Raw genomic sequence first — 128,782 nt, forward strand, 5'->3', positions numbered from 1 at the left:
GGAGCCAGGAACTCCATCCGGGTCTCCCACATGGACGGCAAAGGCCCTTTTCTGCTGCTTTCCTGGATGCACGTGCAGGGGCCTGGATTGGCAGCAGAGCTCCACCACTTCAGTATGGGTTGCCAGAATCACATGCAACAGTTTCACCTGCTGCACCCCTCTGGTAACCCCTGGAAAAGTTTGTACATATTCCATGAAAAATGTGAACAACAGTCAAATCAACCAAGTATCCATTCCTTTATCTGAAAACCCTTTCAGAGAAGCTTAGGGAGAAATCTCTCGGTGCCTCCATGGGATGGAGAGGCACTGAAGCCACACAGACGTTCTGTTCACCCCTATTTCTGACTAGGCTCCAGCACGCCTGCCTGGGGGTGGCGTCTCCAGACTGTGCCTTATCCAAGTGTTTTTTTCAGGGGGCCTAGTGCAGGATCAGAGTACAGTGCCATAAAAAGCCGCACTTGGGGTCTTGGCCAGGAAGTAGCCTTACACATCACACCAAGCTCTGCAGAGCCCATGCTGCTACACCTGCAAGGTGGAAATGGTAACACCTGCATGGGGACACTGGCAAATTAAATGGCGCTTGATATAATCCCCTTCCTTCTTGTCCAGTGGCTGCAGCCCACACTCTAGCCTTGCCAATGCCCCGACCTGGGGACTACAAACCAAGCATCTTCTGTCAGCCCAGTGTTGGACTACTGCCCTGATCCTTCCCGTGGGCATGGTGTGGGCTGACACCCTCCACCTGACTTCACCTTCCTGCTAAAGCTCTTGCAGCGGCTCAGGCCCTTACCTGTGCCTTTCACACTTGGGACGAGGGTACAGCAGGATCAGACTCACTAGGAGCGCAGATAATCACGGACACGGGCCAAGGAAGCCACTCAGAACAGGGCGTGAATGCCACTTTGAAATGAAGATGGTGATGGGTTCGACAGAGAAGAAGCGTGGCCATTGGGACTAGGGACAGCCAGAGCTGGCAACAGGTTCTGCTCCTCTGGAGCCTGTCTAGATGGCTGCCCCCCACATAGCACGAATGTCTAAGGGGGGCTCTGCCACAGAGGGAGGGCTTGATTGCTTCTCTGGATGCCAGAGCAAACCCTCCTTTTGACTATTGGAACTTGCCGTTCCTCATCCTCACAAGAGTTTAAACATCTACCGTTCAAGTGCATGACCGAGAAGCTAGTACTTACCAGCCAATCTCCAGAGATTTGGAATTATGAGAAAGTGAACCCAGGGTATATCCACAGCAAGGGCTGCCTTTCCCATTTCTCCCCCACCACCTTCCCCCCAACTCTGCCACCTGCAACTCAAATTTTCACAGACGTGCAACCTACCCCACAGTGTAATTCCAAGGTCAACCAACAGCATGTGGTGACAGCCACAGCCTTGGCTTCCTGAAGGCTGATGCCTCTGATTGCACAGGTCTCCGTGTCCCACTACACCAGGCAGTGCAAGGACAGCCTGCCACACACCCTGGGCAGTCTGCAAAATCCCTGCCTCAGGGCCTACTTACATATTAACCCAGCCACAGCAGCTGTGAGCACTGGCCATAGTGTTTGCCAGGACCTCCCCCAAGACACTTTGTCTTCCTGGTGCCAGTGACTTAGAGAACTCACAACATCATGGGGTTTGGGCAAGACAAGCTCCTCCCTCTGGGTATCCTGTTGGGGAATGCTGAGCAGGCCCAGGTCTGAGCTGCCACCCCCGGGCAGACAGGCTTGTAACTGTATCCAGGATGTTTTGTGAACTCTTGACTCATTGGCCCTAATGTGAATCTGATAGAAGCTGTAGCTCAGCACTGTCTAATAGAATTTGTTGCCATGATGGAAATAGCTTTTGTCTTTGCAACTACAAGCCACATGCGGCAACTGAACACTTGAACATGAGACCAGGGCAAACAGAATCCTGGAGTTTAAAAGTATTTAAGTTCAATGAGCTTACATGCAAACAGGCACAGTGCCTAATGGCCACTAGACTGGCACCAAGGCCTTAGAGTGAGGGCCAGCAGACTTTGTCTGGAAAGGGCCAGAGAGTGACTATTTCATAGGATTTGTCCATCACATGGGCAAGAATTCCATTCCACTCACCCTATAAACAAAGGAGCATGGTTGTACCTGCTAAAACTTTACTGATACATAAGTGAGAATTTGCAGCTAAGCATGCATTGCTTAACAGCATTTCTGAGAAATGTGTGTTCGGCTATTTCATCTTTGTGTAACCATATGGAGTGTTCTCACTCAGGCCCAGATGGTATGTCCCACTATGCAGCTAGCTTATGTTCTATCTATTATTTACCTATTTTTTTTATTCTTAACACTGAACCAAAGGGTGTTCTATGGGACATGGCCATGCTTGTCTTCCTATGCCTGGTTTATTCACTTAGCCTGTGTCCTCCACATTCATCCATGTTGTCACATATGGTAGAATCTCCCTCCTTTTTCTAAAAGCTCAATATATTGTTCCTTTGTGTCTATAGCACATTTTCTTGATCCACTCATCCACTGGTATACACTTAAAACACTGATTCCACAACTTGACTATGGTGAATAATGTTGTAACACAAACCACCGCCAATTAGATCTGCCCGGCAGGCCTCAGCTGTCCAACATACTCCTAGAAAAGATATACCTACCCTTGGATTTCTGTCTGCAGTTGAGATACAGACAATTTTCAGTGCCCAACTATAGCCCTTGCTCGTGAACTCTGGACTAGGACCTCTGAGAACTCTCAGATCTGCTGGGCCTGAGGGAGACCTGGCCTTGTCCCCAGATAAGAAGGGGCGATCAGGGGGCCACAGGATACATTTTTCTTCAAGTCTCATGAAACTACAGGCTTCAGGCGAAGAAAAAGATCTATGAAGATGGTTGAAGGACACCCTTGGATCCCCATATGTATTAGTCACTCCCAGAACATCTGGGGGCACTTCCTCTATAGTCTCCAGCCCAGTCTACCTCAACGCACCCCGCTCCCAAACACTTGGTAAGTGCCTCTTACCAAGGTAAGCACACAGTGTAGGGAGCTAAGAACGGTCCACGGAGTCTTTCAGGAGCTTTGAAGAAGGCCCTCTTAGGAGCTTGAAGAGAATGAGTCTTACAGAATTCACAGAGTGAAGGCAGAAGCAGGACAACCGAGACCAGACATGATACTGGGTGAGGCTGAGTACGCCTTTCTTAAAGAAGCCAGGCTATCTCAGGAGTCCTTACTTTAAAGACAGCTAAGTATTTCTCAGGAGCCCTCAGTTACCAAAGCAGGGTTACAACAGGAACCACTGTTAAAGGAATGAGCCACTTCATGGGAGCCTTGTCAGGAATCTTTAACTGAAATCACCACAGGAGCCCTCAATGGCTCAGGTCTAAGTCTTCAGCTGCCTCACCCTAGCTGCCACCAGCGACAATCTCTGCCATGCAGGTAGGGCAACCTGCCTTACACGGTGGACTCCCAGGCAAGACAAAGAAGCTATCTATTCCTAAACTTCATTCAGAAAACTGTAACTTAGTCTTCAAGCTCTCAAATAAAAGCAAGGGAGCTTTCAAATAACTGCTTTACCTGGATGTTATTAATTATCATTAACAGTCTTAAAACGTACCTATTAATGTTCTCAACACAAAATAGCAGTGCAGGTCGTAGCCAAGAACAGTATAATTACTTATTAATGAGATGTAAATTTCCTAGGGAAATGACAGAGATCTGGAAGTACCACCTTCTGAACTAACATAATAAAGTTAATAATAATAGTGTATAATCTAAAGATATTAGTGTTCATTTGAATTCTAACTCCATACTTAAACAGACTAAGAGAAGAGAAATTACCTACATAGCTCCAACCAGAAACCCCTGATCCCCGTGATTAAGGAAATACCGATTGTTCTTCTCTGAATGATACAAACTAATTCTTTGTAGTCTCAGCATTGAGCTCTCAGCTATTAATTTTATCTCTTTCGCTTAGGGTTTATATCTCTTATTTTCCAAACAACCTGAGGTACCTTAGGCAATTAAGCCACACGCAAAACAGAATTTAAACAATAAAAATACAACAGTGTTCACTTCAAGGTGATGGAGAAGCAGACAGTGTCAGGCCTGAAAGATGAACTGTAGTAGCTCAACTTTGATTTCAACATTCAGCTTCCCAAGCAGGTAGGAGGAACCATCTAAGCAAATGAAGCCTGGCTTGGACTCTGCAAGCTCTGAGGCTGAGAGCACACAACCCTGCCAGAGCTATGGCAATGTCACGTCCCAGGCTTCTGGGGCTCTGGCAGGAGGCACCTACCTTCGTAGCTGGCGTGGAAGCCCTGGGCGCTGACCGCATAGTCACTGATGAGACACAGGGTGAGAGTGGTGGCCGCACTAACGATGGTGGCAGGCAGCTGAAATCCCGTAAGTCTGGAAGACAAAGAGAGGCAGTTAGCAAAAAGGACCATGGTGGGAATCTACACATCCTTTCAGCATTTATTGAGCACCTATTGGATGCATAAAGCTGACATGGAGGGACATGGAGAAAGCTCAACTCAAGGCATAAAGACGACATGCAAAGCAGATTCACAAAGTGACCACAGCAGATGGATTGAAAACCAGCAGAAACCCAAGGCACAATTCCCCCAAAGCCATAACCTATGTTCCAACCCTGATGCCTCCCTGCTTCGCTGCCTTCCTTCACTTTTTCTCTGTTTTTGTTGTTGTTGTTGTCCAATTCCTTTCTCATCGATGTCCTTTGAGGCTCTGAATATGCCTGACCACAAATTGAGGACTAATAATTGCCAAAGAAAATAATTATTCACCAATTAAGAAGAAATAGTTAACCCTAAATAGCAGCATGTGAGTATCTCTTATCACAGACTTTATTCTTTGAAAGGGATGTCCACTGCTTTTACAGCACTAAGTGCCTATTAGTTTAAAAAGAAGAATGCAAAAAAACAAAACCTCAACGCAATCCAGACAATCACTTCTCAGAGTTGACAACACACCACAATGCCAAGATCAATAGGTGGGATCATATTCAACAGAATAATTTCATACAAATGGGATCACGCTGTGCATGCTTTTAAAATTAAAATGCTTAAATTTTCTTTTGGGAATCCAGCTGAGGAGAAAGAACAGGTAATGGTGAAACTAAAGGAATTACTGATGTTATGGTAATCAGGTTTGTTTTTTTTTTTTTGCACAAGACAGTCCTTTTTTAAAGATATTTGTTGATTTGAGAGACAATTTTCATCCACTGGTTTTGCTTAGCAAATGCCATGGCATAGGCTAGGCCAGGAATGCTATCCAGATCCCCACAAAGGGCACTATTGGGAAACTGGAGTTGAGCCTATATAAATACTCTGAGAACGGACAACGAAGTTTTCACTGCTGGAATAAAGGCTTGCCCTAGGGGAGTCATTCTTTTTTTATTGTTGGTGTTTAAGATTTCTTTTTATTGGAAAGGCAGATTCACAGAAAGGAGAGATAAGAGAGAAAGATCTTCCATCCGCTGGTTCATCCCCCAAGTGGCCAGAGCTGGATCGATTGGAAGCCAGGAGCTTCCCTGAAGTCTCCCATCCGCGCGCTGGGTCCCAAGGCTTTTGGCTGTCCTCCACTATTTTCCCAGGCCACAAGCAGTAAGCTGGATCAGAAGTGGAGCATACGGGACATGAACTGGTGCCAGTATGGGATCCCTGTGCATGCAAGGTGAGGATTTAGCAACTAGGTCACTGTGCCAGGCCCAAAGAGGAGTCATTCTTAAGACGACACTGGACACTCAGTGACATATTTCATGGGAGCTAGTCCACCACTGCGTTTCTGTGTAGGCTAGCCCCTTCAGAAGCTCTGACTGCGCACACACAGGCAGTAGTTAAGTCACCAATCCCTCACTCACCTTTGTCCTTTATCCCCTCTCTGAGGCTCATCCCATTCTGGGCCCTGGAAGGGAACCCAAGATTTGCTTTTATCCCCATTTTAAATAGATGTTGGGGTTGGCTATGTTGCCTTTGGACCCCACTCTATACTGTCCTGTGCTACCTATCAGCTTAATGCACAGAATGATGAGATTACACATAGGGCTCAGACAAGTTAAGAGAGTGTCCAGGATATCTGTTCATCAACAATACTGAAGTTTTAGCCGTGTGTTACAGAAGACCTTGTCTTTATCATCATCCTAATCTTATAGGATTCACAATAACTCAGAATCAATGCGCAAAGGAAGAACAAGTGATCAAATTACAATGGAACTGACCAAACAGGTTTCAAGGCCTTCTCTTTAAATAGTCTTACTGCTCTCCATAAGTATTCTCTCTCCTCATCAAAAATCTACATGTAAAATAATGAAAGCAAACAAATTACAAGGAGATTGACTTTGCAAAGGTAATCGTCTGGTGGAGACAACCTTGGCCTTTGCACATGTGACCTCTGTAGATGACTCCTCTGACTTCCCCCAAAATCGTTCCTGGGAGCTGTCCTCAGCATGGTAGTTCTAACAGGTAGCCCACCTCCCACTGCAGTTGTTCGAATGACCAGTTGTGGGCACTGTCCCTCTTTCCCTCCTTCTCAAAGCCTGTTCAAGATATGGAGAAGAGGGAAGAGGGCATAAGACCTCGGCAAGGTCATTCTGGGTCCTTCCATGGGACAGGATAAACTGCTGCTAAGTCGTTTATTGGAGACCTTCAGTCATAAGGCTCAGGACGGCCTGCAGCCTTCTGTTTTCATCACACAGAGCTTATTTAATTTAGAGAAAATGATGTCACCACACAGAAATGTTTCAAAAGCTGAGCAGTGGAAGACAGAGCCTTGATGATCTATTTTTGAGCTATGCAAACATACTCATCTCTGCAATGTCCAGTTACATGAGCCAACATCCTTTCTTTCATTTTCTTCTTCTCAAGCTGTATGATTTTGGTTTTTATTTTGTGAAATTGGTTGAGTACTGATAATAACAAGATGAAGGCCTAGAGGCCTCAAGGAAAATATTGATTGAGTGAATTACATGAAAATTAAAAGCATGCATGCATAACAGAAGAAACTGCAAAAAGATGAAGAGAAAAATGAGAACCAGATTATCTATAATATACATGACAAGAAGAGAGTCTATATATTCTCTATAAGACAGCACAGGCACTGACAAATCAGTAGCAAAGAGTAAACAGCTAGCTGGGAAAAAGGAGAAATGACATGAACAAATGAAAACAGAAAGATGATCCTTCTGACACCAAAATATGAAAAGCAACCTACAAGGCTCATCTTTTACCTATCAGGTTGGCAAATACCTGGAGCTGGTCAGAGTTAAGGAGAACAGACTCTGTAGTCATCAACATGATAAGAGGGAAATGGTACAGACTACACACACATGTTTGACAAATTAAATGAAATGGACCAGAAGCTTGCAAAGTATAAACTATCCTAGCATTCCCATAGGAAACAGATTACAGGAATAACCGTATACCTACAAAAGAAATTGAGCTAGTAATTTTAAAACTTCCCAGTAAGAAACATCCAGGCTTGGATAGTTTCACTACAGTATTCTAACAACATATAAACAAAAATTCACATCAACTCTCTACACAATATCCTCCAGAAAAGAGAGGGAAGGAAGCTTTAAAGCCCCTATGGAAGGAGATATATATTGTGGCGTAGTGGCTAACGCTTCTGCCTGTCTTGCTACAATCCCACATGGGTGCAGGTTTGAGACCCGACAGCTCCACTTCTGGTCCAGAGAATGTACCTGGGAAAGCAGAGGAAGATGGCCCAAATGCTTAGGCCCCCGCACCCAGGTGGGAGACCCAGCAGAAGCTCCTGGGTCCTGGCTCCTGTCTTTGGCCTGGCCTAGCCCATGTAATTATACCTTTCAAGTAAATAAAAGTATTTAAAGAAAAACAAACACCAATACCCTACATGAATATAAACACAATAAATACAAAAATCCTAAATACTATATTAGCAAAAAGAATTCAGTAGTATATAAAGGTCATTATACAGCTTGACCAAGTGAAAGTTGATCCTATGATGCAAGACTGGCTCAATATTTGAAAACTAATCGATGTAATCCACCACATGAAGAGGCTAAAAGTAGAAAACTTGCATGACCAGATTAACTGATGCAGAAAAGATATTTGATGAAATTCAACATCCAGTCATGACCAAAAGGGGGAAAAAAACAGATTTTGAGAAAGCTGAAAATGAAGAGCAACTTATGCAATCTGATAACAAACATTAAAAAAAAAACCATGCTAACATCAAACTTCATGGTGAAATAGTGAATGCTTTTTCTCTAAAATTGACAACAACTCAAGGATCCAATTACGGTATCAGTAACAGACATGAGATGTCTTCCAAGAGGATTACAGATGCACAGTAACTGTGCATAAGGGAAGTTTTCTCAACAGCATTGCCATTAGGCATGTACGCTTGAAGACTATGCTGAGACACCACTGTACACTTATTAGAACAAACATTGTGCTGACATGAAACAACTACATTTCCCATACATTACTGGTAGGCATGAAAAAAGGTACAGTCACTCTGGAGATTGTGTGGGTGCATCTTATACACACACACACACACACACACATACACACACACACAAATTATAAAACCCAGCACACGGACCCTTATATATCTTTCCCAGACGTGAGAAAATTTATATCCACACAAAAAACCCATGTGTGATTGTTCACAGCAGCTTTATTCACAATAGCCCCAACTGAAAACAACCAAGATGTCCTACGACAAGAGGTGAATGATTAAACAAACTGGTGTGTCCACACAAGGGACTCCGCTCAGCAATAAAAAAAAGAATGGACTATTGATCAAAGGACAATGTGTGGACCTCAAGGACATCATGCTGAGTAGAGGCAGGTGGGGGAAGCTAATTACAAAAAGTTGCACACTGGATGAAATGATAACGTTAAAGAGACAGGGTAGGCTGTTGGTCTAGTGCGTACTATGCTTCTGAAAATACCCACATCCCACACCAGAGTATCTGGTAAACACCCAGACCCAGCTCCTAATTCCTAATAACTGCTAAGGCAGACCCTAGGAAGCAGTGTGATGGTACCAATAACTTGGTTCTTGCCAACCATATAGGAGACCAGGATAACATTAAGCTCTTGGCTTCAGTGCCTGCCCAACCCCAGTCATTGTGGGCATTTGAGTAGTAAAGTTTTAAAATATTAAAGAGATGGTGGTCAAGGTTTGGGGTGGTGAGAGCCAAGGGAGAAGGTGTGGCTATGAAGCAGGAGCCGGTGGTGGCTACCTGAGCCTACATAGGTAACAGGATAATACAGAAGGATACACACACACACTGCAACAACATCAATTTCCCAGTTGTCACATGGTGCAAGGGTCACGGAAGATGTAGCCTTTGAGGAAACCCAGATGATGGGTGCAGGGGACCTCTACGTACAATCTTTAAAATTTTGGGCCCAGCATGATAACCTCAAGGCTGAAGTCCTCGCCTTGCCTCCGCTGGGATCCCATGTACAGGTTCATGTCCTGGTTGCTCCACTAACCATCCAGCTTACTGCTTATAGCCTGGGAAAACAGTGGAGGATAGACCAAGGCCTTGTAACCTTGTGCCCTCATGGGAGGCCCGGAGGAGGTTTCTGGCTCCTGGCTTTGGATTGGCTCAGCTACGGCTGTTGCGGACCCTTGGGGAATGAACCAGCGGATGGAAGATCTTTCATCTCTTCTTCTCTCTTTTTAATAGAAACAAATAAATCTTTAAGAAACAAAATAAAATTTGCTGTGACTCTGTAATGGCTTCAAAACAAAAAGTTTAAAGCATTACGTATCTTGTTCATTTTACATTTCAACACCATTTAAACTCAGTCTGCCTGGATTGGGCTTCCCCCTCCTATTTGGCACTGCTGGATCCCTTTACTATAGCTGCTTCATATTCATTCCTATCCCATTCCACTCTCTCTCTTTTTGGCCACCTACAGCACTGACTGGGACCTTGCTGGAAACAGACTGACCACAAGAACCCTAATCTAGACCCTTTGGGCCACAACTTACCTGTCCTTTGGTTTCCTTATCCATGTACTAGGCTACCACCTTCACCCTAAATAGTTCTGACTGCGGGTGATGGACCACCACTTCACTATGAATCCTAGGCATTCAAATACCAAACTATCCCTGTATAGAGCCACACCTCTACCAGGATCTGATCCCCCAAAGCCCCATCCCCACAGGCTCTATCTCCCTCTGTACCCAGCTTATAAGCAGCCACAATGTGCCTCACCCCAAACCCACCAGAATGAGGGGATTCCAAGGTAATATGGGGAGAGCCTTTTCCTTCAGCAACATATGGTTTCATGGAAGAGTCTCAAATTTCTGCCCGGAAGTCGGCCCTGTGAACGCCATGCCTCTTCAGTAGAAATTGCTGCCTTTTTCCCCAAGTTAGTTCCACAACATGTTGCACCACCATTATGGATTCCTAGACCCTAGTTTCTTGGTACTATATTAACACAAACTGTGAATAGCTAATACACACTGTCAACAAACAATTACAGTTTTACCATTCACAATGTACGAAATTGAAGCTAGCGAGGCACTTTCTCTAAGCTGATATTTACTGTTGCTCTGGTATTTCCCAGGCTTGGCAGGTAAATTCTGGCACAGAAGAGAAAGCACTCAAGCTGTGGGGAGGGCATGTGTGAAAGTCAGAACCTCCCTCACCGGGATCCTAGCAGCATCTTTTCCCCTCTCCCCACCCATTCATTCTCTCTGGGGTTGACTTCAGCTGATGAACCTGCAGTCTGCAGGGGCGATCACACTGTTTGTTGGATTAGCAGAAGAAACACTCAGACGTGCCTATCTTTACCTGACAAGTCTAAATGCCAAATTTTGGGAAGGGTGAAATGCCTTCCAATAGCAAAATGCAGACTTAAGGGAAGAACAGTGAAATGACGGCAAACGGAGCAGGAGTCCTTGGCTACCTCTCCTGTTGCCTCCAAACTTTGCCAAGAAGCACATTTTGCAAACAGGTGGGGCAGGAGTGTGGCCCTCTACTTCCCTTCTCTCCTCTGCCGTTGCCTTCTTACCTGGAGTGACCCAGATTCTTCAAAACTCTAGACATCTAGAACCCCAAGCACTCACTCTCAGTACAGAATGCAACAATGGCACCCTGATGTTGTCAGGATCAAGGCCAGGATGCCTAGTGAGGTTCACAGAGCTTGCCTGACTTGGTCCTAACAGCAGCTCTGTTCCATCTTCTGTCAGGCTCCACCCTTCCATATCATCTGCCAGGAGCAGGAGAATGGTCAGACCCAAGAGTAGAGAATAATGAGGAACATTTCCTGTTTCAGGGTTGAACACAATACAACTGATTTTCAAAGCACATTTCCTGCGCTGAGTTGATGGTACAGTGGTTGAGCCACCTCTTGAATGCTCATATCCCATCTCATAGTGTCTGGATTCCAGAGTCAGCCCTGCTTCCCGTTAATGAACACCATGGAAGGCAGCAGCCAATGGCTTATGTACTTGGGTCCCTATTACCCAAATGGAATTGAGCTCCTGGCTTCAGCCTGGCCGAGTGCTGCTGTTGGGCATATGAGGAAGAGAATTAACAGTTGGTGAATGTCTTTTTTTTCTCTTTTAGATAATAAACTTTAAAAAAAAAGTTTACTTTCTATCACAAGGTAGACACTATTCCAAATACTGTTGTTGATATACACTCTTCCCAACTCTCCCTGCTCCTATCTGTGGTGCACAACTGGATTTGATTTTTCTAATTTTCCATGCACCATCCTTAGGGTCTTGGCATATGCTAATTTCATTTCAGAATACATCTTAATTTCTACTCCATAACTCTTAGGAGTTACCTATTACTCCTTCATTGCATCCAAATCTCATTGCAAATGTCCCATGTTACTTCTGGAAAGTTGCATTCCTAACCTTCAAGACTACTCCAACCTCTGAAAGATATGGCATCATTCTCTGCGTCTTTTCACTTTCTTTCTAGACACAGAGAGCAATTGTGCCTCTCTACCCATGCTGAGGTCAGGCCTGGCCATGACCCCAATTCTTGCAGGGGAGGTATGGGTAAGACTGCAGACTCTGGGCCTCTGCCAGGTGGGGTCCTTGAGGGACCTCACTGGACAGAGCACCTGCAAATCCTCTCTGAGCACACAGGAGATGCTGGACACTGAAAGGAGAGTGTGACACTCACAGTTCCCAAGAGGAAGGGCACAGAACACCAGGCAGGGTTATAAGGAGAGACAGCAGGGTGGCTCAGGAAACACAAAGGATCAAGACTGGGAAAAAACCTTGGTTTCTCCAGGGAGGAAACAGGAGAGGCAGAGCATGAAACTTAAAAAATGGGGAAGTCTTAATGATGTCAGAGGGTCCCAGGGTGCAGGAACTGTCCACAGTTGTCCTGCAATCTGGTGCTACAGTGATTGTTCAGCCATGACGTGAGCACTCAGCACAGGAGGTGCTTGGGCTGTGGATTGATTAGCCACACTCCCAAGGTGGGGGTTGCTTGCTATTTCAGGTCAGCAAAGTCTCGATGTCAAAGCATCAAAAAATACATAAAATAAATGCATGCCTCATATACACAGCATAACCGGCTCCATCCTGTTTCTTCCCCGCTATTTATCATGTCCTAGCCAGATGCTTATTGAAGCAAATAGTTTTGTTCTTTCGTGATTATCTCATGAACATCTCCATGACTAGAGTAGGAGAGCCAAAAGAGCAACAGAGATGTTTGTTTTGCTCACCTTGCTTGTGCATTTTTAAATGAATGCATAAATGAATAAATGGATGAATGGCAGGTTATTGGCATTTCTAGGACAGCCCCACAAGTGATCCTGCTTCTGGCTGTGCAAAGAACAGGAAGAAAAGACACCCAGGTGCAGGCTAAGTAGCCCTGGTTTGGCGGGTCCCTGGAAAGCCCTTGAAATGAAGCGAGGTGAAGGGAACAACAAACTTGAATGCTGGTTTCACCTTTCAATCACTCCAGGGGAAGGATGGCCTTTGAATGGGTACGTGATTAGGAAAGGGCAGAGGAAAGGCTGCACAGGGTAGACGGGGCAGTAAGTCACAGGGCACAGTGAGATTGTCCTATGACAGGACTAGCTCAGGCTGCGGTTAGAGTAATGGCACTTGCTTCCCTGTGCGGAGTCTGGGGAAGGTGGCAGAACCTTAGAAGGTGACCCTCCAAAATATGTCCTACAATTTTCACTGAATAAACGGAATTGGGAGAGCTGGCATTATGGTATAGGAGCTAAGGCCATTGCCTGTGGTGCTGGCAACCCATATGAATGCCAGTTTCAGAGTCCTGATAAATTCACTTCCGGTTCAGCTCCCTGCTAATATGTCTGAGAAAATTAGCAGAACATGGCTCAAGTATTTGGAGCCCTGAACCTATCTGAGATACCCAGATGAAGCTCCTGGCTCCTGGCTTCAGCCCAGTTCAGACATTGTGGCTATCCAGAGAGTGAACTAGCAGGTAGAAGATTTTTCTCTCTCTCTCTCTCTGTCCCCTCTTTTCTTTCGGGCCCCTTCACTCTCTGTCCCCTCCTCTCTCTTCCTGCCTCACTTTCATCCTCTCTGTGCCTCCACAACTCTGTTTTGAAATAAATAAATAAAATCAATATTTTTTCAAAAGCAGAATTGGGAAGTGCTGAATCAAACACAGGCAACAATATCTCAGGGAACCAACCAACAAAACAATAAAGATCTTATGAGGGTTTTTGAGCATGCCAAGTCAATATAAAACTCCAGAGCAGGAGTGGATCTTACAGAGTAACTCCCAAGCTCTTATTCTCAGGGCATCCTGAGGCTGGGACTATGTGGAATCTTCTCCAGGAAATAAAATGCCCTGGGAAGGTGAGTCCTGGAGCTTAATTTCTTATTTCCTTGGCCTTGGGGCTACTGATGCTGCCAATCCCAGAATTCTTGGAATCCACAGCAACTGAAGTGTGGTGGTCCTTGCCCCAAGATCTAGAGATCCTTATAACAAATCCCCATATCTGAGGGTGATCCATGAATGTCACTTCTTTGCAGTCTTCAAGAACCCAACTCATACAGAATGATCCTGGAAGAAATGGTAATAGAGCAAATGGGGCTTTTATTGAATTGTTCTCATTTAAGGCTCTTAGCACATCAAACAGGGATATAAAAAGAGGCCACGTCAATTGACCTTGGGAAGAAAAGAGTAACGGTAAGCAACATTTGTCACACTGACAGGCTAGGCAAATAGCATTTTGATTTGCAAGCAACCTTACTCCAGGCAGCAGCCACTAGTTAGGTACATAAACCATTAAGCTAAAAAGAGAACTATCATTATAGGCATCATCCAGTAATTTGCAAGTAATTGATGGATATTAGTCATAATCACACACAATACATGGTCACACACATACATTCCCAAGACACAGGCCTTCTCTGGCAACTACCTTTTGCATCTCATCAGCAGCTTCTAAAATTGGGCAACTTGGAAAAACTGAGTTTTCCATGTGTTTTGGTACATGGGAGTACTCCACGAAGCTCATGGATAAGGCATATTATCCAGTAATACAATAATAATGATGATGATGATGCATGGATTTCAAGATTTCGCACCTAAATAAACCCATCTTAACAATTGTATTTTCCACAGACCTTTTGAAGGTCCTCCCATGGATCACAGACCTTTTTACCGTGAGAACATTCTGGGGCCCGGAGTCCTGAGGAACTCTCTTGGGAAATGGCACACTCACGCAAGGCAGGTCATGTTGCTATGTTAGCCACAGTCTTGGAAACCAGAACGACTGAAAATCTAAAGAGAGGACTTTTGTTCTGCCATAAATCTAGGAATCTTGTAATACAGAAGCCTCCATTTGCAAAGGTGATCTGATGCAGAGCTGGTATCAGCAGATATTTGGACATATCTAACTTCAATCCAACTGTGTTCTCACATTGCCCAAAAAGCATCCCTAGGCCCCAATAACCCCTGCTTTCTGCTGTAGGCATACACTGAGACTCAAAGGCCAGGACACCTGTCCTTGACACAGCTGGATAGCAGCAGCGCTTGCCTCCAAAATCTCCACCACACTTTCCAGGCTATGTCCTGGCTTTCCAAGCAGGAACTGGACTCATAGCAACACCCCCTGCTGCAGTCTGAAAATAGGAGAGCAGCACTGTAGGTGAAGAAGGCAAACCCACTCTATCAAAACCCAGGGGTGACTCCCAAGAGCTGCAGCACGGTTCTCGCCCTCCAATGCGCTCTGTCCCGCCAAGCTCCCAGGTGGTGTTTCACGGAAAACCATCTGATGGGATGTCAGCAGCCCTGCCTAGGAAGATGGACAAATGTTTCTGGGAAATTCCTCAGAAGAAATTCCCAAGCTGCATGCTCAGATGGCCCAGGGTGCTTCAGTGGCCTCACAAGGACACTGCGGGATAGCTAAGTGTTCAAGCGACATGGTGACACTATCTAGCAGCTTGAGGGAGCGTGCACTTTTAACCTAAGGCTCCACTGCAGCAGACGACATGGTACCTTTGCAGGACTGGGGCCTGGGTGGTTGGTGTGATCACAAGGTATGTCGTGAAAACCAGTGTGGAAAAGGATAGAGTTTGGGGAATAGGCTTTGAGGGTGGAAGTGTATGATCTGATTCCAGACTTTGAGAATCTGGCAGGTGCCCACCAAGTGCACGCACACATCAAGAGTCAATAATTTACTTCAGGCCAAAAATACAAATATTTTTCTTTAGATTTAGATGTGTTATTTTCTTCAAATAGCTACAAGATTGTTGGGGTCTATCTTTTAATTGAGTTATTTGGACCTAGCTATTTAGTTAATAGAGCTGGTAGAATTGTCTTTGTGTGTGTGTGTGCGTGTGTGTGATTTTTGTCACCGATTGAGCACCATGGGAAAATTACTGAGACATTAATGACGCCCTAAACTAAGAAATCCAAGCAAGCTTTGCTCTTGTACAGATGACTCTAAGAAGTCCTGCAGCAAGAAAAATAGATGAACATGGTTGAGGCCAGCTGACTCCCTACCAAGCCCTTGCTTCAGCACACTGAAGAACAGCCCTATTTACGACATGAGCTTGGGAAATTAGGTAGAGGCTTCTCATGACTTGCTATACACTCTGATAGGTTCAAAAAACAGACTGGGGTTTGAGTTTCTCCCACGGGCAACATTCAGATGTTTTTTCTCATCAATCACTCATGCAACAAATATTAATTGCATGCAGACTTAAATGTCATGTGCTATGCTTTGTTCTGGGGATAGAAATTCACAAGATATAGATGTGCCCTCAAGGATTCATCCTAAAAAGGAGGCATTTGCACGGACCTATCCTAAAGCCAAGAAACTCCTCATCACCTTCACTCCATTTCACACCAGGCTGCCTCTACCTCTTAATTTTTTTTTTCATTAGCAGTCTCCAACCCATCTCCCTTCAGGTTCTCAGGACTTCTATTAGAAGATCACATAGCAGCTGGTATGATCACTTTAAGACACATCATGACACTTTTCCCCTCAGAATCCCTCCAAAGATGTGCTACAAGATCTTAAAAAAAAAAGGGAAAGTCTGTACAAAGGCATGGGCCATCCTCTGCCACTGTCACCCACTGCACCACTTCGTTCCTGTTCCCCAGAAAGTCCCCTTGCCCATCTGCCATTGCCACAATGATCCCTTGTGGTTTCGCAAACATCCCTGGCAAATTTCTGCCTCCGGGCCTTTGTACCTGTTGCTCCCCCATCTCCAGCCGTCGCATCTATCTTTCCAGATGTGTATGTTTGCATATGTCATGGCTAAGCATATCTGTGGGAAAATTAATACTGAAGAATCCCTCCTCTTCTTCAGCTCTATTCCAACATAGCCTTAATACTGACATCTTTGATGGCCACTCTGATAAAAGTACAGCCCTCCCTCCACCCTTACCGCTGGGCTCCAGATCCCTCTGCCCTGCACTTTCTCTGTGACGCTCACCACCACCGGACAGCCCCTGTATTTCATCATTATCCTTTTTGAAGTCTACCCTCCGCCACTAGCATGGGAATTTCTCAAGGACAGGGATTTTTATCCATTTGGTTCACTGGTCTGATCCCAGCATCAAAACCCATGGCAGGCACATTGTCAGAGTCAGTAATGAACTTTTTCATTGTTGACGACACAATTATCATGCAACCCAGTTAGTTCAGTGAGAGACTGGTGCCCAGGGACTCTGACATCATCAGTCTGAGCTGATCCAAAGAACAAATCATCAGTTGGTCACCCACAACACACAGAGGGCCGTGGCAGGAGAGGGGGTGGTGTGAGTGGAGGAAAGACACACTCCAACCTTAAGGGTAATATGAAATTATCCCCAAGCCAAGGACAGGAGAACAAATGGCTACAACCAGCTATTCATCCATTTGCCATGACTGTTTTAATTACCAGCCTCCCTGAGAGAGGGGATAAGACTGCAGAGTCCATTCAGCCTTCCAGCAAACGAAGATGTTGTTTTCTCTAGCAGTCTAGAAAACCTGATTCAGCTTGGCCTTCCATGGCCTCACCCAGCTCCTGCTCCTTGATTTCGGCCATTTGGGAATGGCAGCGGCTATTGGTTGAGGCTGCCCTTAAGGCTTACACCAGCTCTGGGGATGTACAGAATACCTGAGACCCATATAGACCCTCAGAAGCATCCAACCAAGAGTTGGGGCCATCCAGAAGAGTTCTGTGTTTTTATTCTTCATATACCAGGCAGACACAAACAGCAACAGTTGCCCAAATGTCAGTGAACAGATAGGCAGTGATGTCCTGGGGTTCTCCATCATGAACAGTTGGTGCCACCAAGCCCTCTGACAGCTGCTGAGACCTCCTCCCCTCAACCCCCGGGGAAGGTGCAGGTGGAGACTCTGGGAGTCCTAGAGAGGCTCAAGATACTGATCATGTCTCCAAGAGGGTGGGGACAAAGAGAATGGGTGGGCCACCCCTCACCTTATCTTTTACCATGAGGTTTGCCTGATGGCCATGACAACCTGTTATGAGTATCGTGCTTGGCCTGAAAAGATTAGCTTTCCATGCTACAGCCAACACTTTGCTGTGTGCTGTAGGCATCAGCTAGGGCCAGCTCCATGACAACTATCACTACTGCTTTCAGGTGCTGCACCGGGACAGACCCAGGCTCTGTTCCAGTGATCAGGACAAAATGATCCTTGGACATGTTTAAGAGGGCAGAGCCAGGCCGCAGGACAGCAAGCATAATGTCTGTTGTTTTCTCATACTCCGGGGAGCCAGCAAAAACAGGAGCTTCCAAACAATGGCCTAGGGACAACTGCGGAGTTTCCCCTGTGAGCATGAAGACTCCTGGGGTACTGCTCAGGCTTGGTTTCCACGTTGAGTTGAACCCAGAGCTGGGAGATGCAAGCATGGTCACTAACAGCTCACGATCAGGAGAACATGGTTGCCAACAGCCAAAGACAAGCAGAATTACATCCAAACCAAAGGAATCTGCAGTTAACCAGAGATAGCCTTTACCTTTGAGACATATCTGCGGATGAGAGGAAGGAGCAGAGCAGCAGGGAGAGTGTGGTCACTGAGTTTCTGAAGGTGTTTCAGGCTCTACATCCCAGAGTCTACTCTGATTTTCTATATAGTTTTTCAGGGTCACCATGCCTGACAATTCCATGGGGTGCCTTTCCCATGGCACCCATGGTCCTGGACTCTGAACTGTTGGCATAGCCTTGAATTCTGCCTTCCTGCCTGGGCTTTCAGGATGAAATAACTGCCAGATGGAATTTGGAACCAAGTGTTATCCCTTGAATGCCACCTTTTTGGGACCATCTTGGGTGTCATTATGTGCAAAGCAGGGACTCCCAAGAACACACCCAAGCTGAGAGAAAGATGATGCAAAGGAAGACATGAAACCCTGGAGACAATGGCAAGATTTAAGGGGCTACCATGAGGAAGCAATGTGAGCATCACTTCTGTAAAGAAGCTCCAGCAATTGTGCCCCTAATGCTGCTCCTTGGTCACATTGCACTAGTTCCTTTGTTTGCTTTTCCCCATGTTTGTCCCTCTGAATAGCTTGAATCACGGGCTGTTTCTGAAGCCCCAATCCCTGATGTGATGGTATTTAGAGGGTGGACTTCATTGGTGAAATTAGAGTCAGATGAGATCATGAAGATCAAGTTCTCATGATAGGATTAGTTTCCTTATAAGAAGAGACACCAGAGAATTTTCTGGCTTACTCTCTCTCTGCCACATAAGGACACAAGGCTGTCGGTTGCAAACCAAGAAGTGAGGGCCTCACCAGAACTCAACTATGCTGACACACTGATCTTGGATTTCCAGTTTCCAGAACTGTGAGCAAATGAATATATACTGCTTCATGCACCCAGTCTATAGTATTTGATTATGATAACTCAAGCACACTAAGACAGAATCTGGTACCAGGAGTGGGGTCCCCAACATGGCACCATTCCCCAGGTTGATCAGCCAACTGCCTAATGGCAGTCTGATTACCTGGGGCCACGTCCATCATGGAAGAGACAACATTTTGCTAACGACACAGACACTTTACCTGGACATGAATTTGCATTCCCTGACTGCAGCACTTCTACCAACACTACCATCCAGAGAACACATTCTCTGTTACCATGATATTCCAGCTGCCATTGTCCTATCCCAGGAAGTCACTTTGCAGCCTCCACAGTGAAGCAATGGGCTTGTGCCCATGCTCTCCACAATCCTGAATCAGCTGGCTTGGGAAAGTAATGGAATGACCTCTTAAGGACATAGTCACTGTGCTAAATAGGAAGTAAAGTTTTGCAGAGCCTGGAGAGAATACTCAGAAGGTTGTATATGCTCGGAATTGGTGCCCAGCCCACAGTGTTAATTCACCCACAGCCAGAAGTCAAAGCACCAGGAGTCGCTCCACTTACCCTGCCTATCTCTAGTGACCCACTAGGAAACATTATTTTTGTTTGTTTCCTGTACCCAAAATGACATGCTAGGCTAGTCCAGAGGTCTTAATTCAAAATGAGAAGTCTTTTAAAGGGGAAATTAGGACTGCCATATTGCCACTTTGCACTCCCTGGGCCACTGAATCAACAAGCAAAAAAGGATGACCAGGGTGGCTAATCCTGATTACTAAAGGGTCAGCTATCATGGAGATAAACATGTGTATGTTCAGAATAAAAGAGAACCTGTAGGGCCTCTGTTAGTGTCTCTACACTGTGATTAAGGTCAATGCAAACTCACAGCAGCCCAATCCTGGTGGACCATTTGGGGCACAGATCTTTTGGGAATGAAGGTTTGGGTTCACACCAGATAAGGAACCATGATTAGGTGAGATGCTGACAGAAGGCAAGGAGATACAGAACAAGAAGTAGAAGGAGCTATCAACACCAGTTATGACCATCAACCAGTTTCAGAAATGAAGCCTATAATCATTACGCACATTCCCTTCTTTCTTGGTATGCCTATGTTTGCATGTGTATTTATTTACACATGTTCACAGGGACACACACATCTAAGTCTACTAGGTAAATACACTTGTTTCCTCCTCTCTCTTACTCCCTGATCATGAAATATATATCTATATACTTCATGATATTCAACATGATAAATATGATGTAGACATGATATATACTTCGTGATATACATACATACATAAGTATATATGTGTGTATGTATGTATGTGCATATATGTACACACACACACACATATATATGGTTGATTTTACATTACTGTATGGAATCAAAGTGCGAAGCAAACATCACCCAAGTGTTTTCCCTCTTCTTCTGAGGAAGAGGCTGGTGCCTTTTTGGTTGTGTTCAGGGTAGCTAACTGGTGTTAGGTGGAATTACAAACTCCTTACTATCTCTATTTGGCTACCAAATAGGCTTGAAGGAGTTCCTGGGCGCCATGTTGACAGGAGATGATCATGATGCTCCCTGTGGGCACTAACTTTATGGAGCTCAGGGTACTCAGACCCTCGGCCAAGAATGATTCTGAGTGTGTCTGTGAAGGTACTTCTGGAAGAGCCTCCCTTCAGCATCACAGACTACCATGGGAAGGTAGACGCAAGCAGCTTGTTCTACAAACGGGAGTGCACCCCGTCCAGGGCACAGAAGGCCCACGAAGAACCAACGGCCAGGGGAGGAAGCTGTTTTCACCCTCTGACTGTGATCCAGCATGGACATCAGTCTCCTCTGCTGCCTTCTGATTTAGTCTCAGACCAAAACTTACCGACTCAACTCTCCAGCCTGCCAACTGCACGTCTTAGCACCTCTCGGTCTCCAAATTGGCCATGGGAGCCAATTCTTCATAATAAATCATACAAGTATATGCATGCTTATATGTGATTGTGCAATTGTGTATATACGGGTCTAGATGTGGATATGTAATAAACACAGATTTGTAAATAGGCTCATGGAAATGCATATTATCTTCTCATTCCATTTTTAATGTAGTATTTGAATTCCTTGTGTGTGTATTTATCCCAATGGTTCCATTTCTCTGGAGAACCCAGGTACAGCTTATGCACACATATTTATTCATTAAATGCTAACATCCTCTAATGAATGCAAACTCCATCTAAAACAGGGATGCTGTCCACCTTGCTGACCGTGTATGCTCATTGTCTAGCACAGTCCCTGGTGCATAGTACACAATAAAAACATGTTAAGCTGGATGAAGGAGTGAGTGAAAGGGGAATTGTTGATGTCAGAAAAGCTAGGAAGTATCTCAAGGAGAATGAGGTCAACAGCAGCCAGCACTTTGGTGGGGACAAGTAAAACAGGGCTGGGAAGACAGGTGGATTTGGCAAGAGGGGCAACAGCGATCTCTTGGGCAGCAGGACCAGTGGATACTGGAAATGTCCTGGGTGTGAGGACACGCTGCTAACAGAAGAGAGCAAGCAGAAACTCTGGGCTTGGTCACCTCCCTGAAGTGGGCTGGCAAAGAAGAAAGTCAACAGCAAGCTCCTTTTAAACAGCAGCCCTTTCGCTCCCTGATCAGAACACTGCTCACTTTACCTTTCTCTCCTGCCCCACTCTTCCTGGGGCTTCACTCAGGGCACATACCATTAATCATCTCTTTGTTACACTATGTTCTAATAGAATAAGCAAGTTCATGGGTGTTTATTTCAGGTTGATATTCATTCTCTTGGCAGGATAATAATTGATATTTTAAGTGACCCCATTCATCAACAGGGTCAACGAGAAGGATGTGAGTGGAGGACAATTTGCTGTGCAGCCTGTCTGGGAAAGGCTGAGAGGTCACCACATCCCTGAGTCAAGACAGGACATGTCCATGGGTGACTGAATCCTCATTAGTCCTTCTTCTTGGGTCCTCCAAGCAAAGTGAGAAAAGAAAACTCCAAGGAAGGGTAAAATTTAGTGGCACACAGAGGCCCGATACTGGTCCATTTTATTACAAGGCTTTTCCACCCTGACCCCCTCGTTCTGCCTTTATTCTTTACAGAAAACAAGCCTCTCTAGCTCTAAGGTCAATGAAAATACAGCATTAGCAGACCAACTTCTTGAAGCAGAGCAAGAAAGTACCCTGTTGCAAGGCAACCTCTGGTAAATCATTTGATCAAGTGGAACGTTCTCTGTAAAGTGCATATCATCATTTTCATTCCCTTCTGAGAAGAGTGATTGGGTGGAAAACCAGGAAAACGCGACAAATATGCAACATTCTGGCTCCGACAAGGCATTTACGAATGCACAAGTAGAGGAAAGGTAGGCTAGACGTTATCACTCCAAGACCAATTTGTTCCTGGCTCAACAACTGTCTACAGGCATCAACTGGGAATAGGACTCTAAAAAGATACCAGTAACAAAGTTAAATCTTCAATCCTGTCCTGAACATTGTAAGTTTGTAAAAGATTCATTTATGTATTTGACAAGCAGAACATCAGGGGGAAAGAGAGAGATCAACAACCACTGGTGCACTCCCTCAATTGCTTGCAACAGCCAAATTTGACCCAGGTCAAAGCCAGAAGGCTAGAATTCCATCCCCAATCTGTTACATGGGTGGCAGGGGCCCATGTACCTGGGCCATCCTCTGCTACCTTCTCAGCCATATCAGCAGAAAGCTGAAATGGAAGCAGAGTAGCCAGGACTTAAATCAGCGCTCTGGTATATGCATAGTGAGTCAGGGTCGGGGAGTGCCACAACACCAGCCACATGCATAATAATTTTTAAATCAAAGTTGGATTTGGGACTAATTTTATGTTTTCAGAAAACCTGTAAAGATACTGCAAAGAGTTTCTATGCACTCATCATTCAATTTCTCCAGATATTAACATCTTACATAACCATGGTACAGAGAGGTACTTGTATTTCAAAACTAAGACATTAATGTTGGTGTTTTACTGCTAACTAAATATTATATCTGAATTTCACCAGTTTTCTTTCCCCAAATGTCCTTTGCTCCAAGATCCCATCCCAGATCCCACACTGCACTGTCATCCATGTATCTTTCTTATCTGGGAGCTCACAGGTCATGACTGGCAATGAGGCTAGCAGCAATACCCAAGACCCAGTTCCCAAAGGGCCTCTCAGGCTTAACACAGAAGACTTGTGCCGAAGACAGATAGGAGTAAATCTTTGACCCTGTGTTGAAGACATCAAGGAAGAGTGGCTTCCAAATAGGCCATTGGACAAACATTCTTGGAGCTCATGGTTGACCATTACAGAGTGCGACTTGAGGCCCGGAGAAATCTCACAGGGTCACCTGTCCGTCAGAAGAGGGTGAGGAGTCTCCTCTCCTTGGGAGTTTGTTTGCCTCCTGAATGCTTTTACTCATCTGAAATGTTGAGGGCTCTTTTGCGAAAATCACTTAGAACCACAAGAAAGGATCAAGACCAGGATCATGAGCACTCCTGTCTGTAGTCTCAGAGAGGAAATGAAACACTACGAACACAGAGTCCCCAAGGAGCTCTTCCCACTGAGGCATACGAACAAGATCTTTCCTAACCCAGCCTCTACTTCTCCTAGCAGCTCTCACCCAGAGCAGCAACAACAAAACAATCAGGCAAAAAGCCAGTCCGCCTCCAGGTCACTTGCCACCCTGAATGCCACGCATGGTGCACCAGTCCAGCCTCTTCACACCACCCTTCCTTCTGCCCATGTCATGCTCCCACACCTTCCTGCTCTGCTACCTCCCAACTCTAACTTCTTTCTTAAGGCTTCCTTCAAAACACACCTCTCTAGATTCCTCAGCTGCTCTGACTTTGAGTTTCCCTTGCTCTGGACAAACCTGTCTACCTGCACTGGCTGGCCTCTTGCATCTGTCACAGACCTCCAGCTCTCCAAAGGCAGAGTTCAAGTCAGCTTCATCTTTGCAGCCCAAGTGCCAAGAACAAGGCTGCAAATGAAGAGGTGCCGGAGGTATATTTGAGAGGCCAGCAGATTGGTACAATGACTGTAAAAAAAAGTCTCTAAAAGTAACAGTGCTCCTGGCTCTGCTGTGTGATTGTGGGCAAGTTCCCTAACAGCTCTGTGGTACACTTTTGCCTTTATCAAGTGGAGGGTTAATAATGGCATCCACCTCATAGAGTGCTGAGTGTTCATAGTGGTTTTTAGCAGAGGGCAAGTGCTCAACAGCTCTCACTACTACTTTCTATGAAAAAGCACTTGCCAATCACCACTAGCTTTAGTCTCCTGGGCTGGGTTAAGAATTCGGGTGCAAGCAAGTGCTATGTGGGAGTTAATCCTAAAAAGTACAATGGGGGAGGAGCTATGTGAAGCAGGAAAGAGGAGGTCCCCAGTATAGGGATCCTAATTCTAATAGGTACCACTAGGTCAGAGGTAAGGGCAGTACTTGCAACCCCAGGTGGCCCTGGTAAAGGGAGAGGAGGTTGGGGTGCTGGCCCTTCATTTCTCTTCCTTTGCATGTGCCACCACAGGCATCTGCACCCCATTTCATTTGTGGAAAAGGGACAAATGCCCAAGAAGACATCCAACTCTATTCCTGGCTGCTTGGCCTTCTGCTTCCCCTCAAGTCCCTGGGATAGCCCCTGCCCTACTGGAGTTCATCATGATCACACCTCCCAAAGGCTGGCATGATAAAGACACAGCAAACCCATTAACCACCTTGCGCACCCCGGGTGTGGCCGCCCCATCCTCAGCACCCAGCACGCCTAGCAGATAGGATCCCATGTTCACCCTCTAGCATCCATCCCATACTCCAGCGAGCCTCCATCCCTCGCTGCCACTGTGACATTGTTTTCTGCAGCTTCCATAGTGGGAAGTTCCTGATGGAGGAGTGCCCTGGCACCCTGGAAGGACCCACGGCCACAAGCACAGCCCACTACATCTATGTGTGGCCTGCTTCTGCCCCCCCTCGCTCCCAGGAGACTACTCAGAAGCTATGCCAAACAGAACAGGGCGGAGACAGCATCCCAGCATCCAGCTGCAGATGCCTGGCCTCTGACCCTTCCACCTCCTCCTGCCAGCTGCCACCCGCTAATCATCACTCCCTTCCACACCCCCCTCGCTGGCTTGCCCTCAGAGCCTGATAATTAGGCTGTGTTTATTAAACCGTGGGCTCCGGCTCCGCTCACCCGGACTCTGCGTCCCATAGATTTTCCTGCCACGACTGCCGAGATCGTAAACACAGCAACCCACCTTGTCTCTCAGGCTTATTTACTAACTCTGCCATAAATAATCATGGTGATTTGCATATTACTATGTGGCTTTTTATAGCACTGCACATCAGAGCACTGGCAGGCAGGCTGGGGGTGGGGCAAGAAGGTGAGCAGTGTCCTAGGCTGGCAGTCACTTGGACCAAGGCTGTTTCCCAGTTCCCTGACTATTCCAGTAGATTCCTCAAACCTTCTGATAGGCTTGGCTTCCGCAGGCACAAAACAGAGGAAACCACAGAGGAGTGCGGATATGGGTGGAGGTGTGAGAGGAGTTAAACGGGGTAGTAGGCAGTTAGGGTATTTTGGGTGCCCAAGTCATCAATTTTTTCTCAACTATAAAGGGGTATTTTCCCCACCATGTCTTGAATTCACCAGAGCACGTCTTTTCTGAGATAAGTGCATATTTTAACATATCAAGAACATGCTTCCGCAAGAGACAAGGGTGACCAATTCCCCACCAGAAGCATCAGCCTGATTCTGTCTCCGGCCATTGCCAAGGGGGAGGGCCTCAGACTGGTCTCTTTATCATTAGAAAGGGACCAAGGAAGTAGGCTGGTGACACCTTTCTGGCCTTTTGTCCCAGGGCCTGGTACAATGGAAACCAGGAATTCTCCATGTTTATAGAGAAACATCTTTGAGGTAAACCTTTTAAAGATGCTTTCCACCATTAATACAAGTCTTTCTTTTTCACTTTTCCTCCTGCCACTACGGCAGGGGTAAGGGTCCTTTCTATCTCAAAACCCCCTCCTGTCTCTAGGACGGGAGCTCCTTTTCTCAACTTTTCTATTAAAACTTGCTTTAAAACTTAACTGTGTCCGCATGAAAATTCGTCTTTCCTGCGAGACAAGAACTGAGGTTGCTGCTGTATTCGGACTCAAAAACCTTACAACAGAGGGAGCCAGGTGTAGCTTCCTGGTCAGGGCCAAAAGTGGGCCAGACACAGTGGACAGCTTTGAATTGGGACAGCAGCTGGTCTCCCTCTTCCAGTTTCAGCTAGGAGATGGCTAGAGCACAGCACCCATACCTTCATTCAGACCCTGCCTGAATGAGCTGGGACGTGGCCTCAGAATGGAAATAGGAGGAGACTTCAAAGAATTCATACAAAATGGAATCGAAAGATACATTTATTTTGGTGCAAAAATTCTGGAAATCCATGCATAACTTTTTAATTAAATGAATTTTCCATGAACTCTTTATGGGGAGCCAGGCACGGCTTAGAGCTAGAATCACCACCTGTGCAGCTGGCTGGGGGTGGGGAGGCCCTGAGGCGGGCATCAGCTCTGAGGGACCAGTGCCTGCCTTGTTCCCAGCATAGCTCTGGATTTGGGCACTGTCATGCCTGCCTTACAAAGCTCTGATCAGCCCCTTCCCTGCATGCCTGGGCCCTGTTCCCCACATCTCAGCCCTGCATGGCATTCCTCTTCCACCGGCTGCCCCTGAGGGAAGCCTTCTGCAAAACTGGCAGCCCTGCCTGGTGTTGTGGTCTCAGATGCCCCGATTGCCTCCAACCTTTGCTGGCATCTTCCTTAGAGGTCTGTCTCTTGGGCATGGGCACTGGCTTGGTGAACATTTTAAGCAGCAAAGCCTTCCCTGAGCCCCAGTGGCCTACGCCCCTTCCTACGCATGAGGTCCCTGCCTGTCTAGACACTGTGCCCTTTGCTCCATCCCACAGGATGGAAGCATGAAGGGCGCAATGGAGCAGCCATGACCTCCCTACAATGGAGCAGCCGTGACCTCCATTGTGAGCCTGATTGAGCCCTGCTGGGCTAGAGGGATCCCCCAATCACGGCCTGGGGTACTTAATGACAATGTGACCACAAGGACTCTGCTCCATTTGAAGGAATTGTCAAGGTCCCCAGAAGTCAATGTGTTTCCAGTGACCCTGATGGCTGGGATGGGACGCAGGAGAAAGATGACCATCTTCATGGCTCACTGATTCTTACCAGGTGTGTACTTCCACTGGTACCCACTTCCCTCAGTCCTTGTCTGCTACACTACCTGTCCCTGCAGCCCTGCAGTGGGTCCCTGGCCACTCTCCTCTAGCACTTATGCATTTCCTGCAGAAAGCTAATCTAGAGTTGCAACCTTCCATCCTTTCTTTTCTAATTTTTTTTTTCTTTCTTGCTTGCTTTCTAGTCTTTCTTGCTGGAGGCTCAGAACGGGAGGATGGAGGAGCCCTACATTCCACAGACTGCTTTCTCAGTGCCTTGTTTGCCATTGTGGGGTGACAGCCTAGCTTAGTAATGATCAACACATGACACGGCTGTATTCAGGACCAGGCTCTTGAGAGGCACACAGTGACTATCTGAGGAGTGAGCGAATGAATATATGCAAGTAGCAGCTGCCACTGTGGTCACTGCAGCAAGCCTGGGATCCGCGCATGTCCCTCCTGCTTTCTTAATATCACCCCTGCCAGGAGCCCTCTGGTCTGTTCAGAATCCTCATCAGTCACACCCTTGGAATCCCACTGAACCAATCCCATCTTTGACCAAGCATCCACCCTCCAGCCTCTTCTGTGTGCTGGCCAATTTCACTGACCACCTCACCTAGGAGCTGCTAGAAGCTCAGCTCCGGTGGAACTTGATCCTTGGAGTTCATATGTTGATGAGGTCCAGTAGCAAGAGACAGAAGAATGCCAGGACAGCATAACAGAGCCAGGAACTGAAGGTAAGGACCAGGACAGGCAGGGCCAGAGATCACGAACCAAGAGCAAGCCTCTGGACTTGGGGAGTGACATTCTGGGGAGAGGATCTGCAGACTGTGTCAGATAAGTGTAGCGGAGATGTGAGATAGTTCACCGAGGAGTGGGTGTTTGAGACATCTCTTAGGAGGTCACGCCCTACATGGGAATGTCTGAGTTCAAGTTCAGCCTCCTGCTGATGTGCACCTTGAGAGGCAACAGGTCACGGCTCAAGTGCTTGGGTCCTTGCCACCCTCATAGCACACCTCATTTAACTTCCTGGCTCCTGAGTTCAGCTGGGCTCAATCCTAGCTACTGGGGGCATTTGGGAAAATGAAGCAGCAGATGGTCCGTCTCTGCCTTTCAAACAAAAATTTTTTTTTAAAGTTCATGGGATATGAAATGAAAAGATAAATCTATTTTAGTGGAAAATTTTCTTTAAATCCATGCACACATTTTTCAAAGCCTGCATTTTCTAAGAACTCTTTGAAGTCTTCTTGTATGCATGGATTTCAAACATTTTCATTCTGTTTTTCCATGGACTTTATGAAGCCCCTTGGTATAGGCATAAGGGGACAGGAAGGAGAAGGAGGCTTATCATTGGGGTGGCAACATTGTAGCTAATTTTTAAGATTCTCCACTGTAACAGTTTGTTTCTCCCAGGTTTTCTCTAAGTAGGAAGTATGTACATGGTTAGAACCTCAGTGCCACAGGAAGGGAAGGAGTAAGCTGGAGAGGAGGGAGTGGGCAGGGACAAGGCAGCTGCACCTGTGAGGGGCAGCTCAGAAGGATGTGTGCCCTTCCCTCAGAGCCCGCCCCTGCACCCTGGAATTCCTTGTCATCTGGAGCCACACTGCTCAGCTCCCAGGCAGCAAATGTGGGATTTGTGCAAGTCATGGGGCTCCCTGTTTCTATTTTTTCCCCTTTTCTCTCTCTCCCACTTTGTAAGAATCTAATTTTAAACCCTCCAGATGCCATATTTCTGCGCTTCTCAATCGATTCTCTGCGGAAATGGAGTAACAGAAGCATTGTGTGTTGTTTTCATGGAAAAGGATTAAGAGGCTGTGAAAGCTTGGAACGTGGTCAGTGTCCACTCCTCTCTCAGACAGGCCTCCCTTTCTGTTCTGGCCCAATCCCTTGTTTCCATCTGCCTGCTTCCCCAGAGGTTAGAGGCTGGCAAAGGCAGATTTTGGTCTCAACTGCAGGCAGCCAATGGCACGCAAAGCCACATCTCCAGGTGAGCAAGAGACCCTGCGACACAGGGAGACTTATGTCACCTGGACCCTGCTGTCTTTGCCCCTCCCTGCCCCAGCACATTTGACAATGAATGGAGACATCTGGAGTTTCTAGAATGGGATAAGGGGTGGTATAGGCAGGGCAGGGACGCTGCAATGGAGAAGACAGTGCCAACAGTCAAGAATATCAACAGCCTCAGCTATCTTAGGGCTTCATGAAGAATCCCTGCTGGCCAGGCCTGGTCACAGCCAGGAACCCACAGTGATGACAGCTGCCCATCTGTGGGTCACCCAAACACTCAACCAGGCTGCATCACTATGAAAGCCACCAGTGCCACCACTCATTGCTTCTGTGTCCCATCTCAGGTACCCAACTTCAAATTCTAGCACAGGGATTTGGTTAGGTCACAACGCACTTAATCTCAGTTTACCTGTGTGTAAAATGGAGGCTCAGGGTTCTTGTGAGACAACAAAGGTTAAGATATGCATGGTCCCAATGAACAGTAGTCACAGTACCACCACGCAGAGGGAGAAGGAACTCTCCACTGCAAGACCTCTCCACTCTAACACACACACACACACACACACACACACACACACACTTCAGTCTTGGTGCCCAGAAGACCTAGGAGAGGCCTACAACCTGTTCCTATGATTGTCATCCAACCCAAGCAGTTGGAAACACCAGCCCTATCTTCCAAGCGAGGACACTGTTGGTCCAGCATGTTAGGACCCTTTGCGCCTGTGCATGGGGCCAGTGCAGGAAGCTGGGACAGAACAGACCCAAGTGCAAGGGTTTTGCTGCCTTTCCTTCCAGCAGGGAATCCATCCATGTGCAAGTGGATCCTTGGATCCTCACCTCCCTAGCCACAATGAATCTGAACTCAACAAGAGCGCATCCAACCATGGCCCTTGACCTCGAAACTGACCCAGACGCTGGTCAGTGCTCCAAGTGGGGCTGAGCAAGCTCCCACCAGGCCCTCCAGACTCTGCAGTAGGTATTTTGAGGCAAGAACATTTGGACCCAGTCTAAAAATAAACCTCCAGCCTTCAGTGGCTATTTTTATTGCCCAGCAACACATGTCACTGACATCCATCACGGGTGTCCATGGCACACACGATTGGTAACAAAAGAGAAGCTGTACTTTGTGACAGTCACTTTAATGTGGGTGCTTTCACAGGAAGTCCTGCTGTGGCCACATTTTAGGTCATACGTTTGAGCTGGTGCAACTGAAGATAGGGCACTTGGGGAATGGGGAAGGTGGTGAGGATAGAGGAAGGGGCTCCAGGAACAGGGATGTAACCATGAGACCCCAGTATGAGGGCCCAGCCCTGAGGGCAGGACAGCTAGAAGCCTCCAACAACTGTTCCTAGACCTGGCTTGGCATCAGCCTGTACCATTCAGTGGCCCCCAGCCCTGTCTTGTTTCTGTTAATCTTTAAACCTCTGATTTCTGATACCCCACACCAATTCCATCACCACCACTAAAGAACTGGCTGTCCTTGGAGAAGTCAAACCAGAATACTGGCCACAGAACTCAATGCCCAAACACCCAAGCCACCTCCTTCTCCTGGATATCCATCCCTCCCTTATTGTGATGGTCTCTTTGCTTGAAGAGGATCTTCCAGATCTTTCAGACAACCCAGCTCAAACCTCCTCCTTCCCTCTCATGATCAGTTCTGCCTACAAGTGAATGAACCCCTTCCTCTTGGCCCAGCTCGTTCTCTCTGCCCTCAAAGACAGGCCCGACTGCTGGCAACGCTAAGAATTTGAGACATTAAGCAGGAACTCTATCAGGCCTGAGCTGGAGTCCAGACCTCTCCAAGGGGCTAGGCAATGAATGAAGCCAGAAGCATCCACTGTGAATCATTCCTCTAAATTCTTCTCTTCTTACCCTTAGGCCTAGGTCTTCCTTGGTACAAAGGCACCAGCCAGGTCTCTACAGGTTCAAATGTGCATGAAGCCAGCAGACCTGGATTTAAACCCATTTCTGTGACTGGTAATTTGATTCACTGAACCTCAGTTTTATGATCTCTGCAATAGGGGTATTAACATTCATCTCATGGAAGAATCCCAAGGAGTAAACAAGCTCATTCAGAGAACACTCTTATCACCATGCCCAGAGCATTATAAATACTCAGAAAATGCTTTATTTCTGACATTATTGCCATGCCAGTGTACAACTGCTAAGAAGTTTGTATTCTGAGCTCACACTGCAAAGATGGGTTCTAAGGAGGGCTGAATCTACTCATCGGAGTTAAAGGCAAAATTCTAAATGAATATGTGACATATCAAAAAGGCCATAGCTGTCACCAAAAGTTCAGAGTTAGGAGTTTGTGGCAATGTTGCCTTGTGTCAGCACAATGAGCTCTTTTGTGTGACCTGAGTAAGTTCCTTCTTCCACCTTCACTTTAGCTTCTGTTCATGATGTATGTTAACAATGATCCTGACCTCGCTGGGGTGCTGCAGGTACAGACTGAGGTACTGGCTGAACAGTGTGTGTGTGTGTGTGTGTGTGTGTGTGTGTGTGTGTGTGTGAATGCTTTTATAAAGATGTACACACACAGCATACATATAAATTCATCCACAGATCACTTTTTGAGTGCTAATGTTTGTGGTCAGGAACCTCCACTCCAAAGCCTAGTTTTTATTCGGCCCCTTCTCCTCCTTGCTTATTCCCTCATGCACCCCATTCTTGGAGTTCCCATTCCCTCCCCTGTGGCATCTTGAGCATCATCTAAGTCAACAATGGAAGAGCACAGAGGAAGGGAGGGTGCACTCCAAGCAGCCCCATGCAGGGACCTGAAAGTTCAAGGCCAAGGTGATGCCAGGACCCTAAAGCTGGATCTGACATGGAGTCCAAAGAGGGAAGACAGGCCTAGCAGCTGAGAAGGAAGCCAACAGCAGTCAGGTGTGGTTTGGCCTGGGCTAGAGAATCAATGTTCAAAGTAGGCTGGGCAGGGGGTGGAGCTGTCAGGGACTTAGGCACAGCAGGCATCTGAGTGTCCCAGGTACCCAGATCCAGGGCCAGGACACTAATCCCTGAGCCACCCTCTAGTAAGGATGATGCTTTTACACTTCCTGGGCTAGGCAGGTTGAGCCTGGGATCCAAAGAACAGATAGCAATAATCAATTAGTCAATCAAAAGGAAAGTGAAACAAATCTGCTTGGAGGGGTACCACAATCAATGGCATTATCAGGGCCCATCACACCCTGGCAGATCTGCAGAGAAGGCCATGTTGTTGACCCTGGCTGCTAACACACTGCCTGCACTAGGGCTGGCATCAAGAGGGCAGACTGCTCCCCCACACGTGACTTCTTCCAGTGTCTCCCAGCCCCAAATCATGATTAGCAGGAGAAATGTAGAGAAGTAGATGCTTGCTGCGATTCCACGCTGGGCGATTACGAAGCACACATCCTTGGCCACAAAGGGAAGATGCAGACAACACAGCGTGATCCGCCTTTGATAGACAGGCAGGGGCACAAAGCTGAAGCTGCTTGGGAGGCATGCATCCAAGATGAAAGGAGTGTGCTTGTGTTCCTACGCCATTCCTCTCCAACTACAGAGCCTGCAAAGGGTGGTCAGGAGCTTGAATATAAGCAACTGATATTCTGCTGTGCTAGGGAGTCTCTGGGGGCTGCTAAGGGTCATCTTGAGGAGGTCAGGGACCTGTTCATGAGCATCCCTCTGAGTTCCTTGGAAACGCAGAATCTCAGGCGCCCCTTGGACTTGCTGTGTCTCAGTCAGCACTTTCTCAGACTCCAGTGAAAGCCTGAGGAACATCCACAGAGACCAGCTGGTCAACCATTGAGAATCCCCTAGGCTCCTTATGATCCATGTGAAGTGATCATGCCCTCCCTCAGCAAGGTGAATGACTTCAAGCTAGTGAACAATAACCAGTAGATCAATGGTCTTCCTGAAGACACTTTTTCAAACAGTGCCTGAATCTCCTCTCTTGCTTCCACTGACAAATTTGATTGACATCACTTGCCACCAATCCATGAGTCCAAGTTGGGGCAGGTATATTTCCAAATAGAGTAGTGACACAGAGCTACAACCCCACTGTGCAGCTGCAGTGTCTGCAGTTTGAGAGGGGATGCCTCATCCTCTACATTGATGCTTCCAGAAGCAGGAGAGGTGATGCAGCCAAAGGCAGGAAAACCCACTTCTAGACAACACAAGTGGAAGAAATGACTTGAAGTTCTCTGCCCTAAACAGTACAATCCGCAGCCCAAGATCAGCCATCTGATATCAACATTTGTGTATTTTACACAGGCCTTGACAACAAACCTCACATCCTCTAGGTCCTTCCACACCAACCTTGCAACATAAATTCCGTCCTTCTTCACCATGGTCATTCTCCTTAAGATCTGTTTGAGTTTGACAACATCCGTTCTGAGTACAACGGACAGAAATATAATTAATAGCTTTTTCCCTTTTTACATTTAACTTTGTTACTAGTTGAAAATGTGTCCTCATTTTGAAAGGAACAGGACTCTCAATACAGAAGATAAGTGATGCATAGCCAAGCTCTCCTCATATCCTTACGCTGTTAACACACGGTTTCCTTTCGGTCTTGCTGTGCATATCTTATTCAAGTTAATGGAAGGTGCGTTTGAAAAAAAAAATGTGGATTCCAAAAATGTTTTGTATCAAAATACATGAATATCTTTTAAAGGTTTTTAGTATTTTTTTTTTGAGAGGCAGAGATATACTCTCCAAATGCCTACAAAAGCTGGAACTAGGCTAGGTCTGCTACGAAGGTGGTTAGGTCTCCACTTCCTGAGCCATCACCTGCTGCCTCCTGCGATGCACATTAGCAAGAAGTGGGAATCAGGAGCTAAGAACCAGCAGCCAGGTACTCAGATAGGGAAGACAGGTGTCCCAAGGGACAGCCCACTTGCTGTGCCAAATGTCTGCCCCCCAACTAATCTTTGATTCCACTTTCCACAGGCTTTTTGGGGATACCCCATGTATAGATGATTCTGTAGTTTTTTTTTTTTTAAACATGAAGATGTTTGTTTGAGAAGACGTGATCATCACCCTTGGCCACCTGCTCCTTTGAGTCAGTGAGAGCTAAAGTCACTGCGCTGAGATGCTCTGATCCACTGGAGAACAAGAGAACTGTTTCCCTGCTAGTGCCTCCACTGACAGCCCCCACCACACTGTTCTGATTGCATCCCTTAGGGTTCCCCAAAGCTGGCCAGTCTCAGAACCACGGAGCCTCCCTACCTGCTATCACCAACATTAGGAAGCCAGAAGTGCACACAGCTCTCACACATTACTTCGTTCTCTGGACTAGCACCCACGCCACCCACTACATACCCAGCATTGCACACGAGACTGTGTACTACACTGAGCAAGAGAGTACTGGTCCCACCAGAGCCTCCATGGTGTTGGTGATCTTGGCAAACAAGACAGGGAAAGGCCAGGCCATACAAACAAGCATACCTCAAGCTGTGTGTGGAAAATTGCAATTTCAAGATGCTTATTTGGGTGGAAAAAAAATTTGAATTCCCTGCACTTGTACATCAAGCTCATCAAATCCTTTGCACAGCCCTACTGCTTTGCAGATAAGGAAAAAGAAGCTCAAGGTTATTTGCCCAAAGTCAAAGAGCTGATACAGGACAGAGGTGGAATTCAAACCCAGGACTGTTTGACTTCAAAGCTTTTTCTGAGTTCCCCTAACCATTCTGAGACTGTGAGAGACTTGGTTTCTGACCCCTTGAGCAGGCTCTGGGGACTTAAAAGACCATTTTATGAAATACTTTTAAACATGTGCTTCAACTATTTCATTAAAGACAAAAAAAAAAAACTAACAGAATTCCATTTGGTCTCCAGGGTGTAATTACTTTGGGGGAAAGCAGGGAAGGGAGGGAAATTTCTCTATAGAAGCACGTCAGCCAGGAGCATGATTCCAACAAAAGTATAATTTGAACACCTTCGCTTTCATTTGACCAGCGAACAAACATTTGCGCAGTTTAAACCTTTTCAGAATCACTGTGACAACTGAGTATCTGTGAGTTGACTCAGCCTGCTTCTGATCACCAGCAGACCTGAACACTCCACCCCCCCTTCATAATTACCCCAGGCAATCAGCACCAACTGATCAATCAAACAAAGAAAATTGCAGGTTTGAAGCTTTAATTAAATCTATCCGGCACTATCTAATTAAAGAAAATCTTTACTCTTCTACATACTCCAAAATAGAAGGAGCCCACTCCTTCAGGGTTCTACAAATAATTTGCCATGTCAGGACCTTCACCTTCATGTGCTTACACTGGAGGCAAAGCACAGCAGAGAAGAGACAGCATCTCTATTTTTTTTGACCCACATGCAGGCAAATTCCAACATGGGGAGCTATGAGCTATGGGTGGGAACCCCTTCTCTGCTAGGTTCTCGTTGCTCCACTGCCAGCATTCAAGGTGCACAGGTGCTTGCGTGGGTTGCGGGCTCCAAGGGCCTCTCTTCTGTCCAATGGACTCAAAGCAGCAGAGAAACTGCAGAGAACTCAGACATGTCTAATTAGCACTGGGTTTCTTATGATTCTGATTCTCAGCTTTCTCCCCTGCAAAGTGGAAAGAGTACAATTCTTCCTGGATTATAGAGAGGTGGCAATCAACTAGCATGTCTGGGAACTGCCAACCATCAGGCTGAATTGGGAAAATCAATAGCAGGTACTTGAAGGGCAGAGACTTGAAGTGCGTTGTTTTTTTTTTGAAACTGCCTTCCAGTCTCTGGGTTTTTTTTCCCAGCAGGTACCTAGTTAACAGCATCCCAGCTTTCTTTGTCTCTGGACTTCTGCTACTTATGATTGCAACCCTGCTGGACTAAGAGCTGGGATCTGTCACGAGTATCCCTTGTTTTGTGGGCTTGTGTATGTCCAAGGTCTACCTTTGTGATTCGTGGTTGAAGAGCGCTACAGATAGGAGAAGTTGCTCCTATTTCTACTGATTGGCCAAGGCCTCACAAAAGCCCCAGCTCACCAGTCCTTTGAGACAAAAGAATCAGATTGGAAAGGAGGTATCACATGTGTAGACTTCCTTCTTTATGATGTTCTGAAAGGCTGCTGCTTCCACTGCTGTTTATCAAGGGATAAAGGTGGCCAGGTTGTTGTGGGAACGCAAATCAAGAGGGTGCAATGAATGAGGTTGTCAGGTGCAGAAAAGCTTGCAGATGCAAACCTCATGAACATACTTTCTCCTTGGAAGAAGGGATGAAGACATGGCATTGCCAGACCCTGGGATGCTCAAAGGGGTCATGGAGTCAGAAATCACTTTGTTGACTTCACTAGCCAGACTAGTCTACACTGTCTACGCTACGTTTAGCATCACACCCTGAGAGTCCCGATCACCTACAGCTCCTGGCAGGTCCTGTGTTGCAAGGTGTACCTGTGCATCCCTCATGTTTACACATTCCCAGATGAATATATTTTCTTCTTCCATAACTTTCTTCCTTTAGATGCCCTGGGCCTTCCCAAGAAAATAACAAGAGTTACGATTGACAACATGACCTAACAGGTGCCTCTGGACCACCTGAAAGAAGGTGCAAAGATCTTATTCGACTTCATCAGGTTGTAATTCAGGAGTCCCCATTCCTTTGTAAGTTCCTTGGTGACCCATTAACACCTCAGTCTTTAAAACTTTGCATCCCCTCATCACAGAGCTTGGCCAGAGTCTGTGTGCTCTGCTTCTGGGTGGCCTTGACATCCACACTAAGCACATGTGTGTTATTGTCTTCTATCTTCATCTGGGCTGACTCAGTGGTTAGGGGAATCCTGATGCTAGCACAATGGCCAAGGTGGTGTCCTGGGCGTGGTCTTTCAAGGATCCCTGTGCTGCCCCCAGAGAAACAGTGTCTTAGCCCAAGAAGGTTGATGAAATGTGGATCATCTTTAACTATCTAGCTGTGAATGCCTGGCAGAACTGCTTTCTTGTCTTCAAAGCCTTTCCTCTAGCCTTGGCTTTGGGAGAGGCAGGAGCTTCCTTCTTGGCCTTGGGCCATCTTGGTGAAAAGGTATGTATATGAATCTGTACACAGAACCCTTCTATCATTTTCTGTCTTCTGCACTGGATGCTCCCTACACAGAGACACAGTTAGTTATCCTTTGTTCCCTTCCCTATTCTCACTGCCTAGGAAAGGCTTTATGCATGGCGGATGTTGAGTTTCACTCAATGGGGTGAAATGTGCTAAGTGACTGAGGCAGAGGGTCCAGGAATGATTGGGGTAAGGCCTGAAACTCAGGTTCCTAGGTCTTGGAGCTGAGCAAGGCCAGGCGGAAAGAAAAGAAGGCAGAGCACAAGAGAAATTGAGGGACTCCAAAACAGCTCAGGAAAACTCAGTGTGTGCCTGAGGCCCTGGGTGTGCCAGGCAGGTGCCTTGTGCTAGAGAAACAGTGCCAAACACCACAGATGTGGACACTTCCTCCTAATGTTTCTGTTGAACTGGGGAAGACGGGCAACTGTCAAATACATCAAATATCTAAGCACCCAGGGAGAAAGGGAGAGGGAAATGGTAACTGCACCCCCTGAAGCTGTGATTCAGACAGGAGTCCCAGGGGGCCCTAGGAGGAGGTGACAGTGAAGCCAGGAAAAGAAAGAGGAGAAAGAGGGAAGAGAAGAATGGCAGGAGGGTGAAGTCTTAAGAAGGGCTAGTGGAGAAGCTGAAGGAAAGGCAGCCTGTGTGGGTAGAGTGTGGCACTTGAGCCCAGCAGGGTAGGCCCAATGAGACCCTTGAGGCAGGCAGCGGTCCACACTCTGCAGTCCCTTGCCAGTTGATAAAATTCTCTTTCCGACGAATAATTCTCTTCCAAAACTATACATGAATACTGCAACAGAGCAATGAAGCACATGGATGGCTGATGGTGCAAGCCAGGTTTCTCTTTGTTAGAGTGGAAGGTTACAGACCAATCCACATGGTAATGTGTTGGAGTGAAAGACTTTAATATGTACCAAGGCTTAGCTGAATACAGTTGCAGATGGAAACAGATGTAAATACTTGTGGATACGTGTGATGTACACATGCTAAATGTCTTTCCTTTATCAGCTGAGATCTGGAGGCAACAATACCACAGCAGCAGCAAGCACACCCAACACTCAAATGTGGACTTCTAACACACTTCTCTAATAACTGAAATTGAGCTCGTGGGACCAATGGCTGATGTCAGGCTTGGGGCAGGAAAAGGCAAAGGAAGAGGATCTTGCAGCCCCAGGTAAAACAAAAAGAAGCAAAATGCTCAGCAGTGACACCTTCATGACAAAACCTTGCAATGATGGGAATCGTGGAAGAACAGAAGAGCCAAGTGTCAACTAAGACAGCACTCAACAATTGGAGCAACCAAAGTAGTGCTGGATCAGAACCCAAACAAAATATTCATGAGCACATACTGATATGAATGACTGACCAAATCAATTAATATGTGGAGGGCAGACAACTCTCTCAGGTGGAAGAATCCCAAATGACTCAAGCAGATGATCTGCCACCATTCAGGTGTGGCCTGCACTTACAGCTTCCCACCAAAGGGGACCAGAGGAGTGACTGCCATGGAGCAACCTGGCAAACTAACGCAAGTCATGTGACTAGGGCATGTCTTTGACGTGCTGTGATGAGAATGTGGTCTGCCTTCCACACACAATAGGGAAAAAGCAGAAAAACCCTAATGGAAGGGTGTTCTGCAAGATTCCCAGAGAGTATCATTTCAAAACATTGAGATCAACAAGCACACGGAAAGCCCAGGAATGTGTCACAGCCCATAGAAGACTTGAAAGACACAACAGAAGGAATCCCAGTCGGGGTACTGGAGCAAAAAAGGACATCCCGAAAAGACATAGGGAAGATGAATCAAGTTAATAATCATACATCAGTATGGGCTTGTTGGTGGCAACAAATGTGCCATCTGATGTCAGAGCTTAACGACAGGAGAAACTAGATGCGGGGGTGACTGGGAATTCTAATGTTGCCATCACAACGTTTCTATAAGGCCATGTCTATTTTCTTTATTTTAATCAATAATTTTATGGGTTTAAAAAAAAGAAAGATTTCTATAGAGCTGGTACTAAGGACAGACTGAAGGGAGCTGAGGCAACCTTGGGGAGATCAGGTAGGGGGCTGTTGTGATCATCGAGGCAGAAGATGACAGTGACACAGACCAGCATGATGGCACAGGAGGCTGTGAGAGGACATGGACAGTGGAGTGGACGATAATGATGGCAACACTAACATCTGCTGAGCTTTTGCTATGTGTCCAATATCGTATTTTACACCTCGTACAATCGGCAAATCTTCAAAACTCCCCTGCAAAGTACATTCTATTATAATCCTGATTTTGTGGGTGTAGGGACAGACATTCAGCAAGGAGCGGCTTCCTCAAAGTCACACTGCTAGTAGCAGGCTCTGCAAAGACACGGACCCAGATAAACTCTCTCTCTTACTCACACACTCCATGGGGTGCTCTGCCAGGGCTGCAGGACAGGGAACGGGCAATAGCAACTACAACCAGAATCCATTCCAAGTCAGGAGCACAAAAAAAAAATTGCTTTAAGGTGGTGCATCTTAAGATCCAATGGTCTCACTGGTCAATACAAAGATCAGACCATCCAGAAACTTCATGTCCCCAGAAGCAAGATGTTCTGGAAAACCAGAGGCCTCTGCCTTACTCTGGGCTTAAAGTCAGTTCACAACTGCCAAGTTTCAGAGCTTGCTTTAACGGCCAAGGGAATTCCAGTTGCAATGATAATCATTATTCACAGAAATCTAAATTTATTGACACGTTTATCTCTTAAGTTTATCTACTTGAGTAAAGTGCATCAGGGGATGGAGCATGAGTTACGCCATGAGTTACGCCATGAATTACGCCATGAATTACGCCAGCTTCTTCCAGCTCCTGCCCCTGGGGAAAACAAGACGAGAGGCTCACACAGAGGGAGCTTTCCAAGGCAGGCCTAGGAGGTGTGCACAATTTTTCTGGGCACTGTCTACTGCTCACTGAGCCCCATGGCCCCAGCTAGATACGAAGAGGGCTGGGATACATGGGCCCGGGGTGGGCATTGCTTCCCACTGGGGACTCTTAACTATGGGAGATAAATAGGATTAACAGTGGACAGTCAGCCTTCCCTGTGGCACTGCTCAACGTGGTTGGGGCAATAAACCCTTATGCCAAAGACAAATTCTGGCTTTGTTCAAAGAGCCAAGAGCAGTACTTGGGCAGGACAAAAATAATCCCAGAAGATCTGGCTGAGCCCTTCCACAAAAATCTCTGGCATCACCCAATGACAATTATCAGAGCTGCAAGGAGCTCTGATTTTCTCTAGACTTCAGTTCTTATTTCCCAAGTCAGAAAACTGCAGCTGGCCCTGAGCAGGGATGGGACTCAGTGAAGGCACAAACAAACCAAGAACCGGACTGGGAAGAAATCCAGGACCCCAGGCCCCCTAGTCCTGGCACTGGGTACCACATCTCATTTGTGGCAATTCAGACACACCTGCTGGTGCAATCATTTGGCTCTTTGTTTTCTTAAACTGAATTACTGGTTCTCTTTTACACTTATTTTAATTGCAAGAGAATGAGAAACTGAGTGTCCTGGAGGTGCGTAGTTGTATCCCACTTCTGCCTTGGAAAGGAACAATAGAATGCCAGATCCAAACCTGCAAAATTTCTGGGTTGAAAGGTCTGCTGCCCCAAAGTTCATGGAATAGGAACTGCTGGAGAAGAAAGGGACATTTTCACACCTCAGTAACAGTTCTATCGGCAGCCAATTGCAACAAAGTTGATGGTCAAGGGGTGCCCAGTTGCATTCTGGGGACCCTGTTGCCTGAGGATAAGGAGGTAGGGTAGCCACACAGTCTTTAGGCTAAAGTCTTGGGATCCAGGAAGCTTTCAATATTGGTTGCTATTAAACAGAAGCCTTGATGAATAGGAAAGGTGAAACTTGGAAAAATGTTTATTTTGATCTTGAACCACAGGGCTCTACTGTGTGTGGAGAGATTGCCCAGAGCCCTGACATTATTGCCCGCCTGGCTTTGTATATGACCTGCTGCTCTGTCCAGACCTTCCCTTAGGCATGGGGTGATGGGCACACAGCTACCTGCCCCAAGAGGCACTGCCATTGGTTTCCAGAGCCTCAGTCCTGGCAAAACTCCATGTCTCCCCTTTCAAAGCTGCCTTCAGCCCTGCTGTGCTCAGAGAGTTATGAGAATTTAGGTAAGGCTACTCTAAGCATATTGCTTCTCTGAGCCCATTTCCTCAGCAATAAACACAGAGGCACCGGTCCTTACCTCTGAGGGCAATGCAAAGAAGAAGTGACGTATGGTTAACGCCTTGATGGGAGTTCATGGAAAATGGAAACAAAATATGAATGTATTTTGGTACCAAAAGAATGTTGAGATTTATGTATGGAAACACATACAGTATGTGGCACACAACCAGTAAACAGGATTCCACTGCCTTGAGCCTTCTCACCAGATTCACAGCTCAGGGTGGTAAACATTTTCTCTATGAAAATTCTGCGACACTTCCTTGGCCCAATTCTGTGCCCCAGGAGCGTGGGGCCACAGTCAGGGTTGGTAATAGAAATAGGGGCCTCAGTGGTATCTGTCTACCTCCAAATTGTCTACGGAAGATAAAGCAAGCTGAGCAGTTGCCCAGGACTCCTGTCCAGAGTAGCTCCGTACAGCAAATCCCAGGGGTCCTGGCCTCTCTACATGACTTCGGCTGACTCATTAATCACAGAATAACTTCCCAATTAAACACACAGCTCCCATGAACAGGTTTGCCTTGGGATGCAAATTTACCAGCATTTAGGGTGAATCAAACATATTTACTTTTCAGATATTAGGGGTTTGATAAAATCCATAATGTCTTTGGCCTCAAGTCCTCTTCCTATTAATTATTAAACCCTTGTGTTTCAAGGGTAATTGAATCCATGTTTCTAATTAGTTTACACTTAATTCATCAGAACAATTTTTAAAGAGCTGATGGATGTCCCAATAAGTCTCATGGGCAGTTTAATGAATCTTTATTTAAGAAGAAATTGGCCACACACCAAACTGTTAGCGGCGCTTACCCCTGGAGAGCAGGGGCAGTGGAAGGGCCTAGCGAGCGAGGCACTTAGATATAATTCTCACTGCTGCACTGCTTGACTTTGTCAAAAGCAGTAAGTACCTGTTACGTTTGGGTTTCGGGCAAACTGCTTTAAAAGGAAACGAAATGGATTTTGTTTACAGCAAATGCAATTTATGCAAACAGACATAGCATCTTGGTTCAGAAGAGAACTTGGTCTGTGGCTCCAGGGAACTCATGTCCACTCCTCTCTTAGCCACCTGGCAGCTCAGAGGTCTTCACTGTTTATTTAACCTCTACAAGCAGAATGGACACTGTCTGCTTCATGGAGGTGTCACTGAATTACTGGCTGTTGTGTCTCATGTCTGTTTAGAACCTTTCCCTGCATGCCCACTTCCCTTAGCACATGCCTCAAGCTTCCTGGAAAGGTACCAGACCCCTTGTGATCTGGTCCCGGCCATTCTCATCTGCCATGGCAATGTAGCCTCAGTGAACAAGCCTGCTGTCACTCTACACCATGCCTTTCTCTCGCTCTAGTCTGGATCTATAAACATTTTTCTCTTGAGTTAGAACACTCTTCCCCTCTCTTCCCTCCATCCAAACACCTTCCTTCCAGACAGCCTTCATGCATTTGCTCCATAAATATTTGTTGAATACGTATCTCATGCCAGGCATGATGTTAGGTCTCAGGACTACTACAGAATATAAAGAAAGAGTTTTGGTGGTCATGGAAGCTTACGGTCTTGTGAAAGTAGGCATCAACCAAATATGCTGTCTCTCTCTCTCTCTCTCTCTCTCTCTCTCTCTCTCTCTCTCTCCCCTCTCCCTCTCTGTTTCTGTGTGTGTTTCTCTGCCTCCTCCCTCTCTGTTTCTCTGTGTTTCTCTCTCTCTCCCTCTGTTACACACACACACACACACACACATACACACACACACAGAGTATGGCAGAGCAGCTCTCACAGAAAGGCCTAACCAGGGAGGGAAGGAGGGTTGTCTCAGAAGGAACGCCTGGGTGAGGAAGTCACTATTGGGTCATGGTGTGATAACTGTGAAAGAGATAAATAAACAAAAGGGCAGAAGAAGGGAGGATCCCCAACCTCCCAGAGGAGCAGCAAGGCTGAGTCAGGCTGCCCGTCCCAAACTCTAGCATCCAGGACAGCTTATTCCTCTGTCTCCCTCAAGATTCAGCAAGGTGCTCGCAAACAGAAGCGTCCTTGTGAACTGCTGTGTCTCCAACACCTGGCATCTAGTAAACTTTCAATAACCATTGAATAAATGAACCACTACGCCTGATGCGGTGGTCAGCACACAGTAGATACTTTGTGTATTCATTTCTTTTATCCCCTGTCCAGCACCCTCACTCTGTCCCCATCCTCAACAAAGACTTCTTCATCACCTTGCATCTCCTCCAAGAACCCCTTGCCCACACGAGAGCATTCCAGAGGGATTGTGGGCTAGTCCTTTGAGGGCCTCTGCTGTGTTGCATCTTTATAACAATTTATACTGCTTATAAATCTGGCATAATTGTGGAGTTTTACAACTTTCAAACAGGTGTCTAATGCCAGTCAAGTAAAATCTGCAACTTGGCTCCAAATGTCTCACATTGCATTCTACCTTAGGCTCATGACAGAATGTGTATTGCAAATAAGTGGGGGAGTTGGGTGTAAAGTATCCCATAACTAGAGGCATGTGTCTGTAGGCAGGGTGGCTTCGCGGTGCCTGGCTGCTGCAGTCACTGCCTATTCCCTCGAAGCCCTCCCCACAGAGGGAGGCTGTTGATTAGAGCAAGTCCATAGATGATGTTCGCTTGTGTTCCACTACAAAACTTCATTCCACGCTCAACTACAAAGTAATGAGCGATGTGCCAGCTTGGAGAGGCCACCAAATTGTGTGCATGCGGAGACGTGGGAATTGTTTCAGTAATTCATGCAACCAGGGCTGACGCTGCATTCTCTAGAAGGCTCTTTGTTCTTCTCCGGCTAATTTCCAAATTCCTACAGCCTCCCTATCCTCAGGATTGACTCTGACTCCATTCTGATTCCCTCCCTGATCCATTATAAGAAGAATCTGATCAGCTTCTATTGTAAATTTAATTTCAAGCAGCCAGACGCTGCCTTCTGGCACCCCAGGATGCTGTTGCGTGTGAATAGCTCCAGATGAAATGTGAGATGTTTTCAGGGAGTGGGCTCTAAACTCCTGGTGGAAAGAAGGAGATGCTAGCAGATACATGGCATCTGCATAAAACAAGCAGTGTGGGGCCCGGCGGCGTGGCCTAGCGGCTAAAGTCCTCGCCTTGAAAGCCCCGGGATCCCATATGGACGCTGGTTCTAATCCCGGCAGCTCCACTTCCCATCCAGCTCCCTGCTTGTGGCCTGGGAAAGCAGTCGAGGACAGCCCAATGCTTTGGGACACTGCACCCGCGTGGGAGACCCGGAAGAGGTTCCAGGTTCCCGGCATCGGATCGGCGCGCACCGGCCCGTTGCGGCTCACTTGGGGAGTGAATCATCAGACGGAAGATCTTCCTCTCTGTCTCTCCTCCTCTCTGTATATCCGGCTTTCCAATAATAATAAAATCTTTAAAAAAAAAAAAAAAAAACAAGCAGTGTGCCAGGAGTCCACTGGCACCTTCGCACCCTCAACGCCAGGTTCAGCATCGCTGATCATTGCCTATTCTACAGAGCAGGAAAGTGGGGCCCACATGGATCGGCTCACTTGCTCCGAGGGCCCTGGCACTCAAATCACTCTGCCTCCAGGCTTGCCTGCCTCAGTGTCACTAGAATTTGGGGCCAGGTGATTCTGTGCTGACAGCAGATGCTCCATGTTTACTAAGATGTTTAGTAACATTCCCAGCCTCAACCTGCTAGATGCCATTAGCATGCTTGTTGCTGTGACAACAAAAACATCTCCAGACACGGCCAAGTATCCTTGGAGGGAGTTGAGGGTGGCGTAGAGCAAGCTGCTTCTAGGTGAATCTTAAAAATTTATTGGATTGTTTCATATTTTTTGTCTAGCAGTGTTTTTTATTTTTTTCTGCATGTGTATGAGCAATGTTTTTGCACCACAATTCAAAATGGTTTACATACATTGTTTGATTTAATCCTCTTAACCAACCCAGTGGCATGTTTTGATATATCTACTTTATAAAGAGGAGGGTCTAAGCAATTGGCCAATGTCACACAGTCAGGGAAGAAATGGAACTTAGATTTTCACAAGACTACTATATGTTTCACTGCTTGGCTTTCCCCTAGCAAAAACAACGTGGTAGGTGGTTTGGTTCCCACACTCACGGAACCTATCTAGCAGGAGGAAATCATTGCTCACAGTACAACCCAAGCAAGGTGGAAAAAGGTGTGTTTGAGGGGACCTGGTGACCTGAGTCTAAAGGGAATTCTTCAGCATCTTGTTGAGGCCAGAGTGTTGGGTGGAAGGAAAGAAAAGAGAGCTGGTTTAAAAATGCAGCAACACCAAGAATTGCCAACACTGGGCCTGTCAAGTTTCAGACAGACAATAAATATGGCAAGCCCCCTAGGTGGTACAAGGAGAGACACCTGCTGTCTACTTCTTCCCTTACTGTCCATGTGGGAAGTGAAGGGAGACACATGATATGCACGCACAATGCATGCAAACACATGACACACTGCATGCATACATGTTACATGTTGCCATTGGAATAACCTGTGCATGTACCCAATACATGACATGCATGCGTATGCATATTACATTATACACACGCACACTACATGCACACGCATAGGGTATAAGCAAAGCAGTGCTTTCATCAGCCATTTCCCAATCTAGAAGGTCCACTGCGTAGGCTGGTGTCCAGTCTCAGGATGGGCATCAAAGCCCCCTAGGAAGACTTGAGTTTGGAATGCAAGGATGCACATCCTACTTATGGACTGTTTAGGAACCTGCAGCAGGGGACTCACATCCGAGACAACAGACCCAGAAGTCCATGTCTGCCACTCTCACTTCCGGAAGAAGGTTCAGAGAAGCCAATATGGTATTCATCACTGCAGAGACCAGAGGAATATAAACCCTAGCCTGCACTTGAGCGTCCCAGGAAAACCCTGAGTGCAGGGTGTCCCCTCTTCCACCAGGTGAGTGGAGGCTGCGATCCACTGCAAGCCTGTCCGTGAGGAGTCATTCTCCACTCCCTTCTTTCTCTTGTTCCCACTCCATGGTTCCTATAAACGCACTGCTACGTGTGAGTACAACTTCTGTCCACAGCACCATTCAAATTCACATCGGCTTCTCTGCTCCTTGTTCCCACGTACACTATCACAGTCGCTAGGCTGCCCCCATCCCCAGTGTACTTCCCACACTGCAGCCATATCAAGCCAAATCCTCTGCAGACAGAGCTGGCATTGTGCGATCCACAGGCGAAGTCTCCGCTTGAAACCCAGGAGCGGCTAGCCAGCGTGATCAGGCAAGAAACAAAAGGGAGCCATTTGCATTCCCAGGTAAACTCAGGGAGGTCCTAGAATACTAGATCAACACACAGACATCACTGCCTGTCCATACGCTAGCAACAGCTAGTAGAAATAAACACAATCGCATGAACAAGAATCAAGACCTTCATAGGAGGCATTTCCGATTCATTTCTCAAAAGCAAGAAGACATATTAAAATTCTCCCTCCACATGCATGCATGAACTCTCATGGACATGACCTCTGATGAAATACCTACACAGGTAGCTTAGAAAGAGACACCTGTGAGCTACAGACACTGAGGAAAGCTACCAGATGCACAGCCAGTAAGACCTAATTAAGAAAAAGGTGAGGCAGGCAGGATGTTGACACAGAGGAACAGCTTGAAGTGTGCTCTCAAGCAGGAAAGTCTACCCAGAGTAGAACAAAAATCAGAGAGAAAGCAAAGAGATGCACACTTAAAGACAGAAAAAGAAGTGATGGTTAAGAAGCTTAATGAAAGAAAGTACGAGGGCCAGTGTTGTGGCACAGCATGTTGAGTCACCAACCACAATGAGCTCTGGCTGCTCAGCTTCCGGTCCAGCTCCCTGCTAATGGACAGAAAGGCAGTGGATGAGTACAGGAACCCCTGCGTCCATGTGGGAAACCAGAGGGAATTCCCGCCTCTGCCTGGCCCTGACCTAATGTGCAGCCATTTGTGGAGGGACTCCGCAGATGAACGATCTCCCTCCCACCCCCACTTCTCTCCCCGCCCCCGTCCCTTTTTCTCTCCTCGTTACTCTGCCTCTTAATTATTTTAATCTTTAAAAATTAAAAAGCATTACACATCAAAGAGGAACAGTCATACCAGTTATCTCACACACACACAAAGTGAGTAAACTCTCTTATTAACAAATATAGACTTTCAGGACGTAAGAAAGCTAAGAGTGTCCCTAAAAAAAAAAATAACGTAAATGTGTCAAAAGATGAGGGATTGACAAAGATGGACATGTCAGGTGCAATCCTAAATGGAAAGGGACTGACAATATTAGTGCGAAAGCAGAATTTAAGGTGAAAAAACAATGGGAAAGAAAGCTAGTATTTATATTAGAAAAATACAATATTCATTCAAAAGTTCTAATATTTAAAAATGCTCACTAAAGGACACACAGCAACCAATATAGAAAATTGAAACAGAAATAAGGGCCCAGCACAGTAGCCTAGTGGCTAAAGTCCTCACCTTACACATGCCAGGATCCCATATGGGCAACTGGTTTGCATCCCAGCGGCCCCACTTCCCATCCAGCTCCCTGCTTGTGGCCTGGAGAAGCAGTCAGGGACAGCCCAAAGCCTTGGGACCCTGCACCTGCATGGGAGACCCGGAAGAAGTTTCTGGATCCTGGCTTTGGACTGACTCAGCTCTGGCTATTGAGGCCACTTGGGGAGTGAATCATCAGATGGAAGATCTTCCTCTCTGTCTCTCCTCCTCTCTGTATATCCGGCTTTCCAATAATGAAATAAAATAAATCTTTTTTTAAAAAGAAAGAAAAGTAAAAAGACCAAAAGTGACAGTGAAAATGTGAGACCCACACACTCTTTAACAACAAATATCAATTAGTCAACACATAACAAATTAGAAAAATTGAATTATATAAATAATGATTGTTTATTCTTCAAACACAGAATATCTATTCTTTTCAAATACTCAGAGGATGTTTACAAAAACTCATCTCATACACAGGGAAGAAAAATCATCAAATTCTCCAAAGCACAAAGTGTAATCTGATCATAACGCACTAAAACTAGATAATAATTTTTTAAGTACAAACAAATATTACTTGAGATTTTGAAGACAAAGCCCTAGAGTCAATGAAAGAACAAAACTGCAATTAGAAACTCTTCCTGAAATAACAAGTGCCCATCAAAATTTATGGGGAAATGGTCAAAGTTGTACTTAAGGGAAAATGCCTCTGAATGCTTTTGTTACCAAGCAAGAAATAATGGAACTAATTCAATTCACAAAGTCAGCCAAAGAGCAACATCAGCCTAAGGTAAGTGGGGGGAAAGAGTGGATAAAGATAAAAGTGGAAATCAATAGGTTAGAGAATAGCAAAAGAATAAAATTGATAGTCCTCCTGTTGGAACTGTAGAAAGACCAATAACGGAGGCGAACTGGTAAGACAAACTGAGAGGAAAGAGGGAAAACACAAAGGCACCAGACAATGGGGTGCCCACATGGCAGGGACAGAAAGACAGCCTGGAAACACCACACACCAGGCTAGGTTCCAGCAAACCTTAGGAAAACAGGCAACAGAACAAACGCACAGAAGGAGCCTTGGGGGCAGGAGCTGGGTGCAACAGTTGAGAAGCACTGGGTCACTCACATCCTGTGACTAAGTGCCTGGGTTTGAGCTCCTGCTCCGCTTCTCACTCCAGCTTCCTGCTCTTGTGCACCCACCGAGGGCTGCCAGACCACGAATTCCTACCACTCACATGGCAGACATAAGGTGGAGTCCGGGGTTTTGGCCTGACCCAGCAGCAGCAGCTGTTGTGGGCTTTTCAAGAAAACCTACGTAGACTAACAGCTATATAAAAACATGAAAACAGTTTACAAAGACTCAAGGGTCCCAAACAAACACACCCTGGGGTCTCCCCTCTCACATGTCCCCCCAACCCCTTAAGGGAGCACCACTTCAGTGCCTTCAACATTACGTTCCATTGTCATTGTAAGGGTCCTCGGGGGCCATGTCCCCTTCCAGTGTGTCCTAAACTGTGAACTCCCTTGGTTCCATTTGTGCTAACAGGCATGGGGTTCCCTTGGCAGAGTCCACAGGCCCTTGGCTAGTCCTGAAATGAACTGAAATGAGCAGATCAGCAAGACAGAGAGGCACAGCCCAAGCATGAACAGCCGAGTGAAGCTGTCCAGAGCCATCTCCACTTACGGTATTGGGCCAGGCTTGGAAACCCATTCATGTGCAAGGCCGGACCTGGTGACCCATTCAGATCCCTGTGCTTCCTAGGATGGGAAGCGTCCCCCGCAAACAGGACCACATACTTCCCTAGGTTGTGGAATCCCCCATCCCTCTATATCTTGGAGCATGGGCCAGAGCTGCCCCCCCCCCCAACTGGTGAGTTTTCTTCCTCCCAAGTGTCAGAGAACAGAGACTTGGAGCACACCTGTGGAGTCCCAGCCTGAAGAGCCAGGAAAGCCTGAGCTGTCCCACATGCTGCCAGCATCCATACGTCATCTGACTTTAGCAACACTCATCCACAGTCCACACAGATGCCCTAGGGAAGGTATCATCTGAGCTCCCAAGTGCCTGTGGGCAAGACCTGCTCCTTGGGGCCCTCACCCAGTCTCCCAGAGTTAAAGCACCACTGGGTCCCAGTATCCCACCTGTGTCTCTCCAGCTCCAGTTCCCCTGAACCCAAAACTCACATCCTTAAGTATATGCTTAACAGCCTCACCAGGGTGTCGACCGGGCACCCCAAACTATGGATGGCCCAACTGCAGCCTTGACTTTCCATGCCAGCACAAGCAGCCTTCTCTTAGGATCCACAGGGCACAGTGCCAGGAGCCCCTCGTGGTCAGCCACTCCAAGAGACACTCAAGACTCTCCCATATAATGGTGCCATGTGTGCATGTAACCTTCTCACCCACAACATGCCCGCCCCGACACCTACAGATCCATTCCTGCCTTCAAGGCATTCGGACTTGCCCTTCCTGAAGCCTCCAGCACCCCCAAGGTTCCCTCTCCATTCACAACCTCCAGGGCCACTTTTCAGCCACCCCTTATTCTGGAACCAGCCAACACCGTGTGTGTGTTTCCTTATTGCCATCCAAACATGGGCTCCCACATGGGCCAAAATTATTCTCTTGGGGAGGAGGCTGCCATCCGCCACCTGCTTCATTTGCATCCTCGGGCCTCCTACACTTCCCTCTCCCTGGGCTTCTACTTCTATACAACCATGTGGCTGGGGAGGACCAAGCTGCTGGCTGAAAAGCACAAAGGTGACCAGCATATTTTTCAGATCTGGGTTGTGCCCTCTTATGGATCACTCAGGAGCTGACTCAAGATGCCCTTGATGCCACAGGAGCCACCTTGGTCCTGGAGAGGAGCCCGAAACAGGCCATCTGGGTCTCCCTCATTGGACTCCATCTCTGTGACCTCCTCGGTGAGGGTGGCACGTCCCAGAGCAAGAAGTGAAGCTCATAAAGCAGGCGGGCCATTTACGAACCCCTAGCATGCCTTGGCAAAACTCCCCCCTCCAGCCTGACCAGGAGCCTCATCTCCGGAGCTCAGAGGGCCAGAGGGCACTCAGCGGCTCTTGTATCACGTCTCGGAGCCCTCCTCTCCAGCCACCATGCAGTTCTTCTACCAACCCCAGAGCCCTCTCCCAAAGCCATGAACCAAATGGAAACAAAACTTTTTGCAGAAAAAGAAAAGCAACCTACACATCTCCTCCAATAGACCTTCAACCATCTCTCGATTACTTACGATACCTAATACAATGGAAGAGCTGTATAAAAAGAGTTGCTACACTGTGTGAGTATTGTTTGGGGAACAATGACAAGGAAAACAGTGTGCAAAAAAGCAATTATTTTTTTTTCTGACACATTCGACACAGAATCCATAGATTTGGAAGGCTGTGGGCTTCTGAGCCGTCCCCATCTCAGGAGATGGCTACTTTCTGCTACCAGTTATTCTGGCCAAAATGACTTCCAGACCACATCCTCAATCCAGCAGCAAAGCCTGTCTGCTCTGTGTGTGCAGCAAGGCCCAGAGCCGCCACTTCTCACCGCCTCCTCCTCATCATTGCAGTCTCCAGTGGGCATGCCCCAGCCTCACCCTTTCACTCTGTTCTACCACCAACAACCCATGGTATGTCAAAGCAAAGCTCCCCTTGGCTCAAAACCTTCTGAAGGCTCCCCATTTCCCTTGACATTAAAGCCAAACTCCTAGGTGGTTCTAGAGCATCCACCACCTCCTGTCACTTCGCTGCCTTGCCCCTCACCTTCCAGGATTTCTGCGCCCTGTCTCCATTGCAGCCTCCTGCTCCCAGGTCTCCCACACACTCTTCTCTACCTGTGTGATAAATTCAAAGTAGCATATCACAAAGATGACACCAGCGAGGATGGTCCTCTTGGTCTACACACCTGGATTGGCCAGTGGGCTGTGCTGGGTAGGACCACTCTCTCCCAAAGGCCTTTCCTTCTCCTACACACTTGGCTTTCACCCACACAGGATGCCTGAAACCACCTTACTTCATTGTTCTCAGACACTTTCCCCTTTGCAAAGGCCTTCTCAGCACCAATATCCCAACCATTCCCACTTGTTTTGTCTTCAGAACACCTCCTTTCTCGGCCATGCCCTTGCTGTCTGCCCTCTGAGCAGGTCACCTCCAACAAAGCACAGCTTTGCTTTGCTCACTGCTGTGTCTCCAGACCCAGGTCATTGTCAGCACCTAAGAGATACTTATCCTGGGGCCCAGCATGGTAGCCTAGAGGCTAAAGCCCCGCGTTGCATGCACTGGGATCCTATATGGGCGCTGGTTTGTGTCACAGTGGCCCTGCTTTTCATCCAGCTCCTTGTTTGTGGTCTGGGAAAGCAGTTGAGGATGACCCAAGGTCTGGGGACCCTGCACCTGCGTGGGAGATCTGGAGGAGGCTCCTGGCTCCTGACTTCGAATTGACTCAGCTCCGGCCATTGTGGCTGCTTGGGGAGTGAATCAGTGGGCAGAAAATCTTTCTCTATATATCTCTTTGTCTCTGTAAATCTGGCTTTCCAATAAAATAAATCAATACATCTTTAAGAGAAAGAGAGAGAGAGAGAGAGAGAGATGCTCATAAAGTATTTGTGAAAGGAATGAATCAACAGGACTCCTGTCCCTTTCCCCAAAGTTCCCCTGTACTCCTGTTGGGTGCCACACCCTGGTCAACCTCAAGGGAAGCTAGAAAACTCCTGGCTTGTCAGGCAAGGCACAGGTACACCCAACCCAGCTGCAGTTTTCCCAGACTGCATTGCCTGCAGAAGGCAGGGAAAGTGGAGAAGGAAGAGTTGAGGAAAAACAAATAGCCTGGGGATTCCAGGCTCCTGCAAGCATGGGGTGACCCTGCTCTGGGAGTCTGCAAAAAAAGCACTCCAATGCCTCTTAAATAAACACTAGAGGTTAAACATCAAGCAAGAAACTGCTCATTAGTGTACCAAGTCATCACATGCAATTAGCACCTCAGACTCCCCAGAGTCTTGGCTACTCCATTAACCCTTTGGCTTTCTAAGGAGCCCAGAAGCCCGGCTGGTGGAACAGGGACAGAGACAGGGATGATGCTTGCTCAGACTTCTGAATCATCAAAATCCAGGAAGTCTGATGTCAAGGACTTCAATCTTGCCCAAGAGCCCAGAACCCAGAAAACTGGGGCAAGCCTTCCTGGCCTCTTTCTCCACACACGTCAACACTCCTCCTTGAGAGATGCTCAGGAGAACAGATTTGGGAAGATGGGAATTTCCCTCAATTCTAGGTTCTACAGCCACAGCCAAGGCTGCCCAAGTGCATGGAAAATCCCAACAGAGTAGTGACAGCTTCAACTCCATGTTGCAAGGCATATGCATTATCCATCACCATCATCCTTCAACCCCTGTTCCGTTGGGTTCAAGGAGAAAATGACTATCATTGTGTGCCACAAACTCTGTCTCTCACACATGCACATGCAAAAATCAACAGAAAGGCATTTCCACAATTGATGTTTTCCCACCTAGTTTCCCCAAATGCTCTACTCAATCTCACTAATTGGATACGTATACAAAGAAAGGAATCAAGAACTTTAAAGAAAGCGGTCTTGTCAGCAACTGTAGACCTTTCTCCCAAGCCATAGTCTCAGCACAGCTGGCTCAGATCCCAGCTGCTCAGTAGGGAAGTGGTTACCTTGTCCTCAGGTTCTCCGGCTGAGGCGGGCCATCAAACACCGACAACACATCAAAGTCCTCTTCCAGGGCAAAGGACTGGAACACAAGCTGGATCCTGTGCTGGGCCTGCGCAGTGATGGTCCATGTGCAGTTGGCATAGTTGGGGTAGCCATACGGAAACCCTGGGCTCTCCACTGTCCCATTGGGACCTTGTAGTTGGAATGTGCAGTTCTGACCTGGGAGAGAGAAAAAGAGGACCTTCAGTGTGTACCACAAGAACTTCTAGAAACTTCTACAAGAACATGAGCAACTATTAGGGAACCCTATGGGCCAGCCCTCATGCTTGGCACAGGGAGAGGAAGAAAAGTGACCCCATTTGCGATGAACTCTCTGTGCACTGCCCACTGGCCAGGAGACAGACAGCATATTGTTCTGCCCAAGTATCAGGTCAACTCTGTGAACTTAAGTTTGTACTTCATAGAGAGGCTCAGTGACTGTGAACTCAAAGGCAACCCAAACCAGGCTCAAATCGGAATTGCCCTTTACAGCACAGAGCTCCAGAAGGGGCATTTCAAACCTTTTCCACCATCAGAAGCCTTATGCTTCCTGCCAGTGTCCCTCTCTCCACTCGCCAATTACCAGGATCACCTTGCGTTCCAAGTTCCAAGTCCTACCAGTCGCCCCAGGTGGTCTCCATCCTCTCCGTATAGGAACCATCTCCTCCCAGCATCTAAACATAACCCTCTCCCTGCCTTTCAGCTCCTCTTACTCTCCATGCTTCCAGAACCTGCCACTCTCTCTCCATGCATTCCATTGTAAACATGATTAAGACTCTTCACTAACAACGTATTCACTCCACTCTTCTGCCTCCCATCTCAATCCTGACCACTCCCTCGCAATCAAGCCCCCTGACAATACAAGCTGTCATATTTTATCCCCTGCCATCAACTCTGCCTCCAGTCCTGCTGACTGATCTGCACAAAACTGTCACGGTTACCAAGAGGTTGCTTTTTATCTCTGTGCAAACTGATCACCCATTGCCTCCACACCCATCTTGTAGAACACCGTTGCCCTAGCCTTGTGCACCATATCCCCTGGGATGTGGGTAGGAAAGGGACCTTGCCCCGTGGAGATTCTGGAAGGAGGAGTGCGAAGAGGAGGAGGAGCCTGTGGGCCCACCTGGTCCCTGTGATGCCCCTGATTTGCTGGGGGCTACCTTTGGAGCAATTACATCCTTCCCTCCACTGTGTCTCTGGTTCCTCTTCTGGCTTGGTGTCAGGGTCTCCGGATGACCCATGATGGCACAGGGCAGGCCAGCCTCTCCTTGGAATTTTGCCTTGGTATCTGGGTCACCCCAGTGATCCTCCGTAGCACAGGGCAAGCCAGCCTCTCCTTGGGACCCACAGACTCCTGATGTCCTCCACCCATTCTGCTCCCCTTCCACTGCTCCCTTTCTTGAGAAAGGGAATGAAACTTCCATCTCTTTGTCTAAACTAGGTCCATGTGGAAGCTGACAAGGCCATTCTGCCACCCTCTCCCACCTCACATTCACCTCTTCTTGGTCTTTGCCAGCCCATCCTTCATACTGCAGCGAGGGACAACTGTGCAAAACAGAAATCTGAGCATATCTCTCCCATGTCACACCTCCCCCAAACTTTCAGTGACTCCTCATTGCTCTTCAGGAAGGAAAAAACAATGCAAGGTTTATAAAGCCACTGCCCCCGTGACCCCTACATCTCAGACCCACCAGCTTTCCAGCCAAACCCCACCCTTCTCCAGCCTGTCTCCCACCACATGTCTGTCCTCTTAGCTGAAAACACCTAGCCTTCCCTCCAGAGTATGGTCATCTCTCAGAGCCCAGTCCACTGCCCGCTGGACTGGGTCAGCCCCTCTGCTACGCTCTTCTGTGATGCCATCACCTCTCATCCGTAGCACCTGTCACAGACACAACTTCTGCCATTGCACACGATTGCTTCAGAGGTGTTGTTTCACAGAGGCCCATCTTTAAATCCAAACCCCACGCTGAACAACTTGACGCATTCGTTGTATGTGTTTGATGTTTATCCGTGCATTGTTCTGACAGCCTTACCTATGCTGCCTTGTGTAGTCCTTAAAACAGCCCTGTTAATACCACCAATATACTCTCCATTTCAGAGACAAAGAATGCAGGCAAAGTGAAACTAAGGGCCAAGGCCCAAAGTGCTGGTACTGAGAAGTGAGATTCAGACAGACATGGTCCAGTTTGGATACTCACTCTCCTCACCATGACGCTGACAAATGGACTCAACACTAATTTTTTAAAAGCCACTTTAGGGATTAACTAACTAAAGATGGTTAATCTCTAAAATGACTTTAATGTTAAGAATGCTCTTAAAGTATCCGTTAAAGGAGGAAATAAAAGTTAAAATCTTTCACATTGCTAAATAAGTATTAAATTGGACATGGAATGCTGACTAAAATAGCATTCATAACTAGAGAAAAGAACATTTCCTAATAATAATAAAGCAGAGATTTAGAACAATATCCTACAACAATCTCATTGAGATTGAGACCAAGACAGAGAGGCCATCATCACCGCTGAGATTTCAAGTCTTATTGGAAGAGCTAACCCCTGTGGTACATGACAAAGAAATTAGACAGGAGGAAGCGAAAACACGTTTGCAGATGATATATTAATATTTCTGTGAGACCCAGGAGAATCCATTATAAAGCTATTAGCACTAATAAGAAATTTTAGCAAAGTAGTCAAACGTAAAATAATATACAAAAATCGGTAACATTCCCGTGTGCCTGTAACAGATAAAAATATAAAGAAGTCTTGTTTATGATAACTACATAGTGCATGTAACACAGAGAAATAAGCTCAATAAGAAACCTACAGGCATTACATGAAAATGAATTTTACAGAAGGCTTCAAATTTTTGAATAACTGGGTAGACACAGCATCATCTTGAGCGGAAAGACTAACGACTCGCAGGTTAATTTATAACATTAACCTCTTGGAAAGTCATTGAAAAGTTAATTTATAAGTTTAATACAATTCTGATCAAAAGCCCAATGACCTGTTTAAAAGTTGGCAAAATAATACCTAAGTTGAACTGAAAAAAAAAATAGATAACGCAATAAAAAAAGGTAGTGAAGTTAATAGTTGGTTCTACAAGCCACTGAAGAGCATCAAAAATGACATCCACAAAAACAATGCGGGAGAAGTCTGACAGTTGACTGTGCCAAGTAGAACATGGTATAGTATTGCAAGAAAAGCCTTATGCTAAAAATTAAAACATCTGTATGCCCACATTTTAAAAAAATCAATGAGAGAAGAAAGATTTTTCGCAAGGTCAACTAATTAACTGTGTGGGAAAGAAATTAAATTATCTTCTTAACTCACACCACAGGGTAAAAGAGATTCCAAATGGAGCCAAGAGTTGAATGTTAAAAAAGAAAAAAATCAAGACATAAGACGATTAGAAGAAAATATAGGTGAGTAATTATCTGTGATTTTTCTGAAATCTGATGGATTTACATAAAAAGTATGTGCATATCAAAAAGAGAAACAAAAGTCATATAAAAATGCTAGTAAAAGTAATTCTATATGGAAAGGACTACCATTAATAATCGGCACAAGAGTACACACTGTAACTGAGGACTGCACAGACTCTGGACAAGTTAGTTCATAAAAGATAGGATAGATGAAGAGCCAGCCGCAAAAACAATAACAAGGAGTGTCCACCTGCACAGCTTCCCAAGGAAACAGCTCTGAACTCCCCACTGGCATAGGCACCAGTTCTGCCTGGGACACATCCTGTGGTAGAGATTACTACATCATGTAGCTCACTGATTCAGTCCTCCCGGGGAGACGCTGTGTTAAGGCATGGGGTCTGAATCACAGAAGACCAGGAGTGGAACAGGAGTGTGCCAAAGGGGTACACACAATGGTTCTGGGCTCCATCTTAAAGGCCACCTTCGTTCACATTTCAAACAATCACCAACCTCAATATTACCACCACCGGCAATCCCCAGATCCAAGCCTCTGCCAGAATCTGGCATGAACAGTATCTTTCACTGCCAAGCAAGAAGTGAAGAGGTCTCTGAAGAGAGGCCCAGGGAACATTTCCCATGAAGCAGTCAGAAGGGTGACAAGAGTAGCAAGAGTAGGCAGAGTGGAAGAAGGAGATCCAAAGAGTAGCTATGTGCAGGAGAAGGTGACACAAGGCATTGAACCCCAGAGATGTGGATGAGGGTCAGGGATGAGGTCACTCAGTTTGATGTCTAAATGGTCTCTCTGGAAGTGAGACTGTGGAGACCAAGAGCTTTGTCCTGACCCGGCCAGGTCCCCAGTGCCTAGAATTCAATAAGTATTTGCTGAGTAGATACATCAATTTCAGCTTAGGTAGCTGGGAGGGGTGCAGGCTGGACACCGGGTAGACTGTAATAGGGAAAGGCAGGATTGGCCAGTGAGAAGGTGGAAGGCCACTCTAGCTTAAACAGCACTGTACATTTGACTCATTGTAAAGGAACATAGAAAAGACAGACAAGATTTAGAAAGAGGATGTTAATGATCATCTCCCTTGGCTTCCAGAAGCAACTGCTGTTAATGCTTTCATTTACTTTTTCTTGATTTTTTTCATGCACATTTTCCATTGTAGAGATAATAATGTACCCTGCATAAGCGCATGTGTTCTTCCTCAGTAAATTATGCTTCAATTTTAAATTGCAAAAGGTAACGAGCTCATGTACTAGCACAGATATGCAGGTACTCACGCAAACAGAAACATGCACCTGCAGGCTCCCTCCACTGCCACCCAACCAAAACTCACAGAAGTTGACAGGTATGTGTCCCTTCCCTGCCTTCTCCTGGCTCATGCAAACATATGGACACATTCAGGAAGGATTTTTTTCTATTATTTGGCTTTAAAAAGGAGATAGCAGCTGAGTTCATTTCTATGTGAGCTGCTTTCTCCCTTTACAATCCATTCGGGACACCTTCCAGGTCAGTAGATACAGATCTAACTTATTTTTTTGCATGAATGTGCAATATTCCACAGCATGGATGTGTTTCCATTTATTCAACCACCCCCTGTTGGTAGCCATTCTGGTCATTTCTCTAAGTTTTCTTTTGTAACAATTCAATAAACATTAGATATAATATGAGATTTCCCCCAGCATATTGCGTCTGCTCATAAACAGCATTTTAAATGGAAACATAACATTCGACTATATGGCTACACTAGAATTGACTCAGCTATTCCATTGTAAGACATTATATTTCTTTCCAGATCATTTTCTGTTCTGTTATAATTATTACTTTGGCCCTCAGAAAGGTATGGGGAAGTACGTGGTGGGTACAATATTAAAAAAAAAAATTTCACAGCCAGATTACCAGCAAGAATGCTCACTCAAGCACTGATGGATGGGTTTCAGCTTTGGTCCCTGGGAGGCACGATCCACATCGGGCTGGCTGACCTCTGTGGCATGCACTATTAGGGATGACAAGAAAGGGCTAGGATCCCAACTTGCTTGAAACGTCCCTAACATTAGATGTATGGTAGTAAGTTGAGGAGGTTGGAGCCCAGACTAGCTACTCCAGACTGAAATAATAGTAGAGTCAATACCAAAATGGCTATGTGTCCTCTCATGCCCATGAAACATGAATTTCTTCCAAGAAAAGGACTACCTGTTTTTCACTTCTCAGGAACAACATTCTGCCTTGTACATAAAAATTCTGCCACTGGCTTCCATACCAACATCACCTCGCATTTCTGTCCCAGAAGCCAGGATGGTCCTTCTCACAACTTTTGACTTTGGTCCCTGGTAAATGAAGTTATCCAGTAACACCAAGGCCAGCCTCACAAAACTGAACCTTCAGATTGCTACTCATTCTTTGTTCAAAATGACTTCCCAAGATAGAGAGCCGTAAGTGCAGGCTTCAGGGTCCAAAGGTACAAACATGTCTGACTCTGGGGCATTTTCTTTTCTGTTTTTTAAAATTTAGTTATTTTAATTTTTATTGCAAAGGCAGCTATACAGAGAGAGAAGAGACAAAGATCTTCCATCCACTGGTTCACTCTCCAAGTGGCCTCAATGGCTAGAGCTGAGCTGATCTGAAGTCAGGGGTCACCAGCTTCTGGGTCTCCCTTGTGGGTGCAGGGTCCCAAGGCTTTGGGCGGTCCTTAACTGCCTTTAACTGCTTTCCTAGGCCACAAACAGGGATCTGGATAGGAAGTAGAGCAGTTAGAGCAAAAACCAGTCCCCATATGAGATCCTGGTGCGTGCAAGGCGAGGACCCCAACCACTAGGCTGCTGTGCCGGGCCTGCTAAAGTATTTTCTTACAAACATGCACCAATTACCTTCTCAACAGCCAGGTCTGGGAATGCCTTTTTTAAAGCATGTTTACCAGCATCCTGTATCACTTTAATGGGAAGTTTGTGACTGCTTCACAAGTGCAAAATTGCTATTGTGTTTCGGTCAGACAGAACCGGCATAGAACTGACATTCTATGACAGACTCAACCTCTTTTCAACTTTCCTAACAATTTCAGCTTCTTTTGGGAAATATCTAACGATAGCTTTGGCTCATTTCTCACTGGTGTGTTTACTTTTTCCCACTTATTTACATATCTTTACATCATGTGCAATATCAAACACAACAGTCAAGCTCTATGTCACATGTGCTATATGTGTGCTCTCTGGTTCTTTGGACCTTGTATTGCTTGACCTACAGAGGTGTCTACATTTCATGTACTTCACTTCCTAATTTTTTTTGTCAATTTGTACTCATTGTAGAATCAGACTTTTAACCTTCAGTATTTGTGGACAATATTGTTTTCTTTCCAATGGTGTGCTCTTTTTCTTGATAACGTTTCGCCTGTATTTACCTTGAAAAAGGTTTCTTTCAACTAAAGGTCAGCTGCCTTCCCATCTCCTCCCTGGACCCCACAACACCCTCCCACCTGATCAGCATCCCTTTGCCCCCTCATCTCCTGTTTCTCATCCACATGCTTGTACTCCGGTTGTTCGGCCTCCAGGATGTCCCCGCTGAGACCCCTCATGCTGCTCTGGGGATCCGTATTCACCTGAACTTCCTTTGAAACCTGTGTGATGCACCCCTTCACTTCATTTTGGTGAGGAGGCCAACACCCCCTCAGAGATGTCCCTCCAAGCAATTCAGGTTTCCCTCCTCTCAATCCACATGCTCCAGGTGCCTCCTTTTACTTCACTGCACAAACACCTCCAACTTACACTTTTCTGTTGTTTTTCTACCTTTCTTCCCCAGGAGAATGCAGCCTCCCTGAGGGCAGAGCCCAGCTCGCAGGCCTGGACCATGGCATGGAGGGTATTTATGGAATCGTAGTGGACTGCATGTACGCATGCATGCATGCATGCATGAATGGATGTTAGATACCCACTCAGCTCTCGGTGCTGGGGCTGATCCTCTACCCAGCAAACTCCAGGTATTTTTAAGACTCACTGTCTCCTCCAGAAAGTTTTATCAGAATTCTCAAGGCAACATCAAGTATTCTTTCATTACTTGTTCATCATTCCCTATGAATATCATTGCCTGCACCAGTGGTGATAATGATCTGTTTATGTGGCTATTTCTACCATCAGACTCCTGGAGATTTGATTCACAATTTTTCTCCAGTGCTCTCTCAGGGCTTGCCCATAGATGACACCCAGTACATCTTTTTTTATTGTATGGTAGCATGAAATGCATTAATCTTTTTACAACATCCAAACAATACTCACCAACTTCATTAGTCTGTGTGTATATGGATTATTCTGGAAGTGGCGTAATTTAGTAAAAAGATTAAAAGCATGGGTTTTAGAAGCAAATGGCTTGGGTTCAAATTTCAGATTTGCCAGTTAGTACCTTGTGGCGTATTTATTGGCTCTTTAAACTTGAGTTTCAATATTTTCAAAATTAATACCACTTCTAGGATAGCCATGTGGTGAAATGTGATAATGTCTGCTAAATTACTGAATGTTTAGGACAGTACGTGGCACACCATAACCAACCCATAAATACCACCTAATCTTTCAGCAAAGAGTTCTATTTTCTTTATGTGTCCCAGTCACATCTAGCCAATGCTATTCCCAGACATTTATGCACTTTTTGTTGCTCTAGTGAATGACATTTTTCCCCATTACTTTTTCCTAACTCTTTATTACTGCCGTACAGAAAACGTATTGATTTTTATATATTCAACTGGCATCCAACTGGGCTTCTGAACTCTTATTAATTCTAAAGATTTCTCAGGTGATTCCCTTAGGTGTTTTAACTATACAATCATGTTGTCTACAAATAATGATAATTTTGAGCAGATAACTCTTTTGAGAAGTTTGGCAGGAAAATTCAATTCAATTCTGCAAATATTTATTGACTGATAAGGTCAATTTTGCACAAATTTAATCGGAGACATTGGTGGGGCATCCAGGCGGGAATGGCCAGAAGGCAATTAGAGTTGCAGAACAGTGTTTGGGTGAGCAATCTAGGCTCGAGATATGGCTGTGTGGATGCAGTGCAATTAATGAAACTGCCCTACAAATCAACCTGGACAAAGCAATAAAGGCAGGAGGAATCATCACACCTGCTTACGAGGTCTCTCCTGCTGCACAGAGAGCGGACCAGATGCTCCAAAGCCACATGACTATGTGTGCCAGCTGAGCAGGGAGACGGTGCCTGAAGACGGGAGAGACAGGGGTCAAGCAGCATCTCTGGCCTGACGCAACAATGCTTCAGGAAAAGACCAAGATCTGTTGTCATTAGAGATGCTGGCGTCAGGGCTCATCGCAGCACCTCTTCCCTCCACACCATGTGCTTCTGTCACACCAAATGGCTCATCCTCTACATTCGCTCCAGACCCCTCCAGGCCTTGACAACACCTGGCCCTTTGCCTGGAAGGCCCTTCCCCCACTGTCTCTACCAGGCAAATGCAGCTCATAGTCCAGATTCAGATCTCAGGCACCTCCAGAAAGGAGCTCCCCTCAGTCCCCTTCTCTTTCCCCATGGCTACCTCCATATCCCCAGCATAAGATTGTTTCTTAAGGTGTAGACCTTTCAAAGATGAGGACGAGGGGTTACTTGGACTTAACATTCATTGGTAAGGACCTGTGTTATGGCCCAAAGGGTTAAGCCACTGTTCACAACCCCAGAAATCCATATCAGACTGCTGGTTCAAGTCCTGGCTGCCAATCCAACTTCCTACTAATGCCCTGAGATTGCAGCAGGTGCTGGCTCAAGCACCCCTTTCCTTGCCACCCAAGTGGGAGACCCAGATGGAATTCTGGAGTACTAGGAGACCTAGCCCTGGCTATTGTAGCCATCTGGGGAGTGATTCAGTGGATTAAAGATCTCTCCTCTCTCTTCTGCTTCTTCCTCTCTGACGCTCTATCAGATATATAAATCATACTTTGGTGGCACTTCTGGAATAAAGCCCCAACTTCTAAATATGATACAAAGGCTCCCACGAGCAGGCCTCTGCCTTCTCTCCCAGGATCCCTATCCTGCTGTCTGCCTTAGACTCCAGCCCAACCCAGACCCTTTGGTTCCTCTATGTCTCCACAATGAACCTGTTGTTCGTTCTTGCATCTCAAATGCTTCTGGCTGAAACACCGTTTCCACAAGGCTTGCCCTGGTCAATTCTACGCAGTCTTCAGGCCATAGTGAAACCTCATTCCTCCCTGGGAAACTCCACAACACCCTCCTCACTGAGCTGTATTCCCTTCCTCTCAATATGCAGCCACATACAACTCTGCTGCATGTTCACACACAGTCCTGCACCTCCATTGTCACATCTGTCACAAGGGACAAGTGTCATGGCACTGCTCAGTGTTTGTTTTCCCTGAGAACTGTGGAGTCCATGAGATAGAGGACACATTCTGTCCAGTCCACACTACACCAATCCCAGAACTCTGAAATCTGACAACTCTAAGATGCCTTTGCTTTCATTTTGAATGTAATACATACGTTTGACTTCCTCCTACTGGAAGCAGGGCCCAGTCACCCTGGATACAATCTCCCATTCTCCACCTTTTGCCAGTCCTCAATGTGATCCACCCAGAAATCTTCACCCAGCTTCTAGTGACCACCTTCCTTTGGGACAGCTAGACACAAGTTATTGACTTGTCCCACTGACTACATGCCCTGCATGGACACACAGATAGGCCATTGTAATCAACTGTCAATCACAACAGTGCAATCCCCACAGACCCTATATCTGCTTGCTCTGCACCCTCCAGTGAGAACTTCCCAGGGGAAACCTAACTGAGTAATAGCTTGGACCCCAGGCACCAGCAAAGTCCATCAGTTCTCTCTCTCTCTCTCTCTCTCTCCACCTCTCCCTCCATTTCCCTCCCTCCCTTCTTACTTTTCTCCCTTCCTCCCTCCTTCCCTTCCTTCTTCTCTCTCTTCTCTCCCTCTCACTTGCTTACTCTCACGATTGCTTCCCATCTGCTAGTGAACATGCAAAACCCAACCACTTCCCCCTTTCTTCTTGGCCCTGAAGGCTGTGCTGCCCTCTTCTTTCTGGGATCTGTAAGCAGTAAAAACTGTTTCTGTGACTTCACGTGCCTCACTCAGTTGCCCCTGCTTGTCTCCTCTCACTGTTACAATAGAAACGACTTCTCCTCCCAGTTATTAGGATCTTAATAGGAACACACTGGACACACTTCACTCAAAAGCCACCAGGACCAAGGCCAGCATCAGCAGAGTTCCCTCTGAGAAGGATATCTAGTCACATATTAGACACATAACACTAGTCCTCCATTACAATAAAGAAGTATGTTGCACAAGGCACACAGGATATACTCACAACCACCTCCCCCAGAGCCCTGGCCAGGCCTACAGTTAATAGTCACTCTCCTGGGCAAGACCTCCAGACCAAATGAGTGGGAAATGCAATCGCCAGCACCCAGTATATCAGAGTTTGGGCCATAATTGCCCTGTGCAGGTAATCCTACTACGTCACATGTCCTATCGATCTGCAGACCAGAGCTACTCAAACATCCAATAATGCCACTCCACCCCCGCCCCATGCAAGCCTAGCCCCAAGCCCAAAGCCTGGAATTTACTGTAGGTGTGAGGTAGGTGTTGAGTAGGAGAATTGTCACAGGTATTCCTAATGAAATCATGCACTAATTTATGTTTTTCCTTAGAGGTCTTAACAATCAAAAGGCTTTCCGTTATATGTAACAATCCAGTACAGGATTTTCCAAACTCACACTGCTGCACTGTTGGCAGTGGGTTGGAATAATTCTTTGTTATGGGGTGCCATCTGATATACACAGGATGCTAAGCAGTGCCCCTGGTACCTCCTGATTTAGTCAAGCAGGATTTTGCAGTCAGGACAAACTGCTCTAGGTGTGGTTGAATCATCCTCAACTGAACACCATTGGTCTAGCTCTTAGCCAGTATAGCGTTCCTCATCAGTGTTTGGAATTGTTCTCTGGAACAACATCCATAGAAACTGATTTTCCAATTTTTTTCATGCATTTCAGGGACTCATGCCCAAGAGGCTTTTCCAGGGAACTTCTAGACCATGGGCGCTACCTTTGCTATGCATGGCTCCCTTTGACAGCCTAGTGCTGCCTGACCCAAGGATGTCTTTAAAAATATAAAACAAATTACACAGACTTGCCTACAAAGGAGGTCAATTACATAGAAATGCAGCTTTCAAAATATTTTTAAAATTTTATCATTTGACAATATGGGTATTCCTTTATTATTGCATTACTACCAAGCTCTAGCACTGGGTCTGATAAATACCATCGTAGAAAGCATGAACAGTATTTTAGATGGTTGTAACAATGGTGATGTGATCCTATCAGTGATGAGTTCACAGGACCTACTCAGACAGCTGTGCTTTCTGGCACATCTTCATGACAGAAATGCTAAGTCTCAACAGAAGATGCCCACACCCAAGTCAGAAATTCCCTAAATTCTGTTCAGAACCCCAAAGATCTACACTGAATTTAATTTTTCATTTCAGCAAATCTGGGGAAGAACCAGGACAGGGGTTGGGAAGGGTGTTGGTGAGCAGTAGTTAGAGCAGGAAGAGATTGGGTTGGGACTAATAAAATCCATAGTGGAGTTCAGGCGACAGACAAACACATCTCATCTTATGTCTCCCTGTAACATGTGCTTCAGGGAAATCAGCAGGGAACATACGCCAGAAGATGTAGATGAACTGACACTTTTAAGAAGGTCTGAGAAGGCAACCAGCAGGCATCCAAGGCTCCACTAACATCATCTAACATATAGTTTGCCATGACATGGCTTTTAAACTGTTGTCCCCATCACTTTACAGAGGAAGAAACTAAAGAACCACAAGGCTTAAAATGCATTTAAAAATCAAACAGGCGGGCCCAGCACGGTGGCCTAGCGGCTAAAGTCCTCACTTTGCATGTACCAGGATCCCATACAGGTGCTGATTAGTGTCCCAGCAATCCTGCTTCCCGTCCAGCTCCCTGCTTGTAGCCTGGGAAAGCAGTCAAGGACGATCCAAAGCTTTGGGACCCTGCACTTGCGTGGGACACCTAAAAGAGGCTCCCAGCTCCCAGCTACAGATTGGCTCAGCTCTGGCCATTGCGACCACTTGGGGAGTGAATCATCGGACAGAAGCTCTTCCTCTCTGTCTCTCCTCCTCTCTGTACATCTTACTTTCCAAATTAAAAAAAAAAAAAAAAAGGGGGCCGGTGGCGTGGCCTCGTGGCTAAAGTCCTCGCCTTGAATGCCCCAGGATCCCATATGGGCGCCGGTTCTAATTCCGGCAGCTCCACTTCCCATCCAGCTCCCTGCTTGTGGCCTGGGAAAGCAGTAGAGGACGGCCCAATGCATTGGGACCCTGCACCTGCGTGGGAGACCTGTAAGAGGTTCCAGGTTCCCGGCATCGGATCGGCGCGCATTGGCCCGTTGCGGCTCACTTGGGGAGTGAATCATCGGACGGAGGATCTTCCTCTCTGTCTCTCCTCCTCTCTCTGTATATCTGACTTTGTAATAAAAATAAATCTTTTTTTAAAAAACAGCAGGTACCAATGGAAGAGCTGGGATTCAACCTAGGAGTTGTACAAAAGCTAAACTTGGTTCTCCAATCCCACTGTGATCCCCTCCAGCAGACTGCAAAGACCTCCTATCCCATCTGGGACACACTCTTCTAGACTACAGACCTGGTTCTGCTGTGCACCTAGCACTAGGGGTCAGAGCCTGGGATTTACTGAAAGGAGCTTAGAACAGTTGGTGTGCCTCAGGGAAATGGAAACAAAACAGGGTCTCTTTCGTGCTTGCCAACTGGGGATGCATACAACAAAGACACAAAGCAATGCATGGCAGGTGGGGAGAGTTAGACAGGAAGCCTGGCACTGTACTTCATCCAGTTGCTCCGTGGGAATAATCCCATGCCACTCAGCATTCTAATTCTAACTCCATGCTCCCAGACTCTCCTGGACATGCTTAACACAGAGGCCACGACTGTGGACCAAATATGATTCTCCCTGCCTGGCAATACAGATGCAGCTCATTTGTCATTCTCTCTAGCTAACACCAGCCAGGGGTTGTTTATTATGTCGTCGGGGAATCCTGGACCACAATAGGCATCTTGCTTTGCAGAAGATGGGACATTCATTCATCAAATTGTGCCACGTCCCTGGACTGGCACCAAGAGAAGAGCCTTAGTGTGTCTGGGGACAGGTACTTCTGCCAGGCTGGTGCTGTTCCTGGCTCAGTTTTTCAGACTAAAAACAGGCAACTGCTTTGAGTTTTCCTCACGTGAGGAGACACTGGCGCTGTGGCTTTGGCCCAGAAGACAATGGCTCCGCAAATGCTTGACTCATTCATTTACTTGTGGAAGAAACGGTATTGAAATATTCCTTGTGTTCCAGGCATTAACCCTGCCTGTCATGCCTTTTACACACAGTCTAATAATGGATTCATAAATTTTTTTCTGGGCCAAGTATTATTGTCTTATGTACATTACAATGTAATAATTCAGTATTTTTTTATAATTGCTTAGTTATGTACTATTATTCTTTCCATTTTACAGATAAGGAAACTGAAATCCAGGAAGGTTATGTGCCTGCTCAAGACAAGGTCAAATACTGATAACAATGGAACTAGGAACCAATTAGAGGCAGTCTGGTGTCAAATTCTGTATGAACCAGTGCTCTAGCATGGACAGACAAATGGATGTGTAAATTATTATTTTGCCCAGTGCAGTAAGCCATCCCCATTTCCAGAACATCCTTAAAAGGTAAAAGTCTTTGCCTTAGGGAACCTTTTTCAAAGGTGACAATCATCTCAGGTCAGACTTCCACATTTGCTCTCCATTTCCGATCATTGTAGTGGAAGCCCACAAAGTGAGGCACAGCACAGTGCCAGAAGAGGAAGCTGTGCAAACTGATATGTCAGGAAAGAATAATGAGAACAAGAATAACTCAGGAAGCAGGAGTGGATTGTCAAAAGCTTGTGAGATCAAACTATGTCTGTCTCTCTTGCTAGTCTGAGCACCTCATGGTAGCAAGGCCCACACCCAACTCACTAAGGAGTCCCCAGCACTAGGTTTGCATTTTACAGATAGTTTATATTTGTTGAGTAAATAGATTACTATGTGTAGCTGACACCTGTGCCTTTATTTTATTTATTTATGGTTGCTTTTCATTTCTTTATCCATGAAAAATTCATGATGGCTGTTTTGTCTGATACAGAGTAGAATTGGCCTCATCCTTAAAGAAAATAGGCAACTCCAAATGCTTTGTCTTCATAAGACACACATTTGAAAATTAATAGTTACAAAGGAAACAACACAAACACAGAAAAGAAATCCCTAAGATGATGCAATGGAAACAATCAGGAAATCTGAGTTCTCAACTCAACTCTGCAACTTAATGGCAAGAAATACAGGGAAGTCCCATAGTCTAGGAACCCTACCCCTCCATCCAAGAAACATTTCACAGGTTCCCTGGAGGCAGTTCACCCTTGTGAATTCTTGAGGCTAGGCACCTCCCAAGCACATGCCCTGTCCATGGTACTGAAGTCAACTAAAGTCTTTGTAGATACTGATTTCTCTGCACCACTGGGGATGCCTGTCCCACTTCTACTAGGATTTGTGCAGCAGGTGAGAAATTAAAAAAAGAGTCGGGGGGGTAGGGAGGGGCAGAGAAAGAGTCTGGTAAGATGGAGGTAGAGGCAAGGAGGGCTGGAGCTCCATTCAGGTTCCTGAGAGCCTGGAACACTGTCTTAGAATCTTTGGGCAGAGAATCAGAGGCCATGCTGGAGATGCTTTGCCACAGGAGGCCTGGGGGAGAGGGTGGGTTCCTTAGAGGTATAGTTGTGTTGTTTCTGGTACTTATGCCTCAGAAGTCATTGCGGGAGAGAACAAGCAGAAGACTAGCAGTCTGGAAAGGAAAACTGGCTGGGAGGAAACCCGGCAACCTGAAGACCAGCATCCACAAGGGCATAAAATGTGCTCACCAACTGCTGGGTGCAGTCTGTTCTTCCCCAGCAACATCGTCCCCTCATCCATCCAGCAGCTTCAGACGGGCTATCTACAGGGTCCACTCATGAACACATTCACAGCAGCCACAGGGCAGGCTCATTCCAGACCTTTCTTTAAATGAAGGCATTCAAAGGTCATTTGCAATTTCACTTTGTTTTTTTCCAACCTTCAGCAGATGTGTTGCTTTTTTACATGCAGAAGAAAGGGCTTTGTGTCTCCATGCCCCCAACTGCACATTTGAATTTTATATGAGCTCTGTTGGTGATCTGAAAATCATTCCTATCAAAAGAAAGAGCTCTCGCAAATTAGTGATTGGGGTCAACCCTGTTCCAGCTCAGCTCAGACCAGCCTGGACGCCAGTAAAGATTCATCATCATTCAACTGTCTTTCACCACACGTTTACCACATGCCAGGCACAGGACAAAACACTCCTGGCTCTGCCAGGTCTTTCCTCTCTTTGCCTAGGATTCCTGAGACACATCTGCCTCCTCTGTGTTCCTCCAACACACTGTCCTTGATTCCCTGCTCAGGGCCTTTGGAACTGCTTTTCTTTCTGCTCTTAAAGTTCTCTCTGCCTCCCGAGACTGTTTCTATTTCCTCCTGTAAGTCTATGCTCGGTGGGGTCCGACCTGACTCTCCTCTACAGAACCCCTCCATACCCGGCACATTCAATCTCCCCTACCTGCTTTACGTTTGCTTTTTTTCAATAGCAGGCACCATCCCATAGCACCCTACATAACTGACTCTTGTACATCATCTATTCTTCGTTTCCCCCTGCTACCAGGGTACTTCACAAGAGCAAAGGTCTTTCTGTTATTCATTGATGCATCAAATCCCCAGAACAGCACCTGGCATAGTAGGTACTTAATAAGTATTTATCTAACGGGTAAACACACTGCAACACTGTATACTTACAAAAGTACAATTCAAGGGACTCCAACTCCCAAAGGTCCCAGACAGACAAACCAGGTGGTATGGCTCTGTCTGAAGCAGTATACCATGGAAGGGCCACTCAGATCTGCCCACAGTGGAATCAGACCTGGAAAGCAGGGATCCTGGATGCCACTTGCTCACTATTCCCAACCACACTGAGCTCCTTGCGGACAGAATGCACTGGCAGCCTTTCTCACCACTCCCTCTTCAGGGGCCCAACACAGGGTTTCAACAGGTTGCACACACCAACAAGTGAAGAGGAGAGTGAAGGAATCGCAGCCATTCTTTGTCAAGCACTATCAGCCCCACACAATGCTGAACTCCTGATTTGCACTATTGCATTCAAAGCTTACAATATCTCAGAGATAAGAATTATCCCTGACCTTGTTTAACAAATGAGGTTGAACCTAAGCAACTCACCATAAGTTCAGACATGTGGTAACAGCTGTATGTCTCAGCAAAGCTGAGATTCAAACACAGGCTTACCTGAGTTCAGAGGCTGAGATCTTAACATAGATGCTCTACCACTGCCTTAAGCAGGAAAGGAGCTAGGGAGGAAGGAAGGAAAGTAGAAAGAGATAGGGAGAATTGAAAGAAAAACAGAGGGAAAGATGGTGAGGCAGGTCGCATATCAGTTATAGCACGGAGAGCTGGAAGAGTTGTCCAGGAGTGGATATTTAGAGCAGTAGTTAAGATGTAGCTTGAGGGCCCAATGCCATAGGCTAGAGGCTAAAGTCTTCGCCTTGCACATGCCAGAATCCCATAAGGGCACCAGTTCTGATCCTGGCACCCAGCTTCCCATCCAGCTCCTTGCTTGTGGCCTGGGAAAGCAGTTAAGGGCAGCCCAAAGCCTTGGGAGTCTGCACCCACATGAGAGACCCAGAGGAGACTCTTGCCGCCTGGCTTCAGATTGGTTCAGCTCTGGCCGTTGAGGCCACTTGAAGAGTGAGTCATCAGATGGAAAATCTTCCTCTCTGTCTCTCCTCCTCTCTGTACATCTGCTTTTCCAATAAAAATAAAATATATCTTTAAAAAAAAAGATGTAACTTGGGGTAGAAGGATAGCACCTTGGCTCAAATGGCCAATCCTCTGCATACAAATATCAGCATCCCTTATGGATGCCAGTCCCTATGCAGGCTGTTCCATTTCCCTTCCGGCTCTTTGCTTATGGCCTGAAAAAGTAGCAGAAGACGGCCCAAAGCCTTGGAACCCTGCACCCATGAGGAAGACCCAGAAGAAGCTCCTGGCTCCTGGTTTTGGATTGGCTCAGCTTTGGCCATTGTGGTCATTTGGGGAGTGAACCAGGGGATAGAAGATCATTCTCTGTCTATTCTCTTTGTAAATCTGCCTTTTAAATAAAAATATCTCTTTTTTAAAGAAGGAAAACTACACTTCCTCTTCAAATCTATGAAAAGAAATCTTGATTGTGCCATCATTACCCCTGGCCCCTGGTTTATGCTCTTATGAGCCACTGTGAGCATCCCAGTCACCCCAGACACCTGTCAAGAAGATACCTGTATGACCTTTCCTCCAGCTGTCTACTTCTGACCTTAGTGACCCCAACATAACTCGGGCTTCCCTCAACAGGGTCAGTGCAGTTCCAGTTATACACACAGCTGCCATCTCAGCAGTGCACTGGAACCAACAAAGAGCTCCACCCAGCAGTTTTTACACCCATGAATCAACATGGGGTTCGTAGTGGACTTCTCTGCAGAGTTCTGTCGATGAGGGTGTTGGGAGTCTTAGGACCTCCAGAAATCCCTCCAATACTTGCTACTTTCTGGCCAGGCCCTCCTGAGAGGGTGCTGTAATGCATAGACTAAGCAGGGCTTCCTAGGGCCATGTATTGGCCTTGGGAAAAAAATCAACACACATATATAAATGGAATCAGCTTTCCTATGGGAAATTGGTCAGGAGAAATATGTAGGTGGCCTCTAGAAGCCAGTCGATTCCTGTGCTGGAAACTTCTGGTAAGAAAGTCACTGGCATCAGGAGTAGTATGGGTCTATGGTAAGAAGAGGGTTCAACCAAGTCAATGATCCTTCTAGAGTGACTCACAGGAGAGTCTGGCCCTACCCTGACAGTGCTCAAGCCTGAGGGGCAGCTGGTGAGCAGGTGCATAGCAGAGAAGAAAGGGCAGGACATTTACAGAAAGCAGAAATAGAGAGGCATGATGTGGGCAGTGGAATCTAACTTCACCCTTCTCACTGTGAACTAAGCTCTGCTCCTGCCCGAGACACCTCACAGCTCAGACACCCCTAACATACACTGGGAAATATGTCTTGTTCCTGAGAGTCTCCAAACCTTGCCTCCCGCTATCCGGTGACACTTCCCATCTGAATTCATAGGGTTGAGAAGGACCCATCTCACATTTGCTCAGGTCTCAACCTGCCATTGAAAGAGTGAGAGGTGTCACACTGATGTGGGATGCAGAGCTGAGACCCACGACCTTGGCTGCTAACAGGTGCCACTGTTGCAGCATATTCTCAAATGGCTAGGAGCTCGTCTCCACCTGCAGCACAGATGCTGTGCAAACTGTACCTAGAGGAGCAAAGCAGGAACATGTAGAGACCCCACCACAGGTCATCTGGTGGGCAATGAGGAGTATATTATGGTCCACTTTATAACTGTAAGGCCCTGGTGTTCCTCCTTTCCTGTAAGTGCAGTGTCCTCCCACTGTGAAGCAGTGGAAAAAGGTTCTTGGAGAAGGGGTTGGCATTTAAAAAGGACTTGGGAATGACATCCCAGGATGTCAACAAGGAGGCTTCAGATAGTTCCCCCACAGACATACTGACTTACACACAAGACATAATCTTAAAAAGCCCTCTCAAGAATTTCAAAAATCAGTTAAGTCACGATAGCCCAGACAAGTTCAAAGTCAAGAAGAACCACACTGGCACGCATCAGAAAAGCTATTTCATGTGAACTGTGATGACCCTTCCCCCAAAGCTGGCACAGCTCAGTGGGCCTGGGAAGAAGTGCCCAGTGAGAAACTTCCAGGAAGGAAGAAAAGTATATGACACACAGCCCAGGTTCCAGCTTTTCCAGGGTGCACACGGTCTGGTGTATCTCTTCTAACTCTTGTTCACAGGCACCCAGTATCCTCTGTATGCCTGTGGACCCCAGAGAACAAGAGAGCTCAGGAGACTGTGGTCACACCAGAGAACCTGAGTACCATTGCCAGACACCAGAGGGAGCAAGACGATTAGAAACTTCTAGGGAAAAGATGGAAAGGGAAAAATAAGCCTAGCAAGTCCCTCTATTTGGGAAATGATACACAGACAAGCCCAGAGAAGACGCGTCTGAGAAGCCCTGAGATTTTCAGCAGGTTGCCTAGATAATCTTTTGTATAAAATCAATCTGTAAGCATTGGGAGAGATGACTGCTTTCTCTAATGAAAAAAATCACAGCAAAAATAAGAAAGCACACACACAAAAATAAGGCAACATGGCTCAATTAAAGGAAGAAAACAAAGCCCTGGAATCCAGACATAAAGAAACAGAGATGCATGAATTACCTGACAAAAATTCAAACTAATTGTTTTCAAGAGACTTGCATACCACAAAAGAACAGCACACACCAGAATGAAATCAGAAAAAATGATGTGTAAACAAAAAGAAAATATATGTCAACAAAGCACAGACCCCAGGGAAAGCTCACAATGAGCTACTACTCAACAAATGAATGGATAGAAGAGAAACTGAAAGGCTCCAACCTCATACTGATGCTGGGGACAGGAAATATTGATTGTTTCAATTTGCTAGGTACACACTGAGCATGTTTACTAAACTGTCACATGGCGCCAAACAAATATATTCCATTGTTAGTGTGAATCAAAAATATTTAAGGAGATGTAAATGCTAACTAACTAACTGTATTTACCATTAGAAGCACGTACTGAATTATGGCACTGCAAGCCATACACTCTATAGTTAAAATATTTTTTTTTAACAAGGAACGATGAAAAAGAATCTAACAAAAGCTGAAATGAAACCTATCATAGCAGAATTAGAGGTTCAACAGTAGATTTGCTCCATCAGGACAAAGAAGCAGTGAACCCAAGGATAGCATCATTGGCAATGTTCAAGTCCAAGAAACAAACTTATGAAGAATGCAGAAAAGTAAACAAAGTCTAAGTATCTAAAGGAAATCATCAGATGAACACAAATACTCCAGACATCTTAGAAGGAAAACATCTTAGAAGAGACCATAGATCTAAAAAGGGGGATCCATAATCAAATCCATGCACTTTAAAAGACTCTAAGTAAGAGAAAGTCAATGAGGATTGTACTGAGACACACATAGTCAAAAGTCAGAGAGGTGGGGAATGCAGTGGTTAGCATGCCAGCTGGAAGGTCCATATGGAGTTCCTGGCTTCAAGTTTCAGCTCTGAGTTTCACTCTAGCTTCTTACACCTTGGAAGGCAATACCTTGGGAAGCAACAGGTGATAGTTCGAGACCCATATAGGAGACCCAACTTCAGTTTCTGTCTCTTGCCTCCATCTGGCCAGTCCTAGCTGTTGTGTGTATTTGGGAACCAGCAAATAATAGCATGAACTGCCTCTATTTCTCACTCCCTCTCCTTTTCAGATAAAACAAAACATCAAAGAGAAGGACTAACTATGTACAAGGGAGCTTCTATAATATTATCAACAGATTTCTCAGAGAAGATGCTATAGCCTTGAAGGAAAGAGCACAATACATTCAAAAAAACAACCTGCCAGTCCAGAATACATTTTTTTTTTTTTTTTGGCAAAACTGTCCTTGAGAAACGAAGAAAAAATAAAGGCCTTCGTAGATGAACAAAAGCCGAGAGAGTTCAGCATACTAGACTTGCCTTACAAGAATTACGAAAGGACCCTGCAAGCTAAAATGAAAGAATACATCAGACAGCCACATGACATAATACAAAAATAGAGAGCTCTCTGGCAAAGATAAATATAGAAAAATACAGAATCCTGTAATGCTGTGAGAATGGGACATAAATCACTTTTAATTCTGGTGTGGAACTTAAAAGATAAGAGCCTTTAGCCTAACAGAATGGCCGCATGTCATGTAAGTGTGCTTGGGTTTGATTCCCATAGTGGCTCCTAACTCCAAATCCCTGTCAGTGTAGACCCTGGGATACAGCAGTGACGATTCAAGTAATTGAAGCCACCTGTGTAGGGAACCTGGGTTGTGTTCTTGGCTCCCAGTTTTGGCTTTGGCTCCATCCCAGCCACTGCAAGTATTTGGAGGAGTGGTACAAGGAACTAGAGGATGAACTCTCTGTCCATCTCTGCCTCTGTGTATCTGTCTTCTCTCCCTCCCTCTCAAATAAAGTAAAATAAAATAACACGCTAGAGTTTTAAAATAACAGCATCAACATTAAAGTGCAGGGCATGTAACGCTGTATTGCTTTGTGTACAACTGACATTTAGTTGTTATCAGACTGTGACAACTGTTGGATGTTTTATGCAATTCCCATTGTAACAACAAAGAAAACACCTATAGAAGACCCAAGAAAGAAAATAAGAAAGGAATCAAAGCGTGTCACAACAAAACAGAAAAGAAGGCAACCATAGGAATAAAAGGAACAAAGCCATTACAATGAAGGTAACAGGGAGTCCTTTACTATCAGTAATTCAACTCAGCAATCAAAAGATATAAAGTGGTCAAGTGCATAAGATAAAACAGGCTCCAACTCTTTATTGTCTATAAGATAATCATTTCAGATTTCAGTTCATAGTTCAGTCGAAAGTAAAGGACAGAAAATGACCTTCTGTGCAAATGGTAACCAGAGAGAGTAGGGTAGCCACACATATATCAAGCCAAAATAGGCATCAATTCAAAAATTGCCACCAGGGACATAGAAAGATACGGTATAACAAAGAAGGTTCAACTCAACAAGGAAGGGATAATACTCATAAATATATTAGCATCTATCAACTGAGCACTCAAATATATGAAGCAAACATTAACAAAATTGAAGGGATGAACAGACAGTAATATAATATGGAGCGGAAACTGCAATAGCTCCTTTCAGTGGTGAACAGATCAACCAGAGAGAAGATCAGTAAGGAAACCAAGGATCTGAACAACACTACAAACCAATTAGCTCTATGAGACATGGACCAGACTCTCAACCAACAACAGCAGAATGTACATTCTTTTCAAGAACTCACCTGCTGGGCCACAAATTATATCTTAGTACACACATATAAATAGACTGTGGGGTCAGCACTGTGGTGCAAAAGACTGGAATCATATTTTTCTCAACCGTAATGAAATGAAAGTTAGAGATGAACAGCAAATGGGAAACTGAAACCTTTAAACATATATGAAACTTAAACACCTTACTCTCAAACAACCAATGATTCAAAGAAGAAATCACAAGGAAAATTAGAAAATAAGACAATGTAAAATAAAAATGCAACACAGTAGAAATGTACAGAATACAACAAAAACACCACTAAGAATTTTAGGACACATATAGGACATATAATTCCAAAAGAAAGAAAAGACATTGGGTGCTATGGCTAAGATGTCGCTTGCTATGCTTGTGTCAGAGAGCAGGATTTGGGGTTCAGCTCTGCTCCTGATTCCAGCTTTCTGTAAAACACATGCTGGGAGGCGTAGTTGGGTTCCTGTCACTCACATCCAAGACCTGGGTTCAGTTTCCCACTCCCAGCTTTGACCTGGCCCAGCCCCAGCTGGTATTTGGAGAGAGAACTAGAAGATGAGTTTTCTTTCTCTCTCTGCCTCTCAAATAAATTAATAAACAAGATTGTTTGATTTAATTAACAAAATAAATCAGCAGTCTAACTTTATATCTCAAAGAACAAGAAAAAGCAGAACAAACAAAACTCAAAATTAATGTAATGGGTAAAATAAAGATTACAGCAGGAAAAGGCCAAGAGAGAATAACAATAATAATAATAATAATAATTTTTAAAAATCACCAAAACTGATTTTAAAGGGGGCAATAAAATTGACAAAATCTTAGCTAGATTAGCCAAGAAAAAAAAACCTAGAAGGCCCAAATAAAGCCCAAATTAAAAGAAAAACAGTACACTGAAGCCACATAAATACGGAAGACCTTCAGAAACTACAGTGTGGCTAGTGCTGTGGCGCAATAAGGTAAGCTCCTGCCTGTGTCCCTGGTATCCCACAAGAGTGGTAGCTGGAGTTCAACATGCTCCATCATCTATCCAGCTCCCTGATGAAGAGCCTGGTAAAGCAGAAGATGAACCAAGCGCCTGGGCCCCAGCCACCTATGTGGGAGTCCTGGGTGGATGGGGTTCCAGACCCCTGACTTAGCCTGGCAGACATTTGAGAACGAACCTGCAAATAGAATATCTTTCTTCCGTTCTATCTCCCTGTGTGTATGTGTGTCTGTAACTCTGCCTTTCGAATAAATGAATACATCTTTTTTAAAAAATACATTTAAAAAAAAAAGAGACCTTATGTACATGTGTAAGCTAAAAAATTGGATAACCTAGAAGAAACGAATATATTTCCAGAAACACAGAACCTGCTGAGACTGAATTATCAAGAAATTAAAAGTCTGAACAGACTTATAACTAGTAAGGAGATTGAATCATCAATCATCAACCTCTCCACAAAGAAAGCTCAGGACCAGATGGCTTCACTGGAGAGTTAGATCAAACATTTAAAGAAGAATTGATGCTAATGCTTTTCAAACTCTGCCAAAAAAGTGAAGAGGATGGAATACCTCCAAAATCACTTTCGAGGCCAGTATCACCCTGCTATTAAAATCAGAAAAAGATACGCAAGAAATGAAAAAAAGAAAACTGCAGACCACTGTTCTTCCTGAATATTGATGCTAAAACCCTCAACCAATACTAACAATCCTGGAATGCAAGGATAGCTCAACATAGGGAAAAATCAATGGCAACATAATACATTAATCAATGTAATAAAGACCTCCAACGGAAGGCCCACAGCAAACATCACTCCAGGGCAAAAAACTGAAAACTTTCACTCTGGGATTGGGAACAAGCCTTCTGTGCATTCTTTCCTGGCTCCTGTCCATCCTAATACAGGAAGTCCTTGTAAGAGGACGAGAAAAAGAAACAAGCCATCTGAATTGGAAAGCAAGAGGGTAGCCTTATCTCAATTCACAGACGATATGATCTCCTATGCAGAAACATGTAAAGATCCATACATGCATATACATGTGTGCATGTGTGTGTATCCACACACACACACACACACTTGAATTAATTAGGAAAGTCAGCAAGTGTCTGGATACATTATCAGCACAATGGACAACTGCACTTCTACACATACTAGTAATGAACAATATGAAAGGGGAATTAAGAAAACAATCTCATTTACAAAGCATCATAAGAAACAAAGTACTTGGAAATAAACTTAACCAAGAATGCATAAGATTTACATACTGAAAACCGCAAGACATTGCTGAAGCACAAAAAAAACGTAAAAACACAAACATGGGAAGACACCCTATACTTGTGTAATAAAAGACTTAATATTGTGAACATGTCCATATTGCCCAAAGCAAACTACAGATTCAATGAAATACCTACCAAAATCCCAATGCCATATTTTACAGAAATAGAGAAAACATTAATATTTGAATTAAGTCTCTTAAACCCCAAATAGCCAAAATAATCTTGAGAAAGAAATACAAACCTGGAGGCCTCCTACTTCCTGATTTCAAAACTAATGCTAGAGCTGCAATAATCATGATACTAGAATAAAGCCAGACATGTAGACAGTGGAACAGAATAGAAAGCCTTACCTGTACAGGCAAATGAGCTTCAACAAGGGAGCCAAAGCTATATAATCGGAAAAAAGAACAGCATCTCTCAGTTGGAAAACTGCACATCCACATGCATACCTTCCACCCAGTACAGAAATGAACTCAAAATGGATTAAAACCCTAAAGTAAGACCTGAAACTATGAAATACCTAGATGGAAATGACGCAAGGGGGAGAGCAGGGGCTTCACAATTTAACAATGATTTCTTGAAGGTGGCATCACAAAAAAAAAAAAGACCAATGGGAATTATCTCCAGCTGCAACACTCCTGCACAGTAAAGGAATTAATCAACAGACTGACGAACCAACCCACTGAATGGGAGAAGCTACTTTAGAAAAGCATCTAATATCCATAATATATAAAAAGTCCCCACACTGCAGTGATAGCCAAAATAATCTGATTAAAAGTAGAAAAGGGACTTAAATGGATATAGCCAATAATAGAGGTAGCCAATACGCTTAAGAAAACATACGTAGCATCACTAATAATCAAAAAACTACAGATCATAATCACAATGAAATATCCACTCACACTTGTTAGGATCACCACTACCCAAAGCATAGTAAAAAAAGAAGCGTTGGTGAGGTATGGAGAAAGTGGAACCATTACTCCACACTGCTGGGTGTATAAAATGATGTACCTGCTATGAGCAACAATAGAGAAATCTTTTAAAAAATAAACTGTAGAGTTACCATGGAATTCAGCAATCCTACTTCCCAGTACATAACCCAAAGAATTTAAAATAAGATTTGTAAAAGATATCGCATAACAGTGTTTGCTGCAGCTTTATTTACAAGAGCCAAGAAGTAGAAGCAATGCAAATGTCCATGGATGGACGAATGGACATGCCATGGAATACAAATCAGTCTTTTCACAAAGAAGGAAATCCTGCCAGAAGCCTCAATGTGACTACACTTTGAGGACATTATATCAAGGGTGATTAAACCAATTGCAAAAGATAATTTTGCATGATTCCACTTACATGGGGTACCTAAAAGGAGACAGAATTTCAATCGGTACAGTATTTCAGGTTTACAAGATGAAAAAATTCTATAGATCTGTTGTGCAATAGGGCATACACAATGATCATCACTGTATACTTAATGACTCTGCTGCAAAGCTCCATGCTTATTTTTTAATCTCAGTAAGAGAAATTGGGGAGGGTCTTGGGAGGTTGGGTAAGGTTTAGACAGCTTTGAGGAGCACAGTAAGACAATGACTGATGGGCAATGTTAATTTCACCTCGTCCTGTGAGAAGCAATAAAAACAAGTCTTTCTCATTCTACATGCTCTGTGAAGCCTTTCCAACCAGGCTTTCTCTGCTTTATTTCACTCAGAGCACTTCTCACTGCCTAACATTACATGATATATTTACTTCTTTATCTGCTTATTGTCTGCAAATAACCAAACACAAAATCCCTGAGGAAAAGAATTTGCTTTATTTCTTCCTTACTTATTCCTGAATCCTCAGGGTCCAGAGAGTGTGTGTAGCCTCCAGTAGGTGCACAGTGAGTATCTGAGAATGAATAAATCAATGTGGCCATGGGCAAGCTGATGGCAAAGGGGAAAATCTCTGGAACACATACATGAAGAAGAGTCGAAACTTTTTCTCCAGGATCAAGGACTCAGAAGCCCCCTCTGTCTCTGGTCCCATTTGGTTCAATGAGAGAAGACTGTGGTCACTAAATGTGGCCAGTGTCGTCCAGCCATGCTCCCTGGGGATCCCCAGGTCAGCAGACATCATGATTAGGTTCTCTCACTTTTCACTGTCACATGTATACAAGTCATCCTCTAAGTGAGGGTGGGGCATGAGCTTCCAGGAGACACTGCTACTGCCAGGAGACATCTTACTTATGGTGACTGATGCTCCACCTTGTGGCACCTGGAGAGCTTCATCCAGGGTTCCCGCCCATTTAAGTAGAGCCTTTGCAAATGACAGTCCAGCCCTGGGTGTGATGGGGATGAGAGCCGGCATCCTAGGGGCTCTCTCAGAGGGAGCTAACTCAGTACTCGGATCTTGTGGTCCCTCTTGTGCAGCAGCCACGCCCTTCCTCAACAGGTCCAGTCAGTGCTGTCCAAAAGGTTGCTGCTCCTGGTCCACCTTGACCTCAGATACCCAAGACCTGAGTTAACCCTCTGGCAGCTGGAAGGAACTTTCTTGTTTTATCTACCTCCTGACTTCCGTTTCTCAGATCTCTGCTGAGCTGGGAGGGAGTTGTCCTCTTCCAGGCTAGCAGAATTACAGGCATAACTGCAGTTGGGGAGACAGTAAATGGCAACTTGTCACATCTTTGTGGATGGTCACAACCCATATGGGCTTGGATTCTGTTCTTGGTTTTACAGCTCAAAATCAGCTTCTGAAAGCACTCAGCTAGTGGGCAGTGGACTTGGGATTCCAATCTCGGACAGTCTTGAAATTCCACAAGCAGATCAGAAAAAGGCAAGTACAAGCTTTAGAAGAGTCATCTGCTCATTGTCTCAGTCATGCATCCTCTCATCCCCTGGTTCATTCATCACATGTAGCCAGCACACAGGTGGTGATGCTTCTTGTGGGTCAGGATTATGCTGCATGCTGATTAGGCCAGGATCCTTGTGCTTAGAAGGTCACATGGTTCGGGTTGATGGGGAATATAGGTGCAGGCTGGTGACTAGATTAAGAAAGGAGGGGAAGGCACAAGAGGGCTTGGAGCACCATTTACATCTGCCCTCTGGGATACTGAGCAGGTGTGGGAAGGGGATCCAGAGAATTCTAAGTGGGCATTGCTAATGCTTTCGGGTCCCACCAGTGACTCCACGTCCCTGGCACACAAGCACCTGAACATTCCTGTGCCACATTGTTTCGTCCCCATCTGTCCTCTCCCTGGCAGACGTCCCCATTCACAAAGTACGGCACGGGGAGAAGTCCACAGGGACTGTGTGCTCCCCCAGCGGATCAATAAAAGTTGACATCCCAACTTATCATCCCAAGGTCCCAGAGACGAACCAAATTGTAACTGTCAGGAACATGACAGAACTGTCAAACACAGACAAAATCAGCCACGTAAATTGTGAAACTGAAGTCACAGTTCTATTTGTTCTGCGAGAGTGAGCATCTCACATTTTTTGTCAAGATGGAAAAAGAAAAACAAAGACAGTCCAAAGGCCTCACAAGTCTTAACACCTTTCCAAAAGCATCCCAACATCCAGGAGTCTTCATCTCTAGCAGGGGCCCCTCCCCATAATCTCCCCCCAAATCTGCATCCATTTCTCCATGCAGTGAACACTTGGGAAATCAAACAATGAAAATGGGCTTTTTATTATCAGACATGACTGTGATCTTCAACATCCTTATACCCATCTAACGAAACTGGAACATGGAGCCAGACCCGATCACAGAAAAGAGGAGACCCACTCAGGAGTGATTGCTCCCACCAGGGTGGAATCAGAAGTGCCTTCTGGACAGAAAGAACACCTTCATGGGAAAATGAACAAAATTTTACCCACGCAGAGGGAAAGGAAGGAAACTCTGGAGACAGAAGGCAGATACATGTATGGACAGGTCGAGTCTGACAGACAGAGGGAGTTGAGGAGGCAAGGCTCTACTCCACGCCACATGCAGGCAGGAAAGGCCAGTCCCTGCTGGGGCAGCCTGCAGGGCTTGCTTGTCATGGGGTAGTGGAGCAGGTGCAGGCCTTACATGTGTGCTTGGTGGTACACAGTATGCCATGCACAGGAGTGGCTGGCACACTCTTCATCAGCCTGAGCCATACACGTGCCAGCGCGTGCATGTTGGGCATGCGATCTGGCGGGCCTTTCTGTAAAAGCCCTGCAGCGCTGTGGCTGCTCACCAAAATAGCATCAAGCAATTTAGGTCAGGAAGCAAAGACTGTGTTATTATTACTAGTTACTGGTGAAGTTATTTAATAAGAATGTCACATCCAATTGAGACCGTGGTGGGAATTGTCAGCAGGAGGAATGTAATTACACTAACGGGAGGCACTCCCAGCCCCTGCCGCCTGCACGCCTCAGCAAGAGCCACGCAGAGATGAACTCTGCCCTGAGCCCATGGTCATCTGGAGGGCATTTCCTTAGGGGAAGGAGTCCTGTGCCTGGCCTCCAAACAGAATCAACAGAGGTCTGCCACCTTTAGTGGTAACATGGCACACGGCAAACCTCTCAATGATGAAGAGAGGTGCGGGGTTAAGGCCCTAGCCAGCCTCCTTTACCTATTCCATATAAAACCGATTGGACAGTATGAAACTGTGTCACATAATACAATGTAAGTAATGAATTAAAAAAAATAAAAAAATAAATAAAACCCATTGGACATCCCTGCAGAGACTAGGGAAGGTCATGAGGCTATTCCATCTGTCCCTTGCTCAGACCTGCTCAGGATTCTTAGTGGCAGTCAGTGGGGAGCAAAGCCTTGAACGGTGGTTCTTCCTTCCCCAGTCCTTGACTGTTGCAGGCTGGACCACTTCCAAAATAACTGCATCCCCTGAAACCCTGGCCTGTGCTTTGCCTCAGGGGAGCACAACCTAAGACATTTCCTCTGTCCAGAGCAGCTCTCAACTCACCCTGCAGAAGCTAAAGCCAGCTCTTCCCCTCAGCCCAAGGCAGAGGTGCAGGTCATGATCATGACCAAGGTGGCTCAGGCTGAGTCTACACAGCATGGACCTCCTGCTCTTGGCTGAGCCCGGAACTAGAACCACTGAGCTGGGATATGCAGAACTCAAGGATCCTGGGCTGCAAGTACAGCCTCTGGGTCCCTCCAAGGCCAAGGTTGCAGGAGGGTGGCACAGCAATGGCACTGGGGATCATGGGGAGCCCAGCGTGAAGCCACTGCCACTCACCACAGATGAGTTCTGGGAAACGGAAGTGCTAAGCTCACATTCAGCTTCCAGATTGACACCCCATGAGGTTTCTAGGAGCCCTGAGTTCCACTCCCTTGTCACAGCAGCCAAACATGTGATGAGGGAGAGAGAGAGGCTGGGAAGCCCATTCCACCACAGGGAGTGTGGACAGCAGAGAAGGAGGATGGAACCATCCTGTGCAAGGCATCAGTCACAAGCCAGGGCAGAAAGAAGGAAGCTCTGGCCAGGGCTACAGGAAAAGGAGTCAGGGAAAGAATGGAGGTTGGAGGGAGCTGGGCAGAAGAAGGGCAAACAAAAGCAAAGGCAAGCAGAGACAGAGAAATCAGAGACTCGGATGAACAAAGCAGTGAGATACACAGACAGACCAAGAGACATAAGGGTAGACAGGAGGGTCACCGCAAGAGAGGAGAGACACAGGACAGCAACAAACACAGAAAGGAAGCCGTCAGGCACTGGGCATGAATCGGGAAGCAGAGGGGGCATGCACGGAGTGAGAGAAGTCAAGACCCCCAGCAGAGTTTTGTGGCACAAGCTCTGTCACCCAACACACTGAGCCCCACACGAGTTAACCAGGAAGAAGCAGAGACCACATCTTGATAGAGGAGGCTGACTCCAATGGCAGAACATAGCCGAAGCCAGAGAGGGGCTCAGGCCTTCCAGGGAGCCCTTCTTGTCATTCGGAACTTGCTCTGAATTCTAGAAATAAAGCTGGCAAAAAAGATACATACCAACTGCCAGTGTGCAGGATACACCCACCCACCCCCACACACACACACACGTGTCACCAGCTGCCAACATAGACATCAATGTCCACTACATACACACCCACACACCCACCTACATACACACACACAATCACCAGCTGCCAACATAGACATCAATGTCCACTACATATACACCCACACACCCACCCACATACACACACACACACACACAGTGTCACCAGCTGCCAATACAGACATCCATGTCCACTGCGCATACACACACACACAACCCTTGCACACTCAGTTCTCCCTCATGCATTTTCTTAGAATGTACCTGCACCCCGACACATCCCTGCCAAGTGGACAGATTGATGGTGTGAGTCTCCTGTTGCTTTCCTTCCTTCAAAATCCAAGAGACCTTCTGAAAGAATCTATGCAAAGCTCTGGGTGTCCCTTCCAGGGGAGCTGGGGATAGTATTGCAAACTGTGTGTGTGTGTGTGTGTGTGTGTGTGTGTGTGTGTGAGAGAGAGAGAGAGAGAGAGATAGTGAATACACGTCGTGGAAAAATGGAACTAAAATGTTTATTTTGGTGAAAAAAATATAGGAATCCATACATAATTTTTTCATGATACGCATTTTCCATAAACTGATGATTTCCTGTATACGTATTTGAAGTGTTCTGCACCTACTTAAACTTATCTCTCAAATCCATTTTTCCATGCATACCTTGAAGTATCCTCACAGAAGCATGTATGTGTGAACACATGTGCTTATAAACATAGCTTACAATCCAGAGAAGGCTATGTGTAAGTATGGGCTGGCGAGGAGGTCAGGGAGAGGCCTGGGTAGCTAGGATGTCATGCGCAACATCTCCTGCTGCCCTAGGCACATGCGTCTCCAGGACAGCTGTGTGGCCTCGGGCGCTGTGCTCACCTTCTCTGAGTCTCTGCTCCCTCATCTCTAAGGAAAGCAGAAGGCTACTCTCACAGGCATGCAGGGAAGATTAAATAAGATTATAGATTGGAAGCTCCAGGCCCAGGGAGGCTCAATGAATTACCACTCATCCTCTCCCTTCTGCCCATCCTGTGTCCTTCATTCACGCAACTGGTGAATAGTTATCAAATGCTAACAGTAAGTCAGGGCTGCCATAACAGGCACAGGATGTGCAATGTCCCTCCTCCTCATGCTAGCGTGTCTTCCAGTGGGGAAGACAGATGGAAAACAAGTAAACCATCAGCAGATCACATAATGAGGAGGACCCCAGCCTTGAGGAGCGTGAGGAGACACCTGATTCACCACAGCAGCCACCTCTGTGGGTGCTACAGCTGAGCACGGATCTTCCGGGCAAGAGTGAGCCACAGGAGGATGTGCAGGGAGAACATTCTGGGCAGAGTTGACAGCAGGCATGGAGGCCTAGAGACAGAAGCACAGGACCAAGACCAAAGTCAGCCCACCCGTCAAGGCTGGGGCAGCAGGGGTGGGAGAGAGAATTGGGCCAGATGGCAGGGAGAGTTAGAGCCAATTTCATGGCAGGCAAAGGCAGAGGGGAGAGCAAGTAGGGGCAACTGAGCCAGAACCTCATGCTTCAGGCTCTCGCTGGCTGCTGGATGAAGACTGCATTGCAGGTGAGGCCAAGGAAAGCAGGCAGGGCAGCCAAGGACCAACTGTCTTCAAGTCCCCTCACCTCACTGCTGCCAGCAATCCTCCTGAGTCCCTCTCTGAGGCCACCTCCTCTGAGGGCTCCAGACCCAGAGACCAGCTCCCCCACGCCGACACTGAGAGCATGTTTTCAAAGGCTGCCCCTCCCAGAGCCCCACCTGCCCCCACCACCCTGCACAAGCTACCACGCTCGATTCCTGTTTAGACAAATCCATGCCACCGCACCCAGGCCTCAAGGACAGTGTGGCATCAACTCTCTCCATGAGCCCATCCAGCAACAGAGCACAGGGCAGGTGCTCAAACAACATCCGTGCTCAATGTGGCACCTGTTGTTTTCAGCCCAGAGGTTTTTTTTGTTTTGTTTTGCTTTTTTAAAGATTTATTTTTATTACAAAGTCAGATACACAGAGAGGAGGAGAGACAGAGAGGAAGATCCTCCGTCCAATGATTCACTCCCCAAGTGAGCCGCAACGGGCCGGTGCGCGCCGATCCGATGCCGGGAACCAGAACCTCTTCCAGGTCTCCCACGCGGGTGCAGTGTCCCAATGCAATGGGCAGTCCTCTCCTGCTTTCCCAGGCCACAAGCAGGGAGCTGGATGGGAAGTGGAGCTGCCGGGACCAGAACCAGTGCCCACATGGGATCCCGGACGTTCAAGGCGAGGACTTTAGCCACTAGGCCACGCCGCTGCAGCCCAGAGTTTTGTACCACTCTCTCCACCCTTACGCACCCCACTTTTCATCTCCCCAACTGGTATTCTTATTGGTTGAACATCACTCGGTACCTGTCATGTGCTGAGTCATTTCAAGCACATTTCCCCTTTCCAAGTCTCCCATGAGACAAGTGCTACTGTAACCCCTGGTTTTATAGAAGAGGATGCTGAGGGCAGGCAGGTCAAAGAACTTGCCCAGGGCAGTTCAGCCAATTAACACCAAAGGCACCAAATGAGAACTACACTGTACGTGATCCAAAGTCGAAGTTCTGTCTGCTCTGTTGGAAGCTGGGTGGATTTACGTCTTCATTTCATTTCCAATAAACAAATAGGTGAATGTACCTTGCAAGTTGTCTGGGCAGGCTAGCCTGAGGGTGTCTCTGTCTTGCATTCGCTAAAGGGGGCACAAGTCAGACCCTGGCCTTAGGACCAATTCTTCCTCCTCAACTCCCCTCCAGGCACCCAGCTTGATGGGAAAGTGGGAGTAGGTTGAAGTCACAGACTCCCTGATCCCTTCCCCTGCAAAACACACACACACAGACACACACACCAGGCTGTGCTGGGACCAAGTACAGAGGAGAGCTTCCCAGCCTACCATCTCAAGCTGCTTCATCCCTCCCAGGCATAAGAGTTCCTCCTGGTACTGCAATGAGTGGAGACCAGAGTCTCAAAGATGAATATTTTATATTCCCATGGGGACGCAGCTCTGAGGATCCACAACGGCTGGTCTCACAGCCTGGAAAACGCTTCCCTGTGTTGATACACAAGAACCAGGAGCCTCTGAAAACCCCTTGGAGTACTCACTCAGGGCAACCTGAACTGTGAGCCTGCTGGCATGACCCCCAAGCTCCACCTCCAGAGAGACAATGGAGACACCAACTTGCCAAGGGCTGTAGATCGCCTAAGTGCTGATCTTCTGGACAATTCCTGTACACAGTCCCTCACCTAAGCCACCTGCATGCTGCTTCAGGGATGAGCTGGCTGGCCCATCTGGCCTATAGGGAGAAAGCACAGAAGTGCAGGAGCCTTCCTCTAGAATATGGGGCCACAACACCAGCATGCACTGCCTTAGGAATAAGGAAGAGAAAAGACCCTTGCTATCCCATCTGGCCGGTCCCGGCAAGTCTGCCAGGTTTCTCTTGCCCTCAGGAAATGGCAGAATTCACCTCAAGCCCTGGGGATCCGCAAGAGCTGCTGCAGAGACCCACCCTACTGAGCACTGCCTTCCGTTGCCAGCGGCCTTCTCCCCGTTAGGAACCTGACCGGGACATCCCCTCCTAGCTGCTTCCCAACACGGAGTTTCGTACTCTCTACTCTGCTCTCAGCAGCATTCATTTTATGAATCAACTTGACTGGAGTATGGGAGATCCCACGGTTGGTAAAGCATGAGGCAGCATTTCTCTCTCCCTCTCTCCTTTTTCTGTTTGTAACTGCCTTTCAGGTAAATAAATAAATCCTTAAAAAGACAAGAGCATCACTCGCCTACCTAGTGATTCATTGATGAACTTGGCTCTACACACAGCACAGGTGTCTGCACCTGACCTAAATCACAGCAAAGCAAACCCTACCAAAACACGAGAAGGGTGCAGTAATCATCAACCATGATTAGGGGACAAGGCAAGAGGAAGTGTCCTTCCCCATAGCAGCAAACTTGCCACTTGGTCAAAGACAGCATGTCTAGGCACAGGTGCAGGTGTGAACTGTCCCAAAAGGGAAAGAGGCTTTCACCTGCCCGCCATCCTGCTTGCGTGGCCTCCACGGTGCTAGAGCTCCATGACCTTAGAAACGAGCATGCCTGCACACAGCCACACACTTTGCCCTCAAACTTCAAACTCTTTTTTCATCTCAGCTCATCACAGCAATAGCCTGAAGAGGGGAAATCATCAAATGGGAGTTTTCTTTCTCTCTCACAGGCCCAAAGGAGAAAAAGAAGCTGCAAAGATCCCTTCAGGTTAATTCTGAAATGGGAATACTTCATGTTTTCATTTTCAATTAGGTGATTACTTTATCACCCTAGCAACACTGGCTGCCCTGTTTTAGATTGGCAATACACAGGAAGCAGGAAAGCACAGTCATTGTGAACTTTTAAGAATCTTAAAGTGAAAAGGAGCTTTTCTTGACGTACGACAGGAAACTGGAAAGCAAAAATGCTGGCAAGTCTGATTACATCTGTAGAAATCAACAGGTAGAAGTTACATGTAAACAGCTCACAGTGGGGGCTGGGGCTGTGATATAGCTGGTTAAGCCACGGCCTTGCAGCATCAGCATGACATGTCAAAGCACCAGGTCGAGTCCCAGCAGCTCTGCTTCTGCTCCAGCTCCCTGCCGATGGTCTGGGGCAGCAGCATACAACAGCACACGTGCTTGGGCCCTGCCACACACGGGTAATCCAGGTGGAGTTCCAGGCTCTGGACTGGGACCTGGCCCAGTCTTCACCATTGTGACCATTGAAGGAGTAAACAAGTAAAAGAAAACTCTCTCTCATTTTCTTTCTCCCTCTCTATAATTTTGCCTTTTAAACAAATAAACTAAATATTTGAATAAATAAAAGCTAAAAAAAAAAATAAAGATACCACTTAAATTACAGAGTAACCAAGAACTCTCAGATGCTATTGGCAATTTTCAAGTTAATGCAATTTAGCATTTTTATCAGAATAATTGCATATACACTCTGAAGCAACAGGGTCATTCTATAGGCACATTTTCTCACATTGAAATTTACCTGCACACACACACACTTACACTCACACACTCACACACTTAAACTCACACACTGACTCACACTCAACCATATGGCCATGGCGTGATTTAGGGTAGCCCACAATTAGAACAAGTCTAGGCAATAAATAATTGATTAATTTATGACTGCTTTGTAACCACTCAGAGTACAAAATAAATTTTAAACGCCTCCTAGAAAAATGTGGAACAGACACGGCTAGGAAGAAAACATACATGCACATACACATTACAGAATAGGAACTACAACACATCCAGACTGATTCTGCCATGGTGCAATGTCAAGAATGTGCATTATATTCCTGTTTCCTACACGTTTTGGAATTTTCTGGAAGAAATCAGAAGAGACTTGTTAACATGTACAGCTGAGGTTGGGTGGAAAGAGAAGGGATTTTTTTGTTCACCAGATGCTTTTTTATGCAGTCAGAATTTTTGCCCCAGGCATGCATTCCTGTTAGAGTAATTAAAGAAAAGTTATAACTAATTAAAGTTAGAGGAAAGAGAGAACTCCCACGCAGGAGTGAAGCAGGGCTGTAAGCACAGGGAAACGAGGTCACCTGGGAAGCCATGTCCTGGAGAGAATTCAGTCCCACAGTGAGAAGCTCGGAGATCTCCCCATGCAGTACCTTCAGTTGTACAGGTTGCTTTGTAATGGCAAACTGAAAACTGCTTCCCTGAGCTGGTGGTATTTGAACTAAGTGACATGTCCAGCACAGGGGAGATCTTCCCATCCATCAGACATGACAGTGCCCCCTGAGCCACCTGCTGATGATCTCTGCAGCTGCATCCCACCAGCTGGGTGGGCTGTGAGCTGTCAGCCACCAGGCTGCCTCTGCTTCCAAGCACAGTGCCTACAAGTGGTCACTACAACAGCTTACCAGTGCGGACCCATCCCATATTTACAAATCAGAGCCCTAAAGGATGCATCCGTACATTTGAATAAACACAGCCAGTCTGCATGGAGTTGCTGAGTAGGGTCCATTCCAGGGCTGATGGGACAAGAGTTTTCATTAAGGGGTTCATGGGAATTGATTTTAAAATGATGCCAATGAGGCTGGCACTATAGCTCAACTGGCAAATCCTTCACCTCCAAGCACCAACATCCCACAGGGTGCCAATTCATGTCCTGAATGTTTCACTTCTGATCCAGCTCCTTGCTTGTGGCCTGGGGAAGCAGCAGAGGACGGCCCAAAGCCTTGGGACCCTGAACCCGCGTGGGAGACCTGGAAGAAGCTCCTGGCTTCGGATTGGTTCAGCTCTGGCCATTGTGTCCTTTTGGAGAATAAACCAGTGGATGCAAGATCTTTCTCTCCACTGCTCCTTTTCTCTATAAATCTGCCTTTCCAATAAAAACGAATAAATCTTTTGTTAAAAAATGATTCCAAGCAACCCAGATTCCTATGTCCAGGCAGTCCCACTAAGGCAATAAGACATTTTACTCTCCAGTTTAGCCCTTATCATCACTTTTGGCCAGTAGGTCACTAAGTACATTTACTTGAGTCATAAATTATAAAAATCCTGGTCAACCCATTTTTCAATTGTCCTTCCACTCACCCACCCATTCACCCTTTTTATCCATTTACCTGTCCAAACACCCATCAGTCTATCCATCGTATGCATCTGTGTGCTGCCCATTCCATCAATCCTTCCACTCAGAACCCCATTTCATCTTAAAACCTCTACCAGGTCAACCAGTCCTTCCAGCTATGCATTCACCTCTCCACTCACTCAATCCACCCATCCATCCAGCCGCCTGTCTCAGCTGTCCTTCCCTTTTACCAACTCATCAGTCAGGCACACAGCATCCAGGCATTCATCCATCCCCATGACTAGCAGTCCGTCTGTCTATTCATCCAACCCAAATACCATCAGTCGCATCAAGCTGTCACCTGCATCTAATACCCACCCTTCCATCACCTACTATCTCTCCATCATTTCCATCCATCCGTTGGTTACAAGAACCATTCAATAATTCCATTACTTCATCCTAGCTCATGGCCTGGACCTGGCTATGGCTCTGCAGATGAAGAGACTAAAACAGTCAAGGTATTATAACTTTGCCAGAAAACTAACAGTGATTGAGACCCTGCCACTTTCCCAAAGGCCCACTAAGCCCTTTTCTTCCACAATATATCTGAGCACTCTCAACAGCAAGTCTATCCAAACTTCACATCTCTCAAGATGAGAAACAGTCTTTCCAGTTCACAAGAGAAAAAAAAAAAATCAGTCTCAAAACTAGTAACTTCCAGTGTCCACCCAGACACTCTTCTCCCTCCTTTGCCTTCCTCCCACTTTGAATACAAGCATGGAGTTAAGTTGTAGCCATGATTGCCTCTCCACCTTCAGCTCAGTTTACATCTTGGTCTTACCTTCTCCAACTTGGCCGAAAACCACTCAAAATCCAGCATCACTCAGCAAGCCTTCAGCTGAAAACTGTGCCTTCGATTGGGAAGAAAAGTCACCTATTGTATAACAAACACTTGCTATAAAGCAGGGACACTATTTGGTGCTTCCTAACTCACAATTTTGTTTTCACTGCATTTCTGAGTTAGGCAAGAAGGCTCATGGGAGATGCTGAGGCCCAGAGAGGGGAAGTAACTTGTCTAGATCACACAGCTGCTGAGAGACAGAACAGAATTCACACGCAGCTCTGATGCCAAAGATCTGGCTCTTCCCACTCCAAAAGCTGCCATCGAGAGAACATTTTTTAAGCCAACTCAGGAAGAAGGAATCAGCAGGATAAAACAAGAAAAGGTCTCATTTCCTGACTGCTTCTCCACCCAGGGAAAACTTGTCATATGAATTATAATATTGACTGAATCGGCTCAAGGCTCTTTATTTGACTTAAAGGAAGGTGAAGTCACTCATGACCTTTTGGGGGTTGAGGAGTAGTTCTCCCACACACTACGCTAGAGCAGCCCTCAGGCCAAGGTTGCAAGAATCAGGGGCACAGGCATTGTGCTTTGAGCCTCTGCAAAATGTCTCGCAAGAGATGCATTTGAACAACAAAGTCTACATTGCCCACATAGAACATCAGGCAGCTTGGCACCTTGCAACCAATGATTTGATGGAGGAGGGAGGTTGATTTCAGCTCAGTTTTGGGCGCTCACAAGATTCGTGTAGGTACAGCGCTTGGCTGTCTGATGAGGCCAGCGGATGAATGTATGTGGAGGAAGGCTAAGACCGCAAGCTGGGAAGCACAGAGTCGCTAGGACCAGCCCAGTTTTAATCACAGACCCTCTTGTAAGAAACACAAAGACAGACCCCAGGGTATCCCAAGGACTTCCCTCCAGGCCTACCTCCTGAACAACACTGCTGGCTCAAGCCATCCTAGTGCCACCCACTCCTGACTGCAGGGTTGAAGTATCCACATCAGTTTGAAAGCCTGCCTAAGCTGTAGCACAAGGTTTTCTGTCAGCCAGAGATTGTCCTGTGTCTTTGCAATGATATCAAACCCTGTGCCCTTACTTGCTGGGTTACTGTGGCCACCTTCCCTCACCTCTCTGAGCCTGTCTCCACCATCTGTGAAATGGCGACGATCAGGGAGCCCCTATTCACAGCAGGGACATGAGATGTCGAGGCATTGTTGGATGTAACAGCTTCCTTCGCCTTTCTCTTCAGCTTGACTACTTGCTTTATTTCCATTTCCCCCCTCTATTCTAAATAATGCTATGTACCTCACCCATAAATCATTGCCTGCACCATTGGTAATTTCTTGAGAATAAATTCTTTGAAGCAGGATACTGAGTCCAAATACATGAATATTTCAACGGCTGTTGATAACACATTGCCAAGTTGCTTTCCAGAAAGTTTGGAACAATTTACACTCCTGCAGGCAGTTTATGAAAGTGCCCATCACACTACACCCTTGCCAGCATCTAGTTCCTTCTGGAATGATCTGTCTTGATTTTCATACATACATACACATACATATAGAATCTTGTATGAATATATAAGCATGATCTTCCTGAATGAGGTGGGATTTCAGTGCAATTTTGCTTTTTATTTTTCCTGTTCACACTCGGCTTCATCTCTCTCACTGCTCACCTGATGAACCCACTCCCCTAGGTAATCTGCAGGGAAATCTAGTTTGCAACCTTATCCTTGCTTTATCCTTGCTCATAAGACCACAAGAAAACATAAACTTGCACACTGATGTCTATAGCAGAGGCTGGCGTCGTTGTCTTTACAAAATCAGATCTTACGAGAGCCGTGTCTCAGCATCTTGCTTTTCTCTCTCAAGAATAACAACATTCCAATTAAATGAAGTAATGTCTACAGAGTACTTCACGTAGCGACTGGAGCACTGAGTACCTGTTATTTATTGTTGGTGGTGGTGATGCTATCCCCTCCCCCTGGTATCTCTGTCATAGCTGGGAGGCTCACAGCTGAGAAGGCTGCCACAGTCTTCCTTGTCTACGGGAGCAAACGGGATGAGAGAAGGTCATACAGTCATATCATACCTGTCCTTCCTGAGTCATTCTTCATGGTCATCCAGGACCAACCATTCTGAGAGCTATCTGAGAGCAGGCAAGGAACACAGTGAGAAGGTGTTAGACTTGGCGGTGGGGTGGGTATCCAGGAGGGATTCTTTGAGAAGTTAAACTTGAGCCATAATTCATGAAGATGGTGAGACAGAGGAACGGGATATGTGCAACGCAGGCAGCAGAGATCATGACTGTCTGGGGTCCTGTAGGAAGACCGCAGCCTGGAACACAGGTGCAGCCTCTCCCAGGCAAGGACCAGGAGCACCTACAGCCCCACCAAGAGTTGAAAGAAATTGTCTTCCAATGCCATGGAGGCCACTGAATTCAGCAGGCTAAGCCCCCTTGGCTACCATGGCCAAATACCAGGCCAAGTCCAGGCAAGTGCTTTACACTGGGTCATCACAGAGATGAGCTTGGGATCTTGTTTCAGAGAGGGGAGCCAAGGTCTAGAGAGAATATTAAGTCTCTTACACAGACTGACACCTGGCAGAGTCAGGACATGAACTTGGGTCTGTCTGATGTTCAGACCCAAGGCCATTCCTTGAGACCCTATGTGATGAAGTCACCACTCCCTCCAAAGATGGCTCAAGTATTCGGGCAGGACAAGATCCAGAATCCAGGACCCATGATCACTCCTCAGATGACTGTCCCTCTTTTACCTCCCCCTCTGAACTGCCCTTCCTGTATGTAGTTCAGCTACAAGGCACATGAGGGACACTCCACAAAAGACAGCTGGGCTATCTATTCCTCTCCATCTCAGGCCTTTTCAGATAAGAAGGCTCCTCCTGGGGTACATGCCACTCCTCTCTAAGCCTGTGATCCACCCTCCAAAGTCTACACATCTTAAAACAGTCCTCTTCACTCCCACTACCCACACAGGCACACTCTGGAGCTGCGGGCTGTGTCTTCTGGGTTTCTGTTGTCAAGGACAACCCTGGGGGTTAGCCTCTCAAAGTAGGAATTGAGCCTTGGGAATGGTGGGCCTGAAACAAATTTGAGAGCTTGCCCAGTAAAGCAACAGCAGCAAGGGTATTGGACAGTGCACAATAACCCAGGCGGGATGAGGTCAGGAAGAAAAAGACCCTGAGTCATTTCTGAACATGTTAGGAGCCATTTTTGCACAGAGCAAGAGATGATCTGCTTACCAAAGCTCAGAGCTCTGCAGCAGATGCACTGAGGGAATAATGGCAGGGGGCAAGAATGCAAGATCAGGGGTCAGCAAGTGAAGCTGCCAGTTGAGTAGCCAGCATCCCATATGGGCATTGCTTCATGTCCTGGCTGCTCCACTTCAGACCCAGCCCCCTGCTTAATGTGCCTGAAAAAAAGCAGCAGAAGATGGCAGGAGTTCTTGAGTTCCTTCACTCATGTGGCAGACCCAGATGTAGCTCCTGGCTCCTGTATTTAGCCTGGCCCAGCACTGGCTGCTGTGGTGCTATGGTTATCTGGAGAGAAAACCAGCAAATGGAATTGCTTGCTCTCTCTCCTTCCCCAAGCTCCCTCCTCCTAATCCTCCCCTCTCCCTAACTCTTCCCCTTTCTCCCTTTCTCTCTCTCTCTCTCCCTCTCTCTCTCTTTCTCTGTAATTACAGTTATCTTTCATATAAATTAATCTTTTAAAGACAAAGAATACATATCGGGCAACCAGGGAGGGCTCCCATAAGGGTCCAACCAAGAGAAGAACATGATTCAGACTCCAGGATGCAAAGGAGCGATGTGATGTGTGTATGTGCGTGTTATTTTTGATTGGCAAATAATTATGCATTTTGAAAGTAGAGCTCACTGCACCTTCTCAGGGTTAAGTATGGGAAAGAGAAAGAGAGAGAGGGAAAAAGAGACAGAGAGGGGTGTCATGGGTGATGGGCAGAGATGACTCAATGACTTTCCTCATGAGCCTCTAAAGCACCAACAACGCCTGCCTGACCTCCTGTGTAGGCTGGTACAGTGCTAGGTCCAGGCCTGCAAGGGGCCGCCAAGGGACTGAGTCACATCGTCTCCCCGAGCAGCTTCTCCAAGTCTTGCCTTTTGCTGCTGTGGCTATCAAGGAAGACGCAGAGGTCACCCTGTCCCAGTGGCCCCCTCAGTCTCCGAGTGGGCTCTTAGCACTCCACATCACATGGTCATGAGCCTGTGACACACACACACGTGAGAGCACAGATCTGCACAGTCACACCAGACAGGTTGTCTCTGCAGCTGAGCCCTGGAGCTGGCCCCTCTCCTTAACCACCTGCTCGACGGAAGCCCTGCATCCCAGCACGCACTGCCACTCTGCTGCTCCAAGGTAGGCCCAATGCCCATCCCATCTATACTGGTAAGGAACAGTGCAGGGAGTGATATGGCATGAGAAGGACCCCTCCTAAGTGTTTTTCCTGTGTGAGCTTACACGGGGGAAGCAAACATGTTCTGTTCAGCAGCAGGAGCTCCAGAGGCACACAGGCCTGGGTGTAGCTGCAAAATAGGCCCATGTATGTGACCTTGAGCTGGGCCTCAGTTTCTCTATCTGCAAAACGGGAATAATAATGCCATTGGTTTCCCAAGTTTGCTTCAGTTTGTGTATAGATGGTGGTTGGCACACAATGAGGCAGGCACTCCCTTTGAGCGGAATGATATAACTAATGCCTTCACTATGGAAGCACTGGTGGGTAGTGCCTGTGCTGGACTCCACTTAGAGATTTTGAATTCTGTGTTGCCATGGAAACAGTGTGAAAACACTATCAAGGAGGCTAACCCTCCACTGCAGTGCCAGCATCCCACATGGATGCCAGTTCATGTCCCACCTGCTCCACTTCTGATCCGGCTGCCTGTTAATGTGACTGGGAAAGCAGCGGAAGATAGCTGGCCCCTGGCTTCAGACTGGTCCAGCTTTGGCTGTTGATGCCAGCAAATGGAAGATCTCTCTCTCTAAATGTACCTTTTAAATAAAAATAAATCTTTAAAAAAAAAACTATCAAAGGGGCCAGCATTACGACACAGCAGAAAAAGCAACTATCTTTAACACCGGCACCCTACGTGGGCATCATTCCAAGTCCTAACTGTTCCACTTATAGAATAACTCCCTGATTGGGCTTGGGAAAAGCAGCAGAAGGCAACACGAGTGTTTGGGTCCTGCATCAACTTGAGCTACCTGGATGAGACTCCTGGCTGCTGGCTCTGTCTGGCCCAGCCCTGGCCATCGCAGCCATCTAGTAAATGACCAGTGGACGGATGATTCTCATATTCTCTCTCCCTCCCTGCCCCCTCTCTCCCTCTCTCCTTCTCCATTGCTCTTTCAAATACATATATCTTAAAGAAAAAGTTTTGCTTTATTCTATTTTAAAATATACTAATAAAATATTTGTTCTTGGGCCTGGTGTGGCAGCCCAGCGCCTGAAGCCCTTGCCTTGCATGCACTAGGATCCCATATGGGTGCTAATTCTAATCCCAGTGGCCCTGCTTCCCATCCAGCTCCCTGCTTGTGGCCAGAGAAAGCAGTTAAGGACGGCCCAAAGCCTTGGGACCCTGCACCTGTATGGGAGACCTGGAAGAAGCTCCTGGCTTCTGGCTTCAGATCAGCGCAGCTCTAGCCATTACGGCTGCTTGGGGAGTAAACCAGCAGAAGAAAGATCTTCTTCTTTGTCTTTCCTCCTCTCTGTATATCTGACTTTCCAATAAAAACAAATACAATAAATCTTTAAAATATTTGTTCTTTGATTGGCTAGACATTATCCACTGGTTCACTCTGAAAATACCGGTAACCATCAGCAACAAGCCAGGCACACAGTCTGGGTCTCCCACATAAGAGTACTTGGGCCCTCATGTGTTGCCTCCCAGGGTGCCCAATAGCTTGAAGCTAGATAAGAAGCAAGGCCAGGCCTCAACTCCTAACAACTCTGACAGAAGTCCCAGGTGGTATCTTAATTCCTGCCCTAAACGCCAGCCCTCTCCCCTCACCCCACACTTTATCAGTCTTTGTCTTCCCCTCACAAATTCCTATAGAAACCTCCAGGTCTCAGTTTAAACCTGACTTCCAGAAACTCATCCCCAAGATTTCCCCCATGAGCTGGCTTTTCTGCCCCTCCCATGCCCACAGAGTTTACACCCCAGGCCTGGCTAAACTCCTCTGTGGTGCTCATCATGCAGTGACTTAATGGAGGGAACTCCATCCACCCCAGGGGTGGTCTATTAGCAAGAAGGAGAGTTTCAGAAGATGGCTGTGTCATCAAATACCAGGTGCACCATCAGTTCGTATCTCAGTGCCTGACACCAAGCAGGAGCTCAGTGCAGCTTAGCGAGATGGGAACACGGAAGGCTGGATGCATGGGTCAAAGGAGAGAGGCAAGGGAGAAGGAGACACGAGACAGGGAAAGTGTCTTGGCATCACTGTACCTGGTGCCATGAAGCTTCTCTCTCATCCCTGCCAGCTCCTCTTGTCTTGGGCCTACTCCCATTATCCACTCCATTTTGCCCCATCAACTGCAAAGCAAACGCGTGATGCCTGCCTCTACTCCAACATCACTTTCTATCAGGGAGTTAACCAAGGAGAATCAGGTCTGACTTGGGAGCTGATGCATTTTAAAGAATGGGCCCATTTCCTAACGATTCACCGGGAGGCAGCACGTTCTCCATCCACCTTTCCAGGGGACAATGAAGGGAAGAGAAAATGAACAATTTATTTTCTTATTTAAATATGTCACCAAGAGAAGCGGGCCAGATGATCGGCGTCTTAGTCAACATCTCACATCTCTCGGTCTGGATAAGGGCTTAGAGAAGCCCTTAGAGAAGGTGGCTGGCAGCTGCAGGGGACCTCCACCATTCCCTCCACCACCACCCCCACCATCCCCCCCCACTGTATGCAGGGACAAGTCCTACCTGCTCCAGCCATACTTAGTTGCAGGCAATGAACACTACACAGATCCACTGTGTAGTGTTAGAGCGAAGTCTTAACCCTCGTCTCCAGTCAGGGCGCAAAATGCCCCAGAAAGTAAATTCCAATGACACGCACTTGAGTACTCACTCACCTCATGTTGGGGGAAGACTGAATTTTTTTATGAAAACAGTTTGCAAGAAAAAACAAAAAACCCCGACCTGCTTGCATGTCCCTAACTAATCCTACAGCCCTTGTGCCTGTGAGTTCTGAAAGTCTGAGATCATCCACTTTGCTGGTGAGAGGGCGAGTAAATGTCTCCAACTTCAGAATGATGTGTCAACAAGCCAAGCGCGCTACACATCCAGCGCCACACTCTCCAATCAGTTCCACTGTAACAAAGTTGGCATTTCGATTTTTCCATTGATCCAAGTGCTTTTGGCTCACTGGGTTCCACACTTGAGAGGGGAAGAGATGCACGGTGCAAGGGGGCAGAGGAGCCATGAGACCTGGTCAGCACTTCCTGCCTGAGCTCCGAGCCCCCAATAGCCCTTCAAAGGAAGTCAGCAGTACTCGCAAGTTTATTTCCAAAACTTCCAGAGAGCCTCACAGAAATTGCATTTATCCACAATCAATATGCATAGAACAGATAAATGCCAAGAGTCTGCTTGGGGCTGGAACCAGTCCTACCCAGTGAGGTCACACTGTCCTTTGTCCACTCAAGAGTGCCAAAAGCCCCTCCATGGCCCTCCAGGGATGTCTGAATCTTGAAAGGGATGAGATGCTGCTGACTCTGGTCCATCTGCCCAATTGCACAAGAAATCTGAACCCTTAGTCCGGCTGCCTGCTGCTCTGAGAAGGGAACTGAACTGGGAGTGCACTGAGACGAAATGAAGCGAGGAGTCTCCATGTTAGGTAAGGGGAAAAAGAATGAGGTTCCCAGAACAGGCCTTTTCCCAGAGCCAAAGAACAGGACTCCCTTCCCTCCACTTAGGAAAGCAAAAGGCTCTCTGCTTTATGTTGGACTCCATCTTGGATCCAAATAAGGCAGAGAGTGTCTTGGAGTACAGGGTCCTTAGGAGCAACCCTAGCCACATCACAGAACTGGGCTTTCCAGGGTAGAAACACAGGTGGGTAGTCTCCTCCCAAAGGGTCCTGACAGTAGTCTCAGACAGGAGGATAGCTCAGCGTCCCTCCCACCAGACAGCCCTTGTTCTCCCCAAAACTGGTAGGCAGCGTAAGCCCATCCTTCTCACACCCAGAGCCTCATACAAAAGCAGGCACTGAGTGTGCCCTAATAACCCGTTCATACACCAAGGCCAGCATTCAGTTCTAAGGTATAGATCACAGAGGAAGGAGCGGAAAGCACCTCTGACCCCTGGCCGAGCATCCAGCATGATACATCAGAAGACCTGTGTGTAGGGGGGGATCAGGCCCACGTCCAGCTGCAAATCCCAGAGCCAGTACCTTCCCACCGCCTCGTTACCTTTCCTTGACCTTGCCCCCACCAGGAGGGGATGAATGTGGCCAGCAGCACACACACCTGCCAAGGACGCTCCCAACCCAAGAGCTCCAGATTCCTTGCCACATCCTCAGGGAATCCCAGCTCCCCTTGGATCTCTGGCCCCTTCCATGAGTGTGTCTCTCTGACTGATGAGTGGCAGCCCAAAGGGCTAGGGCCACTGCAGAGGCAGGAGTGTGAGTTCCTGTTGGCCACACAGAAGGCATGGGAATGAGCTGGGAAGTGGAAGCCACTGGATGTCGTCAACAAAAGGGCACGGGACAGGGTGGGATTCCAGGATAATCCCAGGCTTCTGCTCAGGAAGGTGTGGGGCTGCAGAAGCACATTTAAGAGAGAGTCACAGAGGAAGAGCTTGGCCTGCACCTGCTGAACGAGGTCCACAGATCAGGTAGGCAGGCCTGGAGCTCAGGAGCATTTGGACAGTGCTGAGAAAGCCAGAGGAGGAACAGAAAGGGACAATAAAGAAACCAGGGGCTCCACTTTCACAGGGCCAGTTTTATTGGGAGAGGAGAGGCAGTATCAAATGCCAAAGATGGGAGGTAAGGCAGTCAAAAGAAGGTCAACGGGAAAGGTTGTGGCCAGACTGTGGAAGGTCTAGAAGCTGAGAGAGACACTGGGGTTTTGGAAATAGGAAGACATGTGGTGCACTGGGCTGGGGCACTTCCCCTGGCTTAGGGAGGGTGGATGACAGGCGCTAAGCAGTAACTTGGCAGACATGCCCGCAGAAAGCATGGCTGGGAGGGATTAGGAAAAGTTGGGTGACAGACCAGAGGAGAGTTCTATAGTTTATGTTGAAGAAGCAAGTCAATCATGTACATGGACTCCTGGGCGAGAAAGCAAAGCAGAGAGAGGTGCTGGAAGTATGGGACAAGGATGCCAGGGACAAGAGTGAGGTCCGGGAGCAGTCAGGGAACAGGGTTTTGGTGCTTGACCACACAAACCCCCAGCAGGTTTCACACAGTGCTTCATGAACTGCCCACTCCCCTGTGAAGCAGAAGACAGGGTTGTCCAGGGGAGTGAGTGAAGCTGTCCCCAAAGATGACAACGGTCTCAGGATGGTCAAGAGCCAAGGGCACAACACACTGGGGGGCTGAGCTGAGAGAAACAAAAAAAGAGGGTGCCCAGAGCCGGATAGGATTAACTTCTCAGGCCCAAAGACACTGCCTGGGTCCAGAACACACAACTCTGCCTTTGTAAGACCCTACTGTATCCTACTCTTTCCACATCAATCTGCTCATTCTTTTGAAAATGTTAATAACTAACATTTCCTTTCATAATTTACTGTTAACCATGGCTTTCTTTTCTTTAAGATTTATTCATTTTCATTGGAAAGGCAGATTTACAGACAGGAGAACTGAGCCATCCATGATTCAATTACCAAGTGACCAAAATGGCTAGAGTTGAGTCAATCTGAAGCTGGAATACAGGAGCTTCATGCAGGTTTCCCATACAGGTGTAGAACCCCAAGGACTTGGGCCATCCTCCACTGCTTTCCCTGCCATAAGTAGGGAGTGGATGGGAAGTGGAGCAGCCGGGACATGAACCAATGCCCATATGGGATGCCAGCACTTGTAGTGAAGGATTAGTCAATTGAGCCATTGTGCCAGCCCCAACCATGGCTTTCAAACCAGCAGTTCAACAATAAGCACATCATCCTGAAACACAAGAGCGGACATCTCAGTGCTTCTTCCACACCCTGGGCTGGCCTCTCAGCAGTCCTTCACTTTGAGATCCCTGCTACAATCTGTTGCAGCAGCAAAACACAGAAAGGCAAAGCTTTCGGCGTTGTTCGACTTGGGGAAGCAGCCTGCAGGAGATCCACCTGACCTGACAATCACTCAATGTGCATCCATCCACCCGTTTGTTCATTCATGTTATGTAGCAAGCTTCTTCCGTGCTGCAGGTTCAGGGTTAGGTGCTGGGGATGCAGTGGTGAACACAAAGTGAAACCCCCGCCTTTCATGGGGGAGGGGCTTGTGGGAACCAAGGTGCAGAAAGACATACTGTGAGCCAGGCACTCTGCAAGCACAACCATGAGGTCAGGACATGGCCCCCATTTGACTGCTGCAGCAACGGAGGCCCAGGATGAACCAGGGGTGAGACTCAGCACCAGTTGGCTCTACTGGCTCAAAGACTGCGCTCAGAGGTGTACCACCTGAGGGTGTCTCAGAGTCTCAGGATGTCTTGTTAAAATACAGAGTCTGAATCCACAGGTGGCAAGTGGAGCCCAAGAGGCTAGGCTGCTCCCGGAGAGGGCTTGGCCACTCAATGAAATCCAAGTGTCTAAGGTTTCCTAAACTCTTATGGTCATGAAACAGGCCTTTTTAAACAAAAAAAAAAAAAAAAAAAAAACAGGGCACTCATTTAAACTTTTCACCTTATCACCCAAAACCCAAGCAGTGAATGAAATCCAAACAATGAATGAATAAGTTAATAAACGAATTAAATGCTAACCCTGAGTCTCCCAGTGTTTCTGTCCTCTTTGTTTTAGCCTTCCTATTCACATAATTGGCCATATGTCTCAGTTTCCCTGATGAGCCCCTTGGTGAGGCTCTCCTTTCCCTCCTGGCCCCCTGGGATCTATGGTTTGCTCCAGCCTACAGCCAACTGAAGGCTTGAACTAGAGTCCCCGAACCTACCCTCCAACCTTCTTTCCCAGACTCCCCTCCTCACACCAGCTTACCCCATCCTAGCCTGCCATGCCTCAGTTCCCAAAACACCAACTGCCTCTCACAGCAGACACCTGGAAAACAGCAGTGTGGTGCTTGTGTCTACTCATCAATGAGCATTAAATCCAGAATAACGGAAGTCAACACGGGGAGGAAGTTGGGACTAAGACCCCCGAGTGTCCTGATTTCCCACCTAACAAGTCCAAGGCTAGAGGACAGACTTGGTGATTCAGAATATTCAAGGGGCTTGAGGTCAGTCCTCACCAATAGGACTTTTGCTCAGTAGAGCGGAGCATTTGAGGTTGGTGAAAGCCAGGCCCAAAGGAGTCTGGCTTTCCCAGGCTCCTGGCAGAGGGTGGGAGGGGAGAGGGCTGTCCTCACTCAGACACAACTGGGCCACTGGTGACCACCTCTGCAGTGTCACAGTCAACTGACCCAGCTCTGTTGTCATCAGTGCAGGAGCTGATAATAAAAAAGGGGGGAGAGGGAGGAGAAAAAGGAGGTGTTATCGCCTAAATATCTTTTGGTTTTGTATTTTGTATGAAGGTTGTCTTATATATCAGAGAGCACATATGATATTTGTCCTTTTGGAATTGGCTTATTTCATTGAGCACAATGGTCTCCAGTTGGGACCATTGCAAACAGCAGCCAAGGTGTGAGATGACAGGTACAGGAAGAACCTTAGCCCCAAGAGCCACCACCAGATGGTAAGCCTGTTCTCTGATACTGTGCATCAGAAGGAGAGCCGAGGTGTAGGCATGGCCCTGTGCACTGTACCTGCAGACCAGGAGCTGTCCACCAAGGGCCCTCTAGATACACTGAGCATGCCTAAGAACACTGGCAGACAGAGTGGAAGTGGGACAACAGGCTCCAAATCAGAGTTAGAGGACTGTTTCTAGTGTTACACAGCACAGGGAGGTGACTGACTAGAGCCTTTAATAATCTACGATAGATTCTCCGAGCAACTAGAAGAGCAATGCTCCCGGGCGCCAATCAGAAAGTCAAGATAACAAGGGGGAAATGTTAATCACCCTGACTTGATGATCAGTGCACCCGGCACCCATGTATAAAAATATCTCACTGAAAACACACAATTACTGTTCATCAGAATTTTTTTTAAGTTCTAAAGAGTATGTTTTTAAAAGAAAAATAAACGTGTAGATGCTGACATTTTCACTTTAAAATCTAAGTTAGCACTCATGGCAGGGAGAACTGTTGAGTAGTGCAGACATTGGCATCCTGTACCCTTAGAGTGTGATCTGGAAGCCTGGGAAGATCTGGGAGGCCTGTGGGAAGGTCTAAGTCCCAGCTCCCTGGTGCCCTGTCTGTGTTGGTCCTGGACAGGCACCATTACCACCTTGGAATACGAAGCTTTCAAGAAGGGACCTGACCTTCTGTGGTCTTGCCTGAGGAAGAGCATTTTGCTGATGGGGCGAGAACAGACGAGTGACATCCCCCAAACACAGCATGCTTGGCGATGCTGAGTGCTCCCTCTCTCTAGGACTTCATCCCAGCCCCCACATCATCTCCCTCCAGCCAGACACCTGCTCACTCTTATTATTTACTTTGCCCAAGATCAACTTTTAAGACGTAAGAACTATGAATGTTTTAGTTTTGGGTTCTTCAATGAATACATAGCCTCTTTTAAAGTATGTAGTGTAAACAAGGCTTGACCAAGAGCCTTGATGGCAAAAGACATCAGGAGCTCTGCTCACTCCAGGAGAGCTTTGTGCCTTCTGAATCAAGGAGTCCTTGTCACCATCCACCCTTGTTTGCCTTCAGCTCCCTTTGTCTTTGTTCAATAGCTCATGGCTGACCTTGGGGAGATGTGGCTCTAACAGCTACTGTATACCCATGATTCCCAGCTCAGGGCTACCATCCTAGGTGCTCAATGAAGGTTCCACAGGAAGCAGTGCACTGGTCCGAAACAGATGCGGGAAGCTGCCTTAAAAACCCTCTTTGGACACAGAGATACTAGGCTAAAGCCTAGCTCGGGGAAGGCCATGGAGAGGAGCATCCCTAGTGGGGTAGGGGTAGAGTCAGTAAGGTCAAAGGTCAAGTGGAACACACAAAGATTCCATCAGGAGGGTGCAGAGTCCCACTGTCCAGGTGGTAGCAAGTAGCAAGGGCAGACGCACGAAGACTCCATTAGGAGGGTACAAAGTTCCTGTGTCCGGAGTGGTAGCAGGGACAAAGAAGAAGAGAGGGTAGAGTCTCTCCCTGCAGCTCTACCTTTAAAATAAATATTTTTTTTAAAAAAGAACATCCATACTACTACGCTACCCTCATCCCCCACCCACAGAACTTTTTGTCATCTTTGCAGAATTGGAGCCCAAGACCCATGAAACAACTGCTTCCCAGTTCCTCTTGCCCCTGCCCACCACATTATTGTCTGCATATCTCAATGTTCTAAATACCTCATATTAGCAGGGATCACACAGCAGGTGACTTTGAAGCCTGGTTTATTTCACTTAGCACAGTATGCTCAGGGTGCGCCCAAGCTGCAGCATGTGTCACATCTCCGTCTGCTTTAAAGCTCCATCACACTCCATCCTCAGATCCCACTCACCTTGGGCACTTGGGCTGCTCCCACCTTGCCACTACAGTGAATAGCGCTGCTTCATGTATGTGCACAGCTTCCCTCCTTGGACAAGCAGCACTGAAACCTGTGCACTGCGCCAATGCACCTGCCAACACTGGCCCTCAGATACGCTGCAAGGTTGAGTCACTGCTTACACTCAGCAGCAGCATCCATGGATTGATTAATGGAGGCGGGGAGTCTTCAGCCAAAATCAAGACTCCCACACGATTTGGGATTCTAGTGTGGACAGGAAGGTCCAGACTCTCCACAAAGTCCTGCATTCAAAGATGCAATCCCACAGACGATCTGGAGCTGAGTGTCCCAGGACCATGTCCTGCCCTCCAGCTTCTCAGTATCCCCACTTATTTCAACTTCTGTTTCCCCTACAACATTGACAAATCTGCACCAAAACACAGCTTTTCTGTCCCCACCCCGCACCCGAATAAACTGCCAAAAACAAAACACAGGTAGAAGACCAAGGTAAGTAACCAGTAACCTCTAAAATTAACAAATGGCAATATCTGGAAATAAAAAAGGAACTTCTATGATTCCACCAAAAGTAGTTTGATTAAAACAAGAAATTTAAACATGGGCAAAGATATGACTACACAGTTCACAGAGGAACAAACAGATAACATGTAAGAGATACCCAACCTGATTAGTAGTAATCAGAGAAATGCAAGTTGAGACAATGAAATGTTATGCTAAACTCACAAGAATGGCGAAACCAGAGAGCTACATGATATTACGTATTGGTGAGGACATGGGGGAACAGAAATTGCAACCTGGGAAATGACAGGGCAGAATACAGGAAATTAACATAGTCAGCCAGGGATCCCAGTTCTCTATTTGTTCAGCCCAGTGTTCACAATGAGCAGCAAAGCCAAGGATGTTCCTCAGAAGTTTGCACGGGCTGGGCAGGAGCTTCAGGTAAGCCACACGTCTATCTCCATGTGTGGGGGGATGGTGAATACATAAAACAATGCAACACAGCAGTTAGAGACCACCACGTGACAAGCAGCATGGTTAGATATCCAAAGCATGATGCTGAGCAAATAAAGAAATCTAATTTATAACTATCACTATTGAGATTAAAAATACATGACACAATCAGACAGCCCTACATGTTTCATTAGGCTCCATGCATAACTCAAGCCACAGATCAATTGTATTAGAATGGGTACCACTGGGGGAGAGCAACGGTAGCCTTGAAACTGGGGGTGAAGGGAAGGAAGCATTTTGAATGGAGAAAGAGGGTCCTGCATGGGCAGCTCTTAGACTCTGGGGATTGAAGGCAGCAGCCACTCAGTGTCAAGCACCTGAGGCTGGCCAGGGGACGAGAGGGGGCAGAGAACAGAAAACGGCAACTTGGCCCCCCACATGAGTCAGAAGATACACTCCTGTAATGTTCCCCTCTTTCCACAGGAATCCCAGTGGTCCAGGCATGTGTGCTAGCTGCACCACTTGCTAACGTCCTGGGAAAAGCAGAACAAGATAGACAAGGAAGAAGCTCCTGGCTCCCAGCTTCAGCCTAGTCCAGCCCTGGCCATTGTGTCATCTGAAGTGAACCAGCATCTGGCTGACCTCTCTCTCTGTCTCTCCCTCTCTCTCTTTCTCCCTCTCTGTAACTCTTCCAAATTCAAAAAAAAAAAAAAAACTTTAAAAATATAAACATATAAAAGAATGTAGGACATTTCCATTCTGTTAGAGATAAAGGCCTAAAGTCAGATCTTATCTCCTGGATGACTCACTGTTAGGAAAGTGAAGTCAAGCAGCCACCTGGTCCAGACTGAAGCAGCACTGTCAGGGCCCAGGGCTGTGGGAGAGAGGTGGTGGCCAGGAGCAGCCTCACACATGGCAGCTATCCCTCCTTCACCCACTTGCCCGGTCCCCAGAGCATAGCCAGGCAGCTCCCTACAGAGGTGGAAAGGGAGTCTTTCCTGACTACTGGGCAGTCTCCCAGTGGACAAGGGTTTGGCAGAAGTTGCCTTTCCAGGTGATTCTATCTCTTTCATGTTTTGTGGATCCAACAGTGTCCAAGGCCACTGTTGCCTAGACAAGGTGGATGTTATCAGTCCAATCTTACAGATGAAGAAACAGAGGCCCAGAAAGATGAAGCAATTCACATATGATCACACAGAGCATCATCACCTGGACTGCCTGACTCTGGGACCAATCAATGCTGTGCTCCCAGCCCCTGAGCTAGGTTAGGGTCAGCCTCTCAAGGACGGCACACAGAACAAGAGCCAGAAGGGCAGGCCTGCAGAGGCCCCATGGAGGAAGGGATGCTGCCATGCAGACAGCTCTTTTCACAATTAGGGACATTTTAAAAGGAACTGAAAATAAACCATTAAACTTTCACCTCCAGCTATTGCCAAGCAATGTGCCAGACACCCACACGTCATCAACAAGCCTCACTTCTCCACACTTCTCCTCATCCTTGAACCCCACCCTCGGAATCGGCGATGGAGGAAGCAGTGAGTAGGTGGGAAGTGACACTCAGACTGGCATGGGGGAAGGAGTGGGAGTCAGGCAGTGCCCGGAAGTGAAATCTCCCAGGACCCCAGCAGACTGCCACACCTGCTCATCTTGCGAAAGACCAACAATCTGCCCACAGAGAATGCCTGTGCAGCTTCTGATAACACACGTGTATTTCAAATGGTCTCCATTTCAAAGGCTCTGCCTTCTCCCTTAAAAGTTACAACCGTCACACTCGCTTACTTTCAATCAATACACAGATGTAGCTACTTAATAATGGAACTTTTGCTGCTTTCAGAGGGAAAACCTGGAAGACGGGCACATCATGGTTTGAGGTTTCTGGATTATAACAGCACTTAATTGAGAATAAATGAGTCGTTGGCAGGGAGAGAGGCTGCCTGGGCAGCAAGCGGGGTCCTTCTGTTCTGCTGCAGGCCACACAGGCGATTCTCACATGCACTTCTCAGAGTTATTTGGTGTTGCAAGCAATTCACATATACCTACATCATTTTTAACATCCCGAAAGTCCTTTAGAGCGACAATTTTTAGGGATGGATTGACATTCCCTGAGAGTTACATGCAACTTTTAAGAGGTTTAAATACAGAAATAAATACATAAAGAGTAAAAACGGAGACTCCAGTATGGAGACCCTTTAAAAGAAGTGGGATCTGGGGACAAAGCCTTCCTCAAATAAGGGCCATTTGGGATGCAGCCACCACAGTTACTCCAGCACAGGCCCAGTGTGTCACCTGAACTTGCTGTGCACGTGCCGGGTTTGTTTCTCCGATAGGGCTTCTGGTGGTGACCGTGAGGGATGCCCAGCTTCTCCGGAAGAATGAGCTCTCACAGCAGCAGAGCAGAGCCTACAGCACTTGGGTATCTATGCCACACGGGAGCCCAGGCTCCTTGAGCCCTCTGATGTGGTGGAAATTTCACAGTTGAGGCAGAAAAGAGGAGACCTGGAGAAGAAGCTGAGGACGCCACAATAGTGTGACGAGGGTTAGAGGATGCCACAATAGTGTGATGCGGGTTAAACTGTTTCTGCTGACCCTGCTCTCTGCCCACGGGATACATATTATCATCACAGTACCTGTCCCAGTACTCCATCCCAGCCAACCCAAGTCAGACCAACACATCGCCACACATCCCGACTCAGCTCCAAATCACACCATTCCTCCCTTTCCAACTCCACACATCTCATTCTGTCCCCATCTATTTTAATACATTCCCATCTCACCTCACTGCATCCCAGTCAACACCCTATAGACTGCATCTCTCCCTTTCAATCCCACTCCCAACTGCCATGCTTCAACCTTTTCACATTCCAAGCCACCACCCATATCATTCCTGCCATTCATCACATTCCCTTATACCTCAGGATCCACTCTGGACTTCACCCAAAACACTCCTTCCTCCTGGATCTCAGACCACTTCATGTCATTCTGTTCTCCACGCCGACCCCATCCCTTCCACTGCACCACTCTCCTCTCGTTCCTAGCTGGGTCAAAGTTCCTATCCGTGAATATGCACGGGGTTACAGCCATCCTTATCTGAGACACTAGGCTATCTGTGAAGAAAAGGGTCTCCCCTTTCCCCATGGACATAACAACTAAATGTTGTTTGGGTGGGAAAGAAGATTCCTAGTCCAGGAAGCAAATCCACAGAAGTTTCCTTTCTTTTGTTTCGTTTTTTTTTTTTTTTTTTTAACTTGCCAGAGTAAGGCAAGAGCCCCAAGAACTTCTCCATCACTTTCAAGTTGAGATACTTTCATGCCACACAACCCACTCCGCTTCATGCAGGTCCAAGAGAGAATCAACTTCTATTGAAAGTTCCTGATCCCTAAGACAGATTCTAAAGCAATCCTCATTTACACATTCAGTGGGATGTTCCCTTATTGTTGAGGAGACTCTCAGATTGCATGGCAGGAAGAGGAGGGATGGGGAGGCCATACCCCCACCACCGGGAGAGGGAGGCCAGACTGGGCAGCATAGTGACATTCTCCAAGCCTGAGCGGGAGCAGCAGGGTCCTTCCTCTTCACCCCTTCAGAAGAGGAGCACCGGCCTGGACTGATGAGCTAGATGAGTTGATCAGGTCCTAAAGCAGGTGCTCATGGAGCAGGGAAGGGGGTCGGGGCAGCAAAGGCAAGACACTCCTGGGTGCATACACTGCCACCTTAGGCTGGAATGGGGCATGCACTGTTTCTCTTAGAATCCTAAAGGCCTGCTGCAGAAAGGAAGTAAAGTGTAGCTGTAGTAACAGCTAACCCAAGCATTAGTGCCACCACTTCCCCTGGCCTGACCTTTCAGCTCGATGGCCCTGAGACTCAGTTCTGCCTCCTTTATCTGTCTGCTCTATACCCTTGGCCAGTCTGTTTCATTTCTGCTGTTACAACGCCTAGAGAGGTGAATGGGAACATCTGCACAGCACACACCCAGCACTGGTAGAGCAGAGTTTATGATCACCAGGCAGATGATCCTAGCGCTGCCCCTTTTCCCTCATCCCAGCCCCTAACCGCCTTGGGAATGTCCAAGAAGGAGCTCCATGGTAGGAGAGCACTGGGCTCCAGGTAACTTGCCTCTGGTCCTCTCACAGTGCCCACCTGGTGCTGTGAACTGGGCTCAGAGTTCCTTTCAAGAAGAAAGACAGAGAGCACTTCATTAAACCAGAAATGCCAGTGTGTCGGGCCCGGCGGCATGGCCTAGCGGCTAAAGTCCTCACCTTGAAAGCCCCGGGATCCCATATGGGCGCCGGTTCTAATTCCGGCAGCTCCACTTCCCATCCAGCTCCCTGCTTGTGGCCTGGGAAAGCAGTCGAGGACGGCCCAATGCATTGGGACCCTGCACCCGTGTGGGAGACCCGGAAGAGGTTCTGGGTTCCCGGCATCGGATCGGCACGCATCGGCCCATTGCAGCTCACTTGGGGAGTGAAACATCGGATGGAAGATCTTCCTCTCTGTCTCTCCTCCTCTCTGTATATCCGGCTTTCCAATAATAATAAAATCTTGAAAAAAAAAAAAAATGCCAGTGTGTCACCTGAGAGCCCACATCACAGCCCCACCTAGACAGCAGTTGGGGGTTAGAAGCCAGCATGACTTTGCAGTCACTCAACAGGGAGACCTTGGTAGAGACGAACAGATCAGGGCTGCTTGAAGATGCCAAGTGTGTTCCAGGCATCAAGTGCCAAAGCAGCAGAGCCTAACTGCTGATGAGTGCCAATCAGCAGCCCAGGGAAGGCAGTGTGGACAGAAGGCTGGGAAGGGCAGCACTCGCCTAGTCTTCTAACTGGAAGAGCAATGAGGTTTGACAGGTCCAATTCCTGGCTTGGCCACTGACTTCTGTGCCCTCTCTCAACCCACATCTTCATCTGTAGAATGGGACTGAGAGCAGGGCTGGCCTCCTGGGTTAGGAGTGAGTCAGTACATGTGAGTACCACAAACCAAGCTGGTGAGCAGTCAGTGAACCTGAGCTACTGCTGGGACTCCCCTAGGTGCAAAGGTGAGCTTTCTGCACCCCAGGGGTGGGGAAGGAGGTTGGAAGGCCCAGGGAGGACTGCCTGGCTGGTTCTCAGTGATCCTGTTCTACCCCAGCTTCCATTTGATGGACATCCCAGAGGAGGCTGGAATGGCACCGGGCTGGCTGCATCTCTGATTCTTAATCCTTTCTCTAACACAGGGATTTCTTGTGCCTTCGGCAGGTAGGGAGCTTGAGCCTTCAAGAGGATGTCTGGGTCTGCTGAGCACGGAGACGTCTTCCCTACTGCCGGCGTGACTGAAGCAGGGGTCAAGGCCATCCCACTGAAGCCACCTGCAGGACTCTTCTGGACAGACAAAAGGCCCTGCCATCTGTTTTCCAAGCCCCTTGCACACAGCTGTGGTCTCAGCTTTAGCAAAGCCACAAACTCACTAGGCCAATCTCTGGACAGCACCATTTGCTATGCTGTAGTCAGCTTTTTAAGAAACCATAAATCCACAGCTCAATTGCAAACGGAAATTCAAATCCATACACATGCTAGTGACTAAGCAGTTAAGTGTCTTTCCTTGGTGCAGGGGGTGGGGAGATGCCAAGGACTTGTTGCTGCAGTAGGTTCTAGAATCTAGGGAGCTGGTCCACCAACCTGCAGGGAGAAGCAACTGAGGCCCAGGTGGCTTTGTCATCTCATTACCTCTGTAATCATCTGGCGTCCTTGACTCCTTGAACTCCTGACTTGGCCTTATCAAATTCTGAAAGACTTTCCAAGCAAACAATCAAAAAAATCACTTGCTCATCTCAAAGCTGTCTACCCAGGACCAGTTCTACGTCAGGTTCTCCGCTGGGTGCTAGGAACATCCAAACAGGAGAAAGTGCTGTGCCTGACTTCAAGAAAGCTCACAGTGCAACACCACACAGCCAGGCAACGCACTGCTCACGCACTCTGGCTTGCACTAGGGGGGAAAGCTGGGTGCTGCCTGCAACGGGCAGACTAAGAGCAAACACTCGGGTCACAAAGCAAAGCAGGAAGACTCTGAAAAATAACAATAGTAATCAAGTCTTTGATTTAAAAAAAAAAAGCCATGAAGTAGTTGTCATGGGGCAAAAAACATTGTCAGAATTGCTTATACTCAATCTTCTATTCTATTTCGCTTTTATTCCTCATCGCTGATTAAGGAGGGTTGGAAGCATTATGCCTATTCAGGGCTCAGAGCGCCGAACTCCAGAGAAAAGGTGTGAGCTCAGTGAGGGTGTCAGACTTAAAAACCCTTCAAAACGGAAGTGAAGATGATGCTGAGATTTCCATGGTGGGAAAATGGTGGAGGGGCTTGTGACAGGTGCCAATAGCCTGCAGAGGGGACACAGGGGGCCCACGAGAGAAATGACTGAGCTTGCTTTGCAAGGGAACCAAGTAGGTAAAGACATCAGTGGAATACAGAGGTTGTCTCACCCAGACTTTCCGTGGATTCTATGAAGCCAAAATGCATCCATCACGAGAGATGTCTTGGCACGAGATGTGTCTGGAAGGTTCAGTGTGTGATGGAGGAAGCCATGGACATGGCTGAGTTCACCCCAGGAGAAGCAGAAGGAAGCAGGGAGCTGGACACTGCACCAGACTTCAGGGAGCTGGTGTTGGTGCCATAGTCTGGGAACACCCAGAGGCAGGAGCGAAACTAGCAACACACAGCGTTCTAGAAGCCCAAAGAAGGGAAATGGAGAAAGGAGTGGCCTGAAGTGCCCGAAGGGACAGGCAGGTCAAGGAAGATGGGACAGAGAAAGCATACAGTTCTGGCAATTTGGTTGGGCATCAGGGATTCCTTCTAGAGCGTTGCAGTGGAGTCCTAGGGTCAGGAGTCAGACCTCCTCAAGGATGACTAGTTGTAAATAAAGGGGCTGACTGTGAAAGATAAAGAGATAGCAGTGGGGCTGAGAGGTCACTTGGGCACTTGGGCTAGCTCTGCTCAGGATGTTGCATGTGGAAGACACACCTGTTAATAGGGCAATGAAAATCTATCGGAAGGCGAGTGCGAGGGAACAGCAAGGAGACAGGTTTGCAAGGAGGCTGGAGGTGGTAGTGAGGCAGGCATCTGCAGGAGAGGTGGGTGACAAGGGGTCCCCTTTAAAACCCTCATTTTCACAGCATGCAGCCACCACTGACCCAGGAAGGGAGACCCGCGCAGTCCGCAGCATCTTTAAAAGTCAGAGGCGTGAAGCCAACACGAAACCTGAGAGCCTCCCCCTGTCTTGTGTCACATCCTGCCATCTTCCGTTGCCAATTCCATTTACAAATCTCTGCGGCCTGCAAAGCCAAACAGGGCAGCTCAGCGCGGGCGGGATGTCAGCAGAAAGGCACCAGCAGTTTCGGAGGACAGAGCGGAGGGGTCTGCGGGGGTGGGGGGAGAAACTACTACGCTGCCACTCACAAGGCCTCCACCCCCAGCCTCTCCGCTGACTAAAGAGCTCAGAGCAACTGCGTCTTGGCAAAGCTGGATTCCAGCGCGGACGAGCGGTGGGCACGCTCCCGCCATTCGGTCTTTTCCTTCCCCGAGGGACACGCCATGCCCCAGGGGCAGGGACAAATTCAGCCAGGAAAAAAAAAATCACCTCAGATTCGGAGCTAGTCAGCCCAGACCAGAGCGAGACTCTCCCATGGAAAAAGGTCCTCCAAAAGGCAGGAGCGGCCACCGCACCCCCCCCCCCCGCACCACCACAATCCACCCCCCAGTCCCCTGCAGCGCCTGCCCGTGTGGTGACCGTGGCCGGCGCCAGTGTGAGCAGCCTCCGGGTGGGTGTGGGTGCGCCAGGCCGGAGCTCCCACAAGCGCACGCGCCGCGGGCGCCCCTCTCTGGGTGTCGGTGGCTATGACTCTGAGGAGAATCTGAGAAAGTCCGACCAAGTAGGGATGAGAGCTCCAGGGCTGGCTTCAGGCACCCTCACTGACCAGAGCCCCAACATACCGTGGCTAAGGAGCAGCAGACGCGGTCTGCGGCCCTGGGCTCCCTATATGCCGGAACCAGAGTACGCACGAGCGTTTGCCACTCCCTGTCGCCGGGAGTCCGCAGAAGGGGGCACCGGGGTGCTGGAGGGGGCCGAGGCCAGGCCTCCAAAGGTCCAATCCATAGTTTAAAAAAATAAAGAAATAAATATTTTAAAAATCTACACGACCAAGAACGGCTCCGGACTGGACGCGTGCTGGGGCCAGGCCTGGGCAGCAGGTGTTTTTGCGTTTTTCCCACGTTGGGTCAGCCTCAGGGGCTCAACGAAAATGTGGCTCCGGGTGGGGAGTTTGCACAGCTCCCCGCTGGCGCACAAGGAACTTTCTAGGTTGTGGCCAGAGAGGTGCCTCGGAGGGGATGCCGTGGGTAAGCTGAGAAGGGGCCAGTCGAGGCCAGTGGCGGCCGCTGAGAGGGCCAGGTTCCCTGGAAGGTCCGCGTGCCTCCCCCGCGAGCTGCAAACTGCAACCACACAACCCGCGAAGTTCCGGGACTGGCAGCAGCCGCCGGCTCTGCCCACCTCTCGGCCGGGAGCGGGTCCCACCGCCCGCGCCGCCGCTGCCGCAGCCCAGGCGCTAGCCCGGCTGCAGCAGGGCGCGGGAAAGGGCACTTTGGCGCGGAGTGGAAACCGAGGGGGAAACGTGGCGGCGCGCAGCCTGGCGGCGACACTCCTTCCCCCGCCCTGGGCACAATCCCCGCCCCCGGCTCCCCCGCCATTCAACACCCCCAGCCCCCACCTGAGCCCTCCAGCAGAGAAGGCGCGGGACCCCCAACCGGGACACGCGCCCACCTGGACCACCCCCATCTCCTTCCTAGGTCCTATGCCCGAGGGAGGGGAGGCTGGCTGGCGGCCGCAGTCTCCCGGTGGTTCTGGCGGGGGCTTGATTTTTCAGACGGAGAAAATGGGCGGGGGCAGGGAAGGGCAGACCCTGCAAAGGAGGAGATGGGGAGGGGGCGCGCGGTTCTCTTCCAGACCCCAGGACCGGCGTGCCTGGCAGAATCGGGAGCGGGGAGACGGGGTGAAGGGGGGGAGTAGGGCTCCGGGAAAGTTTATCCCGGAGAAGCCTGGTACCTTGGGGGCTGGTAGGATGGAGAAACTGAAGCCACAGTCCAGGTGCCCCGCAGCCCCACATAGCCAGATCTAGCCAAGTTGCGGCTGGCGTGGAGGGTAGCAACCAGGGTGAGGGTGGAGATGAGGACGTGGTGGAGGACCGGAGGGCCCGAAAGAGGCGAGGGTGGGAGGTGAAGGCGCGGGTGGGGGTTGCGGGGAGGAACCCCGGGACCCGGGCGCCGAGGGGTGGGCTCGGGCGGGGCGCGCTCGGAGGTCGCCGGCTCCCCTGCGCGGCCGGACTTACCCGCGGCGGCCGAGGCGCTGAGCAGCCCCCAGCCCAGCAGCAACAGCAGCGGCGACGGCGGCGGGGACGGCGGGCGGCCCCAGCGGCTCCAGGAGCCCGGCAAGAGCGCCGAGAGCCCGGCTTCTTCGCCGTGAGCCCTCCCCGCGGGGCAGTCGCAGCGCCCCTGCTCCCGTCCCCGCGAGCGCGGCATGGCGCGGCCGGCAGCGCCGAGGGAGAGGCTCCGCTCGCCGCCGAGGAGAAAGGAGGTCAGGAGAGCTCTGGAGCTTTTTTTTTTTTTTCCTCCTGCTCGGAAAAAAATCCCGGTACGCGGGAGCCCTGAGCTTCTGCGGCTGGAATGAACCAAGTGTCCGCCCGGCCGGGGAGAGGCGCGCTGCGCGCTCGGAAATGACTCGCTCCAATCCCGCTTCGCGGGGTTCGCGCCGGGGGGCGGGGGGTGAATTATCCCCGGATTAATCACTCCGGAGCCGCTTCCCCGCTGCTCCGGCGCTGGGGGTGGAGGCGCAGCCCAGGGAAAAAAAACTGGGGGGGGGGGCTCCTCTTCAGCGCCACCTCCACCTCCAGATAAACCGCAAATTACATCTAAAGGCTTGTTTATTTCTGTTTGTTTTACAATGGACCAGTTTTCTTTTTAAGTTAAGTCCAGCTGTCTTTCTGTACCAGATTCCACACACACACACACACACACACACACACACACATACACACACACACACGAGACTCTTCCGCCGTTGGGAAATCGGAATACAGTCTGGGACCAGGTTTCCCAAGTCCTGGCTCTAGTCTTGGGTGGCAGCTTTGAACTTGCAATTCCCGGGCCGGGGGCGATGCAGACGCGCCCCCTTCGTAACAGCCTCCTACCCCATCCCACGAGGCCGGGGTGGGTGGCTGGCTGGCTGGCTGGCTGGGGGGTGGGTTGTGTGCGTAGACACAGGCAGGGTTAGGAATTGAGGAGGGAGTGGACTGGGCGCGGGGTGGGTGGTGGTCTCTGTTCCTTTGCCCCTGTGAAGTCCTACCCCTGCCCTAAGGCAAAATCTCAGGACCCAAGAGGGAGTGCCGGCGGGGTGGGGGTGGGGAGTGAGGTTGGCGGAAGGACGGTGCTAGAGTTTCTTGGACAATTTATCCTCCGATTCGAATAACCGGACCCTTCTGCTGCTGCTGCCTCCTCTTCCTCTCCTGCTCTTCCTCCCCACCACAGCCCCAGCTGAGTCCAGTTTCTCCCAATGGCGTGAGCCGCTCCGCTCCTCTCCCCGGTAACCGCTGCCGACAGCCCCAAGGGCTCCGCGTCGGTCCCACCCCATCCCCCACGCCGAGGCGGTCGCCGCCGCTGTCTGGTCTCCCCTAGGCTCCTCCGCCAGTCACGATGGCTCCTGGGCTGTCTACGCCAAACTCTTCTGCGAGAGGAAGAGACGCTGGGGGCGGGGGCAAGCCGGAGGGCACGCGGACCTGGAGCGGCCTGGCCAGGCCGGCTCACTCAGTCCAGGGGATCACGCACCTGCTGGGGATCGCCTCCCCACCCCACCCCACCGCCCCTTTGTGAGACCCTGCTCCGGGCTTTAGCCAAGCGGCGACTTTGGAGTCTGCATAGCCCAGGGAGCTAGCCAGTGACTGAAGGGCAGCCGGGCTTGGGCATTTCGGGGGAAGGGTCTAGAGAAGGGTTAGGGATTGGCACCCTGAGTTGGGCAGGTTGGCAACCCAGCTTGGGCTGCAGACAACTGGGCCTGGGAATTTTCGGGGAGGGGATTGCAGAGTGAACTGCCCATGTTGGGGGAGACAAGAGGAGGGGGTGCTCCTCAAGAGAAAGTTGCTTCCCTAGCCATAGTGTGGCTGCCTCACCGCTCCCCTCCGGCCACCTCCCCACCCGCACCCCCCATCCCCAGTTGTTCCGGTTTCCCTGCATGAGCTCATCCCTCAGCTGGGTAGGGAGGGGTAGGGGAAGGGGCTGCTGGTGGCTCTGGGCTGGCCAGTGTTTTCTCGGGGTGGCCAGCCTGTCCCCACCCCCAATGCACTGGCTTTCCCGCCCCTCCCTGTGCCACTGCCTCACTGGGTGCCAAGAACCAGCCGAAGCAGCCAGAACTCCTCCGTGAAAGGCCTGCTTTATGTCCCTGGGCGGCAGGGAGGGGGCTTTTCGTTTCCCATTGTCCAGTCCCTGCTCCTGAAAGAGAGGGCCCAACCAGCCACGAATGCCCAGGCTCTCCCCCACCATCGCTGCAGAGGAGGGAGACGCTGGCAATGCCTGCTGAATGGGTGGCGGCCTTAGGGGATGTTGCCTGGGCCTCTCCAGGGCTGGGTGGGCTCTGGCTCCTAAGCTTGGGTGTTCTCCTTGTGTGGGGGGGTAGGATTCTCCCGGAATGTGCCTGCAGCCTACAGCTGGACAGAAGAAAAAGTGGCTGCAGCCAGCGGACGAGCCCCCACACTTTGCTGCTGTGTGGCTGTTATTGACGGGAACTAGTGTCATCCTTCTTTGAGGGGAGAGGGGACTGGGGCACCCTTTTCATCCCTGCAAATGGCCCAGTTACTCATATCCTCTGCCATTGGTGCTGTCTGATCTATTTGGGTCCACGCGCATTTGCTGAGTGCCTCCTGTGCTGCGGGTAGTACGGAGGCGGCAGCTGCGTAGCATGGAGTCCTGGTCAGCGAGGAGGCAGGGCAGGGGCAGCCACCATCGCCCTGGGTGAGAGACACATCCAGTCAGCTCTTCTCCGACTTGGGAGGTGGGGTGGAAGGCTAATTTAAAGAGGAGAGGAGGATGTTGGCTGGACTCTGAGTCCTGAGTAAAAAGACTAACAAGGTGAAGATTCATTTACTCAACAAATATCTATTGAGCATCATTATGTGTCCGAGTTCTGTGCTGGATAATGAATCTACCCCCAGAGTGAACAATTCCTGACTTGAAGGCGAGCCATAAATAAACAAATATGCAGAAAGTTTCTCATTAAGGATGCTATGAAGGAAAAGTTCATGGTGCTGAGAGAATGAAGGGGAGGCTTGCTTGAAACTGGTGATTTGGGAAGACCTCTCGGCAGGGGCCTAAAATTAAGCTAGGCAGCTGTGCAGAGTGGGGAGGAGGGAGGCTTGGTCCAGAGAGCACAGGCAAGACCACATAAAGGGAAGGGAATTGAGAGAAAAAAGCGGGGTGGCTGGATGGAAGGGAGGAGAGGAGCCAGCTCACGGGGGCTCTCATAGGAGATAGGGAAGAATTTGGGGTTTATTCTGAAGCAGTGGAAATGAAAGGTGTGTTCATCAACTGGAGCTATGTGGCTTACACAGCAGACATGTATGTCCTCGCAGGAGAAAAAAATGCAGGCTAGAAGTTCAAAACTGGGGTGTCCAGCAGGGCAAGTCCTTTAGGGCCTCTCCTTGGCTGCAGATGTCACCTCTCCCTGTGTCTCCACAGGGTCGCCCCTCTGTGTGTGTCTGTGTCCTGACTGCCTCTGGCCAGGGTACCACTTGCATCGGAGTCCCAGCGCCCTGAGTTTCACTCTGCTACCTCTTACCTGCAACTAAAGTCAGGTTCCCAAGGATCCAGGGTCAGGATGTGAATGGAGAGGAGGCACAAGTCAGCCCGCCAGGAGGAGGGGGGACATTTCAGGGGAGGCAGGAGAGAGGGTGCAGATGAGTGACAGTGAGATGTCGGCCTCGACTGTGTGTAACACGCCTGCTTCAGCAGCAGACACTCGGGAAAGATGGACAGCTCTGCAGGCTGAGAGGTGGATTGCCATTTCCAGGAAATGGAGCCAAGCACTACAGCCTGGCAGGAGCTTTCTTCTCTGTAGGGAATGGGAAAGGGGTGGCCACTTAGAGGGCTACTGCAGTAGCTGAGCGATGCAGGTGGAGGCAGGGTTGTCCCTGTAGAAGCATTTGCAACGCCATGGACAGGAATCAGTTGCTGACGACTTTTCCTGTCTAGCCTGGGAGAGTGTGGCTCTCAGCCCAGTCCCAAGAGCAAGCTCCCTGCCCCTTCTGTTCTGATGAGCAAAAGGCAGCCTGAGGTCGAGGTCTCTTTACAAAAAGCCTAGTGCAGTATAGTGACTTGCCCAGATAAGCGTAATATCCAGATAAGATCAGAGTTCATTTTAAAAAGAAAACAAGGCCTGGCACTCTGGAGAACTCAGCCTGCTTCAAGGAGGGACTACAGACATGATGCCCTGAAATTTTCATTCTGACCCAGGAAGAAAATCAAAGAGCTTTTGAAAGCTGAAAGGCCAGGGATGGATGGGGTGGGGGTAGGGGGAAGGGCTCACAAATGGGGTGCTCCGGCAAAGTGCCAGCAGAAACAGAAGCTGATGGGCAGGCAGGACTGCAGAGAAGCGCTTGAAAGAGAGCTGGCATCTTGGGTTGGGGGCAGAGAATCTCCAGTCCCACGCGTGATCAGATGGAAGCTAGGATTTCCCATGGGTGAGGCTGTCGCTGTAGAGATGGCAGCGAGCTGCTTCCCAGGGAAAGGTGGCAGAAGAGGCTGGAAAGAAAAGCCCAGAAAGAAGAGCTCTGCTGGCAGCTCCTCCACTCAGCTGTCTTGCCTCTGTGCCTTTATTCAGGCTGTTCCTGCTGCCTGCAATGCTATTCCCTCTCTCATCTAATTCCCAATCATCACTCAGTTCAAGTCATGTTCTTCAGGGAGCTTTCTGTAAATCCTTCTACTGGGCTGGATGCTCCCTGCCCAGCATGGACTGCTAGCTACATGTCCATGATTTCTGCTTCCCATCCATAGTCGAAAGCAGGGCTTCTCCATGAGGCTGATTGTCACCTAGCAGACACTTGACAGTATGTGCAAACACTTTCAGTTGTCCAGACTGGAGGGTGCTATGGACATCCAGAAACAGAGATCAGGGATGAGGTCAAACACTCAGAAGGTTGGCAGTACTGTGTTCTCAAGGCGGAGGGGCTGCCCAACCAGAGCCCCGCTGCAACCCCCTTTAGAGTTGGGCGCCTTTGTGAGACAGGATTCCATGCAAGGGATGGCGAGCAAGAGTGTCACTTGTATATACCCAGTAACATCCTTCCACCATGACTTCATCTGCTGACTGGGTACAGAGCATCAGTTCCCTAGCAGATGGCAGAGTCACAGGGTAGGAAAAGTCTGGGTTTCAAGGTCCCTGCATGGAGGCAAGTCATCCGCCAGCCAGGAATACATCTATTATGTCAGCAGGAACCTTGAATGTCTTAAGCAGTTGGCATACTGGAGTTTGTTATAGCAGCAAGCAATTCCCTTATACGCCTGTCCCCAGTTCTGCCCTGGAATTCTGCAAAGTCATGCACTCACTCGTCACTCATCCTTGCGTCCATTTGTGGCAAAATATTTGATTGTGCGTTAGGTGCTAAGAACACAAATGGAAAGAAAAAGCAAGTGTTATCTAGGGTTCCTGCTCCCCTGGGACTGACAGTTTATTGAGAAGCAAGTTAAGTGGCAAAGGAGGATTCCTTACTCCAGGTGAGATACAGCCTGTGCTTAAAACCAGGCAATGAACTCCCAGCTCAGCCTAGGCAGAGGCAGGTGAGAAGCAGCACTTTCCAGGAAACAAGCAGAGCGGCCAATGTGGAGCAGGACACTCATGAAGAATTTGCAGCACACTCAGCAGTCCAGCATGCCCAAGGAAGGGCTGAGGGAGAAAGAAACCTCTGTCCAATGACTCTCCTCTCTTACGTGATTGTCTCTGCCATTTGTCCCCTCCCCTGTGGGATGGTAGTCCCTGAGAGTAAAAACCTCTTGCCACCTCATTTCCCAGTGCCCAGTTTTGCATCTGGAGTTCTTGCCTCTCTCGCATCTCGAAGCCCCTCGACCCCAGCCTGCCCTGAACTGAACCAGTCCACTTCACATTGTCCACCTAGCTTCCACATCCATGCAGATCCTGAGCCAGAAGAAGCTGGGAGTGCCATGCTTAAGTCCCATTTGACTCAGGCAGTGCCTGCAAGTCCTCCAGACTTGACCTCCTTAATGCACCCCCACGTCTTCGCCAGGGCCCCTGCCTTGTAGCTACAGCAGCTGCTCACCTCATTCCACATCGCTTCCTCTGTGCCTCCAGTTCTGTTTTTAAAGCACTAGCCTGATTTCATAGCTTACTGCCTTGCCTGGACTTCTCTCCATGGCTTCTAGAGTGCTAGTCAAGCTCACTTCTGGAACCTCTCTGCAAGAGCCCCTGTTGTCATCTCCTGCCTGCCTCAGAGTTCCCTACTCCCAGTACCCCCGCGCCCCCACCCTATGCCACAGCACTCTGTGCTCCTGAGGCTACTAGGATGAGCTATGTATTTACTTTCACTCCACTCAAGGTCCTTACGTGTGCTGTGTCCTTTGTCTATAATGTTCTTCTGTTGTATCCATTCTCCTTTTTGCCCTTCAAAATTCAATTCATGTGTCAACTGTTATAAGCAGTCTTCACCAGTGCCACTCAAAATGCATGGTACCTGGTGGAAATTTGGTGGTTCTTGGTTGGTTTGTTGGTTGGATAGATGGATAGATGGATGGATGGATGGATGGATGGTTGCCTGAACAGGTGCCCAGTAATGTTTGTGGAATGGATCCAAAGACACCTCTCCCAGACTTCATTATCTGAGTTCCTTAAAGAAATGCCTCCACTGACTTATGAGTTACTGTTGCGCTGTCTGTCTTCAGAGAACCCTGATGTGAGAAACTCACCATCCTAACGGCATTGCTGTCTTTTAGGAAAACAGAATAGAATATATTGCCCGCTATGTCACTCAGTGTCCTTTAGACAGGGACTCATGATAAATTCATGCTTGGGGTTATTTCCAGGAAACATTTTGTCTCTGCAGATGAAGATGTGTATTTTCTGCTGTCAGAACATAAAAACGCTGCCATGCAACGTGTTTCCATTTTTGCTTTGGCTGACAAATACGAATACCCAGTTTTATTACCTTATTACTTCTCTGCAGGCTGACCAATTCAGGTGCCTGAAAGTAGCAACTCTTTCTGTTTTGTTGAGATGGAGTCAGTGTTTGTACTATTCTTCAGTGCCATATTTTGTGCTTTTTAATCTGAGCGTTGCCTCAAGTCATCTCAGCAGTAAGTTAGTAGAGATCCTCAATGAATGTGTATTACTGATCAATGATCCAGCGTGGAAGTCATGGAAGGAAAGGCAGAGCACCAAGTTTCCAGTTGAGAGGGATTTTAGTGAAGGAGCTCTCCAGGAGTCCTCAGAGCATCCGTCAGGACTAGGCATGGGAAGAAAGGGTGCCTGCATTCTGGCTCGGCTGCTACCTGACTGCCAGGTCATATTCTCTTACTTTTCCCAGTTTTTAAACTGCTCATAAGCTGCTGTTTTTGCATTATCGGGTTATTTGTGATAGATACGAGGGGCAGGCATTGAACGTAGCTGCTTGGAATGGTCACGTTTCGTGTTGGAGCTCTTGCTCAACATCTGACTCCATCTTACCGTTTAGTAGTTGTCCAAGCACCTGGCAGACCAGGATCGACTTACTGGGTCTCTGCTTTGCTCTGGCCCAATCCCAGCTATTGCAGGTATTTGAAGAAATGAGCCATACTCTGGGAGCTCTTTTTCTGTATTTTGATTTCTCTGCCCTCAAAATAAGTAACTACATTTTTAAAGTAATTGCTAATATTAATAATAATAATAATTTCTTTTATTGGAGACACAGGAGCCATGTATTTTGCCAAAAATTCTACATTTGTTCCGTTATTTAAAACATCCCCACTCTTCAAAAATTCATTTCTTTTTTAATTTGTAAATTATTTTTGCATTTTGAAGAGAGGCAGAGACATAGACAAAGCTCCCTTCTGCTAGTTCACTTTCCTAATGCCTGTAATGACTAAGATTGGGTCAAGGTCAGGATCCAGGAGCTGGGAGCCCAATGCAGGTCTCTCACATCAACAGTAGGAATTCTATCGCTTGAGCCGCATCACAGCCTCCAAAAATCTGCATCAGCAACCCTATTACTTCGAAAGTACCATGGCCACCTGGATCCTGCATTAGCAGAGAGCTGGAATTAGGAACCAAGGCCAGGCACTCCAAGATGGAGTCAGGCATCTAAACCACTCGGCTGTATGCCCACTCTTTATTGCTCTCACACTTCACAGATGAAAAAATGCCAGAGCATTTTAAACAGGTGCAAAGCCACACCTAAGCCAGCAGCATAGCAGGAATTTAAATTTTAGTGGGTAGGCTGCCATTGACCCAGCTCTTGACCACCCCACTCATGTGTACAACCAAGGAAGGAGACAATGATAAGGGATAAAACCCTTGGAAAATTCCAAGGAATACTGATGAGGTTGCCAGGAGAGAGATGCTACCATCCCAGATTTGCTTCCAGAACGCTGACCATCCCAGATTTGCTTCCAGAACACTGTAGTTGCCTTTGCATCGCCCTGGCAATGCCTGAGAACTCAGTCTGTTGCTCAGACACTGAGCATGTAAGACCAATTCCATGAAACGTTGTTGCTACCTCCTTTCCCTCCAGCTCTGATGGTTTGGCCCTCAGGGACTTTGCCTAGTGTTGTGACATTAGCCGTAGTAGCCAAGAAATGGAAATGTATCCATCAAGTGATAAATGGCTAGAGAAGATGTGGCGCATCACAAAGTCCACACAAACGGGCCTAATGCAGCAAGCATGCATGGGTTTCCAAAAACGTCTGCACTAAAAATAAGCTCTTCTTTAAATTCAACATGCCATGAACTTCAGGGAGTGCTTCTGTGCAAAACAGAATACTCATCAGCCATAAAGCGGTAACATGCTGTCACTTGTGACAAAGATGGAGCAAGAAATCTCCTTGTTAAGTGAAACATGCCAGGCACACAAAGACAACATCACGTGATCTCTCTCATACCTGGAATTTATAAAAAGTTGATTTCATGAAGTTAAGAGTAGAAGAGTCATTCCCAGAGGTTGAGGAGGGTAAGAGGAGAGAAGGGTGACCAAAAGTTGACTGTGGGTACTAAGTTGTAGTTAAGTGCTGCTTTAAGTGCTGATGACCTGTGGTGGAGTCAGGGAGGGGAGAGTACAGACAACATGATGCATACATTCCTTATCATAAAGCTAGAAGGGAGAATTTTCAATGTTTCATTATAGAGAAGTGACAAAAGATTGAGGAGATTGACACAAAGCTACTCCAAAAAGTTCTTGCAAAATAAGATAAAAAGATGTTTCTTTTAGGGTCTGGCTTGATAGCCTTATGGCTAAATCCTTGCTTTGCATGCACCAGGATCCCATATGAGCACCGGCTTGTATCCTGGCTGCTCCATTTCCCATTCCAGCTCCCTACTTGTGGCCTGGGAAAGCAGCAGAGGATGGCCCAAAGCCTTGGGACCCTGCACCCATATGGGATACCTGGAAGAAGCTCCTGACTCTTGGCTTTGGATCAGCTCAGCTCTGGTCATTGTGGTCACTTGGGGAGTGAATCATCGGACGGAAGAGCTTCCTCTCTGTCTCTCCTCCTCCCTGTATCTAATTTTCCAATAGAAATGTAAATAAATCTTAAAGATAATTTTAAAAATGTTGAAATGAGCATTAATTAAAAAAAAAAGATTAGAAACTGGCACCCATATGGGATCCCAGCACATGCAAGACGAGGACTTTAGTCACTAGGCTACCATGCCGGGCTCAAGCGTTGCTTTTTTCATAGCACACTTTCTTATGGCTGTTTTGAAGCCCCTTTGTATATATGGACTTCAAAATTGTTTTTGCACCAAAATAAACTGATCTTGTAATTAAGTTTTCTACAGACTTTTACAGTTATCCTTGCACATGGATTGAGATTTTATATGACAATCTGTAAATATGTATAATTTTCATTTATCAGTTAAAGTTGTAAACGTGCATGGAAGATCCCTGATTCTGAGCCCCACTGTGAAGTTGGATACATTAGCATGATCAGACTCTAGGGATTTTCAGGCTCTACGAAAAGTTTTAGGCCTAACCATTCACTCCACAATACAGAGGCATCAGCAACATTGAAATCAGTAAATATTTTATTAAATGCAAAGTCTAACAGTATGTCAACTTCATTAACTGTTGAGTTTAGTATTCATAAAAATTTCAATACATTTTGATACCAATTTGTAGGTTGGAGTTTTCACTCTGTGTGGATTTCTCAAGATTGGTGAGGAATCACAGTCTAGCGTATTAAATAAATGCCTCATGACCAAAAACTTTCAAAAGCAAAATGGCACAAATCCTTTCGATTTCTTTTTATAAAAAGTGTTATTGGTTATGGTGGTGGGTGTGTGTAAAAATGTCAGAGCAGGAATGGCGCCTACAAGAGTAGCAAAGAATATAACAAAAAAAAAAAAAAAAAAACAAAAAAAAACCAAGGCTTGCAACGATCTTTGAAGAATCCTGGCCATGCCAGCTTTCCTTGGGGTTTCCACCTGGTCTTGTTGTGTTGGAGTTGGTAGCTAGTTTGGTATATATTGTATATCCAGTGAATGTTATCTACCTTTACTTTCATGATTCTGAGATGCTTACTTTTCCATTTGGAACCAAGAAAGTTTGGGGTGGAGGGTGTGGTGCTAGCTCTCCCTGCCTCTCCTTCAGCCTAAGCTCTGGACATGCACTAGCTCACTTGTCACTGAAAACTCTTTTCAAATCTGCATCATAATTTTTCTATCTCATAGATAAGCAAAACTAGGCAAAAGCTGCCCAGGCTAAAATGGTTGGTAAGGGCTAATTTAAGAATTTTTTCCACACTAAAAATAATTCATAATGAGATAATCCTCACAGCCATTGACTACTTCAAGCTGCCCAAACAGCAAGGACCAGGCCCATCATCTTAGCTGTGGTGTCTTCAGCACCTCTGTGCAAGTACCCAGTCAGCATAGCTACTTGTTACATGAAGACTGGGATAATCTTGGTTTATGCCACACCTGCTGCATCACAGGCACTTGGAGAATTCCCAACTGCATTCTCTAGGCTGTGACTCAGTCTAGGATAGAGTTTGCTGATCCCTGTGCCTTGTACAACCTTACCTACAGAGGGGCTCAATAGCAAATCACACTTGGAAAGGCTTAGGTGATTGAGCCCATCACAAAGTAATGTCCCCAGTTGGGCCGAAGTTCTCCCTCCACACACATAGCACAAACACTGTTAGAATCTCCAAAGCACTCATTTCAATGTAATCAACAGCAAGCTAATGTACCACGGGTTTTATGTGCCTCTTATCTGCCAGGTGTACTTCCAGGGACTTTCTATGTGCTAAACAATTGCTTAGCAATACAGCATCTACTGCACTTCTACAAAGCAAGTGTTGTTCATTATCATCCCCTTTTACAGAAGAGAAATCACAACTCTCAGGGTGACTTTGTCCTCCCCAAATTTCCATGTCAAAATCCTTCCCCCAGGACTTCAAAATGGGGCTGCAGACTCTCAAAGAAAAGGTTAAGATGCAAGGAAAGTCATTATGACAGGTCCAACTGTTTACAGGGAAAGGCATTGTGGACCCAGAGATGCACAGACGAAACACCTTGTGAAGACACAGGGAGAAGACACATCTGTGAGCCAGAGAGATTGGAACCCACCCTGCCGATGCTGGGTCTTCACTGTTCAGTCTCCAGGACTGGCGGAAAACTCATTTCTGCTTCAGTCTTGTGGTCAGTGGTAGTTCATTATGGCAGCCACAGCAGACAAGTACAGCATGTCCAGGTGACTTGCCCACACCTACACGGCAAGAAAACTCACTTGATGACCTCCAGAACCAGGCCATTTGGTTCTAGAGTCAACGGATTTGTGATTATAGAAATGTTTTCTCTTTTAAAAGGATTTATTATGTATGTATTGAGAGGGCAGAAAGAAAGGGAAAGGAAGGAAAGAAGGAAGGAAGGAAGGAAGATTGAGAGAGAAATACTTTTCCACCTACCGGTTCATTCCCTAAATGACCACAACAACCAGGACTGAGTTAAGGCAAAGCCAAGAGCCCAGCAGACTGATCTCCATGTGAATAGTAGGCACCAAGTACATGGACCATCTTCAGTGGCATTCCCAGGTCATTAGCAGATAGCTGGATAGGAAAAGGGCATCCAGGACTTGAATCAGAGCTCTGATATGGGATCGCAGGCAGTGGCTTAATCTGTGTTCCACAATTGGAACCTTTTCTGTGCTGTCCAAGATGGTAGCCAGTAACAATGTGCGGTTAGTACAACTGAACACCTGCATTTTTAATTTACGTGAAAATTAAAATGACCCCCCAGTAGCTAGTGGCTGCCATGTTGAATGTGGCTTTATGCTTTTTCTAAGTGTGCAATCACTGAGGTCTATGTAGTCTCGTGGAGACCTCCCATCCATGTGCTTTAAGGTTATTCCCACTCCCTACTGTGCTTTAGTTGTTGTAATCATTTCTATTTAACCCTTGTTGCCTAGTCTTCCGCACATGGGGCGAATGTGCTGGTTAATTTTCTGGAATCCAGTGGGCCAGGCAGCACGCAGTCCCGGGCAGTCTGCTCTAAGCATAGGTGTTAGCCAACCAAATGCCAAGCAACACAAACACACAGTGACATTTTCAGAACTATTAATATTTCATCAGAAATGATCACTTTTCCTTTAAATACACTATCTTAAAAGGTTTTCTACATTCTTAACTATAATTTTATTCAGTCGAAGTCCTTGGAATTTTCCCCAAAGGAGCACATTTTTAATGTTATAATGAAAATCAAAGGGGAATGAAGCTCAGATTGCAAAACTGAGAGTCAACATTTCCAAGAACTCAACCCTTCTGTAAAGAGCAAGGTTGTG

General features: G+C 47.4%; 1 protein-coding gene across 1 annotated transcript; it reads right to left on the reverse strand.

Annotated features, from left to right (window-relative positions):
- Positions 1-4,068: 4,068 nt before the first annotated feature.
- On the reverse strand, positions 4,069-116,343 carry LOC131479660 (CUB and sushi domain-containing protein 1-like). The gene is made up of 4 exons (XM_058661036.1): positions 116,090-116,343; positions 53,844-54,060; positions 4,265-4,377; positions 4,069-4,181 (listed from the first exon to the last, which is right to left on the reverse strand). Exons 1-4 carry the CDS (start codon positions 116,277-116,279, stop codon positions 4,069-4,071), a joined length of 633 nt encoding a protein of 210 aa, XP_058517019.1. The 5' UTR covers positions 116,280-116,343.
- Positions 116,344-128,782: the final 12,439 nt, after the last annotated feature.

Source organism: Ochotona princeps, chromosome 2 (genome assembly GCF_030435755.1).
Source record: "Ochotona princeps isolate mOchPri1 chromosome 2, mOchPri1.hap1, whole genome shotgun sequence".
Classification (NCBI taxonomy): domain Eukaryota; kingdom Metazoa; phylum Chordata; class Mammalia; order Lagomorpha; family Ochotonidae; genus Ochotona; species Ochotona princeps.

Coding starts and splice junctions, on each gene's coding strand:
- LOC131479660 (XM_058661036.1), bottom strand. CDS start 116,279: ATGCCGCGCTCGCGGGGACGGGAGCAGGGGCGCTGCGACTGCCCCGCG. Junction 54,061..116,089: donor CAGCGCCTCGGCCGCCGCGG/GTAAGTCCGGCC, acceptor TCTCTCTCCCAG/GTCAGAACTGCACATTCCAA. Junction 4,182..4,264: donor CTTCCACGCCAGCTACGAAG/GTAGGTGCCTCC, acceptor TCTCAGCCTCAG/AGCTTGCAGAGTCCAAGCCA.